Raw genomic sequence first — 142,716 nt, 5'->3', positions numbered from 1 at the left:
ACATAGTACGAGCTCTAGGAAGAGTTCCTAGCACACTTAGGTGCTCTATGAAGAGTTCCCAGCCCTTAGTATGTGCCCAGCACACAGTAGGTACTCTATGAAGAGTGTCTGGCACACAGTAGGCACATTATGCAAATCACTTTGTAACAGGGTAGGCTACTTTATGTACAATACCAGGCACACAAGCAACTCCAGTCCTAGTTGCCAGCCCCTCCCCTTCTCTCCCACTTTTTGGGGCTCCTGATCCTTCCACCTCCTGAAGAACCTTCCTCTCCCCATCTAAGGCCCCACCCCATGCCTCAATTCCGGATGGGAGGACTGAGGACACAAAAAGAGCCAGTGCTACCATAGTTACAGCAAGGAGGGGCCAGAGTGGGGCCCCCACTACGGGGTCTCCTACAAGTACCACATCCTCTCACTGCCCCTCTCAGGCTGACCCCCACTTCCCCTCCGTCCTCCTCTCTGATCCCTGAACCTGAGTCCAGCCCTACAGATGTGCTTTTGCCTACCCGTGCCTTTTATCTCCATAATGTGATCCTGGTAATCCCTGGTGAGCTGGAATCTTTCTTCTAGGGCTGGCTGGAGTCAGGGTTGAATTCCCGCCAGGCTGAGAGGCCCGCATGACCCGCTCTGGGCTCACATTCTGGGAGGTGTTTTGGGAAAAGGACTTGGCTTGGTGATGTTCCCCAGGCCCCTGAAATCCTGCTCTTTCTCACTGCACCCTGGCTTTGGAGAGAACGGGGTGTCTGTAAACTTGGGGCACAGAGAACTTTGTCCTCTGTCCCCAGCTCATTCCCCACCCCTGGTGGGAGGGGCTGAGCCTTGGGGAATCTCTGGCCCACGCTGTGTGACACTGAGCCAGTGATTCAGCAGCTTTGAGTACCCTGCCCCTCCCTCTGATTTTGAGCAGGTGCAAGGCAGGGAAGAGACAGGAAGCCAACGGGGATTGGCCGGTTCAGCCCCGTCCCTCCCAGCTTTCCCCAGGCTAGAGACCAAGAACAAAGACATCCCAGAAGAGGCAGGAAGAGGTTGCAGTGGACAAGCTCTTCTGACAGAAGGTGCTGGCTGGGGGGTGGCAGGGCTGGTGTGTTTGTCTTGGCCCTTGCAGAGAAGGGGTGCAACCCAAGCATGGGTGAGTGGGCTGGCCTAGAGCACTGCTGGTTATTGGGTAAAATGCTCCCCCTCACCTCCTCCTCTGGCTTCAGGACTTTTCTGGACTCCAGCTGCCTCTCTGCCTCTGTCTCGCTCATTTCTCTCTTGCTCACTTTCTCCCTCTCTCTGTCTTTTTCTGTGTCTCTCTGTCTCTGCTTCTCTTCCTCTCACTTTGCCTCTGCCCTCTGAAATTTCCTGAGCCTCCCTCCCTCCCTCAGCCCCATGCTCACCTATCTCTAAGCCCTCCTTGACCCAGCTAAGTGTGCCCTTCTCTCTCCCCACCCTCTCTGCATCCCTAAACATTGCTTTTGCCACCTGGGACCCCATATCTCCCCTCTACCTCTCCCTTTCCTTCTCCCTGTCCACCTCCCTGTCTCCTTCCCTCTCCCTATCCCTGCTCCCCACCCTCTCCCCATCTCTGTCCTCCTCCTTGCCCCCTCTCAGCTTCTCCCTTGTCCTGCAGCTCACCTCCTTGGCCCTTTCCCTCTCCTTTGTGAACCACCCACCTCTCCCTCCAAGCTCGCCATTACCATCCCTTTTCCTCACCTTTAGAAGCTCACCCTCTGTTCTGGCTTTCCCAAGGATGCCGCTGCTGAGCCTGTCCTGGCTGGGACTTGGGCCCATGGCCCCCTCCCCGTGGCTGCTCCTGCTGCTGATTGGGGCTTCCTGGCTCCTGGCCTGTGCCCTGGCCTGGTCCTTCACCTTCTATGAGAAGTACCACCACCTCCGATGCTTCCCTCAGCCCCCAAAACTGAACTGGTTCTTGGGTCATGTGGGCCTGGTGAGTGGAGCACCAGAACCTGGATTGGACTTCCAAGGGGTCAGAAATGGGACTCAGGGAGCTGAGAGATGGGGAGCTGGGCTGAGTGCAGGACAGTAGAAATTCAGGGAGGCTGGATTTCCTCACTCACCCTCCAGGTCCATTTCTCTCCTCTTTGGTCCACCCTATGCCCTGAGCCTTACTCTCACTCTTACTCCCACCTCCTCTAAGCCTTCTTGGGGTCAGCTTCCTGCCTGTTATCCACAAATTAGTGCACCTTCCAAGGGTGGCTGGATGGAGCCAATGTCCTGCCCTGTCCTGTCTCCACCCTGAACACAGATCTTTCCTCAGGGGCATAGTCCAGGGTCTGGTTCCACCCTTCATCCTCTCAGTGGACCTCAGGCCAGTGCCCAAACTTCTCTGGGCCAAGGGGCACAGTCAGGCCCCCCTGGGGCACCTTCCTCCTCTTATCTTGCTATCCACTCCCAAGATGTACCATGACCCCATTGCCCAACCTGGATAAAAGTTCACCACTTACCCTTTTGGGAGCCTTCCTTGACTCCCCAGACTTTGAACTCCTCTGAATTGGTCTTGTTCATACTTTAACTTAAAAAGTTAATTTGCCTAATTAGTTGATTAATTAGTTAGTTAATAATCTATCTCTGCATTAGACTTTGGATCAGGTACTCTATCACCAATGCTCAGCCAAGGGGCTGGCATACAGTAGGCGCTCAACAAAATTTGATGTCTAGTGGTTGAGTTTGCCATTACCACTTTGGGTCATCCAAGGCCATAGGGAGGAACTCCCAGATGCTCCCCTCTCCAGACCAACTGTAGGATGCCTATAGCTGAGCAGCTTCTCCTCTGCCTGGCCTAAGAACTAAAGTTTGGGAAACAGTGACACTATCAAGCTTTTCCTGGAGGTTTTTTGAGATTCTGGGTCTTGGAATTCCAAAAGACCATGAGACTGTCATAAAGTTACTGCAGTTCTGCCTCCCATCTTGCCTTGGAGGCTAGTCTCAATAGCCTTTCCCTCCTCCTGTCCGTCTTGCTGTCACTTTCCCTCTCTAGACCAATTTCACCCAGCACATTAACTCCTTGCTCCAGGGAATAGGTAGCAGGTCACAAATGTGACAACAATATATGTCCACCAGCTCAGAGAAGCCTGGGCATCCTATGGGACAAGGGCAGATGATTCACCATGCCTATTTGGTGGATGTGGCCCCAGTTTCTTCATATTTGAATGGCCCATCAAAGGACATGTCTGTAGGTTCAGGGAGAAGGTGCACAGTGACAATCTGCCCCTGGGTGGTATACAGGTGATGCTCCTAATGAGAGCACCGTTCTTATAGACAATCAGAGTCCACGTCCATCGCCGTGGGGATTCCAAGACTGGAAGTTACCTGTCTGTAGACCTCCATTCAGGATCTCCCTACAGGACCTCCTCCTTGGGCTTTGCCCCATGGGCCCTCTCCTTCAAGCTATCCACTATTCTGGAAACTCTCCCAGATGAGAAAATCTCTCTTCTTCACCCAAGCTCTGCCTCTCAGTGGGCAGAGAACATGTCTTCTGTGTCTGACCTGGGTCAAGCCCTTAGTACTTGAAGACTCCAGGATCTTCTGGCTCTAGGGACACTTGATTCATTATATCATAGCAGAGCCACTACACACTGTTTATGCAGAGGCTGGCAAGGAGGTGGGGGACGGCCAGGGATTCCTCTTGGGGAGATGACTACCCCCCACTTCACTTACAGGTCAACCCCAGTGAGCAGGGCATGTTGAAACTATCTCAGCTGGTAGCCACCTACTCCCAGGCTTTTGTGGCCTGGATGGGGCCCACCATCCCTGTCATCAGTCTGTTCCACCCAGATGTCATCCGGTGTGTCACCAATGCCTCAGGTACCCATGCAGAGCTTGTGGTGATGGGTGCTGTGGGGATCCCAAGGGTGTTGAGGTCCTTCATCCAAAGCTTGTGAGGGCTTCTGCAGGGATACCTGGCCCCACATCCCCTCTCCTCACTCATCCAACTTTCTCATTCTCCTTCTTTTACATACTCAGCAACATTCATCTCACTGTCAGCCCCCCACGCTGTCATTCTAGACACTAGTAGGGCCATATAAGGCCTAACAATCCCAATGAAGTTCTGGAGGATCTCCCAGTGTTGGAGAGATGGAGGGTACAGATACCCTCAACACTGTGTGGTCAGAATGGGGCAGATAGAGAGCAATGGGCTGGGACAGCCCAGAGGAGATGCATGACAGGCTGGAAGGCTTCCTTGAAGAGGGGTTGCAGGATCTGGGTCTGGAACTATGAGCAAGAATTTTTATGCAAGGGGCATGGTGATGCAGTGTGCAGTGGTAGAGAGTGACTGTGGCCAGGTCCTTCATCTCTCTGGTTGTTGGTATCTAAGCAAAGAAAGGGAATCGATTGACTGAAAAGTGCAGGAAGAACCCTCCACCAGTCATGTCTGGTCCTGTCTAGGGCAAGTCTGTGTGATGTCTGCTGTGTAGCCAGAGCACTGTGTACTTACACCTGGAATCATAGGGACATGGTCTCAGGCTCAGCTGTGGCCAAAGATCTTTGGGTGAAGTCCATGTCTATCAGGTCCTTGTCAGAGGTGCTGTTTAAAACAGTCTGGTTCTCCTTCTGATCACATGAGTCATGTTTATGTCTTGTTTGAGGTCAGTGCTAGAATGTGACTGTGACCCATGGATCCTCTTAAAAATATCTGGCAGCTTGTTTGAATTGGGTATAAGGCAGGTATAAGGTATCCCTAGGTCACATTTGGTCAATTTGGGGATGCAAAATTGTCCATATACCTTTTATGGCTGGGGTGCTTCTGTGGGTCAAGCTGAAATGTCAGATGGTCTTTGGTCTAAGACACTGCATACTCTTTCAAGTTTTGCACACATTGGGAAGGTCGTGAATATTGTCACCATGACAGATGTCAAGGTCCATATCAGGATATGTCATACAAAGCTGGGATGATTGGGGTGTTCTAGGTCAACTTAATAAATGTTGTAGAATGTTGGGCTGCACTCAGGTGTTTCAGAACATGTTGAACTGTGGAGGAGACATGCATGGTGTGACAGGGTGTGTGGAGCTATGTCTTGGTGTATCTAAGCATGCTGAAGTGTGCCTGTGTGCTCTGTCTTTGATCTCCTGTGGTGCCGCAGCTTGGTCTGGTCACCCCTTGTCTCCTCCTCCTGCTTGCTCTCTCTGTGCATGGCCCCATTACTGCTATGCTGGGCTTGGTGGGAGAATGGGCAGACCCCACCTGAGGTCCCTCCCCAATCTCCTTATGACACCTGATGGCCCATCTCTCATGTCAGCCACCATCGCACCCAAAGATGTGGTCTTCTACCACTTCCTGAAGCCCTGGTTGGGTGAGTAACTGTAGGAAACAGAGGTTGGGGACACCCTAGGGGGCTAGGGGAAGGGGTGCCCTCTGCCACTGCCCCTGGCTGCCTCTACTAGGGGATGGGCTCCTGCTGAGTGCTGGTGACAAGTGGAGCCGCCACCGCCGCATGCTGACACCTGCCTTCCACTTCAACATCCTGAAGCCCTATATGAAGATTTTCAATGAGAGTGCGAACATCATGCATGTGAGTCCCTTGAACCAGGGGTCCCAGATGGAGCCTTTGGTGGAAGGGACCCCAGACACATCTTGTCTGGAATCTTGGCTCTCTTGTGTGGCTTTGAGTCCATTGCTCTTTCTCTCTGTGCCTCAGTTTCCTCATCTGCGTAATAGGGATAATGATCTCTACTTCGGTGGGTGATCAAGGTGACTTATGGAATCATGTCTCTAGAATATGGTAGGTGATTAGAAGGTGGAGTTTCTAATCTCCCTCCCAGAATCCTAAGGATTCATGAATAATGACAAAGAGTGCACATTGGCTGTTGTTGAATAACCACTTCAAAACTCATTGGTTTGAAACAATAAAAACTTATTATTGCCTAGAAGTCTATGGGTCAGTTGACTGGTTCTTCTGGACTTGGGCTCACTAATGTATATGTGATCAGCTGAGTGTCAGGTAGACAGATCTGCTGTTCCTTCCTCACCTATCTCACATGGTTGGATCTTGGCTGTCTCAAGTTTACCCAGGACAGCCTCTGCTGGGTCAACTGGACTTCCCTCCAAGGTGATATCTTACCCTCCAGCAGACATCCCAGGATTTCACACATGGCAGAGGCAGGGTTCCAAGAGAGTGAGATAAAACTGAAATGCCTTTGGAAGCCTATGTTGAGAACTGCCATGTCATTATCACTGTGCTCTATTAGACCAAGGAAATCACAACACCAGCCTAAAATCAGAGGGTGAGGAAATTGTCTACTTCTTAGTGGAAATTGCTGCAAAGTTGCATTGTAAAGGACATGGCTATAGGAAGAGGCGAAACACTGGGGAAAAAGATTTTATGAACTGTCTGTGTTTTTTCCCTACTTGTAATCTGACAAGCTAGCTTGTAACTATTTCATGGATTCTGCCAGAAGGCACGAGACTCTTGGGTCAGAGACAAAGGACTTTTCTATTCACGGCACATCAAGCAATGTATGCTTCATGTTGGTTCGTATTCTTTCCCCAAGCCACCCAAATCTCATAGTGGGGACACAAACATCCCCAAATGGACACCTGCAGATGCAGACTGTTGCATTATACGAAGGAAACACTAAGTTTAGGGGATCTGCAATTTTATAGGAAGCAGAAGCAAGCCTGATTTTTGTCCAAGGGAAGACATTATATCATCTCTCAAGCTTGCTCACTGCAACCTGAGAAACGGTCCTGGAAAAGACTGTCAGGTCTGTACCATCTTGGCATGACCAGCAAGAATGTGAAGGGATGTTTGGAGTCCATGATGGACTGCCTTTTCCATATAGGAAACATTTTTGCAACCATACTATAACAAGGATGATGATGATGATGAAGTTGATGAAAGCTAACATTTATTAAGCACTCACTGTATGTCAGAAATGGTGCCACTCTAAGATATATGTTGACTAATTTAATTTTCATAACCCTAAGAGGTAGAGATGGCTATTTTTTCCATACTAGAAATGATGAAATTGAATCTCAGAGAGATTAAGGGCTTGCTCAAAATTATTCAGCTATAAGTTAAATTACTTTATCTGACACTGAAGGAGATCATCCAAACTGTTACTAGGGATTTGGCAGCTGGTACCCAGAGGAGGATGTTAACTTGATCAAGAGCATATAGAGCTCATGAGTCAGAGCTAGGATTGAACCCATATCTCCTGACTCTCAGTCATGGATTCTTCATGTCTTAACTGTGACAACTTTCCCACCCAAGCCTGTTCCTTCTTGAAAGTGGGTGGCTAGGGTGAAGGACCAAGAGAACGGGTTCAGATAGGTGGCTGGCCTCGGGGAAGGGAATTAGGGCAGACATATCCCAGCTCCATTTCTTGCGCTCTCTCTGCCAGGCCAAGTGGCGGCACCTGGCATCAGAGGGCAGTGCCCGCCTGGACATGTTTGAGCATATAAGCCTCATGACTCTGGACAGTCTGCAGAAATGTGTCTTCAGCTTTGACAGCCACTGCCAAGAGTGAGTTCTCACCAGGTCCTGGGAACTTCATACCATGACCCAAGGTAGTAGTTTGGGGGTAGATGAATGACCATGGCAATTAGAAGATCCTTCCTGGAGGAGGTAGGTGAGAGTTAAGCATTGAAAGACAAGGTAGGGATGTAGACATACTTAGTATATGCAAGGAAGCTAGGATGATTAGAGCAAAGATGCACCTAGGAAATGGGGTTAGGGCGATGTAGATGGCTAGAACTTAAGGCTCTTGAAAACCAGGCAAAGGTGTATGAATGTTATTGTAAGTTTCTAGGTAGCTATGGAAGGGTGCAAGCAGATGAGGGATATGGTCAGAACAGAGTTTTGGTTATCAGTCTCTCTGTAGGTCTGATTTCTGACTGTTTTGCTGGCTTTGGATATGAGGCTACCAGGGAGAGACTGGGTCCATGGATCTGTTGAGAGGATGATATCTGAGAGAGCAGAGAGGTTGGGGGAGAAGGGACAGGATGGAATATTGGGCATGAGAGGAGAGATAGTCATGATATATAAGCTCTGCTCTAGAGACATGGGGGCTGGGAAGCAGTTCACTGAGATGAGGATGCAGGTAGAGAAATAAATATAGAGAGCCACACCTCCTGGGTCATTCCCACCATGTATCTCTGGAGCCATCTTCTCCTGGATGCTCAGGTTCATGGTAGGAGGTAGCTACTACCTTCTGAGTGAGAAGTGCTCCTTGACTTCAGGTAGGTAAGTTGTTGCCTCTGTTTGTGCTCTCCTCCTGCAGAAAGCCCAGCAAATATATTGCAGCCATCCTGGAACTCAGTGCCCTTGTAGCAAAACGGAATCAGCAGATCTTCCTGTACACGGACTTCCTGTACCACCTCACTCCCAATGGATGGCGCTTCCGCAGGGCCTGCAGGCTGGTGCATGACTTCACAGATGCTGTCATCCAGGAGCGGCGCCGCACCCTTTCTGATCATGGTGCTGATGACTTCCTCATGGACAAGGCCAGGACCAAGACTTTGGACTTCATTGATGTGCTCCTGCTGGCCAAGGTGGGCTTCTCTGGCATCTGAATTCAAGAGGTAGACTGGATCTTGATTTCAAATGTCAGATCAAAGAACTTGGATTCAATCCAGGGGGCACTGGATAGGATTGGTAGGTGTTTGAGTATGGGAGAGATGGGTCTGATATGCATATCAGAGGTCACTGTGTGAGGTAGCCTGCAGGGAACAGTTCAGTCTGAAACTGTGAAGGGTATGTGAATTTACCTTATTACAGGCTCATAAGTTACCCTGTTATAGTTTGTATATATATATTGGCAGATGCTTTAGACATCAGTCCCTGGCATCAAATCAGATCATTTGTTACTCAATGCAATTACAGTAGCAAATAGAATAATCATGATGGTTTCTTAGGCTCAAATTACTCCAAGGGTATCAGGACATGGCCAGTGCTTCAGCTCTCCATGCAACAGTTTGCACTACAGCAGAGGAAAGTTCACATTATCATTCTTGTTGATTATATGGGTGAGCTAGCTCATCTGCCCCTATTCCCTTCTGGGGAAACTGAGATAGATAGATAGATAGATAGACAGACAGATAGATAGATAGATAGATAGATAGATAGATAGATAGATAGACAGACACATATACCAAGAATTTTGTTCTGGAGTATAAACAAATCCTCTATAGCAAGAAGCAAAGTCTGTAGTTCACAACATCTCTGGGGGTAGACAATAAAGGATGCTCTGGATTCACTATCATACATGGGGAGCAATGCACAATCTTTAAATTACAAGGCATATTGCCATTCAATCGTATCATAGCCCAGATTGCCAGTAATTTTTATCTCAGAATGCTCTCATGCAGAAACATGAAAAAATTCCTACAGAGCAATGATTCATTCCTCCATTATAACCCAACAAGAAGCAAGTTTCCCAGGGAGGTGGCTTGAGGGGTGGGATCTGTGGGGATGGTGATGATGTGAGTTCTAGGATTCCAGGGTGGGCCTGGGTTTCTGGAATGATGATGGATCTTCAGACAATGTGTCGGTTATGGTGGGAGGCTCTCAGAGTTGGAGTGATTCTGTTAGTCTTGCCTTCTCTCCAGGATGAAGATGGGAAGGAACTGTCAGATGAGGACATCCGAGCAGAGGCTGACACCTTCATGTTTGAGGGTGAGGATCCCACCTTGAGATTACAGAAGGGGCAGTGGAGTCTCCATCCCTGGGACTTGGTGGGTGGACCCAGGACCACCCATTCTGCCACATTCTTCCCCATCGTCTTTGAGGGCTTACATGTAAGGGAGCTGTCCACCCAATGGTACTGAATCAGCCCAGAGGCTTAAGCCTATCTGGCTCCCTCTCAGGCCATGACACCACGGCCAGTGGCCTCTCCTGGGTCCTGTATAACCTTGCAAAGCACCCAGAATACCAGGATCACTGCCGGCAGGAGGTGCGAGAGCTCCTGAGGGACCACCAGTCAGAGGAGCTTGAATGGTGAGTGTGGGTTGTTCTGGTCTTTTCTCTGACCCCCTCTCATTGCCTCTGCTTCCCATGTGGGAGCAGATCTTTTTGTTGATTCTTCCATTATTGATTAGTGGGAATAGGAGGAGACACCAGAAACAGGGCTGCTACTCAGCCTGCCTGTCAATGGAAATTATGCAGGTTTTTGTGTGACAAAGACCTGGTCTTGAATGCTGGATCCTCTACTAATTTGCCATGTGATCTTAAATGAATTATTTTTTGTCTTCAAAATTGAGTGTTTACCACAAACATGGGACCATTCTCCAACCCCCAGAGCTTCTGGGAGAATTGGCAGCAATATGTATAGGCAGATGCTGGTTAGGACATCGTCACCAATGACTTTCTCTTCTCCTCCCATGGTTTTCTCCCCTGAAATCAGTTTTCAAAGATCATTGCTCTTCTGGATATTTACTCTTCTTCTGACCCTAAATTCCTACCCTGTGGCCCAGTCCAGTGATTTACAGGAGACATCTGGGGTAAAAGTTTTCCATCTCTTGTTGAGGAACACCTGCATCATTTATCCACCCTGCATTCCTTCTCATCCTCACCTCTGCTCCTAGTCTCATTCTGTTCCAGGTAGGATGAAGCCTCAGGTTGTGCCTTCCAGGTGCTCCCTGTCTAGTTGTTGAACAGTCCCAGATCAGGATAATCCCAGCTCACCTGGACAGGTCTTAAGGGCTGAGAGATGGTGATGGAGATGGTGGTCATGGTGGATAAAAGGTCTCATATAAGACCTTGAATGATAATCAGTAGCCATTTAGTATAATTAGCAAACAGTGACATAGGTCAATGAGACAAAGGCCAAGGAGAGAGGAAGAGGGAAAGGGGGAAATGAGTCAAACCAGTTGAGTCTACCAAGGGTGGCCAAATCCTTTGGCTGTGTGTGGTCCCAGGGGTTCATGAGATAATGATGTCAGAGATGGCAGCAAAGACTGGTTATGAGAAACTCTGAAAGCACTGTTAATGGCTTCAATTTTATTTACTCATTTATTTTTTATTGCAGAAGTTGTAGGTTTAAAAAAAAGCATGCAGAAAATAGAGTTCCCATATACCCCGCTATTATTAACAACTTGCACTAGTGTGATACATTTGTATAATTGATGGAAGAATATTATTCTAATTGTACTATTAACCATGGTCCATGGTTTATATTAGGGTTCACTGTTTGGGTTGTACAGTGCTATGGTTTTTTTAAAAATGTATTTTTATTCTAATCACATACATACAATCTAAAATTCTCCCCCTTAACCATTTTCATCTATATCCTTCAGTGCTATCATCAACAATGTCCACTACTGAGACTTTCCATCACTCCAAACAGAAATTCTGTACCAATGAAGCATTAATCCCCCATTTCCTACCCTCACTCCAGCCCCTGGTAACCTGTATTCTAGTTTCTGACTTTATGGATTTGCTTACTCTTAAGTATTTCATGTAAGTGAGATCATACAATGGCTTTGATCTTGAGCCATGGGCAATGGTAGTCATGGGGGATGTTTGAGTAGGAGAGGGGCAGGTCATATCAGGGCATCACAAAGATGCCTGTAGGGCAAGGTTCAGGAGCAAACTCTTGTTGGTGAGCTCAGGGCCCAGAGATGAAATTCTGAGGCCTGAGCAATGCCAGGTCCTTGGAGATTGAGAAGAGATGCTGGACTGGAGAGACATTTTGGGGTTAGTGCTGTATACTCCAAGGCTTTTAAAATGAAGTTTTAAAGCAAAATTCTGCATTTGCTAAAAGAAACAAAAACCAAAGAGTACAAATTTGTTCATAATAAAAAGAAGTTCTTCTTTGATCCCCACCCAAATCGTGAATTCTACCAGTTGTTTTCTGGGTATCCTTCTGGAAGGCATCAATTCTTATAAGAGCATTTATTTGGACACCAACACACACATCCAATCATGCACACATTCTCGCTCTGTGTATGCAATATACATAGGTCTTCACATTAAGAATAATATATATATATATATATATATATATATATATATATATATATATTCAAAGTATTCTCTTTTTCTTCCATAATATGAACTCCAGAAAATTAATTTTGATTTACCAAAACAAATGAGAACAAGTTTTCTTGCATACAATGACACATTACTGAGAAGACAAGAGTCACCTTTGACACCCTCCCACAAAACCTAATCCCCTCCCTGTTTCCTGAGGGGTGTCCAGAGTCATCAATTTCTTGTGTATCCTTCCAGTCCTTTCCCTTTGCATGTTCATTTGTCACATGTTGTGTCTCACTCAACCTGTGTCTTACAGCACATTGCCTAGCATTCTATTGTTTACTCAGCTCATCCCTTTGTTGTGACATTTGTATGAACATTTTCAATTAGAATTGATACTGGCAAATTGCCTTTGAGCATGCCTATACTGATGTAGCCTCCCGCCTGTGGTGTGTGTATGATGGGACATATGTATAGTATCCAGTTGAATGGTGGTACCATGATTTATCTAAATGTTCCCATTTTTATGGTCACTTGGATTGTTCCCAGTGTTTGGTTAAAATAAATACAGCATATTGAATGTCCCTGTGCACTAAACTTTGTTTCCATGTGCATGTCTTTACAGGGAAAATTCCTAGAAAGGCAGTTGTTGAGTCAAAGACCCTCTGATTAGCTAGGACCTCTAGTACAATGTTAAAACATTGGATGTGCTTTTCTTACTTATTCTTAACAGGAAGACTATTTTATTTTTATGCAAATTTGTTAACCTGTGTACCGATGGTTTCTGGGGTGTGGGTTTTGCTCAGAACGACTTCTAAAATTAGTTTACTAAGTTCTCTCTGGTACTTTTGTGATACTGCTTTTCTAATGCTCAAATCTTTGATCTACCTGGTATGTATTTTGTTATAGGGAGTGAGAGTCAGGGAGAGGTGATGAAAGGGTCTCATGGGGCAGCAGGGGCTGGGGGAGTCTGTCTTTGCTCCCAGGACAACTGTTGGGGGTTTTAACAGGGACGACCTGGCCAACTTGCCCTTCCTGACCATGTGCATCAAGGAGAGTCTGCGGTTACACCCCCCAGTCCCCGTCATCTCCCGCTGCTGTACCCAGGATGTTGTGCTCCCGGATGGCCAGATTATTCCCAAAGGTGCTTGCAACGACAGGTGGAGGGGGTTCCTGGGCAGGAAGGGGGTTCCATCAGGAAGTGGGTGTTCCTCCTAACACCCCCCACCCCATATCCCACAGGTGTTATCTGCCTCGTGAGCATTTTCGGGACCCATCACAACCCGTCAGTTTGGCCGGATCCTGAGGTGCTGCCCCTCCCCCACTGATTTAAACACTATTGGGATCTGGGGGATGGTGCAGAGTCCTGACTCGGAAATCAGACCCACCTCCCCCAGCAACACACATCTGCCTCTTGAGGGCTTGCTGTCCTGGGAGACACCCCCACCCCTGCCTCAGCTGTCATATCTCATCCACCTCCAGGTCTATGACCCCTTCCGCTTTGACCCGGAAAAAATCCAGAAGAGATCACCTCTGGCTTTCATTCCCTTTTCAGCCGGGCCCAGGTGAGGCTAGCAGGCGTCTGAACGAGGAGGGGGTGACAGGTGTCAGTGGTCTGGGTCTCCGTCTTGTCCTGATTGTGGGAAGAAGGGAGGATCCAGGTGGCCAGAGTTCCAACTTCCTTCTCTCAACTCCTGGAGAGAATGGAAAAAGATCTGGAGAAAGGGGCTGAGGCCAACGGAGGGAGCTCTGGTGTGCTCAGCGTCTCCTCTTCCACATCTGCTGATCTGAGAAGGGGGTTGGAGTAGGGCAAAGCTTAAGGGACGTGGAAGTCCACATGGGGGTCCCATGCACGGTTAGCCCCCCTTCTATCCCTCAGGTTAATAAGGGAGAGGGTGGGTTCCCGGTTCCGGTCCAGGATCCATCAGGGCCGGGTTGGGAGTCCCAGCGGCAGTCCAAGCCCCAATCCCACCCGCAGGAACTGCATCGGGCAGGTTTTCGCCATGTCCGAGATGAAGGCAGTCCTGGCGCTCACGCTGCTGCGCTTCCGCGTCCTTCTGGACCAGACGAAGCCGCGGAGGAAGCCGGAGCTGATCCTGCGCGCGGAGGAGGGACTTTGGCTGCGGGTGGAGCCGCTGAGCGCTGGTTCGCCTGGATCCACCGCCACACGGCCTTAGAGCCATCCCAGACCCCACCCACCTACCTTTGCAGATTCCAAGGAATAAAACTTTGATGTCACCTCTGTCTGAACCACATTGATTTTCAACCGGTGGCACCTGGAGACTGTGGGGATCTAGGGGGAGATGGTGGCTATTGGGAGGTGGGGCTGCTACCTCTGAGCTTAAGACCTTGACTGACTTTTAGGCTGACAACAGGGACCCCCACAGCGATGGTGGGTTCTCCCAGAGCCCAATCACAGACATTACCTTTTGGGCCATTGGGAGCCATGTAAAGTGTTTGAGCAAGATGGGATCCAGGTTAAGAAGAGACTTAAGGGTCAAGCTTGAAGTTCAGAGGATAGGAAGAGGGGAGCCAAGTGTGCTGCCCCAAGACAAAATCCCTGGCTGCCCAGAATACAGCGGGAGAAGGGCTGTGGCCCAAACCCTAACAGCCTGTCCAGGACATGTAGTTCCCTCTCTGCTGCTTCCAAAGGCTCCAGCCATGTGTCTACCCCCTTCTAGTTGTCCCATCAGTGGTCCCCTTCCCCAGCCCTCAGGGGGTCTCCTCCCTCTTCTCTTCTGGGCCCCCTGATGCTGCCCAAGCAGCCTGGAAGATTCTAGTTGAGTCCCCACGGTGTGCCAGACTATCCTTGTAACACCTCTGGGTTTTAATTCTTTGTCCCTCTACTATGAGGCCATCAAAATAGAGGTTCACAATTTCCTGAATCCAGAAATGCCTCAAGGGCAAAAGTATATTTCACATTCATTTTACCTCTAGGTTTCTACTTTCATTTGTGTAATGTTTTGTAATTCCATTTTGTCTTTTCAGGTCATTTACTCACTTAATAAGATTGGAAAATTATTCAGCTTCTAACATTGTTTTTTTAAAAATTTGAAGGTTAATCCAAATAACACAGTTTGCCATTAACGGAAACTGGAAATCTCACATGGGATATCAAATTGTCCTGACCTTGTTATTACTCTACTCTTGGATGTATTATGACTAACAATTGCTATTGAGTTTATAGATTTCCAGACCCACAAAAACCCATATCAGGATCTGGAGGGATGGATGCACCTCACACAGAGATCCTGGACTTTGAACTGAATGCAGGTATCATTTGGAATTAGGGCTTGATGCCCTTAGGGATGTCTGAGTATGTTCTACATAGGGTAAAGAAGGTATACATTATATGCTTGAATAGCTAAAGGGGTGAACTGTGTGAGAGACTACTAGCTGTGTAATCTGAGAAGCCTTCTAGACCTTTTAGAATCCACAGTTTTAGCTGGGTGCATGGAAGTCTGAATGATTCATAATGAGATTCATCAAAGATTACACTCGAAGTCTTCCTTGAAACTAGAAAGGTTATATAATGGTGTCCTCTCTCTTATGGAGAACTAGATGTTTTTGTGCTAATTCTCAAGACTTTCCTTATGAGGAAGCTGTGACAATCTCTCTGTACAGTCTTCCCACTTCCTTCTTCTTGCTAGTTGGCAGCAGCTGGAACTTGATCTTGGATCACAAAGACAAATAGTGCACTTTTGGGGATTGTGGAGCAGAAAACTGGAAGAAGGCAAGGTCCTATGGCCATGGATCCACTAGAACCTGGAATTCTAAATATCAGGATTAGAGTGCCTGTGTTCTATTTACCAGCTGTTTGGTTGGGGAAAGTTTAAGCCTCAGTTTCTTTACTACCTTTATTGCATCTGCCTTATTGGGCTTTTTGAATATTGAATAAACCAGCGTGTTTAACATGACTTAGTGCACAAAAAAGAATTAAAATCCATTGGGGATGATTTCATTTTGCATCGCATTGAAAATTTTGCGATGCCATAGAAATCACAAAAGTTAAATGAACATAAATTTTGGGAACTGTAGCAAACTGCTGGTAACATAACCATCTTAATTTATTCAGTAAGTTCAAAATACTCCCAGTTATATCTGAGAAACTACAAGAGGCTTTGATATGATGCTGGCTCAAAGCTTATAACCGGAGAAGGAGGAAAAACAAAGCAAAAGCATGTCCTAGAGAATCACGACCAACCCTTTAATCTCGTCTAGATGTTCCGTGAAGTGGAGACCACGCGGGTCTGTAATGGTGACGGAGGGCGGATGGGGCGGGAGAGGCCCCGCTTCTTTCAGCACCGGGGACAGCGGCTGCTCCCCGCGAGACCACCTCCCGACCTGCAGGGGGCGCCCGAGTAGGTTCATCCCTTAGACGCCTGGAACACAGAGCTCAGGGCCAGAGCGCCTTTCTGGGGCGGACGGAGTGGGGGCGGGGATGATTCCGGCCTCAAAATAGGAAAGGAAAACTGCAAAACGTAATACAAAAATACTTAATGTATTCTAAGCTGAATGTCAGATATGGTTTTCTTTGCCATTAGACTTTTTGTTTAAAATATTTTAATTTTTCTTAAAGTGTTGTATATTTATAGAAAAGATGAAATAAGGGAAAGTAAGAAAAACCCCCACAAGTCTTACATGTAAAAATAATCACTGTTAATATTCTGTTGCATATCCCTCCAATTTTCAATTTTCATTTCATCTTTTTACAGGTAAAAATATCCTAATTTACTCATAAATTTATTCACATGTAATTTTTTTGATAAAAAATGCTATTTTACCACACAATGTTGTGGTAACTTGAGTTTTTCATATAATAACATATTTATATATATTAAATATATATATAATTTACAATACATAAGATGTTTCTCACACATTAAGTAATCTTATGAAATGTCATTTTGCATCTTTAAAATCTTTAAATGTTAGTTGTTTAAGCCACTCAATTTTTTTGTTGTTTTAAAATGTATATAACATAAAATTTGCCATTTTAACAATTATGAGAATACAATTCAGGAACATTAATTGTATTCACAATATTGTTCCCATATCACTGCTACCTATTTCTAAAATTTATCATCACCCCCAAAAGACTCTTTGTACCCTTTTAGTAATAGCTCTCCATTCTCCACTCCCCCAACTCTTGGTAACTACCCAAATGCCCATCAACAGGTGAATAGGTAAATAAAATGTCATATATACATATTCAGCCATAAAAAGGAATGAAGTTCTGATACATATGACAAGAATGAACCTTGTGAACGTTCCTAGTGAAATGAGCCTGACACTCTATTTTTAAATGACATTTTGCTAGAAAATAATTTGAACATTTATTTTGTCTCATTTTGTGAGAATTGTCTTTATGTATGTTGATGACTTATACCACTGCCAATTATAAATTGAGTTACTCTTGAATATAACTTTTGGTGTAGAAATTTCATTTTTTTGGCAATAGACACACAAAAAGAAGGTGTAGTAAACACCTTTTGTATAACATGTGTGGCCTGGAAACCCTCACAGACCCTGACTTCTTTGTTCTCATAACAGAAGTAGATCAATGAACAGTGGGAAGGCAACATTCTGCTGCCCCAGGTAAGAACTCATTTCGTCCTCACACTGATCCTATTGATTGGAGAGGTGAACTCACCTGTCCAAGGTCACTCAGGTAGACATGGATCATGGAAGAATTTGGTCACCTTAATTTTAGGGGTTTGTCTCAACCTACAAAGGAGGTGATTTTCACTGTTAGTCTCAACCTGAGGTGTATGACCTGAAGAATCCCTCAGGACTTACTAGAGTACTCTTTGTCAGGTGGTGCCTAAATTTTAAATTCAATGTTTTTAACAGATAATGTATTCACTCATAAATAATAAAATGCAATAAATAAATTATTTATGTCCTTCATTTACCAGATTCTTCCCTTTTAGGTAAGCACTTTAATATTTTGAGTATCCTTTCATTGTATAATTATGCAGTCACCTTTGATGCCATTTAAAAATTATATTTAAATTTACATATGGTAAAATTGTGCTCTGTTCGGTGAACACTTCTGAGTTTTGAAAACTGCCTAGAGTTGTATAACTACCACCACCATAATCAAAGTACAGGACAGCTTCATCATCCCTAAACCTTTCCTTGTGCTGCCCAATTTTGTAGTCAAAATCTCCTTCCACCATTAACCTCTGAAACCACTGATCTGTCCTCCATCCCTACGGTTTTGTTATGTAAATGCATAAAGGAGATGCTATGGTGTGTAGCCTTGGCATCTGACTTCTTTCAGTTAGCATAATGCATCTGAGACTCACTCATATTGCATGTGTCAATACTTTGTTTCTTTTTATTGCAAAGTAGTATTACATTGTATGTTCACCATCTGAAGGGTACATGGGATGAACTCAGTATTTGTCTCTATGAAGAAAACTTCTATGAGTTTTCAGGCACAGGTTTTGTGTGAACATAAATTTTCAAGCTCTTGGAATGTGATGGTTGGGTCATAGGATAACAGCATGTATAGCATTATAAATAATTGCCAGAATGTATCCTAAATTGCCTGCCATTTTGCATTCCTCACAGTAATGCATGAGACACTTGTTCCACATATTTGTCAGCTCTTGGTATTTTCAGTTTTACTTAAAAGCCATTCATATAGGCATGCAGTGGTATATCACTGAAATTTTAATTTGCATTTCCTAATAACTAGTGATGTCGACCATCTTTTCAAGTCCTATTTGCCATCCATATATCTTCTTGGGTGAAATGTCTGTTCACATCTTCTGCTCATTTCCTTTCCTTGGATATGTTTGCTTTCTTACTGTTGGATTTCAAGAGTTCTTTGTGACTTCTAGATATAAGCCCTGTGTCACATAAGTGATTTGTAAGTATTTTCTGCTAATCTGTGGCTTGTGTATTCACTCTTGTGTCTTTCGGAGAGCAGAAGTGTTAAATTTGTATGAAGTACAGTTTTTCAACTTTTCCTCTCTTAGTCTGGACTATGCTTATGTCATATATAAGTATTCTTTGTCTAACTCAAGGTCACAAAGATCTTCTCCCATATTTTTGTTTCTAAGTTTTATAGTTCTAGATTTTGCATTCAGATCTTTATTCTGTTGGATCATTCCCACTGGAAAATAAGTTAAGTTGCCATTCTTTCAACTTAAAAATCCTCCCTTGATCTCACTCTCCCACCACCAGATACTACATTTCTTTCCTTCACCATGCAGTGAAACCCCTCTAAAGAATGATGTCTACTTGGGGTGTCAAATTCCCCTCCCCCACTCCCTGTAGGCTCTGAGACTCCTCTAAGACACATGGAGGTGAATGAATGGAGTCATGGAGGGGGCAAGGCATGATTTTCTTGGGATTCCCCTTCCTTGGCTTTTGAATGAGAAACTCCCTTTTCCTCCCTCACAGCATTGGCCCTTGTTAACCCTCCCTGAATCCAAGTTCTCAGAACTGGTTTCACCCTACAAATCCAATCCATGGGTCTTCTGGACTTTTCTGGGGTTTCCCAAATTGAATGATCTGATCTCTTCCTATGTCTGCAAGGATGCTAGCAACTTTGGCCAACGGATTCAGTTGTTGACATGGCTTCAGGGGATGGTTAGGTTATTTATCATGTTAAGTGAAACAAAGAAATTCATTTTGGGCCAGTTTTCATCACCAACTTTGGCTTCAGGGGATGGTTAGTTATTCCATTAGTTTTATCATGTTAAGTGAAACAAGCAAAATCTTCCAGCTTGAATGTTGGGCCAGATTTCATCACCAGCTTGGATTTCTAGCACAGCTGGCTCTCGTTTCCTTCACATACCCTGAATGCGACTGCCCCAGGTTTGGTCTCCATTTATCTCAGCATGTTTGAAGAAGGAAGCAAGAACGGATACATTTTTCAGGCCACTCAATTGCCCCACATGCTGCTGGGCATTTACACTCTTGATGCAACTACAGGGGCTGATCCCCTCCTCCACGTCATCCAGGTCTGCTCCATGTCGCCTTCTTGGGGAGACCTGCCCTGAATACCCCATTCAGACCAGCCCCTCAGGCATTTCTAGCCTGGCTCACCTGCTCATTCCTTTTGTAGTGCTTTGCCGCCACCATCTGACTTGGTCTCAATACCTGTTGGCTTCTCCCATCAGTCAAGGGCACTGTGATAGCAGCAACTTTGTCCATCCTGTGCCCTGGATCAGCCTCCACACTGGCCCCAGAAAGGACCCCAGATTCCTTGGAGAGGTGTCCTCAGGGTGATGGAATCTAACAACCTCTCATCTGTTTGTACACCAACCCTCTGCCCTTACTTCTTTTCCTTTCTATCATTATTAATGATAAAACGTATACTGGCTCAATGAAAAACAAAGCAACAGAGACGTGTAGAAATGTAAAAGGGTGTTTACCCGAATTCTGCTTCCAATTTGCATGTGGATTCTTCTGGATGTTTTTTCAATGAACATACAAACATATGTGCACACATACTCTCCTTCAGTTTTATATAGATGAGGTCTTTGCACACAATCACATTGGAAATTCTTTTTCCTATGAAGTCTGTGTCAAATCAAACCCTTGCAGCACTCTGTGAAGTTTTGTCAGCCCATTTTACAGATGAGGAGACTGAGGTTCAGAGGGAAGATGGGCCGTGCCTCAGGCTGGTTACTCACAGGTCACGGCCCCCACTACTCTGATGCACTTGACCCCTGCTGATACACTCTGGTTGGGGTGGAAGGACCCTGGAGAAGAACAAGCGAGTCTCAGTCTCCACATATGTGGCTCCCTCCCTCCCACACCCCGCTGGGGATATTCCACGAGTCACATGTATGTGGTTTGGCAGCTGAGACGTTCATGGTGTGAGAAATTACTGGGGAGCCTCCAGCTCCTTCAGGCAGGAGATCCCAGAAAAGGGAGTTTCCCAACTCTCACATTGATTCCCTTGTTCTTTCCTTATCCAGCAATTCAGGGTGCTCAGTTGACGGAGCCTGGTCAAGATTGCAGACACCTGCTGGTTTTCAGCTCTTGGCCGTGGCTAGTGAACATTCAACACCAGCTTCTTGTTGAATATTGGGCCAGGTTCTGCTGCCCACTTTGACTTTCCCAAGGACACAGACTGAGATCTTGCTCACTGGTGCACTCAGCATGAGTCCAGGGAGCAAAAACCCACACATGAGATATGCCCACCCCATGCCCAATCTTGCATGCTCTTCGTTCACTTCTTCATTCACATCTCTCCTCCAAGATGCCTCCTCCTGGAAGCCTTCCCTGACCCCTGGCTTAAAGTGGGATGCTTTAAGCACCCACCTATTCTGGCAGTTTTTAAAATTGAGGTAAAATTCACATAACATAAAATTAACCACTAACCATTTTAGTGCGCAGTTCGGTGGCATTTAGTTACATTCACAAGATTGTGCATCCATCACCTCTATCCAGGTGTTTGGCTAGTTGTTGTGGCTGGACCAAGGTGCTCCAATTCGCTGAATCTCCAGTTTCTCTTCTAGGAAAACAGGCTAGTGACCATGATAATGCAAGGTTGTTGGATGGTTAGATGACAACAAGAATGATAATAACTGTGACCAGCATTTGTTGAGAGCTTACTACGTTCTAAGCATTTTGATGCACTGACTCTTCATTTCTACCACTGTCTTGACAGGTGGGTGCTGCCAAATGCCCCTTTACAGGCAGGATGGGGAACGGCTTATGGCTTGAGGGCCTGCTATGAGAAGTTGAGCTTCCCAAGTGCACATCTTGATCCACTACTTATCAGCTGTGTGACTTTGGGCAAGTCGTTTAAATATCTTTCAGCTTCAATTTCTTCATCTGTAAATTTGGAAAAATAATAAAATTGTTAATGTACCTAAAGGAGTTAAATCAGTTCAATGGCTTGTGTTGGCTATTGCTGGTGATGTCTCCTTTCCTGTTCTCAGCTGCCTGACCACCCCAGGCACATAGTAGGTCTGCAGTGAGCTTAGCCCCTCTAGTTTGGGGCTCTTTCTTTTGTGCCTTCCAGGATCCTGCCTCTTTTATCAAAGTCTAGGGAAATCTTTCCCAGCAGAGGGGGAGGGGATACGGGAAGGGATTGCAGTGCATCCTGCTGAAGGCTCCAGCCAGGACTTGTCGCCTGAAGTCTGGAGCCAGATTGGGCTTCAAGGGGCAGTGTGGGTGGGGAGAGAGCTTTCCGGGGTCTCCCGCAAATGCGAACCTTCTCAGAAGGACTGCTTTTCCCCAGGCTTCTTGCTCAGCATGTCTTCTGTGATCTTCATCCTTGAAGCTCTATCTCATCTGAGACCACCCCTAGGGGAATTCTGAACAGAATCCAGGGAGAGTCAGGAGGGTAGCACTGGTTGCATTTGTGGTCCATCGTGGTTGTGGCAGCAGGAACCAGGCAGGGACATGAGGTCTTGAAGTATTTCCCCCATGGGGCCACCTCGATGCTGAGATTCCACCATCAGAAATGTCCCTGGAGAACAGGGGTGGAGAGCATGGCAGGAGGAAAGCATTTGGAATTGAGAGGCTCACAGACCAGGGTACATACAGCTTTGCAGCCTTGGGGCAGAGGCTTCTCCTCTCTGAGCCTCAGTTTCTTCTTCTGTTAAATGGGCATCTCCCCTTTTCTGGATGCCACTGCTGGGTCTCTCTGCTTGCCTCTGGGTCCTGGCTTAGTAAGCTGAGAGGAGGTTGTCAGGGACGATTTGGAAATTGTCTTATGGGCAGAGTTTTGGGGATAGAGTCGGTATCCTCCATCTGACTACACATCACTGAGTAAGCAAAATGCCAGACAAAGGGTAGGTACACTGTGTAGATTTCCTGGCACACAGTAGGCACACCCTACCTAGATTGCCTGGCACACAGTGGGCACACTGTGTATAGTGCCAAGCACAGAGTAGGCACACCCTATCTAGAGTGCCTGGCACACAGTAGGCACGGCCTACCTAGATTGCCTGGCACACAGTAGGCACACTGTGTAGAGTGCCAAGCACACAGTAGGCACACCCTATCTAGAGTGCCCAGCACACAGTAGGCACACTATGTAGAATGCCTGGCCCACAGTAGGAAGCTCTATGTAAAGTACAAGAAACACAATATGTACACACTATGTAGAGAGCACAACACAATTAGGTGCTCTATGTATAGAGCCCAGCATGCAGCAGCATACTGAAGAATGCCTGGCACACAGTAGGCATGCTCTATGTAAAATATGTGAATCACAAAAGGCACACTCTATGTAGAGTGCACAACACAAGTAGGTGCTCTATGTAGAGTGCCTAGCACACAGTAAGCACATCCTACGCTGAGTGTCAGATACACAGTAGGTACACTGTGTAGAGTTTCCTGCACACAGTAGTCACACTCTATCTAAAAGGCCTGGAACACAGTAGGCACACTGTGTAGAGTGCCTGGCACACAGTAGGCACACTATGCAAATAACTGCACAGAGTAGGTTACTTTATGTACAATACCTGGCACACAAGCAGCTCCGGTCTTAATTGCCAGCCCCTTTTCTTCTCTCCCTCTTTTTGGGGCTCTTGATCCTTCCATTTCTTGAGGGTCCTCTCCTCATCTAAGACCCCATCCCAGGCTTCAGTTCCGGATGGGAAGACAGAGGCCACAAAAAATGCCAGTGCTACCCACAGTCAGAGCAAGGAGGGGGCAGAGTGGGGCCCCCACTCCGGGGTCCCCTACCTGGACCACATCCACTCACGGCCCATCTCAGGCTGACTCCCACTTCCCCTCCATCCTCCTCTCCAGTCCCTGAACCTGAGCCCAGCCCTCCAGGTGTGCTGTTGTTGACTTGTGCCTTTTATCCCCAGAATATGATCCCGGCAATCCCTGGTGAGGCTGGAATCATTCTTCCTGAGCTGGCCAGAGTCAGGGTTGAATTCCTGCCAGACTGAGAGGCCCGCACGACCCCCTCCCGGCATCATTCTGGGAGGTGTTTTGGGACAAGGACTTGGCTTGGTGATGCTCATCTGGACCCTGAACTCATGCTTTTTCCCACTGCACCCTGGACTTGGAGAGTGCAGTGTGGCTGTAAACTTGGGGCCACAGGGACTTTGTCCTCTGTCCCAGCTCATTCCCCACCCCTGGTGGGAGGGGCTGAGACTTGGGGATCTCTGGCTCACGTTATGTGACACTGAGCCAGTGATACAGGTGCCAGGCAGGGAGGAGGCAGGAGGCCAGTGGGGATTGGCTGTTTCAGCCCCGCCCCTCCCAGCTTTCCCCAGGTCAGGGACCAGGAGAAAAGACGTCCCAGGAAGAGGCAGGAGGAGGTTGCAGTGGACAAGCTCTTCTGACAGAAGGTGCTGTTTGGGGGGTGGCAGGGCTTGGGGTGTTTGTCTTGGCCCTCATAGAGAAGGGGTGCAACCCAATCCTGGGTGAGTGGGCTGGCCCAGACACTACTGGCTATTGGGTAAAATGCTCCCCCTCACCTCCTCGCTCTGGCTTTTTTACTTTTCTGGACTCCAGCCTCCCTTCTGTTGCTGTATCTCTCACTTTCTCCATCTCTCTGTCTCTGTGTCTGTCTCTGTTTCTCTGTCTGTCTTTCTCTTCCTCTCACTTTGCTTCTGTCCCCTGAATTTCTGTGGGCCTCCCTCCCTCCCTCAGCCCCATGCTCACCCATCTCTAAGCTCTCCCTGCCTGGCTCAGTGCCCTGCTTCACTCTCCTTCCCTCTCTCCCTCCTTGACCCCCTACCTCGCCCCATCTCTGTCCTCCTCCTTGTCCCCATCCCTCCCCTCCTTCTTCCCCTCCCTGCATCCTCCCTTGTCCTGCAGCTCAACTCCTTGGCCTTATCCTTTATGAACCACCCACCTCTCCCTCCAAGCCCACCATCACCATCCCCTTTTCCTCACCCTCAGAAGCTCACCCTCTGTCCCAGCTTTCCTGAGGATGCCACTGCTGAGCCTGTCATGGCTGGGACTTGGGCCCGTGGACCTCTCCCCATGGCTGCTCCTGCTGCTGGTTGGGGCCACCTGGCTCCTGGCCAGAGCCCTGTCCTGGTCCTATGCCTTCTATGAGAAGTGCCACCGCCTCCGAAGCTTCCCACAGCCCCCAAAACGGAACTGGTTTTTGGGTCACATGGACTTGGTGAGTGAGGAGTCAGTACTGGGATGGGACTTCCTGATGGGCCAGTAATAGGGTTCAAGGGACTGCGATATGGGGGACTGAGAAATGTGGGGCTGGGCTGTGTCCAGGACAGAAGAAATCCAGGGAAGTCAAGGGGAGCCCCTCTTTCTTCACTCACCTTCCAGGTCCATTTCTCTCCTCTTTGGTCCATCCCTATGCCCCGAGACCTTTCTCTCATTATTACTCCCACCTCCTCCGAGCATGCTTGGGGTCACTTTCCTGCTGTTGTCCCCATTAGTGCAGCTTCCCAGGGTGGCTGGATGGAGCCTATGACCTGCCCTGTCCTGGCTCCACCCTGAACACAGATCCTTCCTCAGGGGCATAGTTCAGGGTCTGATTCCACCCCTGGTCCTCTCAGTGGACCTCAGGCCAGTGCCCAACCTTCTCTGGGCCAAGGGACACAGTCAGGCCCACCTGGGGCACCTTCCTCTTCTTGTCTTGCTGTCCACTCCCAAGATGTACCATGACCCCATTGCCCACCCTGGGTAAAAGTTCACCACTTACCTTTTTGGAAGTCTTCCTTGACTCTCCAGACTTTGAACTCCTCTGACTTGGTCTTGCTCATATTTTACTTAAAAAGTTAATTGCCTAATTAGTTAGTTAATTAATTAGTTAGTTAAGAATCCATCTCTCCATTAGATTAGACCATGGAGCAGCTATTATATCCATAATGCTCAGCCAAGGGGCTAGAATAGAGTAAGCTCTCAACAAAATTTGAGTTCCTAGTGGTTGAGTTTGCCATCACCACCTTGGGTCATCCGAGGCCAGAAGGAGGCATTTTCAGCTGCCACCCTCCCCCAGACTAGCTGTAGGATGCCTATAGCTGACCAGCTTCTCCTCTGCCTGGCCTAAGAACTAGAGCTTGGGAAAGTGTGAAAACCCACATTCTTCCTGGAGATTTCCAGAGATTCTGGGTCTTGCAATTCCTGGAGGCTACGGAACTGCAACAAAATTACTGCAGTTCTGTCCCCATTGTGTCCTTGGAGGCTAATCGTGATCGCCTTTCTCCTCCTCCCATCCCTCTGGCTGTCACTCTCCCTCTCTGGATTGATTCCACCCAGCCCACTGAATCTTTGCCTCAGGGTCTTTGGGGTGCAGGTAGCAGGTCAAAAAGGTGACAATGATGTATGTCCACCTGCCCAGAGAAGCCCGGGCATCCAGTGGGACCAGGGAGGACAGCTGACGAGCTCCTTTGGGGGATTTGTCCTCAGTTTCTTTATTATTGAATGGCCCCATCGATGGGCATGCCTGTAGGTTTGGGGAGAAGGTGCACAGACACACTCTGCACCCAGCCAGTTATACAGGTGGTGTTCTCAGTGGTAGCACCATACTTATAGACAATGAGAGTTCACGTCTGTTCCCAGGGGGGCTTCCAAGGCTGGAAGTTGCCTCATTGGTACACCTCCCTATAGGATCTCCCTGCAGGATCTCCTCCATTGGCTCTGCCACACAGGTCCCCCACTTCACACTATCTCTGTTTGGAAACTCTCACAGATGAGAAAATCTGTCTTCTTCACCTAAGATCTGACTCTTAGTGGGTAGACAAGGTGTCTTCTGTGTCTGCCCTGGGTTCTTGGTATTTGAAGTCTCCATGTTCTTCTTACCCCAGCGACACTTGGTTCCCTCCATCATAGCAGAGCCCTTACACACTGTTTATGCAGAGGCAGAACCCGGGTGGGGGGGACCGTCAGTGGCTCCTTTTGGGGAGGTGACAGCACCCCACATCGCTTGCAGTTCTACGCCAATGAGCAGACTTTGATGAATACTGCTCAGCTGGTGGCCACGTACCCCCAGCATCTTGTGGTCTGGATGGGGCCCATCATCCCTGTCATCAGTCTGTTCCACCCAGATGTCATCCGATGTGTCACCAACGCCTCAGGTACCCGTGCAGAGCTTGTGGTGATGGGTGCTGTGGGCATCCAAGGATGTTGAGACCCTTCACCTGAAGCTTGCAAGGGCTTCTGCAGGGATTCCCGGTCCCACATCCCCTCTGCTCTCTCAGCCAACTTTCTCATTCTCATTCTTTTATGTATTCACCAACATTCGTCCCACTGTCAGCCCCCCATCCTGTTGTTCTGGGAACTGCTAGGGCCATGTGAGGCTTCAATCCAAAACGAAGTTCTGGAAGATCTCCCAGTGTTGGGAAGACGGAGGGTACAGATACCGTGAACCCTGTGTGGTCATGAACGGGCCAGATAGAGAGTGATGGGCTGGGGTAGCCCAGATGAGATGCATGGCAGGCTGCAATGCTTCCTGGACAAGGGGTTGCTGGTTCTGGGTCTGGATCAATGAGCAAGAATTTTGTGCAGAGGGCAGGATGGTGCAGTGGGCAGTGGTAGAGAGTGACTGTGGCTGGTCCTTCATCTCTGTAGATGCTGAAGTCTAAGCAAAGAAAGGGAATCTATTGACTGAAAAGTGCAGGAAGAACCATCCTCAGGCATAGCTGGATCCAGGATTCAGACTATGTCATCACAAACATGTCTCCAAATCTTAGTTCTACTTTTCTCTGCATTGGTTTAACGTTCAAGGCAGCACTTTCCTTATGGTGTAATCTATGTCCCATGAACTCAATTCCTAAGGGAAAACTGCCCCATATTTCTCATTCCCTTAAGTTGCATAGATTTACTTTCCATGTTGTGTCCTGGGTCACAGGACCAATTTCTGCGACAATTGTTATGTCCCTGATTGCCCATTCTTGGAGGACTTGGCCTCCCAGAGCTGTTGATCTGGTGGCACAAAAGAGTCTGGATGCTGAGAACACAGGTCCTGGATTCTGACATACCTGGGCTCAGGTCTCAGGCACCCTGCTTATGATCTGGACTTTCACAAATGACTTCATCATCACAAACTCCATTTCCTTATTGGGAAGATGGGAATGAGGAGAACCAAGGTGAATGTGATGTTTGTGGACTGAAAAAGAGAAGACCTTTTCTGCGCCTGTATCTGAGGGACCCTGAATTGTTGTGTGTTCATTGTGGGGCCGAGGAGAAGGTTAGGTGCAGAGAGGATGAGCATCTGGCCCGGGTCATAGAGCTCAGCTCTGGGTCTCTGCCCTCCCGGTGCTTCTCTTGAGCAGCCTGGAAGGGTGTGAATTTGGTCTTCTTTGTTGCTCCTCAGATTCAGAGCTCAGAGGAGGGTCTTGTCTACAGGCAGGGCTTGGTGAGCATCTATGGGGAGGTGTGCTGGTAGGTGGGGCCTTATCACGTGGTCATTCACATCTTCAACCCAACCTTCATCAAGCCTGTCCTCTTTGCTCCAGGTAGATCCCCCATCAGCTGTAGCCTGCCCACTGATGAGGTCTCTGTGTTGCTTGCAGCTGGGTGGGTGATCCAAGGATAAAGGACAAGAGTGGCCGCTGCCTCTGGACCAGCTGAACCCCCACCTACCTGTCCACTGGTCGTGTCTGGTCCTGTGTTGGGCGATTCTGTGTGATGTCTGCTGTGTAGCCAGAGCAGTGTGTGCTTACACCTGGGATCATAGTGACATGGTTTTGGTCACATCTGAGGCTCTGCTGTGGCCAAGGACCTTTGGGTCAAGTCCATGTCTATCGGGGTCTTGTCAGAGGTATGTTTAAATTAGTCTGGTTCTCCTTCTGATCGCCTCTAAGTCATGTTTTTGTCTTGTTTGTGGTCAGTGCTGGAATGTTTCTGTGGCCCATGGATCCTCTTTGAAATGTCTGGGAACTTGTTTGAATCGTGTATGAAGCTGATATAAGCTCTCCCTGTGTTCCAGTTTGCTAATGCTGCCAGAATGCAAAACACCAGAAATGGACTAGCTTTTATAAAGGGGGTTTCTTTGGTTGCACAGTTACAGTCTTAAGGCCATAAGTGTCCAAGGTAACACATCAACAATCATATACCTTCATTGGAGAATGGTCAATGGTGTCCAGAAAACCTCTGTTAGCTAGGAAGGCACGTGGCTGGTGTCTGCTCCTCTCCAAAATGTCACTCTCAGTTTCTCTTGGGGCATTTGTCCTCTTGTAGCATCTCCAGAGCAAGAGTCTGCTTTCAACAGCTGTCTTCAAACTGTAGCTCCTCTCTCAGGTCCTGGGCGTTCTTCAGAATGTCCCTCTTGGCTGTAGCAAGCTCACTCCTTCTGTCTGAGCTTCTATTGTGATCCAGTAAACTAATCAAGGCCCACACTGAATGGGTGGGCCACACCTCCATGGAAATTATCCAATTAGGGTCATCACTCATAGTTGGGTGGGGCGCATCTCCATGGAAACACTCAAAGAATTACAGTCTAATCAACACTAATACGTCTTCCCACACCAGATTACATCAAAGATAATGGCATTTTGGGGGACATAATACATTCACCCTGGCATACTCTGGATCATATTTGGTCCATTTGGGGACACAATAAGGTCCGTGTTCCTATAATGTCTGGGGAACATCTGTGGGTCAAGCTGAAGTCATGTCAGATGGACTTTGGTTCATGACATAGCATGCTCTTTCAAGTCTTGTGCACATTGGAGCATGTCATGAGTGTTGTCACCATAACAGATGTCAAGGTTCATGTCAGGAGATGTCATACAAAGCTGGGTGGTTGTGGTGTTGTAGTCCACTTGATGGATTTTGTAGAATGTTAGGCTGCACTCAGGTGTTTCAGGACAAGTTGAACTTTAGAGTAGACATGTCATGGTGTGATGAGGTGTGTGGAGCCTTGTCTTGGTGTGTCTAAGCCTGCTGAGGTGTATCTGTGAGCTCTGCCTTTCATCTCCTCTGCTGCTGCAGCTTGGCCTGGTCACCCTTTGTCTCCTCCTCCTGTTCGCTTCCTCTGTGCATGACCCCATTCCTGCTATGCTGGGCTTGGTGGGAGAAAGGGCAGACCCTACCTAAGGTCCCTCCCCAATACCCCTGTGACTCCTGATGGCCCATCTCTCATGTCAGCCACCATCGCACCGAAAAATATGCTCTTCTACCAGTTCCTGAAACCCTGGTTGGGTGAGTAACTGCAGGAAACAGAGGTTGAGGACATCCTTGGGGGCCAGGGAAAGGGGTGCCCTTTCCCACTGCTCATGGCTGCCTCTACTAGGGGATGGGCTTCTGCTGAGTGCTGGTGACAAGTGGAGCCATCACCGCCGCATGCTGACACCTGCCTTCCACTTCAACATCCTGAAGCCCTATATGAAGATTTTCAACGAGAGTGTGAACATCATGCACGTGAGTCCCTTGAACCAGGGGTCTCAGATGGAGCCTTTGGTGGAAAGAACCCCAGACACATCTTGTCTGGAGTCTTGGCTCTGTTGGGTGGCTTTGAGTCCATTGCTCTTTCTCTCTGTGCCTCAGTTTTCTCATCTGTGTAATAGGGATAATGATCTCTACTTCGAGGAATGATCCAGGTGACTTAACTGAGTCATGTCTCTAGTATATAGTAGGTAATTAGAAGGTATTGGTTTCTAATCTGCCTCCCAGAATCCTTAGGATTGATGAATATTGATGAAGAGTGTGCAGTAGCTGTTGTTGAGTAAACACTTCAAAAGTCATTTGTTTAAAACAATAAAAGCTTATTATTGCTTAGAAGTCTCTGAGTCAGTGGACTGGTTCTCCTGAACTTGACTGGGCTCACTCATGTCTTTGTGGTCAGCTGGGTGTCAGGTAGACAGATCTGCTGGTCCAGGCTCACCTGTCTCACATGGTTGAATCTTGGCTGTCTCAGGTTAACCTAGGATGGTCTCTACTGGGACAATTGGACATTCCTGCAATGTGATCCCTTGCCCTCCAGCAGGGATCCCAGGATTTCACACATGGCAGAGGCAGGGTTCCAAGAGAGTGAGATAAAATTATGTTTAGAATTACCATGTCATGATTATCACTGCATTCTCTTAGACCAAGCAAATCACAACACCAGCCTAAAATCAGAGGGTTAGGAAATCATCTACTTCCTAGTGGAAATTGTTGCAAAGTTGCGTTGCAAAGGGCATGGCTATATCATGAGGTGAAACATTGGGGAAAAAGATTTTATGACTTGCCTGTGTTTTTTCCCTACTTTTAATCCCATAAGTTAGCTTGTAACTATTTCATGGATTCTGCCAGAAGTCACGAAACTCGGGTTAGAGACAATGGACTTTCCTATTCATGCACGGCAAGCAGTGTATCCTTCATGCTGGTTTGTATTCTTTCCGCAAGCCACCCAAATCTCACAGGGGTGACACAGATGTACCTAAATGGATGCCTGCATATGCAGAGTGTTGCATTATAAGGGGGGGAACACTAAGTTTAGGGAACCTGCAACTTTTATAGGAAGCAGAAGTGAGCCTAATTTTTGTCGAAGAGAAGACATTATATCATCCCTCAAGGTTGCTCGCTGAACACACAACTCTGAGAAATACTCCCGGTAAAGAGAGTCAGGTCTGTGCCATCTTGGCATGACCAGCATGAATGTGAAGTGATGCTTGGGGCCCACAATGGACTGATTTCCCCATCCGAGGAAACATTTTTGCAATCAGACCATAACAAGGATGATGGTGATGAAGAAGATAATGAAAGTTAACATTTATTAAGCACTCAGTATATATCAGAAATGGTGCCATTCTAAGATATATGATGTTTAATTTAATTTTCATAACCTTAAGAGGTAGAGATGGCCATTTTTTTGTGATATTACAAATGATGAAACTGAGGCTCAGATAGATTAGGGACCTGCCTAAAATTATTCAGCTATTAAATAAACTACTTTATCTGACACCGAAGGAGGTCATACAAACTGTTACTAAGGATTTCGCAACTGGTACCTAGAGGAGGATGTTAACTGGGTCAAGGACAAAGCACTTGTGGCAGACCTGCGAATTGAGCCCATGTCTCCTGGCTCCCAGTCATGCAATCTTCATGTCCTAACAGTGGAAGCTTTCCCACCCAAGCCTGTTCCTTCCTGAAAGTGGGTGTCCAGGGTGAAGGACCAAGAGAATGGGTTCATATGGGTGGATGGGCTTGGGGAAGGGGATCAGGGCAGCCATGGCCTAGTCCCGTTTTTTCCCCTCTCTCTGGCAAGGCCAAGTGGCAGCGCCTGGCCTCGGAGGGCAGTATCCGCCTAGACATGTTTGAACACATCAGCCTCATGACTCTGGACAGCCTGCTGAAATGTGTCTTCAGCTTCAACAGCCACTGCCAGGAGTGAGTTCTGACTAGTTCCCGGGAACTTCATACACTGACCGAAGGTAGTAGGTTGGGGAGAGATGAATGAACATGGCAATTAGAAGATCCTTCCTGTAGGAGGCAGGTGAGAGCTGGGCATTGAAGGACAAGGGATGGGAGAGAGGAATAGAGGAATTTACAGGTAGGGATGTAGACATATTTGAGTAAATGCAAGAGGCTAGGGTTATCAGAGCAAGGATGCATCTAGGAAATGTGGTGAGGGAGATGTAGAGGACTAGAAATAAGGCTCTCAAAAACCAGGCAAGTGTGTCTGAATGTTATCTTGAAGTTTCTACGTAGCTATGGAAGGGTGCAAGCAGGTGAGGGATATGGTCAGAACAGAGCTTTGGATATCAGTCTCTGTGAAGGTCTTATTTCTGACTGTTGTGCTGACTTTGGATATGAGGACACCAGGGAGAGACCGGGTCCATGGATCTGTTGAGAAGATGATGTCTGAGATGGGCAGAGAGGTTGGGGGTGGGGAGGGGAGAAGAGACAGGATGGAATATTGGGCAGGAAGAGAAAGATAGTCATGATGTCCAAGCCCTGCCCTGGGGACACTGTGGCTGGGAAGCAGTTCACTGAGATTGGGATGTAGGTAGAAAAATACATATAGAGAGTCATGATTCCTGGGTTATGCCTGCCATGTATCTCTGGGGACGTCTTCTCTTGGATGCTCAGGTTCCTTGTGGGAAGTAGCTCTGAGCTTCTGGGTGAGAATTACTCCTCAGGCTTCAGGTGTGTTAAGTTGTTGCCTCTGTTTATGCCCTCCTGCTGCAGGAAGCCCAGCAAATACATTGCAGCCATCCTGGAGCTCAGTGCCCTTGTAGTAAAACGGAACCGGCAGATCTTTCTGCACCCAGACTTCCTGTATCATCTCACTCCTGATGGGCAGCGCTTCCGCAAAGCCTGCCAGCTGGTGCATGACTTCACAGACGCCGTCATCCAGGAGCGGCGCCACACCCTCCCTGATGAGGGTGCTGATGACGTCCTCATGGACAAGGCCAGGACCAGGACTTTGGATTTCATTGACGTGCTCCTGCTGGCCAAGGTGGGCATCTCTGGTATCTGAATTCAAGAAGTAGACTGGATCTTGATATCAAATGCCAGATCAAAGAACTTGGATTCAGTCCAGTGGGCCCTAGATAGCAATGGGAAGTGTTTGAGTATAGGCAGGATGGGTCAGATAGGCATATCAGAAGTCACTGTGTGGATGCAGCCTGCAGGGAATAGTTCAGTCTAAAACTGTGAAGGGCATGAGAATTTACCTTACTACAAACTGATAAGTTACCCCACTGAGGTTTCTGTGTATGCACACACACACACACACACACACATGCACACACACTAGCAGATGCTTTAGAAATCAGTTCCTGGCATCAAAGCAGATCATTTATTACTCAATGCAATTACAGAAGCAAGTAGAATAGTCATAACGTTTCCTTACTCTCAAATTACTCCAAAGTTAACATGACATGGGCCAGTGTTTTCACCTGTGCATGCAGCAGTGTTTGCACCACAGCAGAGGAAATTTCTTTTTATCATTTTTATTGATTATATAGTTGAGATAGCTCATCTACCCCTCTTCCCTTCTGGGGGAGATGGAGATAGATGATAGATAGATAGATAGATAGATAGCTAGATAGATAGATAGATAGATAGATAAAGTGGATAGTTAGGTAGATGTATAGACAGACATAGATTCTAAGACTTTTGTTCTAGAGTCTGAACAAGAACTCTATAGCAAGAAGCCAAAGTCTATAGTTTATAACCTCTCTGGAGGAGACGATAATGGATGCTCCTGATTCACTACCTTAGGTGGTAAGCAAATGTCTTTTGAGCAAGGCACTATCTCTAACTTCCAAGTCACATTGCCATTCAATCTTCTCATAACCTAGATTGCCAGTAATTTTTATCTCAGAAGCTGTCAAGCAGAAATGTAAAAATATTCCTACATAACATTGATTCTTCCATTAAGGTCAAACATGGAGCAAGGACACCAGGGAGGTGGCTTGTGGGGTGGGATCTGTGGGGATGGTGAGGAAGTGAGTTCTGGGAGTGTAGGGTGGGCCTGGGTTTCTGGAATAATGATGGATCTTCAGACAATGTGTCGGTTAGGGTGGGAGGCTCTCAGCACTGGAGTGAATCTGGGAGTCTTGCCTTCTCTCCAGGATGCAGATGGGAAGCTACTGTCAGATGAGGACATCCGAGCGGAGGCTGACACCTTCATGTTTGGGGGTGAGGGTACCAGCTTGGGATTATGGTGGGGGAATGGGTGTCTGCATCCAAGGGACTTGGTGGGTGGACCCTGGACCACCCATTCAGCAGCATCCTTCCCCATCCTCCTGGAGGGTTCCATGTCAGGGAGCTGTCCACCCAGTGGTGCTGATTTAGCCCAGAGACACAAGCCTATCTGGCTGCCCCTCAGGCCATGACACCACAGCCAGCAGCCTCTCCTGGATCCTGTATAACCTTGCAAAGCACCCGGAGTACCAGGATCGCTGCCGTCAGGAGGTGCAAGAGCTCCTGAGGGACCGTCAGTCAGAGGAGATTGAATGGTGAGTGCAGATTCTCATGGCCTGTTCCCTGACCCCTTCTTGTTGGCTCTGCTTCCCAGGTGGGAGCAGAAGAAGATCTTTTTGTTGATTCTTCCATTACTGATTAGTGGGAATAGGAGGAAAATCCAGAGACAGGGCTACTACTCTGCCTGGCTGTCAAGGAAAATGATGTGGGTTTTTGTGTGAGAAAGGTCTGGTCTCGAATCCTTGATCCTCTAATAATCTGCCATGTGATGTTAGATGGGTCACTTTTTTTCTCTCCAAGATTGAGTTTTTCCCTCTAATATGGGACCATTCTCCAGACCCCAGGGCTTCTGGGTGAATTAGCAGCAATATATAAAGGCAGATGCTGGATATCAATGACCTCTTCTCCTCCCATGGTTTTCTCCCCTGAAATCAATTTTCAAAGATCATCACTTCCCTGAATGTTTACTCTTCTTCTGCTCCATAATTCCTACCTTGTGGCCCAGTCCAGTGATTTGAAGGAGACATCTGGGGTGAAAGCTTTCCATCTCTTGTTGAGGAACACCTGCATCATTTATCCATCTTGCATTCCTTGTCATCCTCCCCTCTGCTCCCAGTCTCGTTCTGTTCCAGTTAGGATCAAGCCTCAGGTTGTGCCTTCCAGGTGCTCCCAGTCTAGTGGTTGAAGATCCCCAGATCAGGACAATCCCAGCTCTCCTGGACAGGTCTTAAGGGCTGAGAGATGGTAACGGAGGTGGTGTTGGTAGTGGAGAAAAGGTCTCATATAAGTCCTTGAATGATCATCAGTAGCCATTTAGTGTAATTAGCAAACAATGAAGTTGTCAATGAGACAAAGGCCAAGGTGAGGAGAGGGAAAGGGGAAAATTAGTCAAGCCAGTTGAGTCAACCAAGTGTGGCCAAATCCTTTGGACATATGCGGTGTGAGGGACCTAGGGGTTCACGAGATAATGATGTCAGACATGGCAGCAGAGACTGGCTGTGGGAAACTCTGAAAGCACCGTTAATGGCTTCAATTGTATTTATTCATTCATTCCTTATTACAGAAGTTGTAGGCTTATAAAAAAACCTTGCAGAAAATAGAGAGTTCCCATATATCCCCCTATTATTAACAACTTTCATTAGTGTGGTACATTAGTTAAAATTAATGAAACAATATTATTCTAACTGTACTATTAACCATGGTCCATGGTTTACATTAGGCTTCATTGTTTGGGTTTTGCAGTGGTATGATTTTTAAAGTAATATATTTTTATTCTAATCATGTATGTACAATCTAAAATTTCTCCGTTTATCCATTTTCAAATATATCATTCAGTGGTGTTAATTATGTTTACAAAGTTGTTGCTATCGTCATCACCATCCATTACCGAGACTTTCCATCAACCCAAACAGAAACTGAGTAACCATTAAGCATTAACTACCCATTCCCTAACCCTACTCCAGCCCCTGGTAACCTGTATTCTAGTTTTGACTATATGAATTTGCTTATTCTCAGTGTTTCATATAAGTGAGATCATACAATGGCTTTTATTTTGAGTCACAGGCAATGGTAGTCATGGGGGATATTTGAGCAGGGGCAGGGCAGGTCATATCAGGGAATTAAAAGGATGCCTATAGGGCTAGATTTGGGATCAAACTCTTGTTAAGGAGCTAGGGGCCCAGGGATGAAATTCGGAGGTCTGAGCGAGGCCAGGTGCTGGGAGATTGGAGGAGCTGCTGGACTGGAGAGACATTTTGGGGGTAGTGCCACATCCTCCAAGGATTTAAAAATCAAGATTTTAACCAAAATTATGCATTTGCTAAAAGAAACAAAAACCCAACACTACAAATTGGTTTGTAATAAAAAGGAGCTTCTTCTTTGATCTCCACCCATGTAGTGACTTCTACAGTTTTTTTCTGGGCATTCTTCTGGAAAGCATCAATTCTTATAAGCACATTTGTATAGACACCGACACACACATCCAATCACATACATATGCTCTCTTGTGTATACAATATACACAGGTCTTCAGATTAAATATATATGTGTATATATATATTTAAAACATTCTTTTTCTTAAATAATATATAAACATTGGAAAATTAATTTTTATTTCCCAAAGCAGCAGTAAGTTTTCTTGCATACAATGAGACATTATTGAGAAGACAAGAGTCACCATTGATATCCTTCCCCCAAAACATAATCCCCTCCCTATTTCCTGAGGAGTGACCAGAGTTATCAATTTGTTATATATCCTTCTAGGCCTTTCCCTTTTCCTCTGCATATACATTTGTCACATATTCTTTCTCACTCAACCTTGTGTCTTACTGCACGTTGCCCATCATTCCATAGTTTACTCAGCCCATCCCTTTGCTGTGACATTTGTATGAACATTTCTAATTAGAATAGATATTGCCAAATTGCCTTTAAGCATCCCTGTACTGATTTGCTCTCCAGCCTGCAGTGTGTTATGGGACACATGACCTTCCTTTTGATAACTGTACACTATCCCATTGATTGGTGGCACCATGATTTATCAAAATGTTCCCATTTTCATGGCACCTGGATTCTTTCCAGGGTTTGGTGAATATAAACACAGCATACTGAATGTCCGTGTACACTAAACTTTGTTTCCATGTGTGTGTCTCTGCAGGGAAAATTCCTAGAAAGGCAGCTGTTGAATCAAAGACCCTTTGATTATCTAGGACCTCTAGTACAAGGTTATAACATTGGATGTGTTTTTCTTACTCATTCTTCATTGGGTTTTGTATTCTTACCAGGAAGAATGCTCTATTTTTATGCAAATTTGTTAACCTTTTCATGGATGGTATCTGGTGGGTGGGTTTTGCTCAGACGGACTTCTAAAATTAGCTAGCTAAATTTTCTCTGGTACTTTTGTGATACTGCTTTTCCAATGCTCAAATCTTTGATCTATCTGGGATTTATTTTGTTATAGGGAGTGAGTCAGAGAGAGATGATGAAAGGGTCTCATGGGGTAACAAGGGGTTGGGGGAGTCTGTCTTTGCTCCCAGGACAACTGTTGGGGGTTTCAATAGGGACGACCTGGCCAACTTGCCCTTCCTGACCATGTGCATCAAGGAGAGTCTGCGATTACATCCACCAGTTCCCTTCATCTCCCGCTGCTGTACCCAGGACGTTGTGCTCCCGGATGGCCGTGCTATCCCCAAAGGTGCTTGGAATGACAGGTGGAGGAGGCTCCTGCGCACAAAGGGGGTTCCACCAGGCAGTGGGTCCCCGTCCTGACTGTATCCTCCTCTCCCACAGGTGTTATCTGCACGATTAGCATTTTCGGGACCCATCACAACCCGTCAATCTGGCCGAACCCTGAGGTGCTGCCCCTTCCCCAGTAATTTGTACACTGTGGGGACCTGGGGGATGGTGCAGGGTCCTGACCCAGGAAATCAGGCCCACCTCCCCCCACCAATGCACATCTGCCTCTCGAGGGCTTGCTGTCCTGGGAGAACACCCCCCCCCCCAGCTGTCATGTCTTATCCACCCCCAGGTCTATGACCCCTTCCGCTTCCACCCAGAAAACATCAAGGAGAGGTCACCTCTGGCTTTCATTCCTTTCTCAGCTGGTCCCAGGTGAGGCCAGCAGGTGTCAGAGGTGGGGATGGGGTGACGGGTAGCGGGGGTCTGGGTTTTGTTCTTGGCCTGCTTGTGGGAGGAGGGGAGGATCCAGGTGGTCAGAGTTCCAACCTCCTTCTCTCCGCTCCCCGAGAGGATGGACAAGGATCTGGAGAAAGGGGGAGGGGTTCACGGAGGGATTCCAGGTGTGCTCAGCGTCCCTTCCTCCACATCTGCCGATCTGCGAAGCGGGCTGGAGTCGGGCAAAGCTCAGGGGACGCAGGCGTACACATGAGGGTCCCATGCATGGTCAGGCCCCCTTCTACCTCTCAGGCTAAAGAGCCGGTTCAGGTCCGGGATCCATCAGGACCCGGTTGGGATCTCAGGGGGCAGTCTGAGCCCCTGTCCCTCCCGCAGGAACTGCATCGGGCAGACGTTCGCCATGACCGAGATGAAGGTGGTCCTGGCGCTCACGTTACTGCGCTTCCGCGTCCTGCCGGACGAGGTTGAGCCCCGGAGGAAGCCGGAGGTGATCCTGCGCACGGAGGAAGGACTTTGGCTGAAGATGGAGCCGCTGAGCGCTGGTTCGCCTGGATCCACCCAATCAAGGCCTTAGATCCATCCCTGACCCCACCCATCTAGCTTTGCAGATTCCCAGGAATAAAACTTTGCTCTCACTTCTGTCCAAATCTCATTGAGTTTCAACCGGTGGTACCCAGAAACTGTGGGGGTCCAGGGGGTGATAGTGGCTGTTGGGAGGTGGGGCTGCTATCTCCGAGCTTAAGACCCTGACTGCCTTGCAGGCTGCCCACAGGGACCCCCACACTGTTGGTGGTTTCTCCCAGAGCCCAATCACAGACATCTGTGGGCTTTTGCAAACTATGGAATGTGTTTGAGCAAGATGAGACTTGTGTTAAGAATGGATTTAAGGGGCAAGCTTGAAGTTCAGAGGATAGAAAGAGGCGATGTAAGGGTGTTGCCCCAAGACCAAACCCCTGGCTGCCCTGAACACAGCAGGAGAAGGGTGCATCCCACACCCTGACTGCCTCTCCGGGAATCCCAGTTCCCTCCCTGTTGTTGTCAGCGTTCCCAGCCACGTGTCTGCCCCCTCCTAATCGTCCCACCTGTGGACCCCTTCCCCACCTTGAGGAAGTGTCCTCCCTCTTCTCCTCTGAGCTCTCTGATGCTGCCCAAGCAGCCTGGCCTACAGATACCAGCTGAGTCCCCACCATGTGCCAGGCCCTCATTGTACTACCTCTGGGTTTTGATTCTTTATCCCTTTATAATGAGGTTATCAAAATAAAGGTTCACAATTTCCTGAAACGAGAAATGCTTCTAGTGTAAAAGTAAAATTCATAGTCTTTTTATCTCTGGGTTTCTGCTTTCATTTGAGTAATGTTTTATCATTTCATTTTGTCTTTTCAGGTCATTTACTCACTTAATAAGATTGGAAAGTTATTCAGCTTCTAAAATTATTTTTTAAATGTTGGAAGGTTAATCCAAATAACACGGCTTGCCATTAATGGAAACTGGAAGTCTCACATGGGATATCAAGTTGTCCTGACCTCATTATTACTCCTACTCTTGAATGTATTATGACTGACAATTGCTATTGAGTTTATAGATTTCCAGACCACAAAAACCCATATCAGGATCTGGAGGGAGTGGAGGTACCATTTGGAATTAGGGCTTGATTCCCTTAGGAATGTTTCAGTATGTTCTATATAGGGTACATTGCTTGAATAGCTAAAGGGGTGAACTGTGTCAGAGGTTACTAGTTGTGTAATCTGAAAAGCATTCTAGGCCTTTTAAAATCCATGATTTTAGCTGGGTGCATGGAAGCCTGATACATTTTAATGAGATTCATCACAGATTATGTTTGAAATCTTCCTTGAAGCTAGAATGGTTATATACCTGTGTCCTTGGACCCTTATGGAGAAGTAGATGAATGTGTGGTAATTCTGGAGACTTTCCTTATGAGGAATCTGAGACAATCTCTTTGTCCAGTCTCCCCACTTCCTTCTCCCTGCTGGTTGGCACATTGATGTGGCAGCTGGAAATCCATCTTTGGCCACAAGGACCAATAGTGCACTTTAGGGATTCAGGAGCAGAAAGCTGGAAGCAGGCAGGGTCCTGTGGCCTTGGATCCAGCACACCCTGGGGTTGTAAATATCTGGGTTAGAGTGCCTGTGTGCTATTTACTAGCTGTTTCACTTGGGGACAGTTTAAGCCTTAGTTTCTTTACTACCTTTTAGCAACTGCCTCATTGGGTTATTCTGAAGATTGAATAAACCAGTAAGTTTAATATGCATTAATCAGTGCACAATAAGCATTAACATTCATTGGGGGTTGATTTTCCCTCTCCTTTTTGCATCCTTTAGAAAATCGTATAATGCCATTGAAATCACAACAGTTAAATAAACGTAAATTTGGGGAACTGTGGCAAACTGCTGGTAAAGATATCCATCTTTAGATTATTCAGTGATTTCAAAATATTTCCCTTTTATATGTGAGAAAAGTACAAAATCCTTTGATATGACGCTCGCTGGAAGCCTAGAACCGGTTAAGGAGAAAAACAAAGCAAAGGCATGTCCTAGAGAATCATGACCAAGACTTTAATCTCGCCTAGATATTCCGTGAAGTGGAGGCCACGTGGGTCGGCAATGGTGAGGGGGGCCGATGGGGCCGAAGAGGCACCGCCTCCTTCAGCACCGGGGACAGCGGCTGCTCCCCGCGAGACCACCTCCCGACCTGCAGGGGGAGCCCGAGTAGGTACATCTCTTAGACTCCTGGAGCACAGAGTCCAGGGCCTCAGCGCCTTACTGGGACCGACGGAGTGGGGGCGGGGGCAGATTACTGACCTCAAAATAGGAAAGGAAACCTGCAAAATGAAATGCAAAATACTTAATATAATCTAAGCTGAAAGTCAGACATACTTTTCTTTGCTGTTACACTTTTTGTTTAAAATATTTTAATTTTTCTTAAAGTGATGCATATTTATAGGAAAGATGAAATTAAGGGAAAGTAAGAAAAAAACCCCACAAGTCCAACATGTAATAATAATCACTGTTAATATTCTGTTGCATATCCCTCCAGTTTTCAATTTTCATTTCATCTTTTTATATGTAAAAATATCCTAATTTGCTCATATATTTATTCACATGTAATTTTTTTTGTTAAAAAATGCTATTTTACCACACAATGTCGTGGTAACTTGAGTTTTTCATATAATAACATATTTGTATATATTAAATATATATAAAATTTATAGTATACAATATATTTCACACACATTAGGTACTCTTATGAAATGTCATTTTCTATCTTTAAAATCTATAAATGTTAGTTATTTAAGCCACTCAATTTTTTTATTGCTGTAAAATGTATTTAACATAAAATTTGCCATTTTAAGAATTATAAGAGTACAATTCAGGAACATTAATTACATTCCCAATCTTGTTCCAATATCACCACTATCTATTTCCAAAATTGACATCATCCCGAGAGACTCTCCGTGCACTTTTAGTAATAGTTCTCCATTCTAAGCTCCCCCAGCCCTTGGTAAGTACCCAAGTGCCCATCAACAGGTGAATGGATAGATAAAATGTCATATATACATAGAATGAAATATTATTCAGCCATAAAAAGGAATGAAGTTCTGATACATATGACAACAAGAATGAACCTTGTAAACATTATATCTAATGAAATGAGCCTGACCTATATTTTTTAATGTCATGATGCTAGAAAATAATTTGAACATTTATTTTGTCTCATTTTGCAAGAATTGTCTTTATGCATGTTGATGACATGATACCACTGCCAATTATAAATTGAGTTACTCTTAACATACCTTTTGTTGCAGAAATTTCATTTTTATGGCAATAGACACACACATATTCATGTAAGATGAAAGTGTGGTTAAAGACCTTTTGTATAACATGTGTGGCCTGGAGACCTTCACAGACCCTGACTTCTTTGTCCTCATAACAGAAGTAGACCAATGAGAAGTGGGAAGGCAACATTCTGCTGCCCCAGGTAAGAGCTCATTTCATCCTCACACCAAACCTATTGATTGGAGACGTGAACTCACCTGTCCAAGGTCACTCAAGTAGAGATGGATCATGGATGAATTTGGTCAGCTTAGCTTTAGGGGTTTTGCCTCAAACCTACAAAGAAAGCTATTTTCAAAATGTGTCTCCACCCGAGGTGCATCACCTGGAGAAGCACCCAGGACTTACTAGGGGAGACTTTTTGACAGGTGGTGCCTAAATTTTAAATTGAATATTTTTGACAAGTAATATATTCATTCACATAAATAATAAAATACAATAAGTAAAATATTTATGTCCCTTATTTGCCAGATTCTTCACATTTAGGTAAACACTTTTTTAATTTTTTAGTATCCTTCATTGTATATTTATGCAATCACCTTCAATGTCATTTTAAAATTATATTTAAATTTACATGCAGTAAAGTATGCTCCTTTTGGTGAACAGGTCTGTGTTCTGTAAAATGCCTAGAGTTGTGTAACTATCACTGACCATAATCGAGGTACAGGACAACTTTATCATCCCAAAACATTTCCTCCTGCTTCCCCTTTTTGTAGTAAAAATCTCCTTGCACTGTTAACCTCTGGAAACCACTGATTTGTCTTCCATCCCTATAGTTTTGTTATGTAAATGCATAAAGGAACTGCTATGGTATGTAACCTTCAGGTCTGACTCCTTTCATTTAGCATAATGCATCTGGGACTCACTCATATTTCATGTATCAATACTTTGTTTCTTTTTATTGCAAAGTAGTATTCCATTGTATGTTCATCAGCTGAAGGGTACATGGGTGAATTCAGTTTTTGTCTTTATGAATAAAACTTATATGAATTTTCATGTACCATTTTTTGTGTGAACATACATTTTCATGCTCTCGGAATATGATTGCTGGGTCATGTGATAATGCATATTTAGCATTAGAATAAACTGCCATAATGTATCCTAAATCCCTGCCATTTTGCATTCCTATCTGTAATGTATGAGAATTCTCATTGTTCCACACACTTGTCAGCCCTTGACGTTTTCAGTCTTTCTTAAAAGGCATTCATATAGGCATGCAGTGTTATTTCACTGCAATTTTAATTTCAATAACTAGGGATGTGACCATTTCTTCAAGTGCTATTTGCCATCCTTCTATCTTCTTGTGTGAAATATCTTTTCACATTTTCTGCTCATTTCTTTTCCTTGGGTATGTTTGCTTTCTTATTGTTGGATTTTGAGAGTCCTTTATGTATTCTGGATAGAAGCACTGTGTCAGATAAGTGATTTGCAAGTATTTTCCGTTAATCTGTGCCTTGTGTTTTCATTCTCTTACGTCTTTCAGGGAGCAAAAGTGTTAAATTTGTAGGAAGTACAGTTTTTCGACTTTTCCTTTTTTGGGGTTATGCTTATATGTTATATATAAGGACTCTGTCCAACTCACGGTCACAAAGATTTTCTCCCACATTTTTGTTTCAAAGTTTTATAGTTTCAGATCTTACATTCAGGTCTATACTCTGTTGGATCCTTCCCAATGGAATACAAGTAAAGGTGTTATTCTTCAAACTTAAAATTCCTCCCTTGATCTTCTCCCACCACCAGATGCCCCATTTCTTTCCTACACCATGCAGTGAAACCCCTCTAAAGAATGATGTGTACTTGGGGTGTCAAATTCCCCCTCCCCCACTCCCAGCAGGCTCTGAGACTCCTCTAAGAGCCATGACGGTGAATGAATGGAGAGATGGAAGGGATGAGGCGTGATTTTCTTGGGGTCCCCCTTCCTTGGCTTTTGGATGAGAAACTCCCTTTTCCTCTCTCACAGCATTGGCCCCTGTTGACCCTCCCTGAATCCAAGTTCTCAGAACTGGCTTCACCCTACAAATCCCATCCATGGGTCTTCTGGACTTTTCTGGAATTTCCAAATTGAATTACTTGATCTCCTGCTACGTCTTCCAGGATCCTAGCAACCTCGGCCAACAGATTCGGCCCTCAATGTGGCTTCAGGGGATGGATTTCATTATTTTTATTATAATCTAAGTGAAATGTAGCAATGCTTCCAACTTGAGTGTTGGGCCAGATTTCATCACCAACTTGTATTTCCAGCACAGCTGGCTCTTGTTTCCCTTTCACACTATGAAGGCAACTGCCCCATGTTCTGTTTATCTCAGTGTGTTTGATGAAGGAAGCAAGAATGGACACATTTTTTAGGTCATTCGATTGCCCCACACGCTGCTGGGTCTTTACACTCTTGATGCAGCTACAGGGGCTGGTGCCCTCCTCCATGTCATCCAGGTCTGCTCCATGTCACCTTCTCGGGGAGACCCACCCTGAATACCCCGTGCAGAGCAGCCCCTCGGTCATTTCCAGCCTGGCTCACCTGCTCATTTCTTTTGCAGTGCTTTGCTGCCACCATTTGACTTGGTATCAATACCTGTCGGCCTCCCCCATCAGACATGAGCACCGTGATGGCAGTGTTTTGGATCAGCCTCCACACTGGCCTGAGAGAGGGCCCTCTGATTCCTGGGAGGTGTCTTCAGGTTAATGGAATCTAACAGCCTCTCACTGGGTTTATTCACCAACCCTCTTTACCTGCTGCTTTTCACTGTTTAAGTCATTTTTCAGGATAAAAGGTATATATGTTCAGCATGCAAAACAAAGCAATAGAGACATATAGAAAGTCAAAAGCATCTTTATTCCAATTCTGCATCCAATTGTGCATGTAGATTCTTCTGGATGGTTTTTCCATGCACACATACACTCCATTTTTATACAGATGGGATTTTTACACACAAAGCATATGGGAAATTGCTTTTTCCTACCAGTTCTGTTTGTGTCAAATCAAACCCTTGCAGCACTTTGAAGTTTTGTTAGCCCATTTTGTAGATGAGGAGACAGAGTTTCAGAGGGGAGACAGATTCTGCCTGAGGCTGGTCATTCACAAGTCCCAGCCCCCACTACTCCGATGCACTTGACCCCTGCCCCTCTCTGGGTGGGGTGGAAAGACTCTGGAGAAGAACAAGCAAGCCTCAGTCTCCCCACATGTGGCTCCCTCCCTCCCACACACGCTGGGGATATTCCACGAGTCACACGTGTGTAACTTGGCAGCTGAAGCATTCATGGTGTGAAAATTCACTGGGGAGCCTCCAGCCCCCTCAGGCAGGAGCTCCCAGAAAAGAGAGTTTCCCCTTAGAGTTTCCAACCTCTCACACTGATTCCCTTTTTCCTTCCTTATCCAGCAATCCTGGATGTCTGGTCAATGGATCCTGGTCAAGATTGCAGACACCTGCCGGTTTTGAGCTCTTTGTCATGGCTATGGAACATTCAACACCAGCTTCTGGTTGAATACTGGGCTGGGTTCTGCTGCCCACATTGACTTTCCCAAGGACACTGAGGTCCCACTCACTGGTGCACTCAGCCAGAGTCCAGGGAGCAAAAACCCACACTTGCACTGTGCCCATCCTGTAACTGAACTTGGAGACTCACCCTCTTCATTCATGTCTCAGCTCCAAGATACCTCCTCCTGGAAGCCTTCCCTGACCTCTGGCCTGAGGTGGAATGCTCTAGGCTCTCACCCACTCTGGCATCACTTATCAGTGTCTGACAGTTTTTTTAATTGAGGTAAAATTCACATAACATAAAATTAACCACTAACCATTTTAGTGTGCAATTCAGTGGCATTTAGTTACATTCACAAGGTTGTGCAGCCATCACCTCTATTTAACTGTGTGGATAGATGTGTGGCTGGCACAAGTTGCTTCAAATCTCTGAGTCTCAGATTCCTTTTGTAGAAAACAGGTTTGTGAACCTGATAATGCAAGGTTGTTGGATGGTTAGACGACAACAAGAATGACAATAACAATGACCAGCATTTGTTGAGCGCTTACTATGTTCTAAGCATTTTGATGCACTGACTGTTTTCATCCATACCACTACCATCAGAGTTGGGTGCTACTAAATGCCTCTTTCCAGGCAGGGAGGTGTACACCTTAAGGCTTAAGGGCACACTGTCAGAAGTTGGAATTCCCAGGTGCACATCTTGATCCAGAATTACCAGCTGTGTGACTTTGGGCAAGTCGTTTAAATATCTTTCAGCCTCAGTTTCTTCATCTGTAAAATGGAAAAAATAATAAAATGGTTAATGTACCTAAAGAACTTAAAACATGTTCAATGGCTTATGTTGGCTATTGATGGTGGTGTCCCCTCTCCCGCTCTAGGCTGCCTGCCCACTCCAGGCACATAGTAGGTCTCCAGTGAGCTGAGCCCCTCTAGCCTCTGGGGTTCTCTCTCTTGTGCCTCCCAGGACCCTGCCTCATTTAGCAAATCTGGGGAAGTGTGCCGCAGCTGGGGGGGGGGGGATTCTGGGAAGGGATTGCAGAGTGTACAGGACACAGTAAGTGGATTCTGTAGAAACACAGTATGCAGTAGATGCACCGTGCAGACTGCTCAGCACACAGTAGATTAAATATGTAGAGTGCCTGACCCTCAGTAGCCACTCTATGAAGAGTTCCAAGAAAAGATTAGGTGCTCTATATAGAGTGCCCAGAACACAGTAGGTGCTCTTTGTAGGGCACTAGGTACCTACTAGGTGCTCCATTTAGTTGCTCTATGAAGAGTTCCTGGCACACAGTAAGTGTTCTATGAAAAATGCCCAGCACACAGTAGGTGCCCTATGGAGAGAACCCAACACTCAGTAGGTTCTTTGTGAAGAGATCCTGCACATAGTAGGAGCAATATGAAGAGTTCCCAGCCCTTAGTAGATGTTCCATGAAGAGTGTCACACAGTAGGCACATTACGCAAAGCACTTTGCACAGGGTAGGTTACTTTATGTAACTGGCACACAAGCATGTCCAGACCATGTTGCTAGTCCCTCCCCTTCTCTCCCTCTTTTTGGGGCTCCTGATCCTTCTACCTCCTGAGGAACCTTCTTCTCCCCCTCTAAGGTCCTCCCCATGCCTCATTTACAGATGGGAAGACCAAGGCCACAAAAAGAGCCAGTGCCGCAATAGTCAGAGCAAGGAGGGGGCAGGATGGGGACCCCACTCCAGGGCCCCCTACAAGTACCACATCCTCTCACGGCCCCTCTCAGGCTCACCCCCACTTCCCCTCCATCCTCCTCTCTGGTCCCTGAACCTGAGCCCAGCCCCCCAGGTGTGCATTTGCCTACCTGTGGCTTTTATCCACAGACCCTGATCCCGGGAATCCATGGTGATGCTGGAATCCTTCTTTCCAAACTGATGGGGTCAGCATTGAATTCCTGACAGGCTCAGAGGGCTGCATGACCTCCTCCAAGCCAATGTTCTCGGAGGGGTTTTGGGACATGGACTTGGCTTGGCGATGCTCACCTGGCCCCTGAGCTCTGCTTTTTCCCATATGCACTCTGGCCTTGGAGAGAATGGGGTGACTGTAAACTTGGGGCACAGGGAACTTTGTCCTATGTCCCCAGCTCATTTCCCACCTCTGGCAGCAGGTGTTATGCCTTAGGTATCTCTAGCCCACGCTGTGTGACACTGAGCCAGTGATTCAGCAGCTGTGTGTACCCTGCCCGCCTCCCCCCATTTTGGGCAGGTGCCAGGCAGGGAGGAGGCAGGAGGCCAGTGGGGGTTGGACAGTTTAGCCCCGTCCCTCCCAGCTTTCCCCAGGTCAGGGACCAGGAACAAAGACGTCCCAGGAAGAGGCAGGAAGAGGCTGCACTGGACAAGCCTCTTCTGAAAGAAGGTGCTGGCCGGGGGGTGGCAGGGTTGGGGGTGTTTGTCGTGGCCCTCGTAGAGAAGGGGTGCCACCAAGCCTGGGTGAGTGGGCTGGCCCAGAGCACTGCTGTTATAGGGTAAAATGCTCCCCCTCACCTCGCTCTAGCTTCTCGGCTTTTCTGGACTCCAGCCACCTCTCTGTCTCTGTATCCCTCATTTCTCTGTTGCTCACTTTCTCCCTCTCTCTTTCTCTTTCTGTGTCTCTCTGTCTCTGCTTCTCTGTCTGTCTTTCTCTTCCTCTTACTTTGCTTCTGCCCCCTGAATTTCCCTGGGCCTTCCTCCCTCACTCAGCCCCAGGCTCACCCATCTCTAAGCCCTCCCTGCCTGGCTCAGTGTTCCCCCTCTCTCATCTCCTCTCCTCATCCCTCTCTTTTGCTTTCCCTATCCCTGTCCCTGTATCTCCCCTCTTCCCATCCCTCTCCTCCTCCCTGTCCCACTCCCTGTCCACCTCCCTGTCTCCCTCCCTCTCCCTTTACCTGCTCCCCACCCTCTCCCCATCTCTGTCCTCCTCCTTCTCCCCCTCTCAGCCTCTCCCTTGTCCTGAAGCTCACCTCCTTGGCTCTCTCCCTCTCCTTTGTGAACCACCCGCCTCTCCCTCCAAGCCCACCATCACCATCGTCTTTTCCTCACCCTCAGAACCTCACCCTCTGACCCGACTTTCCTGAGGATGCTGCTGCTGAGCCAGTCATGGCTGGGACTCGGGTCCATGGCCCCCTCCCCATGGCTGCTCCTGCTGCTGGTCGGGGCCTCCTGGCTCCTGGCCCATGCCCTGTCCTGGGCCTTCACCTTCTACAAGAAGTGCCGCCGCCTCCAATGTTTCCCACAGCCCCCAAAACTGCACTGGTTCTTGGGTCATGTGGGTCTGGTGAGTGGGGTGCCAGGACCGTGAGAGGACTTCCTGATGGGCCAGTAATGGGGCTCAGGGGGCTGCAATATGGGGGGCTGAGAAATGGGGGGCTGGGCTGTGTCCAGGACAAAAAAAATCCAGAGAAGTCAAGGGGAGCCCCTCTTTCCTCACTCATCCTCCAGGTCCATTTCTCTCCTCTTTGGTCCACCCCATGCTTCAACACCTTACTCTCATTCTTACCTCCACCTCCTCCAAGCCTGCTTGGGGTCACCTTCCTGCCCATTGTCCCCATTAGTTCATCTTTCCAGGGTGGCTGGATGGAGCCAATGATCTGCCCTGCCCTCAGTCTCCACCCTGAACAAGGAGACTTCTTCAGGGGCATAGTCCAGGCTCTGCTTCCACCCCTGGTCCTTTCAGTGGACCTGAGGCCAGTGCCCAACCCTCTCTGGGCCAAGGGGCACAGCTGGGCCAGAGGAGGGGCCTCCCTTCCCCCACCCTTCCTGGGGCACCTTCCTCTTCTTATCTTGCTGTCCACTCCCAAGAGAGGGAGAGTGACAGCCAGAGGGACAGGAGGAGGAGAACGGTTACCCCGTTAAGCAACCTGGGTTAAAGTTCACCACTTACCCTTTTGGAAGCCTTCCATGACTCCCCAGACTTTGAACTCCTCTGACTCTTGTTCATACTTTTACTTAAAAAGTTAATTGCCTAATTAGTTAGTTAATTAATTAATTAGTTAATGATCTATCTCTCCATTAGACCGTGGAGCAGATCCTCTATCCAAAATGCTCAGCCAAGGGGCTGGCATACAGTAGGCACTCAACAAATGTTTGATGTTCTAGTGGTTGAGTTTGCCATCACCACCTTGGGTCATCCAAGGCCAGAGGGAGGAACTCCCAGCTGCCCCCCTCCCCAGACCAACTGTCAGATGCCTAGAGCTGACCAGCTTCTCCTCTGCCTGGGGTGAGAATTATATCTTGGGAAAGGGTGACACTCCCAAGCTCTTCCTGGAGGTTTCCTGAGATTCTGGGTCTTGGAATTCCTGGAGGTCATGGGACCATCATAAAAGTACTGCAGTTCTGCTTCCCATCTGGCCTTAGAGGCTGATTTTGATCACCTTTCTCCTCCTGTCCCTCTGGCTGTCACTCTCCCTCTCTGGGCCTATTTCACCCAGCACATTGAATCCTTGCCTCAGGGTCTTTGGGGAACAGGTAACAGGTCACAAAGTTGACAGTGATGTGTGTCCACCTTCCCAGAGTATCCTGGGAATCCCGTGGTACAAGGATGGACAGTTCACCTGGCCCCTTCGTCAAGGCCTCAATTTCTTTATTTGTGAATGCCCCATTGATGGGCATGGCTGTAGGTTCAGGGAGAAGGTGCATGGAGACACTCTGAACACAGCCAAGTATACAGGTGGTGCTCCCACCATTCTTATAGACAATCAGAATTCATGTCCCATCCCCGTGGGGCTTCCAAGACTGCAAGTTACCTGTTTGTAGACCTCCCTTCAGTATCTCCCTACAGGACCTCCTCCTTGGGCTCTGCCCCATGGGGCCTCCCCTTCAGGCTACCTCTGTTCTGGAAACTCTCCCAGATAAGAATATCTGTCTTCTTCACCCAAGCTCTGCCTCTCAGTGGGCTGGGGTGGGGGGGTGCCTTCTGTGTCTGCCCTGGGTCCTGACTTAGTACAGGAAGACTCCAGGATCTTCTCACCCCAGGGACACTTGAGTCCCTCCATCATTGCAGAGCCCCTACACTACACTTTATTTTGAGGCTAAATGTGGGTGTGGTGGTACCTGCCAGTGGCTCCTTCTTGTGAGGTGACCTCACCCCATCTCGCTTGCAGGTCAACCCCAACGAGCAGGGCTTGACCACTCTGGCTCAGCTGGTGGCCACCTACCCCCAGGCTCTTTTGTTCTGGCTGGGGCCCATCATCCCTGTCATCACTCTGTACCACCCAGACGTCATCCGATGTGTCACCAATGCCTCAGGTACCCGTGCAGAGCTTGTGGTGATGGGTGCTGCGGGGTTCTCAAAAGCCATTGAAACTCTTCATCCCAAAGCTTGTGAGGGCCTCTGCAGGAATTCTTGGCCCCTCATCGTCTCTCCTGTCTCAGCCATCTTTCTCGTTCTCATTCTTTTATGTATCCACCAGCCCTCTTCTCACTGTCAGACACCACCCTGTTCTTTTGGGCAGTACTAGGGCCATATGGGGCCTCAATCCAAACCAAGTTCTGCAGGAAATTCCAGTGTTGAACAATGGAGGGTACAGATACCCTCATCCATTTTTGGTCAGGAATGGGGCCAGATAGAGAGAGATGGGCTAGGCAGCCCAGAAGAGATGCAAGGCAGGCTGGAAGGTTTCCTGTAAGAGGTATTGCTGGAGCTGGGTCTGGAACAATGAGTAGGAATTTTTGTGCAGGAGCAGGGTGGTGCAGTGAGCAGTGGTAGAGAGTGACTGTGGCCAAGTCCTTCGACTCTCTGGTTGCTGAGATCTAAGCAAAGAAAGGGAATCTATTGACTGAAAACTCCATGAAAAACTGTCTTTGGGCACAGCTGGATTCAGGATTCAAACAATGTCATCAGGAATCTGTCTTAAACTCTCAGTTCTACTTTTCTCTGCATCGGTCTTTGTTTCATGGCAGCTCTTTTCCTCATGGTGTAATCTGTGTCCCAGGAGCCCAATTCCTAAAGGAAAGCTCCTCCATAGTTCCTATTCCCATAAATTGCCTGGATTTACTTTCCATTTCCTGGCCTGGATTACAAGACTGATTCCTGAGGCAATCATCATGTCCCTGATTATCCAGTCTTGGTGGATTTGGAACTCTCAGAGCTATTGTTCTGGTGGCACAAGATTCTGGATGTTGAGAACACAGGCCCTGGATTCAGATAAAGCTGGGCTTGAGTCTCAGGCACCCACTTATGATCTGAAGGACTCTCACAAGTGACTTCAAAATTACAAACTCCATTTCCTCATTGGGAAGATGGGAATGGGAAGAGAACCAAGGTGAAAGTGATATTTGTGACTGAAAAGGGGAAGACCTATTCTGTGCCTGTACCTGAGGGACCCTGATTTGTTGTGTGTCAGTCTGTGGAGACCAGGAGAAGCGTAGGTGCAGAGAAAGTGAGCAGCTGGCTGGGTTCACAGGGCTTGGCTCTGGGTCTCCTCCCTCCAGGTGATTCTCTTGGGCAGCCTGTGAATTTGATCCTCTTTGTTCCTCCCCAGATTCAGAGCTTGGTGGAGGGTCTTGTCTACACTCAGGGTCTGGAGAGCACCTATGGGGAGGTCTGCTACTGGTGGGTAGGGCCCTATCACCCAATTGTCTGCATCTTCCACCCCACTGTCATCAAGCCTGTCATCTTTGCTCCAGGTAGATCCCCATCAGCCACAGCCTCACCACTGCTGAGGTGTCTGCTGATTGCAGTTGGGAGGGCGATCCAGGGGTGAGGGACAGGAGGGGCTGCTGCCTCTGGGCCACCTAGACCCCCACCTTCCTGACCACTGGTCATGTCTGGTACAGTCTAGGGCAAGTCTGTATTATGTCTGCTGTGTAGCCAGAGCAGTGTGTGCTTACACCTGGGATCATAGGGAGATGGTCTTGGTCACATCTTGGGCTCAGCTATAGCCAAGGACCTTTGAGTCAATTCCAGGTCTATATGGGTCTTGTCATAGATGCTGTTTGAGATACCCTTGTTATCCTTCTGGTCATATCTGAGTAATGTTTATGTCTTATTTGAGGTCAATGCTGGAAGGTGTCTGACCCTCTGAGAAATGTCTGGGATCTTGTTTGAATCATGCATGAGGCAGGTATAAGGTATCCCTGGATCTCATCTGGTACATTTCAGAACACAAAAGTGTCCATATTCTTATTATGTCTTGGGCAAATCTGTGGGTCAATCTGAAGTCATGTCAGATGGTCTTTGGTCCAATCAGCATGCTGTTGCATGTTTTGCACAGATCAGGGCATGTCATGAGTATTGTCACCATGTCAGATGTCAAGGTCCATGTCAGGAGGTGTCATACAAATCTGGGGTATTTGGGGTGCCCTAGGTCAATGTGATGCATTTTGTAGAATATTGGGCTGCACTCAGGTGTTTCAGAACATGTTGAACTTTAGAGTAAACATGTCATGGCATGATGAGGCATGTTGAGCCATGTCTCGGTGTGTCTAAGTATGTTGAGGTATGTCTGTGGGCTCTGCCTTTCATCTTCTCTGCTGCTGCAGCTTGGTCTGGTCAACACTTGTCTCCCCTTCCTCCCTGCTTCCACTGTGCATGGCCTCATTCCTGCTATGCTGGGCTTGGTGGGAGAAAGGGCAGACCCCACCTGAGGACCCTCCCCAATCCTCTTGTGATTCCTAATGGCCCATCTCTCATGTCAGTCTCCATAGCACCCAAAGATGTGGTCTTCTACAACTTCCTGAAGCCCTGGTTGGGTGAGTAACTGCAGAAACAGAAGTTGGGGACAGCCTTGGGAGCCAGGGGAAGGGTTTCCCTCTCCTACTTCCCATGGCTGTCTCTTCTAGGGGATGGGCTCCTGCTGAGTGCTGGTGAAAAGTGGAGCCGTCATCGCCGCATGCTGACACCTGCCTTCCACTTCAACATCCTGAAACCCTATATGAAGATTTTCAATGACAGTGTCAACACCATGCACGTGAGTCCCTTGAACCAGGGTCATATGTGGAGCCTTAGGTGAAAGGGACCCCAGACACACTTGGTCTGGAGTCTTGGCTCTGTTGGGGGGCTTTGAGGCCATTGCTTTCTCTCTCTGTGTCTCAGTTTCCTCATCTGCATAATAGGGATAATGGTCTCTACTTAGAAGGGTGATTGAGGTGACTTAAAGGAATCATGCCTCTAGTACATAGTAGGTGATCAGAAGGTGTTGGTTTCTAAACTCCCCCCCAGAATCCTTGGGATTGATGAATAATGATGAAGCATGCACAGTTAGCGGTTGTTTATTAACCACTTCAAAACTCATTGGTTTAAAACAATAAGAGTTTATTAATACTTAGAAGTCTATGAGTCAGTTAACTGGTTCTACTGGACTTGGATGGGATTACTCATGTTATCTATGATCAGCTGGGGTAGAGGCAGATCTCCAGGTCCAGGCTCACCTGTCTCACACAGTTGGATCTTGGTTGGCTCAGGCTAACCTAGGACAGTCTCTGCTGGGACAACTGGAATTTCCTCCATGTGATCTCTCACCCTCCATCAGGCCACCCAAGCTTGCAGACATGGCCGAAGCAGGGTTCCAAGGGAGTGAGAGAAAACAGCAACAAATCTGGAAGCTGTGGTTTAGAATTACTGTGTCATCATTATCACTGCATTCTGTTACCCAAGGAAGTCACAACACCTGCCAAGAATCAAAGGGTGGGGAAATAGGTTCCACTTCCTAGTGGAAATTTCTGCAAAGCTACATTGCAAAGGGCATGAATATGGGATGAGGGGAAACATTGGGGAAAAAGATTTTATGAACTGTGTATGTTTTTTCCCTACTTGTAATCTGATAAGTTAGCTTGTAACTATTTCATAGAGTCTGCCAGAAGACATGAGACTCTTGGGTCAGATACAAAGGACTTTCCTATTCATGGCTTATCAAACAGCTTGTGCTTCATGTTGGTTTGTGTTCTTTCCCAAAGCTACCTACCCAAATCTCATAGGGGTGACACATATACACCAAAAATGGATGCCTGCACATGCATAGGGTTATATTATAGGGGGGGAATGGTAAGTTTAGGGAATCTGCAACTTTTATAGGACACAGAAGCAAACCTGATATTTGTCCAGGGAAGATATTATATCATCCCTCATGGTTGCTCACTGCAAATACAGCTCTGAGAAATAGCCCAGGTAAAGTGTGTCAAGTCTACACCTTCTTGGCATTACCAGCAAGAATTTGAAGTGATGCTTAGGGTCCACGATGGACTGCCTTTCCCAATATCAGGGATGTTTTTGCAATCAGCCTATAAAAATGATTATGATGATAATGATGATGAAGATGAAAGATGTTGAAAGCTAACATTAATTAAGCACTCAGTATATGTCAGAAATAGTGCCATTTTAAGATATATGTTGTCTAATTTAATTGCCACAAACCTAAGAGAGAGAGAAGGCCATTTTTTTGTTTATTACAAATGATGAAAGTGAGGCTTAGAGAGATTAGGGGATTGCCCAAGATCATTCAGCTATTAAGTAAACTACTTTATCTGACACCGAAGGAGGTCATCCTAAATGTTACTAAGAACTTGGCAGTTGGTACCCAGAGGAGGATGTTAACTTAATCAAGGGCATACAAAGCACATGAGCAGAGCTGGCCTTGAGCTCATAGCTGCTAACTCCCAGTCACGGAATCTTCATGACCTAATACTGAGAGCTTTCCCACACAAACCTGGTCCTTTCTGAAAGTTGGTGTGTGGGGTAAACACTAGGAGACTGGGTTAAGACCGGTGGCTGTGGTTGGGAAGGGGATCAGGGAAGACAGGGCCCAGCCCCAGTTCTTCCCTTCTCTCTGGCCAGGCAAAGTGGCAATGTCTGGCCTCGGAGAGCAGTGCCCGCCTGGACATGTTTGAACACATCAGCCTCATGACTCTGGACAGCCTGCAGAAATGTGTCTTCAGCTTTGACAGCCACTGCCAGGAGTGAGTTCTGAACGGGTCCTAGAAATTGGTACATTGACCCAGAGGAGTAGGTAGGGCAGTGATGACTGACCAGGACAATTAGGAAGGCTTCTTGGAGGAGGTAGGGAAGAGCTGGGCAATGTAGGACAAGAGAAGGGAGAGAGAAATAGGGGAATTTCCAGGTAGGTAGGTAGATATATTTGAGTAAAGGCAAGGAGGCTAGGATGATCAGAGCAAGAATGCACCTAGGAAATGGGATTAGGGAGATGTAGAGGGATAGATTGTCAGGCTCTCAAAAACCAGGCAAGGGTGTATGAACTTTATCATGAAGTTTCCAGGTAGCTATGGAAGGGGCAAGCAGATGAGGGACATGGTCAGACAGAGCTTTGGAGATCCATCTCTGTGTAGGTCTGATTTTTAACTGTTGTGCTGGCTTTGGATATGAGGATACCAGGGAGAGGGTTGAGTCCATGGATCTGTTGAGGGGATGATGTCCGAAATGGGCAGAGTTGGGGGAGGAGAAGGGACAGGATGGAATTTTGGGCAGGAGGGGAGAGATAGTCATGATGTCCAGGCTCTGTCCTGGGGCATGGAGCCTGGAGGCAGTTCACTGAGATGGGGATGTAGGGCAGAAGATGTTTGGAGAGTCACGCCTCCTTGGTCATGCCCACCATGTATCTCTGTGGCCATCTTCCCCTGGATACTCATGTTCCTGGTGGAAGGTAGCTCCCAGCTTCTGGTGGGAAGTGCTTCTCAGGCTTCATTTATGGTAAGGTGCTCCTCCTTTAATGCCCTTCTCCTTCAGGAAGCCTAGTGAATATATTGCAGCCATCCTGGAGCTCAGTGCCCTTGTTGCAAAACGGCACCAGCAGATCTTCCTGCACATGGACTTCCTGTACCACCTCACTCCTGATGGGCGGTGCTTCCACAGAGCCTGCAGGCTGGTGCATGACTTCACAGATGCCGTCATCCAGGAGCGTCGCCGCACCCTCCCTGATGAGGGTGCTGATGACTTCCTCATGGACAAGGCCAGGACCAAGACTTTGGACTTCATTGATGTGCTCCTGCTGGCCAAGGTGTGCTTCTCTAAGTTCTGAATTCAAGAGGTAGACTGGAACTTGAATTCAAATGTCAGGTCAAACAGCTTGGATTCCATTTAGAGGGCACTGGAGAGCCATGGAGGTGTTTGAGGATGGGAGGCATGGTGCAGAGATGTGTATCAGAGGTCACTGTGTGGATGAAGCCTGAAGGGAACCGTTCTATCTGAAACTGTGAGGGGTATGAGAATTTACCCTATTTTCAAGCTAATAAGTTAATCTGCTAAAGTTTGTGTATAGATATGTAGTGTGTGTGTGTATGTGTGTGTGTGTATATGTATACACATATATATATAGACAGATGTATACACACACACACACACATATACATACATAGACAGATGCTTTAGACAACAGTCCTGGATCAAAGCAGACCAATTATTACTCAATGCAATAATAGAAGTTAGTAGAATAATTGTGATGGTTCTTTTCTCTCATTTTACACCAAAAGTAACATGATGTGGGCCAGTGTTTTCACCTGTCCATGCAGCAGAGTCTGCACCACTGCAGAAGAAAGCCCACATTATCATTTTTGGAGATTATGTAGGCAACCTGGCTCATCTGCCCCTCTTCCCTTCTGTGAAAAATTGAGATAGATGACAGACAGACAGACAGAAAGACAGATAGACAGCCAGATACCAAGAACTTTGCTCTGGAGTGCAAAGTTCACTATATCAAGAAGGCAAAGTCTCTAGTTTACAAGTCTTCTGGGGGGAGATAATAAAGGATTCTGAGGATTCACTATCCTAGATGGTGGGCCAATGTCTATTGAGCAAGGTACAATCTCTAACTTCCAAGGCACATTGCCATCCAACTGTCTCATAACCCAGATTGCCAGTAATATGCTTTTCAGAAAGCTCTTGTGCAGACACATGAAAATATTCCTACAGAGCAATGATTCCTCCCATTAGGGTCAAACAAGAAGCAAGGACACCAAGGAGGTGGCTTGCGGGGTGGGGTCACTGGGGATGGTGAGGAAGTGAGTTCTAGGAGTGCAGGGTGAGCCTGGGTTTCTGGAATGCTGATGGATCTTCAGACAATGTGTCAGTTAAGGTGGGAGTCTCTCAGAGCTGAGTGATTCTGGGAGTGTTGCTTTGTCTCCAGGATGAAGATGGGAAGGTATTGTCTGATGAGGACATCAGAGCAGAGGCTGATACCTTCATGTTCGAGGGTGAGTGTACCAGCTTGGGATGACAGTAGAGGCAGGGGACTCTCCATCCCAGGGACTTGGTGGGTGGGCACTGGACCTCCTATTCTGCAGCATCCTCCCCCATCCTCCTTGAGGGCATCCATGTAAGGGAGCTGTCCGCCCCATGGTGGTGAATCATACCGGAGACTCAAGTCTACCTGGCTGCCCCTCAGGTCATGACACCACCGCCAGTGGTCTCTCCTGGGTCCTGTATAACCTTGCAAAGCACCCGGAGTACCAGGATCGCTGCCAGCAGGAGGTGCGAGAGCTCCTGAGGGACCGTCAGTCAGAGGAGATTGAATGGTGAGTGCGGGTTCTCATGGTCTGTTCCCCGACCCCTTCTCTGCTTCACAGGTAGGAACAGAAGAAGGTCTTTTTGTTGATTCTTCAATTATTGATTAGTGGGAATAGGAGGAAATCCCAGAGGGAGGGCTGTTTCCACCCCGGCTTATAAGGGAAATGATGTAGGTTTGGGGGTGAGAAATATCTGGTCTTGAATCCTTGACCCTCTGCTTATCTTAAATGGGTCATTTCTTCTCTCCAAGACTGAGTTTCTCCCACTGATATGGGACCAGTCTCCAGCCCCCAGGGCTTCTGAGAGAATTAGCAGCAATATGTAAAGGAAGATGCTGGTTGGGAAGTCATCATCAATGACCTTCTCTTCTCCTTCCATGGTTTTCTCCTCTGAAATCAGTTTTTCAAAGATCATCACTCTCCTGAATATTTACTCTTCTTCTGCTCCATAATTCCTACCTTCTGGTCCAGTCCAGTGATTCACAGGAGATATCTGGGGATAAAAGTTTTCCATCTCTTACTGAGGAGCACCTGCATCATTTATCCATCCTGCATTCCTTGTCATCCTCACCTCTGCTCCCAGTATCCTTCCAGTCCAGGAAGGATCAAGCCTCATGATGTGCCTTCTAGGTTATCAGTAGCCACTTAATATAATTAGCTAAGAGTGCCATAGGTCAATGAGACAAAGGCCAAGGAGAGAGGGAGAGGGAAAGCAGGAAGTGAATCAACCAAGGGTGTCCAAACCGTTTTGAAGTGTGTGCTGTGAGGGACAGAGAGCCTCAAGAGATAACAATGCCAGAGACGGCAGCAGATACTGGTTGTGGGAAACTCTGAAAGTGCTGTTAATGGCCTCAATTTTATTTGTTCATTCATTTTTTATTACAGATGTTGTAGGTTTACAGAAAAACCATGCAGAAAGTAGAGTCGCATACACCCCCCTGTTATTAACAACTTGCATTAGTGTGGTACATTTGTTACAATTGATGAAAGAATATAATTATAATTTTATTATTAACCATGGTCCATGGTTTACATTAGGGTTCACTGTTTGGGTTTTACAGTCCTATGGTACATTTTTAAATGTTTTTTTTTTCTGATAGTATAAATACGTTCTAAACTTCTCCCCTTTAACCTCTTTGAAGTATACAATTCAGTGGTGTTAATTTCACAAAATTGCTGCTATCATCACCATCATCCATTACCAAGATGTTTCCATCACCCCAACAGAAATTCTGTATCAATGTAACCTTAACTCCCCATTCCCTACCCCTATTCCAGCCCCTGGTATCCTGTATTCTGGTTCTGACTTTATGAATTTACTTACTCTAAGTATTTCATGTAAGTGAGATCATACAATGGCTTTCATTTTGAGCCATTGGCAATGGTATTCATGGGGGATGTTTGAGCAGGGGCGGGCAGTCGTATCAGGGTATTGCAAAGATGTCTGTAGGGTGATGTTCAGGAGAAAACTGTAGTGGATGAGTTGAGGGTCCAGGGAGGAGATACTGAAGCTTGTGCCAGACAAGGTGCTGGAAGATGGAGAGGAGCTGCTGGACTGGCTAGCCATTTTGGAGGTGGTGCTCTTCACTCCAAGGCTTTTAAAACCAAGGTTTAAAACAAAATTATGTATTTGCCAAATGAAACAAAAACCAACCAGTATAAACTGGTTTATAATAAAAAGAAGCTTCTTCCATGATTCCCACCCAAGTGGTGACTTCAACCACTTGTCTCCTGGGTATCCCTCTGGAAGGCATCAATCCTTCTGAGCACGTTTCTATAAACACAAACACACATATCCAAACACAGGACACTCTCTCTTTTGGTATAAAATATACACAGGTCTTCACATTAAGACCTATATATTTGAATATGTATTCAAAATATTCTCTTTTTCTTCCATACTATGAGCTTTGAAAAACTAATTTTGAATTACCCAAACAACGAGAACAGGTTCTTCTTGCATAAAATGCGACATTATTGAGATGTCAAGGCTCACTTTTGACACCACCACTGAAACCTAATCCCCTCCCTGTTTTCTGAGGGGTGTTCAGATCCATCGATTTGTTATATATCCTTACAGACTTTTCCTTTTGCATTTGCATATATATTTGTCACATGTTCCTTCTCACTCAACCTTGTGTCTTTCTGCATGTTGCCTATCATTCCATAGATTACTCAACCCATCCCTTTGTTGCAACATTTGCATGAACATTTCCAATTAGAATAGATATTGCCAAATTGCCTTCCGGTGTGTCTGTACTGCACACACACCCTCCGAGCCTGCAGTGTGTGATGAGACATATGACCACTATATCTCATTTTTGATAACTATATAGTATTCCATTCCATGACAGTACAATGATTTATCTAAATGTTCCCATTATGGTGGACACTTGGATTGTTTCCAGTGTTTGGTTAAAATAAACACAGCATATTGAAGGTCCATGTACACTAAACTTGGTTTTCATGTCTGTGTCTTTGCAGGGAAAATTCCTAGAAGTACAATTGGTGAATCAAAGACCCTTTGATTAGCTAGGACCTCTAGTACAATGTTAAAACATTGGATGTGTTTTTCTTACTCACTCTTCATTTGGTTTTGTTTACCTACCAGGAAGAATATTTTATTTTTATGCAAATTTGTTAACCTTTGCATGGATGGTTTCTGGGGGTGGGATTTTTTCAGAATGACTTCTAAAATTAGGTGGCTACATTTTCTCTGGTACTTTTGTGATACTGCTTTTCTAATGCTCAAATCTTTGACCTATCTGGGATTTATTTTGTTATAGGGAGTGAGAGAGAGACATGATGAAAGGGTCTCGTGGGGCAGTAGGGGGCTGGGGGGAGTCTGTCTTTGCTCCCAGGTCAACTGTTGGGGGTTTCAACAGGGACGACCTGGCCAACTTGCCCTTCCTGACCATGTGCATCAAGGAGAGTCTGCGGTTACACCCCCCAGTCCCCGTCATCTCCCGCTGCTGTACCCAGGACGTTGTGCTCCCAGATGGACGAGTTATCCCCAAAGGTGCTTGCAACGACAGGTGGAAGAGGCTCCTGGGCAGGAAGGGGGTTCCATCAGGCAGTGGGTCCCCTTCCTGACTGCACCCTTCTCTCCCAAAGGTGTCATCTGCCTGGTCGACATTTTCGGGACCCATCACAACCCATCAATCTGGCCGAACCCTGAGGTGCTGACCCTCCCCCACTGGTTTAAACACTGTGGGGACCTGGGGGATGGTGAAGGGTCCTGACCAGGAAATCAGACCCATCTCCCCCACCAAACACACATCTGCCTCTCGAGGGCTTGCTGTCCTGGGAGACCTCTCTTGCCCCAGCTGTCGTATCTCATCCACCTCCAGGTCTATGACCCCTTCCGCTTCGACCCAGAAAACACCCAGAATGGGTCACCTCTGGCTTTCATTCCCTTCTCAGCTGGGTCCAGGTGAGGCCAGCAGGCATCTGACTGGTGATGGACTGAGAGATGGTGGGGATCTTTTTGTCATTTCCTGATTCTGGGGAAAGCTGAGATGATCAGAGTTCCAACCTCCTTTTCTCCACTCCTGGAGAGGATGGACAAGGATCTGGAGAAACGGAGAGGGGCCCAAGGAGGGATTCCAGGTGTATTCATTGCCCCCTCCTCTACATCTACTGGTTGAGCTGGGGTTGGAGTCTGGGCCAAGCTCAGGGGACTGGGAAGTCCTCATGGGGGTCCCATGCACGGTTAACCCCCCGTCTACCTCTCAGGCTGGTGAGAGAGAGGGCGGGGGTCCCGGGCAAGGTCTAGGCACCATGGTGGCCCGGATGGGAGTCCCGGGCACAGTCCGAGCCCCAATCCCACCCGCAGGAACTGCATCGGGCAGACGTTCGCCATGACCGAGATGAAGGTGGCCCTGGCGCTCACGCTGCTGCGCTTCCGCGTCCTGCCCGATGAGACCGAGCCCCAGAGGAAGCCGGAGCTGATCCTGCGCGCGGAGGAGGGACTTTGGCTGCATGTGGAGCCGCTGGGTGCTGGTCTGCAGGGTTCCACCGCCACAAGGCCTTAGATCCATCCCTGACCACGTCCGCCTTCCTTGGCATATTCCCAATAAAACTTTACTCTCATCTCTGTCTGAACCTCACTGAATTTCAGCCGCTGCACTTGGAGACTGCGTGGATCCAAGGGGTGATGGTGGCTGTTGGGAAGTGGGGCTGCTATCTCTGAGCTGAAGTCCCTGACTACCTTGCAGACCAACTGCAGGGATCCCCACACTCATGATGGATTCTCCCAGAGCCCAATCACAGACATTATTCTGTGGGCCATAGGGATCCATGGAAGGTGTTTGAGCAGGACAGCGACCCGGTTTAAGGACGGATTTATGGGACAAGCTTGAGGCTGTGAGTCCAGGAAAAGGAGACCCCAGGGTGGTAGATCCCATCCCCTGGGTCATGGGTTCCCTAGAACAAAGGTCCCTGACCTGCCCAGAACACAGGGGGAGAAGGGCTGCAGCCCTCACCCTGATAGCTGGTCTGGGAATCATGGTTCTCTCCCTGCTGTTGCCAATTGCCCCAGCCATGTGTCAGCCCCCTCCTAGTCGTCTCATCGGTGGTCCCCTTCCCCCACATTCAGAGAGTGTCCTCCATTTTCCCCTCTGGGCTGGCTGTTCAGGCAGCCTGGCAGATACCAGCTGAGTCCCACTCTGTGCCAGGCCCTCCTTGTAACACCTCTGGGTTCTGATTGTTTTGTCCCTTTATTATGAGGCCATCAAAATAAAGGTTCACATTTTCCTGAATTGGGAAATGCCTCCAGGGTAAAAGTACAACTCACGTTCATTTTATCTCTAGGTTTCTACTTTAATTGGAGCAGTGTTTTTATAATTCCTTTTTGTCTTTTCAGAACATTTACTCAATAAGATGGGAAAATAATTCAGCTTCTGACTTTGTTTTTAAAATGTTGGAAGGTTACTCCACATAACCTAGCTTGCCATTTATGGATACAGGCAGTCTCAGATGGGATTTCAAACTGTCCTGATGAGGTTATTACTCTGCTCTTGGAGGTATTATGACTGACAATTGCTATTAAGTTTATAGAATTCCAGACCACACAAACCCATATCAGGATCTAGAGGGAAGATTGCACATCACACAAAGATCTTGGATATTGAACTGGATGGACATACCAGTTGGAATTAAGGCTTGACTCCCTAAGGGATGAATGTGTATGCTCTATATACAGGAAAGCGGATACACTTTGTATGAGTGAGTAGCTAAAGGGGTGGACTGTACCAGCGACCACTAATTGTGTCCTCTGAGAGGCTTTCTAGGCCTTTTAGAATCCATGATTTTAGCTGGGTGCATGGAAGCCTGATACATGTGTAAAGAGATTCATCACAGATTACACTTGAAGTCTTCCTTGAAGCTAGAATGGTTATATACCTGTATCCTCTCCCTTATGGAGAAGTAGATGATTTTGTGATAATTCTGGAGACTTTCCTTGAGAGGAAGCTGTGACAATCTCTCTGTCCAGTCTTCCCACTTCCTTCTCCCTGCTGTTTGGCATATTGGTGCTGCAGCTAGGAAATCCTTCTTGGACTGCAAGGATAAATTGTGCACTTTAGGGATTGTGGAGCAGAAAGCTGGAAGCAGGTAGGATCCTGCGGCCTTGGATCCTCCACGCTCTGGAGTTGTTGATATATTGGGGTTAGAGTGCCTGTGTCCTATTTACTAGCTGTTTGGCTTGGGGACAGTTTAAGCCTCAATTTCTTTACTACCTTATAGCATCTGCCTTAGAGGTTATTATGAATATTGAATAAATCAGCAAGTTAAACATGAATTAATCAGTGCACAATAAGAATTAACATTCATTTGGAGTTGACATACCCCCTCTTTTCCGCATCACATTTAAAATTTTACAATGCTGTAGAAATCACAAAAGTTAAGTGAACATAAATTTTGGGAATTGTGGCAATCTGCTGGTAAAGAAAATCATTTTTATATTATTCAGTAAGTTTAAAATATTCTAAGCTGCATATAAAAAAGTACAAGAGCTTTTGATGAGATGCTGGCTCAAAGCTGAGAGCGGGGAAAGAGAAAAACAAAGCAAAAGCATGCCCTAGAGAATCACAACCAAGACTTTAATCTTGCCCAGTGTTCCGTGAAGCAGAGGTCACGCGGATCCGCAATGGTGAGGGGAGGGCGGAGGCATCGCCTCTTTCAGAACCTTGGACAGCGCCCGCCCTCTTCCTCCTCCTCCCACCCCCATCCCCACCCACGACACCTCCGGACCTGCAGGGGGCGCCCGAGTAGGTACATCCCTCAGACGCCTGGAGCAGAGTCCAGGGCCAGAGCGCCTTACTGGGACTGATGGAGTGGGGGTAGGGGATGATTACTGGCCTCAAAATAGGAAAGGAAAACTGCAAAATGAAATGCAAAAATACTTAACGTAGTCCAAGCGGAAAGTCAGATATATTTTTCTTTGTCTTTACTTTTTGTTTAAAATGTTTTTATTTTTCTAAAAGTAGATCCATATTTGCAGAAAAAATAAAATGAAAGTGAAAGTAAGACAAACCCCCTCAATTACAACACGTAAAAATAATCACTGTTAATATTCTCTTGCATATCCTTTCAGTTTTTAATTTTCATTTCATCTTTTTACTAGTAAATATATCCTTATTTACTCATAAATTTATGCACATGTAATATTTTTGCTTAAAAATTCTATTTTACCACACAGTGCTGTGTTAATTTGGGTTTTTCATGTAATAATATATTCCTATGTATTAAATATATATTTATAATTTATAATATAAAATATCTTTCTAATATGTTAAGTAAGCTTATGAAAGTTCATTCTGTGTGTTTAAAATCTTTAAATGTTAAGTATTCAAGCCACTCATTTTTTGTTATTGTGTTAAAATGTATGTAACATAAAGTTTGCCATTGTTAGATCCTAGAAAAAAAGGAACTAAGATGTAGAAGGTGTTTCTAACCCAGAGGCCCCGCAGGTTATCTCACAGAAAGCAGGCGCCCCATAAACTAAAGAATGAAGGCTGTTTAAGGCTGTCCCCACCACAGTGGTGCCCCAACCCCAAAAGGCGGGTGAAAGCAAGATCAGATATTTCTGTAGGACAAACAACTGGAAAGGCCTGCTCTCCCTAGACAGATAATGTAGCTGCTTTTCTGAGAAGAATAATGGGCTAGAATCCTAACAACCTATCAGCCTAGAAGTTGACAGACACCCACCCAATCAAGGCCCAGAACACACTCAGCAAGACCCTTCTCCCCCAACACCCTTCCTTCCCCACATGGGTTTTTCCTTTAAAAATGCTGCTCTCAGATAGAGGGCCAGAGCCAGTTTTTCCTTTCTTTCTTTTCTGATAGCTCCCACCTGCTTTCTTCTGCTTTCTTCCTCTAATAAACCTTAAATTCTCTACTTAAACCATGACTCGCTGCGTTTGTGGATTCTTGAACGGCTCTGAACTAACAGCCATTATAACCATTCTAAGGGTACAATTCAGGAACATTAATTACGTTCATAATGTCATTCAAACATCACCACTATCTATTTCCAAAATTTGTCATCACCCCAAGAGACTCTCTGTACACTTTTAGCGATAGCTCTCCATTCTCTGCTTCCCCAACCCTTGGTAACTAACGAAATGTCCATCAACAGGTGAATGGATAAAGAATGTGTCACATATACATACAATGAAATATTATTCAGCCATAAAAAGGAATGAAGTTCTGATACATACAACAAGAAGGAACCTTGAAAACATTGCACCTATTGAAATGAGCCTGACACTGTGTTTTTTAAATTGAAATTAATGCTAGAAAATAATATGAACATTAATTTTGTCTCATTTTGCATGAATTTTCTTTATGCTCTGCCAATTATAAATTGAGTTACTCTTGAATACATACATTTTGGAGTAGAAATTTCATCTTTATGACAATGGATACACATATTCATGTAAGATGGAGGTGTGGTTAAACACCATTTGTATAACATGTATGGCCTGGAGACCCTGAAAGGTACTGATTTCTTTGACCGCATAACAAAAGTAGACCAATGAGAATTGGAAAGAAAACACTCTGCTGCCTCAGGTAAAAACTCATTTCATTCTCACACCAGTCCTATTGATTGGAGAGGTGAACTCACCTGTCCAAAATCACTCAGGTAGAGGTTGATCATGGACAAATTTGATCAGCTTAGCTTTAGGGGTTTTGCCTCAAAATTACAAAGGAAAGTGTGTCTCAACCCAAGGTGCATCACTTGGAGAATCACCCAAGACTTACTCAGGGAGACTCTTTGACAGGTGGTGCCTAAATTTTAAATTCAGTATTTTTGACAAGTAATATAATCACTCACATAAATAATCAAATGCAATAAATAAAATATTTATGTCCCTCATTTGCCAGATTCTTCACTTTTGGATAACACTTTTAATTTTGAGTATCTTTTCATAGTATATTTATGCAATCACCTTCAACGCCATTTGAAAATTATATTTAAATTTACATACATTAAAACATACTCTATTTGGTGAACAGTTCTGAGTTTTGAAAAATGCCTAGAGTTGTATAACTACCACCACAATAATCAAGATACAGAACAGCTTCATCATCCCAAAAGATTTCCTGTGCTGCCCCTTTTTAATAGTCATAATCTAGTTACACCCTTAATCCCTGGAAACCACTGACCTTTCCCATTCCTATAATTTTGCTACGTAAATGCATAAATGTGATGCTACATATGTAGCCTTGACATCTGACTTCTTTCAGTTAGCATAATGCATTTGAACCTCACTCATATTGCATGCATCAATACTTTGTTTCTTGTTACGGCTAAGTGGTATTCCATTGTATGTTCACCAGCTAAAGGATATGTAGGCTGAACTCAGTTTTTGTCTTTTTGAAGAAAACTTCTATGAATATTCACGTACAGGTTTTTGTAAGAAAATATTATCATTCTCTTGGAATGTGATTGTTGGGTCATATGATAAGTGTTGGTTTAGCATTACAAGAAACTGCCAGAACGTATCCTAAAGTGCCTGCCATTTTCCATTTGCATCAGTTACATATGAGAGTTCTCATTGTTCCACAATCTTGTCAGCACTTGGTGTTTTCAGTTTTTCTTAAAAGCCATTCATATAGGCATGCAATGGTATATCATGCAATTTTAATTTACATTTCCTAATTAGTAGTGACGTAGGCCATCTTTTCAAGTCCTATTTGCCATCCGTGTATCTTCTTAGGTGAAATGTCTGTTCACGTCTTCTGCTAATTTCCTTTCCTTGGGTATGTTTGCTTTCTTACTGTTGGATTTCAAAAGTTCTTTATGTATTCTGGATAGCAGCTCTGTGCTAGATAAGCAATTTGCAAGTATTTTCTCCTAACCTGTGACTTGGGTTTTCATTCTCTTGTGTCTTTTTGAGAGCAAAAGTGTCAAATTTGTATGAAATAGTTTTTTAAGTTTTCCTGTTGTTTTTTTTTCTTTCTATTGTGATTATATATTATCTGTGAGTACTTTCTAATTCAAGGTTGCAAAGATATTCTCCCATATTTTTGTTTCAGAGTTTTATCGTTTTAGATTTTATATTCAGGTCTATACTCTGTTGGATCCTTCCCACTGGAATACAAGTGATGCTATTATTCTTTCAAGCTTAAATATCCTCCCTTGATCTCCTTCTCCCACCACCAGATGCCACATTTCTTTCCTTCACTATGCAGTGAAACCCCTCTAAAGAATGATGTCTACTTGGGGTGTCAAATTTCCCCTCCCCCACTCCCAGCAGGCTCTGAGATGCCTCTAAAAGCCATGACAGTGAATGAATGGAGACATGGAGGGGGCGTGGCATGATTTTCGTGGGGTCGCCTTTTCTTGGCTTTTGGATAAGAAACTACCTTTTCCTCTCTCACACTGTTGACCCCTGTTGACTCTCCTTGAGTTCGAGTTTTCAGAACTGGCTTCCCCCTACAAACATCATCCATGTGTCTTCCGAACTTTTCTTGAGTTTCCCAAATTGGAAACTTCTGCTACCTCTGAGAGGATGCTAGCAACCTTGCCAACAGATTCGGCCCTCGGCATGGCTTCAGGGATTGGTTAGGAATCTCATTGTTTTTATCCTGTTAAGTGAAACGTGCAAATTCTTCCAGCTTGAATGTTGGACCAGATTTCATCACCAACTAGGGTTTCCAGCAAAACTGGCTCTTGTTTCCCTCATGTACCCTGAATGCAACTGCTCTGTTTATCTCAGCATGTTTGATGAAGGAAGCAAGAACGGACACATTTTTTAGGTCGTTCAATTTCCCCACATGCTGCTGGGCCTTTACACTCTTGATGCAGCTACAGGGCCTGGTGCCCTCCTCCGTGTCATCCAGGGCTGCTCCATGTCACCTTCTTGGGGAGACCCACACTGAATACCCCATGCAGACCAGCCCCTCGGGCATTTCTAGCCTGGCTCACCTGCTCATTTTTTTTGCGGGGCTTTGCCGCCACCATCTGACTTGGTCTCAATACCCGTTGGCTTCCCCCATCAGACACGAGCACCTTGATAGCAGCAACTTTGTCCATCCTGTGTCCTGGATCAGCCTCCACGCTGGCCTGAGAGAGGCCCCCGGATTCCTGGGAGGCGTGTCCTCAGTGTGATGGAATCCAACAAACTCTCACCAGTTTTGTTCACCAACCCTCTGCCCCTGCTCCTGTTTCCAGTTTAAATATTTATTAATGATAAAAGGTGTATCAGCTCAGTGTGAAAAACAAAGCAATAGAGACATGTAGAAAGTTAAAATGATCTTTACTCCAATTCTCTTTCAATTGTAACTGTGGATTCCTCTGGATCTTTTTTCAGTGCACATACAAACATGTGAGCACACACAGACTCATAGGTTTCATATACAGATGGGATCTTTGCACATAAATCATTCTGGAACTTATCTTTTCTACGCTGTCTTCCTGTGTCTGATGAAATCCTCCCTGCACCCCACGAAGTTTTGTCAGCCCATTTTACAGATTCGTAGACCAAAGCTGGTCACTCACAGGTCACAGCCCCCACTGCTCTGACACATTTGCCCCCAGCCCCAAGTGTGGGGTGCAAGGACCCTGGAGAAGAATGTGCGTCAGTCTTCCCATATGTGTTTCCTTCTGTCCCTTACCAACTGGAGATATACCATGAGTCACACATGCGTGATATGGCAGCTGAGCCATTCCTGGTGTGAGAAACCACTGGGGATCCTGTAGCCCCTCTGGCAGGAGCTCCCAGAAAAGGGAGCTTCCCCTGAGAGTTTCCAACTTCTCACACTGTCTCACTTTTCCTCTCCTTATCCAGCAACCTAGGATGTCTGGTCAATGGATCCTGCTCAAGATTGCAGACACCTGCTGGGTTTTGATCTCTTGGTTACAGGTAGCAAATGCTCCATTCCCACTTCTGGTTGAATATTGGCCCAGGTTCTGCTGCCCACGTTGACTTTCCCCAGGACACAGACTGAGGTCCTGGTCGCTGGTGCACTCAGCATGAGTCCAGGGATCAAAAACCCACACACGTGCTGCACCCACCATGCCCAATCTTGGAGGCTCTCCCTCTTCATTCATGTCTCTGCTCCAAGACACCCCCTCCGGGAAGCCCTCCCTGACCCCTGGCCTAAGGTGAGATGCTCTAAGCACCCACCCACTGTGACATCACTTATCACCATCTGATTTTTTTTAATTGAGGTAAAGTTCACATAACATAAAGTTAACCATTAACCATTTTATAGTTGCAATTCAGTGGCATTTAGTTCCATCCACAAGGTTGTGCAGCAATCACTTCTGTTGCTGACAGGGCGGTGCAGGAATGAGACACAGACACAAAGTAAAGAATTAAGGAAGCAGGGGGCCCACTGCATCTCGTGCTAAGTGGACGATAATGCACCTTTGCTCCAGTTATTTATTTCAGAAGATTGGGGAGTATATGCTAAATGTCCTCAGGCTCGGGAGAGCCCACCAGATACCTATGTTTACATCCTGCTGCATATCAGAAGGAACAATCTAGGTTTAGGACAATGGTAAACGTTGTCGTCATAGTCACAAGACACATATCTTTACAGGGCGGGCCCACACGGCGTTCCATGCAGGCCTGTGGCTTAGTGTTCCAAGCCACCACTCTAGATATGCCTCAGGCAACATGGAAGACTCAGTTTCCCACACTCTTCTTTTTAGTTCCAATGTATTTTCATCACCTCAAAGGAAACCCCATAGGCATTGAGCAGTCACTCCTTTTTCCCCTCTTCCTTCAGCCCCTGGCAACCACTAATCTACTTTCTGTCTCTATGAATTTGCCTATTCCTTACATTTCATAAAAATGGAATCATACATTATGTGGCCTTTTGTGTCTGGCTTATTTCACTCAGCATGATGTTTTCAAGGTTCATCCATGTTGTAACATGAATAAGAACTTTATTTCTTTTTATGGCTGCATAATATTGCATTGCATGGCCAGACCCCGTTTCTTTATCCATTCATCTGTTGATGGACACTTGACTGTTTGCACCTTTGGACTTTGACCATCCTTGAACAAGTGTTTGTATGAATTCTTTTAGATAGACACCTAGGGGCAGAATTGCTGTGTCATACTGTAATTCTATGTTTTAGTTGTCTCCACAAGCACCGCCAAATTGTCTTCCAAAGTGGCTGCACCATGTTACATTCCCTCCAGCAATGGACGAAGGTTGTTTGATAGACTCTGGCTCGTTTATTGGATAATTGCCTGTCCACCATTGCATGTAAGCTTCTTGATGATTTAGACTGTCTCCTTTATTCCCTGCTACATTATAGCATCTAGACCACACAGTAGGTGCTTAACATAGGACTGAATGAACAGCTTTGGGAAGTATAGATTTTTCTCCTCATTTTATATCTGGGAAAAACACTGAGAATCATGGAGGGTAAAACATTCCTGCCAGCATCCTTTGCAGAGCCTGCATTCACAGGCCTTAAAGCAACACTTCTCAAACATGAGTAAATGTGCATAAATCCTCTGCAGATCTTCCTAAGATGCAAGTCTGGTTCAGCATTTCTGGGTGGGAGCTCAAGGTTCTGCATTTCCGACATGCTCTCTGGTGAAACCGATGGTGCAAGTTGGTGGACCACCCTTTGAGTAGCTGGGCCTTTGAGCTCAAGGCTGCAAGCCTCCTTTTCTTTCCCTAGATATCTCATCAGTGCCTACTATGTGCAAGGCTTTGCTGTCACCTGTGCTGCCTCATTTACATAATTTGCTGTGTGGCTGGAGCAAGTTGCTTCAACTCTTTCAATTTCCAGTTCCTCTTCTAGGAAAACAGGCTTGTGACCATGATAATGCAAGGTTGTGGGATGGTTAGACCACAAGAATAACAACAACAATGACCAGCATTTATTGAGTGCTTACTATGTTCTAAGCATTTTGATGCACTGACTCTTTTCATCCATACCATTATCTTGAGAGGTTGGTGCTACCAAATGCCCCTTTACAAGCAGGAAGGGCTACAGCTTAAGGCTTAAGGGTACGATGTGGGAAGTTGTGCTTCCCATGTGCACATCTTAATCTACTAATTACCAGCTGTGTGACTTTGGGCAAGTCGTTTAAATATCTTTCAGCCTCATTTTGTTCATCTGTGAAATGGAAAAATAACAAAATGGCTATGTACCTAAAGGACTTAAAACAGTTTCCATGGCTTATGTTGGCTATTACTGGTGGTGACCCCCATTCCTGGTCTAGGTTACCAGCCCACCCCAGGCACATAGTAGGTCTGCAGTGAGCTGAGCCCCTCTATCATCTGTGGCTCTTTCTTTTGTGCCTCCCAGGACCCTGCCTCAGTTATCAAAGTCTGGGGAAGTCTTCCACAGCAGAGTGGGTGGGGATTCTGAAAAGGGATTGCAGTGCATCCTGCTGAAGGCTCCAGCCAGGATTTGTTGCCTGATGTCTGGAGCCATGTTGGGCTGGAAGAGGCAGTGTGGGTGGGAAAAGGGAGGTTTGGGGTCTCCCCAACATCCTAACTCTCTCTGGACTGTTTCTCTCCAACACGTGTTTTGGTTTGCTAAAGCTGCCTTAATGGAATATACCAGAAATGGACTGGCTTTTAACAATGGGGATATTTTAGGTTAAAAGTTACAATTGTAGTGCAGTGAAAAATGTCCAAGTTAAGGCATCAACAAGAAGATACCTTCTCTGAAGAAATGCTGCTGGTATATGTGGTTCCTCTGCCACATGGGAAGAACATGGCTGGAGTCTGCTGGTCCTTCCATCCTGAGTTCTGATTCCAATGGCTTTCTCTCTCTCAGCTCCTGTGGGTCCCTCTTGCTTCTGTGGATGTTTCTCCCTCTGAGCTCCCTCCAAGTGTCTCTGCATCTTATCCTCTCATAAAGGACTCCAGTAAAGGATTAAGACCCACCTTGAATGGGCAGGGTCACATCTCACCTGAAATAACCTAATCAAAAGGCCCCACCCATCGTAGGTCTGGACCCACAAGAGTGGGTTGAAAGAACATGGCCTTTTCGGAGGTACATAACAGCTAAGAACTACCATAGTAGGTCTCCCAGGAGACTCATTCTTGAAGCTCTCCCTCACCTGAGACCACCCCTTGGGGGAATTCTGACCAGAAGCAGAGGAGGAACAGGAGGGTTGCACAAGTCCCATTGGGGTTCCATCCTGGTTGTGGGAGAAGGAGCCAGGCAGGGGCGTGAGACTTCGAGGTATTTCCCCCATGAGACCATTTCAGTGCTTAGATTCTATCATCAGAAATGTCCCTGGAGAACGGGGGTGGACAGCATGGCAGAGGGAAAGGGTTTGGAATTGGGAGTTTGGCAGACCAGAGTTCGTTCCAGCTATGCAGCCTTGGGCCAGCGGCTTCCCCTCTCTGAGCCTCAGTTTCCTCTTCTGTTAAATGGGCATCTCCCCTCCTCTGGATGCCACCAGCTGGGTCTCTCTGACTTGCCTCTGTGTGCTGGCCTAGAAAGCTGAGAGGAGGGTGGCAGGGAGGATTTGGACGTTGTCTTGAGGGCAGAGTTTTTGACACTCATTGGGTTCACATTGTGCAGAATGCCTGGGATAGGGTAGGCATGCTTCTAGCTGACTACAGATCACAGAGTAGGCTTGCTTTTTGTAAAATGCCAGACACACAGTAGGCACACTGTGTGGAATGCCAGGAACACAGTAGGCATGCTCTATTTAAAGTACATGGAACACAATAGACACACTCTATATGGTGTCTGGCACACAGTAGGTGCTCTAAGTATTTACACTATGTAGAGGGTTTTGCACACAGTAGGTGCTCTATGAAGGGCACCTGGAACACAGAAAATGCACTCTGTAGATTCCCAGCATACAGTAAGTGCTCATTGTAGAGTATTCAGCACGCAGTATGTACACCATGCAATGCCCAGCACACAAGTAGATGTTCTATGTAGAGTGGCTGGTACACAGCAGGCATACCCTGTGTCGAAACCAGGTGCAAAGTGGGCGCTCTATGCAGAGTGCCTGGCACATAGGAGGTTCACTCTGAATAGAATCCTGGCACACAGTATGTGCTCCATGTAAAGTGTTTGGCACACAGTAGATGCACTGTGTAGTGCCCAGCACACAGTAGGTGCTCTATGTAGAGTTCCTGGCAAATTGTAGGTGTGCTCTATGACAAATGCCCAGTAGACAGTTTTGCGCTATAGAGAGTGTGCAGCCCACAGTAGTTGCACACTGTGTGTAGAAACTCCTCATACAGCAGGCACAATATGCAGACTGCCCAGCACACAGTAAGTGATCTATGAAGAGTGCCTGGCACACAGTAGGTGTTCTATGTGCAGAAATATGGCACACAGTAAGCCTAGTGTACAGACTGCCCAGCACATTGTAAGCACTCTTTATAGGAGTGCTGGAATACTGTAGTGCCGGGAGCACAGTAGGTGCTCTATGTAGAGGCCTGGCACACAGTAATACCTGGAACACAGTAGGTCCTCCATGAAGAGTGCCAGAGCACAGTAGATGCTCTGTGAACATTTCCTGGCACATGTAGGTGCTCTGTGAAGACTGTCTGGTACACAGTAGGCACTCTATGTAGAGTTCCCAGAATACAGTAGGTGCTCTTTATGGAGTTCCTCAAACCAGTAGGCACTCTTGTGAAGAGTTCTCAGCCCTTAGTAAGTGCTCTATAAAGATGCTCAGCACACAGTAGGTTTTCCATGGCAAGTACCAAGCACATAGTAGGTGCTCTATGTGACTGCCAGCACACAGTAGGTCCTCTCTGAAGAGTGCCTGGCACACAGTAAGCACACTATGCAAATCTGTTTGCACAGAGTAGGTTACTTTATGTGCAACACCTGGAACACAAGCATCTCCAGTCCTAGTTGCCAGCCCCTCCACTTCTCTCCCACTTTTTCAGTCTCTTGATCCTTCCATCTCCTGAGGAAACTTCCTCTCCCCTTCTAAGGCCCCTCCCTATGCCTCACTTCCAGATGGGAAGACCGAGGCCACAAAAAGTGCCAGTGCCGCCATAGTTAGAGCAAGAAGGGGGCAGAGTGGGGCACCCATTCTGGGGTCCCCTGCCTTGACCACATCCACTCATGGCCCCCCTCAGGCTGACCCCCATGTTCCCTCCATCCTCCTCTCTGGTCCCTGAACCTGAGCCCAGCCCTCCAGGTGTGCTGTTGCCGACTTGTGCCTTTTATCTGCAGAATCTGATCCCAGGAATCCCCAGCGAGGCTGGATTCTTTGTTCCTGGGAAGGCTGGAGTCAGGGTTGAGTTTGTGACAGATTGAGAGGCCTGCACAACCCCCTCCTGGCCCATTTGCTGTTAGGCATTTTGGGACAAGGACTTGGCTTGGCAATGCTCGCCAGGCCCCTGAACTCCTGTGCTTTCCCACCACACCCTGGCCTTGGAGAGAGCAGGGTAGCTGTGAACTTGTGGACCCAGGGACTTTGTCCTCTGTCCCCAGCTCATTCCCCACCTCTGGTGGCAGGTGTTATGCCTTGGGGATCTCTGGCCCATGCTGTGTGACACTGAGCCAGTGATTCAGCAGCTGTGAGTACCCTGCCCCCCCTCTGATTTTGAGCAGGTGCCAGGCAGGGAGGAGACAGGAAGCCAATGGGGATTGGCCGGTTCAGCCCCATCCCTCCCAGCTTTCCCCAGGCCAGAGACCAGGAACAAAGACGTCCCAGGAAGAGGCAGGAAGAGGCTGCACTGGACAAGTCTCTTCTGACAGAAGGTGCCAGCCGGGGGGTGGCAGGGCTGGGGGTGTTTGTCTTGGCCCTCATAGAGAAGGGGTGCCACCAAGCCTGGGTGAGTGGGCTGGCCCAGAGCGCTGCTTGTTATCAGGTAAATGCTCCCCCTGACCTCCTTGCTCTGGCTTCTGGGCTTTCCTGGACTCCAGCCGCCTCTCTGTTGCTGTATCTCTCATTTCTCTTGCTCACTTTCTCCCTCTCTCTGTCTCTTTCTGTGTCTGTCTCTGTTTCTCTGTCTATCTGTCTTTCTCTTCCTCTCACTTTGACTCTGCTCCCTGAGTTTCCCTGGGCCTTCCTCCCTCCCTCAGCCCCAGGCTCACCCATCCCTAAGCTCTCCCTGCTCTGGCTCAGGGCAGCCTCTCTCTCTCTCCACCCTCTCCTCATCCCTCCCCTTTGCTTTCCCCATTCCTGTCCCCATACATCCCCTCTACCCCTCCCTCTCCTTCTGTCTGTCCCCCTCGCTGTCTCCCTTCTATTCCCTCCCTTTCTCCCTCCCTCTCCCCATCTCTGTCCTCTCTGCTTTCCCCCGTATGCCACTCCCTCTCCCCCTCTCAGCTTCTCCCTTGTCCTGCAGCTCACCTCCTTGGCTCTCTCCTTTGTGAACCACCCTTCTCTCCCTCCAAGCCCACCATCACCATCCTTTTTCCTCGCCCTCAGAAGCTCACCCTCTGTCCCAGCTTTCCTGAGGATGCTGCTGCTGAACCTGTCCTGGCTGGGACTCGGGCCCAAGGGCCCCTCCCCATGGCTGCTGCTTTTGCTGATCGGGACCTCCTGGCTCCTGGCCCGTGCCCTGTCCTGGGCCTATGCCTTCTACAACAAGAGCCGCCTCCTCCGATGCTTCCACCAGCACCCAAAGCGGAACTGGTTCTTGGGTCACTTGGGCCTGGTGAGTAGGGTGCCAGGATTGGGATGGGACATCCAAGGAGTAAGGAATGGGGCTCAGGGGCTGAGAGATGGGGCCTGGGCTGAATCCAGGACAGCAGAAATTCAGGGAGACCAAGGTGAGCCCCTCTCTTCTCACTTACGCTCCAGGTCCATTTCTCTCCTCTTTGGTCCACCCCATGCCCTGAGGCCTTTCTCTCATTGTTACCCCCACCTCCTCCAAGCCTGCTTGGGGTCACCTTCCTGCCTGTTGTCCCCATTAGTGCAGCTTCCCAGGGTGGCTGGATGGAGCCTATGACCTGCCCTGTCCTGTCTCTATCCTGAACACAGATCCTTCCTCAGGGGCATAGTCCAGGATCTGGTTGCACCCTTGGTCCTCTCAGTGAACCTCAGGCCAGTACCTAACATTCTCTGGGCCAAGGGGCACAGCTGGGCCAGAGGAGCAGCCTCCCCATTCCCCACCTCCTGGGACACCTCCCCCTCTTGTAGGATCCTTCAGCTTCCAAGTTGTGCTAATGACCCTGTTGCCAAACCTGAATAAAAGCTGGACACCTCCCCTTTCAGAAGCCTTCCTTGACTCCTGACATTCCTCTCCCATGACTTGGCCTTGTTCACACTTGTTCTTAAACAGATAATTGTCTAATTGTTTGGTTAATTAATTGTATATCTCTCCCATTAGACTGGGGTCAAGTACTCTATCTGCAATGCTCAGCCAAGGGGCTGGCATACAGTAGGCACTCAACAAATGTTTGATGTTCTAGTGGTTGAGTTTGCCATGACCACCTCGGGTCATCCAAGGCCAGAGGGAGGAACTCCCAGTTGCTCCTCTCCCCCACACCAGCTGTAGGATGCTCAAGGCTAACTAGCTCCCTCTCTCCCAGGCATGAGGACTATAGCTTGGGAAAGGGTGACTCTCCCCTCCCATGTTCTTCCTGGATATTTCCTGAGATTCTGGGTCTTGGAATTCCTGGAGGCCATGGGACTGTCATAAATTACTGCAGCTCTGCCTCCATCTTGTCCTTGGAGGCTGGTCCTGATCGCCATTCTCCTCTTCCCATCCCTCTTGCTGTCACCCTCCCTCTCTGGATCGATTTCATCCAGCACATTGAATCCTTGGCACAGGGTCTTTGGGAAGAAGGTAACAGGTCACAAAGGTGACAGCGACATATGTCTACCTGCCAGGAGCAGCCTAGGTGTCCTGTGGGACCAGGGAGGAGAGTTCACCTGGCCACTTCAGGGTATGTGGCCTCAGTTTCTTTACTTGTGAATGCCCCATCAATGGGCATGTCTGTAGGTTCAGGGAGAAGGTGCACAGAGACACTCTGTACCCAGCCTGGTATACAGGTGTTCCTCCCAGTGGGACCCCCATTCTGATAGACAGTCATAGTTCGTGCCTTCACCCGGGGGGCTTCCAAGGCTGGAAGTTGCCCATTTGTAGACCTCCCTACAGGATCTCCCTACAGGACCTCCTCCTCCTTGGGCTCTGCCACACAGGTTCTCCTCTTCAGGTACCCTCTGTTCTGGGAACTCTACCAGATGAGAACATCTGTCTTCTCCACCCAAAATCTGCCTCTCAGTGGGCAGAGAACATGTCTTCTGTGTCTGCCCTGGATCACACATTTTGGGCCTGAAGACTCCAGGATCTTCTGGCCCCAGGACACTTGGTTCCCTCCATCATTGAAGAGCTCCTACACACTGTTTAGGCAGAGGCTGAACTGGGGCATGGAGGGGACCAGCCAGTGGCTCCTCTTCAGAAGGCGACTGTACCCCCTTCACTTGCAGGTCAACAACGATGAGCAGGGCTTGACCCAGGTGGCTCAACTGGTGGCCACCTATCCCAAGGCTCTTGTGTCCTGGCTGGGGCCCATCATCCCTATCATCACTCTGTACCACCCAGACCTCATCCGGTGTGTCACCAATGCCTCAGGTAACCATGCAGAGCTTGTGGTGATGGACACTGTGGGGATCTCAAGGGTGTTGAGACCCTTCACCCCCAAGCTTGCGAGGGCTTCTGCGGGGATACCAGCACCTCATCTGCTCCCTTATCTCAGCTGTCTTTCTCATTCTCTTTCTTTTATATGTTCACCAACCCCCATCTCATCATGGCCTCCCTGCCCTCTTGTTCTGGGCACTACTGCGGTCATATGAGGCATCAATCAAAAATAAGTTCTGGAGGCACCCCCAGTGTTGGGGAGATGGATGTGGATACAAATACCCTCAACCCTGTGTGGTCAGGAATGGGGCGAGAAAGAGAGAGAAAGAGAGAGGGAGAGAGAGAGAGATGGGCTGGGGTAGCCCAGAGGAGATGCAAGGCTTCTGCTGGGCAGGCTGAAAGACCTCCTGGAGGAGGAGTTGCTGCATCTGAATCTGGAACAATGACGAGGAAATTTCATGCAGCAGGCAGGGTGGTGCAGGGAGCAGTGGTAATTTCTGTGCCCTTGGTCTCTAGTTGCTGTGGTCTATGCAAAGAAAGGGAATCTATTGACTGAAAAGTCCAGGAAGAACCATCCTCAGGCACAGATGGATCCAAGATTCAAAAGATGTCATCACAAGTCTGTCTCAAAATCTCAGTTCTACTTTTCTCTGCATCAGTCTTACTTTCAAGGCAGCTCTTTCCTCATGGTGTAAACAGTGAGTCCCAAGAGCTCAATTTGTTTACACTCCCTCATAGTTCCCATTCTCATAAATCACCCATGTCCTTGCCTGGGTCATAAGATCACTTCCCGAGACAATCGTCATGTCCCTGATTGTCCAGCCTTCATGGACTTCGGACTCTCAGAGCTGTTGATCTGGTGGCACAAAAGAGTCTGCATGTTAAGAACACAGGTCCTGGATTCAGACATACCTGGGGTTGGGACTCAGGCACCCCACTTATGATCTGAAGGACTCTCACAAGTGACTTCATCATCACAAACTCCTTTTCCTTATTGGGAAGATGGGAATGGAAAGGAAACCAAGGTGATTGTGATGTTTGTGGACTGAATGGGGAAAGACCTTTTCTGTGCCTGTAACTGAGGGACCCTGAAATGTGTGTGAGCTGTGGGACCCAGGAGAAGGTGCAGAGAGGATGAGCAGCTGGCCGGGTTAGAGGACTCAGCTCTGGGTCACTGCCATCCAAGTGGTTCACTTGGGCAGCCTGGAAGGATGTGAATTTCGTCCTCTTGGTTCCTCCCCATATTCAGAGCTTGGAAGAAGGTCTTCTCTACACATAGGGGTAGTGAGCCCCTATGAGGGGGTGTGTTGCTGGTGGGTGGGGCCCTATCATGTTATCATCCACATCTTCCACCCCATCTTCATCAAGCCTGTCCTCACTGCTCCAGGTAGATCCCCCATCAGCCACAGCTGCTGCCTCCTACCACTTATATCCTCAACATCCCGACCACTGTTCACGTCTGGTCCTGTCTACAGTGAGTCTGTGTGACATCTTCTGTGTAGCCACATTGGTCATGTCTGCTTATACCTGGGATCATAGGGACATTGTCTCAGTCATATCTGGGGCTCAGCTGTGGCCAAGAACCTTTGGGTCATGTCTGGGACCATCTGGGTCTTGCCAAAGAAGCTGAGTGTGATAGTATTGTTCTCCTCCTGTTCACGTCTGAGTCATGTTTATGTCTTGTTTGATGTCAATGCAAGAATGTGTCTGGACCCATGTTCCCTCTGAGTAATGTCTGGAACCTTATTTGAAAAATGTATGAGGCGGGTATAAGGTATCTCTGGATCACATCTGGTGAATTTGGGGACATGAACAAGACCATATTCTAATTATGTCTAGAGAACATCTGTAGGGAGACCTGAAGTCATGTCAAATGGTGTTTAGTTCAACATAGAGGATGCTGTTTCATGTCAATGTTTGCTCTTTTCTGCTGCTGCAGCTGGGTCTGTTCACCCCTTGTCTCCCCTTATTCCCTGCTTCCTCTGTGCATGACCCATTCCTGCTATGCTGGGCTTGGTGGGAGAAAGGGCAGACACCCCCCCCCCCCGAAGTCCCTCCCTGATCCCATCCATGACTTCTGATGGTGAATCTCTGTCAGCCACCATCGCACCCAAAACTGCGGTCTTCTACCAGTTCCTGAAACCCTGGTTGGGTGAGTAACTGCAGGAAACAGAGGTTGGGGACATCCTTGGGGGCCAGGGAAGGGATGCCCTTTCCCACTGCTCATGGCTGCCTCTACTAGGGGATGGGCTTCTGCTGAGTGCCGGTGACAAGTGGAGCCATCACCGCCGCATGCTGACACCTGCCTTCCACTTCAACGTCCTGAAGCCCTATATGAAGATTTTCAATGAAAGCGTGAACATCATGCATGTGAGTCCATTCAACCCATGGTTCTAGATGAAGCCTTAGATGGAAGGGACCCCAGACACATCTGGTCTGGAGTGTGGTGTCTGTTGGGTGACTGTGAGGCCATTGCTCTTTCTTTCTGTGCCTCAGTTTCCTCATCCACATAATCAGGATAATGATCTCTATTCTAAGGGTGATCAAGGTGATTTAATGGAATCATGTCTCTAGTATACAGTACATGATAAGAAGGTGTTGTTTTAATCTCCCTCCCAGAATCCTTGGGACTAATGAATGATAATGATGAAAAGTGCAGAATAGCACTCCTTATAAAATAAGAGTTTATTATTGCTTAGAAGTCTATGGGTCAATTGACTGGCTCTGCAGGACATGGATGGGCTCACTCATGAATCTGGGGTCAGGTAGGTGGATCTGCCAGTCCAGGCTCCCCTATCTCAAATGGTTGGATCTAGGCCAGGCTGACCTAGGATGGCCGCCACTGGGACAATTGGACTTTCCTTCATGTGATCTCTTGTCTGACAGCAGGCAGCCCAAGCTTGCACATATGGCAGAAACAGGGTTCCCAGAGAGTGAGAGAAAACTGCAATGTGTCTAAAAGCCTAGGTTTAGAATTACCATGTCATTATTATCACTGCATTTTATTAGACCAAGCAAGTCACACCACCAGCCTAGAATCAAAGGGTGGGGAAATAGGTTTCACTTCCTCATAGAAATAATTGCAAATTTGCAAAGGTGAGTATATAGGGTAAAGTGAAACACTGTGGACAAAGATTTTATGAACTGCTTGTTTTTTTCCCTACTTGTAATCTGATAAGTTCGCTTGTAACTATTTCATGGATTCTGCCAAAAGACATGAGACTCTTGGGTCAGAGACAAAGGACTTTCCAATTAATGGCACAGCAAGCAGCTTGTGCTTCATGTTGGTTTGTATTCTTTTTTGAAGCCACCCAAATCTAATAAGGGTGACATAAATATGCCCAAATGGATGCCTGCACATGCAGAGTATTGCATTATAGGCTTATGGAATCTGCCACATTAATAGGAAAAAAGAAGCAAACCTGTTTTTGTCCAAGGGAAGACATTATATCATCCCTCAAGGTTGCCTGCTGCAAACACAACTCTGAGAATTAGTCCAGGTAGAGTTTCAGGTCCTTGCATTCTTGGTGTGACCAGCAAGAATGTGAAGTGTTACTTGGGCCCTATGATGGATTGCCTCTCCCAACAGAGGAAATGTTTTTACAATCAGCCTATAACAAGGATGATGATGGTGGTGGTGGTGGTGGTGAAGATAAGGAAAGCTACCATTTATTAAGCTTTCACTGTATGTCAGAAAAGGTGCCATTCTAAGAAATATGTTGTCTAATTTAATTTTCATAACCTGAAGTGGTTGAGATAGTCTATTTTTGCCCTATTACAAATAAAGGAACTGAGGCTCAGAGAGGAAAAGGAATAAAGAAATAAAGAAAATGAGGCTCAGGATCATTCAGCTATTAAGTTTATTACTTTCTCTGACACTAAATGAGGTCATCTAATTTGTTACTAAAGCTTTGGCAACTGGTAACCAGGGGAGGATGATGATTTGATCCAAGGACATACCAAGCACATGGGGCAGAGCTGGGACATGAGCCTATGTCCCCTGATCACAGTCATGGAATCTCCATTTCCTAATAGTGACATCTTTCCCACCCAAGCCTGGTCCTCCCTGAATCTGGGTATCTGGGGTGAAAGACCAGGACTTTGGATTCAGACAGGTGGCTGGGGTTGGGGAAGGGGATCTGGACAGACATGGCCCAGCCCCAGTTCTTCCCCTGTCTCTGGCCAGGCCAAGTGGCAGCGCCTGGCCTCAGAGGGCAGTGCCCACCTGGACATGTTTGAGCACATCAGCCTCATGACCCTGGACAGTCTGCAGAAATGTGTCTTCAGCTTCGACAGCCACTGCCAGGAGTGAGTTCTGACCAGGTCCAGGGAACTTGGTCCATTGACCCAAGGGAGTAGGTGGGGGAGGGATGACTGCCAGAGCAATCCAAAGGGCCTTCCTGGATGAGGTGGGTGAGAGCTGGACATTGATGGACAAGGGAAGGGAGAAAGAAAGAAAGGAATTTACAGGTAGTACAAATATTTGAGTAAAGGCAAGCAAAGTAGGATGATCAGCACATGGATGCACCTAGGAATTGGGGTTGGAGAGATGTAGAGGGCTGGATCTTAAGGCTCTCAGAAACCAGACAAAGATTTATAAACTTTATCCTGAAGTTTCTAGGAAGCTATGGAAGATGGTGAGCAGATGAGTGGCATGGTCAGAACAGAGCTTTGGAGATCTGTCTCTGTGTAGGTCTGACTTCTGATAGTTGTTCTGACTTTGGATATGAGGATACCAGGGAGAGGACTGGGCCCATGTTGAGAGGATGATGTCTGAGATGGGCAGAGAGGTTGGGGGCAGGTCAGATATGACGGAATATTGGGCATGAGGGTAGAGATAGTCATGGAGTCTAAGCTCTGCCCTAGGTACATGGAGTCCAGGAGGCAATTCAATGAGATGGGGATACAGGGCAGAAGAAAGATTGGAGAGTCATGCCCCTTAGGTAATTCCCACCATGTATCTCTGGGACCTTCTTCTCCTGGATGCTCAGGTTCCTGTTGGGAAGTAGCTCCCAGCTTCTGGCTGGGGAGTACTCCTGAAGACTCGGGTATGATACTTTGTTCCCTCCCTTTATGTCCTCCTCCTGTAGGAAGCCCAGCCAATATATTGCAGTCATCCTGGAGCTAAGTGCCCTAGCTGCAAAACGGCACCAGCAGATCTTACTGCACATGGATTTCTTGTACCATCTTACTTCTGATGGGCAGCGCTTCCTCAGGGCCTGCCAGCTGGTGCATGACTTCACAGATGCCATCATCCAGGAGCATCGCCGCAACCTCCCTGATGAGGGTGCTGATGACTTCCTCATGGACAAGGCCAGGACCAAGACTTTGGACTTCATCGATGTGCTTCTGATGGCCAAGGTGGGCTTCTCTGGGATCTGAATTCAAGAGTTAGACTGGAACTTGATTTCAAATGCCAGATCAAAGAACTTGGATTCAATTCAGAGGGTACTGGAGAGCCATAGAAGGTGTTTGAGGATGGGAGAGGTGGAGCAGAAATGCATATTGGAAGTCACTCTCTGGAATGTAGCCTGCAGGGAAAACTTCAGTCTGAAACTGTGAAGGGTATGAGAATTTACCTTATTACAAGCTAATAAGTTACCCTGCTGAAGTTTGTTTGTGTATGTATATATATATATACACACATATACATATATGCAAGTGTCTGTGTGTGACACACATATATATGCAAGTGTGTGTGTTTGTGTGTGTGTGTGTGTGTGTGTGTGTATATATATAGGCAGATGTATTAGACATCAATACCCAGTAGAATTATTGTGATGCTTCCTTACTCTCAAATTACTCCAAGGGAAACATATGTGCCAGTATTTTCAACTGTAAATGCAGTAGAGTTTGCACTACAGCAGAGGACTTGGAGATCATACAGTAGAGATGGCACATCACATCTGCCCCTCTACCCTCCTGGGGGAGATTGAGATAGATGATAGATGATAGATAGATAGATAGATGATAGATAGATACCAAGACCTTTGTTCTGGCGTGTAAACAAGTTCCCTGAAGCAAGAAGGTTAAGTCTCTAGTTTATGACCCCACTGGGGGTAGTTAATAAAGGATTCTATGGATTCACTATCCTAGATGGTGAGATAATGTGTCTTGAGCAGGCATATTTCTAACTTCCAAGGCACATTGTCATTCGCTCCTCTCATTTCAAGATTGACAGTAATTTTTATCTCAGAAGCTCTCATGCAGAAACATGAAAATATTCCTACAGAACATTGATTCCTCATGAAGGTCAAACATGAAGCAAGAACAATAGGGAGGTGGCCTGTGAGGTGGGGTCTGTGGGGATGGTGAGGAAGTGAGTTCTAAAAGTACAGGGTGATCCTCGTTTCTGGAATTGTGATGGATCTTCAGACAATGTGTCAGTTAGGGTGGAAGACTCTCAGAGCTGGAGTGATTCTGGGAGTCTTGCCTCCTTTCCAGGATGAAGATGGGAAGGTACTGTCAGATGAGGACATCCGAGCAGAGGCTGAAACCTTCATGTTTGGGGGTGAGTGTACCAGCTTGGGATTATGGTGGGGGAAGGGGTGTCTGCATCCAAGGGACTTGCTGGGTGGAACCTGGACTACCGTTCTGCAGTATCCTTTTCCCATCCTCCTTGAGGGCATTCAGGTAAAGGAGCTGTCCGCCCAATGGTGCTGAATCGGCCCAGAGACTGAAGTCTCGCTGGCTGTTCCTCAGGCCATGACACTACAGCCAGCGGCCTCTCCTGGATCCTGTATAACCTTGCAAAGCACCCGGAATACCAGGATCGCTGCCGGCAGGAGGTGCGAGAGCTCCTGAGGGACCGTCAGTCAGAGGAGATTGAATGGTGAGGGCAGATTCTCGTGGCCTGTTACCTGACCTTTTCTCATTGGCGCTGCTTCCCAGATGGGAACAGAAGTAGGTCTTTTCGCTGATTCTTCCATTATCGATTAGTGGAATTAGGAGCAGAGCCCAGAGGCAGGGCAGTACCCAGCTTGGCTGTCGGGGGAAATGATGTAGGTTTTTGGGTGAGAAACATCTGGTTTTGAAAACTTGATCCTGTACCAGTTTGTCAAGTGATCTTAAATGGTTCATTTCTTCTTTCCAAGAGTGAGTTTCTCCCACTAATATGGGATCAGTCTCCAGCTCCCAGGACTTCTGGGAGAATTAGGGGCAATATTTAAAGGCAGATGCTGGTTGGGACATGGTACAAATGACCTCTTCTCCCATGGTTTTACCCCTGAAATCAGTTTTCCAAAGATCTTCACTCTCCTGAATATTTATTCTTTTCTGCCCCATAATTCTTACCCTCTGGTCCATTCCAGTGATTCACAGGAGATATCTGGGGGTGAAGGTTTTCCATCTCTAGTTGAGAAAGACCTGCTTCATTTATCCATCCTGCCCTGCTCCTCATCCTCACCTCTGCTCCCGGTCTCATTCTGGTACAGGAAGGATCCAGCCTCAGATTGTGCCTTCCAGGTACTCCCAGTCTGGTGGGAGAACAGGTCCAGACCTGTGTCTTGCAGGAAAAATTCCTAGAAGTGCACCTGGTGAATCAAAGACCCTTTGATTAGCTAGGATCTCTAGTACAATGTTAGAATATTGGACACGCTTTTCTTACTCATTTGTAGTTTGGTAATGTTTTCTTACCAGGAAGAATATTTTATTTTAATGTAAATTTGTTAAGCTTTCCATGGATGGTATCTGGGGGGTGGGTTTTTCTCAGAATGACTTCTAAAATTAGCCAGCTAAGTTTTCTCTGTTTCTTTTGTGATACTGCTTTTCTAATGCTCAAATCTTTGCTCTACCTGGGATTTATTGTGTTATAGGGAATGAGAGTCAAAAAGAAATGATGAACAGTTCTCACAGGGCAGCAGGGGTTGGGGGAGTCTGTCTTTGCTCCCAGGACAACTGTTGGGGGTTTCAATAGGGACGACCTGGCCAACTTGCCCTTCCTGACCATGTGCATCAAGGAGAGTCTGCGGTTGCACCCCCCAGTCCCCGTCATCTCCCGCTGCTGTACCCAGGATGTTGTGCTCCCGGATGGCCGTGTTATCCCCAAAGGTGCTTGCAATGACAGGTGGAGGAGGCTCCTGGGCAGGAAAGGGGTTCCATCAGGCAGTGGGTCCTCCTCCTGACTGCCCCCTCCTCTCCCACAGGTGTTATCTGCCTCATCAGCATTTTCGGGACCCATCACAACCCATCAATCTGGCCCAACCCTGAGGTGCTGATCTTCCCCCACTGGTTTAAACACTATAGGGAACTGGGGGATGGTGCGGGGTCCTGACCCAGGAAATCAGACCCACCTCCCCCATCATACACACATCTGCCTCTTGAAGGCTTGCTGTCCTGGGAGACCCCTATTCCCCCAGCTGTGTATCTCATCCACCTCCAGGTCTATGACCCCTTCCGCTTTGACCCAGAAAACACCAAGGAGAGGTCACCTCTGGCTTTCATTCCTTTCTCAGCAGGTCCCAGGTGAGGCTAGCAGGTGTCAGAGGTGGGGATGGGGAGATGGGTGGTGGGGGTCCGGGTTTCAGTCTTGGCCTGATTGTGGGAGAAGGGGAGGTTCCAGGTGGTCAGAGTTCAACCTCCTCTTTTCCACTCCCTGAGGGGATGGGCAAGGATCTGGAGAAAGGGGGAGGGGCCCAAGGAGGGGTCCCAGGTGTGCTCAGCGTCCCCTCCTCCACATCTGATGATTGAGCTGGGGTTGGAGTCCAGGCCAAGCTCGGGACACGGACGACCACATGGGGGTCCCATGCACAGTTAGCCCCCCTTCTGCCTCCCAGGCTGAGGGAGAGAGCAGGGGTCCCAAGGCATATCCAGGCGCCATGGGGGTCCAGTTGGGAGTCCCAGGCGCAGTATGAGCCCCAATCCTGCCTGCAGGAACTGCATCGGGCAGACATTCGCCATGATTGAGATGAAGGTGGTCCTGGCGCGCACGCTGCTGAGCTTCCGCTTCCTGCCGGATGAGATGGAGCCTCGGAGGAAGCCGGAGCTGATCCTGCGCACGGAGAAGGGACTTTGGCTGCGGGTGGAGCCGCTGAGCACTGGTCTGCAGGGATCCCCCGCCACACGGCCTTAGAGGGATCCCTGACTCCATCCATCTGCCTTTATCCTGGAAGAAAACTTTGCTCTCCTCTCTGTCGGAACTTCATTGAGCTTCATCGTGGGGCACTTGGTCTCTGCAGGGATCCAAGGGGTGATGGTGACTGTTGAGAGGTGGGCCTGCTATCTCCAAGTCTAAGTCCTGGCTGCCCTGCAGGCTGTCCACAATGGACCCCCACACCGATGGTGGGCTCTCCAGGAGCCCAATCACAGACCTTATTCTGTGGGCCATTGGGAGCTGTGGAAGGTGTTTGAGCAGGAGAGGGACCAGGGTTAAAGACAGACTTAAGGGGCAAGCTTGAGGCTCCAACTCTTGGAAGAAGAGATCCCACGGTGGTGATTCCCCTTCCCCTGGGCCATGGGTGCCCCAAAACAAAGGTGCCTGGATTTCCAGAACACAGCGAGAGAAGAGCTGCAGCCCCCAGCCTGAAAGCCTCTCTGGGAATCACAGTTCCCTTCCTGCTGTTCCCAATGGCCCCAGCCATGTGTCTTCCCCCTCCTAGTCATCCCATCAGTGATCCCCTTCCACTGCCTTGAGAGAGTCTCCTCCCTCTTCTCCTCTGGACCCCCTGATGCTGCCCAGGCAGCCTGGAAGATTCTAGCTGAGTCCCCACTGTGTGCCAGGTGATCCTTCTAATACCTCTGGGTTTTGATTCTTTGTCCCTTTAGTATGAGGCCATCAAAATAGAGGTTCACATATTTCTGAATTGAGAAATGCCTCCAGGGTAGAAGTAAAACTCACATTCATTTTACTCTAGGTTTCAACTTTTATTTGAGCAATGCAACTCCTTTTGGTCTTTTCACTTCATTTATTCACTTACTAAGATTGGAAAAGTATTCAGCTTCTAATGTTGTTTTTAAAATATTGGAAGGTTAATTCAAATAACCACATTTGTGATTAATGGAAACGGGGAGTCGCATGTGGGTTTTCAAATTGTCTGGACCTGATCATTACTCTACTCTTCAATGTATTATGACTGCCAATTGCTATTGTCCTCAGAGATTTCCAGACCCACAAAAACCCACATCAGGATCTAGGGGGATGATTGCACTTCACCCAGTGACTGTAGTCTTTGAACTGGATGGAGGTATCTGTTGGAATTATTGCTTGATTCCCTTAGGAGTATGTGAGTATGTTCTCTATAGGGGAAAGGGGGTATATATTGTATAAGTGAGTTGCTATGGGGTGGACTGTGCCAGTGACTTCCAATTGTGTACTCTGAGAGGCATTCTAGCCCTTTTAGAATCTATGGTTTTAGCTGGGTGCACTGCATCCTGATCCATTTGTAATGAGATTCATCACAGATTACACTTGAAGCCTTCTTTGAAGCTAGAATGGTTATATAACTGCGTCCTCTCACTTATGGAGAAGTAGATGAATTTGTGGTAATTCTGGAGACTTTCTTTAAGAGGAACCTGTGACAATCTCTCTGTCAGGTCTCCCCACTTCCTTCTTCCTGCTGGTTGGCACATTGATGTGGCAGCTAGAACACCATCATGAGCCACAAGGACAAATAATGCACTTTTTGGATTGTGGAGCAGAAAGCTGGAAGCAGGCAGGGTCCTGTGGTGGTGGATCCATCACACCCTGGAGTTGTAAATATTAGGGTTAGAATGCCTGTCTGCTATTTACTAGCTGCTTGGCTTGGAGACAGTTTATGCCTCAGTTTCTTTTCTATCTTACAGCATCTGTCTTCTTGGGCTTGTGAAGATTGAATGAAGCAGCATGTTTAACGTGACTTAGTGCAAAATAAGCATTAATTTTCATTGGGGATTGATTTCCCCCCTCCTTTTTAGAATTTCACGATGCCATAGAAATCACAAGAGTTAAATAAATGTAAATTTTGCCAACTGTGGCAATCTGCTGCTAAAGAAAGCCATCTTAATTTATTTAGTAAGTTCAAAATATTCCCGGTTGTATGTGAGAAGTACAAGAGCCTTTGATGTGACGCTGGCTCGAAGCTGAGAACTGGGGAAAGAAAAAAAAAAAAGCAAAAGCATATCCTAGATAATCACGACCAGGACTTTAATCTCGCTCAGATATTCCGTGAAGTGGAGGCCACACAGGTCCGCAAAGGTGAGGGGAGGGCGGAGGCCGCGGGAGAGGCGCTGCCTCCTTCAGCACCTGGGACAGCGGCCGCTCCCCGCGATTCAATACCCGACCTGCAGGGGACGCCCGAGTAGGTACATCCCTTAGACGCCTGGAGCACAGAGTTCAGGGCCAGAGCGCCTTACTGAGGCGGACGGAGTGGGGGCGGGGGGAGATTACTGGCCTCAAGATAGGAAAGGAAAACTGCAAAATGAAATGCAAAAATACTTCATGCTTTCTAAGCTGAAAGTCAGATACGTTTTTCTTTGTCATTAGACTTTTGGTTTAAAATATTTATTTTTCTAAAAGTAATGCATATTTACAGAAAATATGAAATTAAGTGAAAGCAAGAAAATCCCCCACAATTCCAACATTAAAAATAAATAATGTTAATATTCTCTTGCATATCCTTCCTATTTTTAATTTTCATTTCATCTTTTTACATGTAAAATATTCTAATTTACTCATAAGTTTATTCATATATAATTTTTTGTTAAAAATGCTCTTTTACCACACAGCATTGTAACTTGAGCTTTTCATATAATAATATATTCCTTTGTATTAAAATATATATTCATGATTTATAATAAACAACATATTTCTAGTATGTTAAGTAATCTTATTAAATGTCATTTTGCATCTTTAATATCTTTAAATGTTAAGTATTCTTTTTTTATTTTGGTAAACAAATTTTTTGTGGAAAAATGTGTATAACATAAAAATTGCCATTTTAACCATTATATGTATACAATTCAGGAACCTTAATTACATTCACAAGGTTGTTCAAACATCACCACTATCTATTACCACAATTTGTCATCACCCCAGGAGACACTCTGCTCCTTTTTAGCAAGGGGTCTCCATTCTTGGCTCCCCTAACTCTTGGTAAATACACAAATGTCCATCAATAGGTGAATGAATCAACAAAATGTTGAATATACATACAACAGAATATTTACTCAGCCATAAAAAGAATGAAGTTCTGATACATGCAACAACATGAATGAACCTTGAAAACGTTTTCCCTAGTGAAAGCCTGACACCCTATTTTTTAAAATGGCATTATGATAGAAAAGAATTTGAACATTAATTCAAATAATAAAGCAAGAACTGTCTTTATGCACTTTGATGGCTGGTAATACCACTGCCAATTATAAATTGAGTTACTCTTGAATATAGCTTTCTGTGTAGAAACTTCCTTTTTCTGACAATAGATACACATACATTCATGTAAGACGGAGATGTGGTTAAACATCTTTCATATAACATGTGTGGCTTGGAGACCCTCACAGACCCGGACTTCTTTGTCCTCATAACAGAAGTAGACCAATGAGAAGTGGGAAGGCAAAACTCGGCTGCCCCAGGTAAGAACTCATTTCATCCTCACACCAATCCTATTGATCAGAGATGTGAACGCACCTGTCCAAGGTCACTCAGGTAGAGGTGGATCATAGACGAATTTGGTCAGCTTAGCTTTAGGGGTTTGCCTCAGCCTTCAAAGGAAGCAATTTTCAAACTGTGTCTCAACACGAGGTGCATCACCTGGAAAATCACCCAGGACTTACTAGGGGAGACTCTTTGACAGGTGGTGCCTAAATTTTAAATTGAATATTTTTGACACCTTGTATATTCACTTACAAAAATAATAAAATGCAATAAGTGAAATATTTATTTCTCTCATTTGCCAGATTCTTCATTTCATGTAAACACTTCTTTTGAGTATTCTTTCATTGTATACTTACACAATCACCTTCAATGCCATTTAAAAATTATATTTAAATTTACATGTGTTAAAATGTGCTCTATTTGGTGAATGGTTATGAGTTTTGCAAAATGCTTCGAATTGTGTATCCATCACCACCATAAACAAGGTACAGAACTGCTTCATTCTCCCAAAACCTTTTCTTGTGCTGCCCCTTTTTGTAGTCAAAATCTCCTTTCACACTTAACCTCTGAAAACCACCGATCTGTCTTCCATCCCCATGGTTTTGTTATGTAAATGCCTAAAGGAGATGCAATGGTATGTAGCCTTGGCATCAGACTTCTTTCACTTAGCATAATGTATTTGAGCCTCACTCATATTGCATGTATCAATATTTTGTTTCTTTTTATTTCAAAGTAGTATTCCATTGTATGTTCGCCAGCTGAAGGATATGTGGGTTGAATTCAGTTTTTGTCTTTATGAATAAAACTTCTATGAATATTTGCATACAGGTTTTTGTGTGAACATCAGTTTTCATACTCTTGGAATGAGATTGCTGGGTCATATGATAACCGCACGTTTAGCATTATAAGTACCTGCCACAATGTATCATAAAGTGCCTGCCATTTTGCATTCCTATCAGTAACATATGAGGTTTCTCATTGTTCCACATACTTGTGAGCACTTTGTGTTTTCAGTTTTTCTTAAAAGTCCTTGAAAAGGCATGCAGTGGTATATCACTGCAATTTCAATGTGTATTTCCTAATAACTAGTTATGATGACCATCTTTTTAAGTCTTATTTGCCATCATATATCTTCCTGGGTGTAATATCTGTTCACATCTTCTGCTCATTTCTTTTCCTTGTGTATGTTTGCTTTCTTATTGTTGGATTTGGAGAGATCTTGATGCTTTATGGATATAAGACCTGCTCCAGATAAGCAATTGGCAAGTATTTTCTCCTTGTCTGAGGCTTGTGTTTTCATTCTTTTGTGTCTTTCAGAGAGTGAAATGTTGAATTTGTATGAAGTACAGTTTTTAAACTTTCCTATTTTTGGGTTATGCTTGTATGTTATATATAAGGACTTTGTCCAACTCAAGGTCACAAAGATTTTTTCCCATAGTTTTGTTTCAGTTTTATAGTCTTAGGTTTTATATTCAGGTCTATACTCTGTTGGATCATTCCCACCGGAATATGGAGAATGCTGTTTTTTCTTTCAAACTGAAAAATCCTCCCTTGGTCTCCTTCTCCCAAAAGCAGCTGCCCCATTTCTTTCCTTCACCATGCAGGGAAAACCCCCTGTATTAGTCAGGGTTCTCTAGGGAAACAGAACCAAGAGGAGATGCCTGTAAATATGAGATTTCATTAAAGTGTCTCATGCAACCATGGGGTTGCCTGAGTCCAAGTTCACTAGGACAAGATGCACGAGTCCAAATTCTGTAGGACAAGATGCAGGAGTCCAAATTCTGTAGGACAAGATGCACAAGTCCAAATTCTGTAGGACAAGATGCAGGAGTCCAAATTCTGTAGGTCAGGCAGCGAGCTGGCAATTCTGATGAAGTCTTATCCAATTGAATATTAAAATCTTCCTCTGCTGAAGTCACCCTCTGGGGAGCGAGATGGTAAGGATTTCCTCCAAAATCCTAAGGGCCTGCATTGTGATTCTCCTACAGGAACTTGCTCCAAACAGTGTCTCTATCTGCTACTGACACTTCCAGCACCATTGGATCAGCTGGATCCTATGGCCCAAGTGGCAGAGCAGCTTGCACAGCCAACTGGACCTGTCTCAGCACCTCTTCTTGTTCTGGTCCCCACTCAAAACTAGAAGGTTTTCTGGTCACTCGGTAAATGGGCCAGAGTAGCACACCCAAATGAGGAATATGTTGTCTCCAAAATCCAAAGAGGCCAACCAGGCACTGTGCCTCTTTTTTGGTCAAAGGAAGGGCCAGATGCAACAGCTTATCCTTAACCTTAGAAGGGATATCGCAACATGCCCCACACCACTGGATGCCTAGAAATTTTACTGAGGTGGAAAGCCCCTGTATTTTTGTTGGATTTATCTCCCATCTGCTTACATGCAAATACCTTGCCAATAAGTGTAGAGTAGTTGCTACTTCTTGCTCACCAGTTCCAATCAACATGATATCATCAATATAATGAACCAGTTTAATGTCTTCTGGAAGGGAGAAGCAATCAAGATCCCTGCAGACAATATTATGACACAGGGCTGGAGAGTTGAAATAACCCTGAGAGAGGACAGTGAAGGTATACTGCTGGCCTTGCCAGCTGAATGCAAACTGTTTCTGGTGGTCCTTAGTAACAGCTATTGAGAAAAACAGCATTTGCCAGATCAATAGCTGCATACCAGGTACCAGGGGATGTGTTGATTTGCTCAAGCAATGATACCACATCTGGAACACCTGGTTAAGCTTATGATAATCCACTGTCATCCTCCAAGACCCATCTGTTTTCTGCACAGGCCAAATAGGAGAGTTGAAGGGAGATGTGGTGGGAATCACCACTCTTGCCTCCTTCAAGTCCTTAGGAGTGGCATTAATCTCTGTTATCCCTTCAGGAATCCAGCATTGCTTCTGATTTACTATTTTGTTAGGCTGTTCTAGTGGCTTCCACTTGGCCCTTCCTACCATAATAACCCTCACTCCATGAGTCAGGGAGCTGAGGATTCTGCCAGTTTTTGAGTATGTCTACTCCAATTATGCATTCTGGAACTGGGGAAATAACCACAGAATGGGTCCAGGGTCCCACTGGACCAACTGTGAGAAGAACCTGAGCTAAAACTACATCAATCACCCGACTTCCATAAGCCTCAACTCTGACTGGTGGACCAGAGTGATGTTTTGTGTCTCCTGGAATTAATGCCACTTCTGAGCCAGTGTCTAATAATACCTGAAATATCTGAACATTTCCTTTTTCCCAATGCAGTTACCTGGTAAAAGTCCATAGTTTCCCTTGGGGAAAGCTGGGAGGAAGATTAATTATATAAATTTTTGGCAGTGTGACAGGGTCCTTCCCCCAGGGTACCCAGTCTACCTCTCATTCAAGGGGCTCTGGGTCTGTAAACTCTCCCAAGTCTGGGACAAACTTGATTAAGGGGCCATGACTCTCTGTTTTTTTGGAATTCCTTAGACTTTTGTTCACTTGACCTAAATTCTTCTGCTTGTACAGATCAAACAAGAACTTGGTAGACCGTCTATCAATTTTACTGGTAGGTACTCCATGATCTACTAGCCAACGCCATCAGTCTCTGTGAGTCAGATTTTTTTTTTTCATTTTTATTGAGATTGTTCAGATACCATACAATTATCCAAAGATCCAAAGTGTACAATCACTTGCCCCTGGGTACCCTCATACAGCTGTGCATCCATCACACTTAATTTTTGTTCAATTTTTAGAAACTTTTCATTACTCCAGACAAGAAATAAAGTGAAAGATGAAAAAATAAAAGGAAACTCTAATCCTCCCCTATCCCTAACCAAACCCCTTCAATTGTTGACTCCTAGTATTGATATAGTACATTTGTTACTGTTTATGAAAAAATGTTGAAATACTACTAACTGTAGTATATAGTTTGTAATAGGTATATAGTTCTTCCCTATATGCCCCTCTATTGTTAACTTCTAATTGTATTGCCATACATTTGTTCTGGTTCATGAAGTGATTTCTAGTATTTGTACAATTGATCATGGACATTGCCTACCATAGGATTCAGTTTTATACATTTCCATCTTTTGACCTCCAACTTTCCTTCTGGTGACATATATGACTCTGAGCTTCCTCTTTCCACCTCATTCACACACCATTCGGCGCTGTTAGTTATTCTCATGTCTTGCTACCAACACCCCTGTTCATTTCCAAACATTTAAGTTCATCCTAATTGAACATTCTGCTCATAACAATTGTCCGAATGTGTCTGGCTCACTTCACTCAGTATATTGCCCCCGAGGTTTTGTCATCAACCCATTTTTTTTTAACATGGTTTTGTTCACTCACCATACATTCCATCCCAAGTAAATAATCGATGGTTTTCTGCATGGTCATACATTTATGTGTTCACCACCTTCACCACTATCTATATAAGAGCATCTACATTTCTTCCACAAGGCAGGAGGGAGAGTCAAAGAAGGTAGAGAGGCAAAAGAAAGAGGAAACAAAAAAATGACAGCTAGGAAGCAGCAAAAGGAAAAATAACCTTAAATCAAAGTAGAATAAAGAATCAGACAATACCACCAATGTCAAGTGTCTAACATGCCTCCCCTATCCCCCCCTCTTATCTGCATTCACCTTGGTATATCACCTTTGTTACATTAAAGGAAGCATAATACAATGATTCTATTAGTTACAGTCTCTAGTTTATGCTGATTGCATCCTTCCCCCAATGCCTCCCCATTTTTAACACCTTGCAAGGTTGACATATGCTTGTTCTCCCTCGTAAAAGAACGTATTTGTACATTTTATCACAATTGTTGAATACTCTAGATTTCACCAAGTTACACAGTCCCAGTCGTTATCTTTCCTCCTTTCTTGTGGTGTCTCACATGCTCCCCATCTTCCTCTCTCAACGGTGTTCATAGTTACCTTTGTTCAGTGTACTTACATTGTTATGCTACCATCTCCCAAAATTGTGTTCCAAACCACACACTCCTGTCTTCTATCACCCTGTAGTGCTCCCTTTAGTATTTCCTGTAGGGCAGGTGTCTTGTTCACAAAGTCTCTCATTGTCTGTTTGTCAGAAAATATTTTGAGCTCTCCCTCATATTTGAAGGACAGCTTTGCTGGATACAGGATTCTTGGTTGGTGGTTTTTCTCTTTCAGTATCTTAAATATATCACATCACTTCCTTCTTGCCTCCATGGTTTCTGCTGAGAGATCCGCACGTAGTCTTATGAAGCTTCCTTTGTATGTAATGGATTGCTTTTCTCTTGCTGCTTTCAGGATTCTCTCTTTGTCTTTGACATTTGATAATCTGATTATTAAGTGTCTTGGCGTAGGCCTATTCATATCTCTTCTGTTTGGAGTACGCTGCGCTTCTTGGATCTGTAATTTTATCTTTCATAAGAGATGGGAAATTTTCATTAATTATTTCCTCTATTATTGCTTCTGCCCCCTTTCCCTTCTCTTCTCCTTCTGGGACACCAATGATACGTACAATATTGTACTTTGTTTCATCCTTGAGTTCCCGGAGACGTTGCTCATATTTTTTCATTCTTTTCTCCATCTGCTCCTTTGCGTGTAGGCTTTCAGGTGTTTTGTTCTCCAGTTCCTGGGTGTTTTCTTCTGCCTCTTGAGAACTGCTGCTGTATGTTTCCATTGTGTCTTTCATCTCTTGTGTTGTGCCTTTCATTTCCATAGATTCTACTAGTAGGTTTTTTGAACTTTTGATTTCTGCCGTATACATGTCCAGTGCTTCCTTTACAGCCTCTATCTCTTTTGCAATATCTTCTCTAAACTTTTTGGATTGATTTAGTATTAGTTGTTTAAATTCCTGTATCTCAGTTGAAGTGTACATTTGTTCCTTTGACTGGGCCATAACTTTGTTTTTCTTAGTGTAGGTTGTAATTTTCTGTTGTCTAGGCATGGTTTCCTTGGTTATCCAAATCAGGTTTTCCCAGACCAGAACAGGCTCAGGTCCCAGAGGGAAGAAATATTCAGTTTCTGGTTTCCCTGCGGGTGTGTCTTAGAAAATTGCTCCACCCTTTGATGCCTCGGGTCACTGTGCTTTTCTGCCCAGCAGGTGGCGCCTGTTAGCCTGTAATTCTTGACTGGTGTGAGGAGGTATGGCTGTGTTCCCCCAGGCTCTGGGGTCTGGTTCTGAATGGAAAGGGCCCCACCCCTTTCCTCCTAGAGAAGACAGACCCCTCAGGTGGAGGTCATTAGCATTTCAATGGTCTCGCTCTCTGCTTGTGGTGTCTCCACCCTTCCCAGAGTCACAGCCCTGGAAACTAAAAATGACTGGGGCTTTCTCCACTGAGCCAAAAAAGAAACAGTCCCCTTCAGACCCACTCCAAGGCGACCCTCCGGCTCTCCCAGGTCAGTCGTCACCCAAAGCCTCTCTCTGTTTTTTGGGGCTGCGTACCTGTAGTGAGCAGTTCACACTCGCTACTTAAAACCCCAGTTGGAGCTCAGCTGAGCTATATTCGCTTGCTGGGAGAAAGCTTCTCTGTGGCACCACGCAGCTCCGCAGCTCGGGCTATGGGGGAGGGGGTCTCCCGACCTGGTTCCGCAGGTTTTACTTACAGATTTTCTGCTGTGTTCTCGGGCATTCCTCCCAATTCAGGTTGGTGTATGATGAGTGGATGGTCTCGTTTGTCCCCCCGCAGTTATTCTGGATTATTTACTAGTTGTTTCTGGTTTTTTGTAGTTGTTCCAGGGGGACTACTTAGCTTCCACTCCTCTCTATGCCGCCATCTTGCCCAGGGTCAGATTATTTTGACTGCTGCCTTGGGCCTGTTTTCCATTATGGTACTCACACTCACCTTGCCTTTGATGATTGACTGCTGCCACGTTGCTTCTGCTGACTCAGGATCCAATTTTCCCCATTGTGTTCAAGGATTCCAACTCAGTTACAGCAGTTCCCACAGTAATTTCTGACCTACAGTGAAGGGAGACTACAGAGCTCTTCAGGGATGATGGAACTAGTCTCACAAATTTATTCCTCACAGTCCTAGTAAAAGGTGTGTCCTCTGGACATTCCAGGGCTGTGTGAGCAGGTCTTCCATGATAAATCCACTCTAAAATTCCAATCTCTCTAAGCCTTTGAATCCCCTCCTCTACATTATACCAGGGCAGTTCTGGCATTTTGACTTCAGGTAATGTCGGCCACCTTTTGATCCATGTTTCAGCCAACCACCCCTGGAACTACAACAACAAATGCAGAACTCTGCCTAATGAGCCAATATCAATAAATTCAGCCTAATCCAACTTTATATTCCTTCCACTATTATCCCACACCATTAATATCCATTCCCACACATATTCCCCTGATTCCTGTCTGTATAAATTGGAAAACTAATGCAGTTCTTTTGGAGTATAGCGTACTTCCTCATGGGTCACACCTTTTGGGGTCTGTCGGAACTTTAGTCTAGACATAGATCTTGAATAAAATAGTGGTTCATAAAAAGAATTAGACATATTCTTCAAGTCAATTACCTCAGGACATTCTGCTGTGGTTCCATCTGCTGAAACAGGATTAATCTCTCCAGATGGAGGAGAGAGGGCTGCTTCCTCAGGGAAGGTGATTACAGGTTTAGCAGGCACTGAAGGGTTAATCTCTTTAGGTGGAGGTTGGGTGACAGGCTCCTCACAACAGACTGGAGGACGGGAGGCTGTTTCCTTAAGGCAGGCTGGAGGTTGGGTATCTGTCTCCTCATGACAGACTGGACTGGGGGGCTGTTTCCTCAGGGCAGGATGGAGGTGGGGGCACATTTCCTCAGGGCAAACCGTTACAGGTATATCTAGCAAAGACTCAGCAGAATCTATGGTTCCAAAGTTCCCTCTGCCATCATTATAAATCCATATGTCTCCAACTGAATTTTCAGGATCCCATTCTTTTCCAATCAATGCCTTTAGTTTAACAGTAGTCACACTGGTAGATTGATACTTTAGTTTACATTGTAAATCTGCTACTTGGACAAAGAGACTCTGAGTCTGGTTTTCAGAGATCTTAAGTCTACAGTCACAGAAAAAGAATATTTTCTTTCAGGGCACATATAGAAAACTTTACATCTGTCATATATCATTTAAGTTTCAAACTTTCAGCCTTCAGCTCATCCCTTTCACTGTATCCAGCATATCTAAGAATGCTAACATCATTATACCTCTTAACACCACAAAACTCTGTTAAGGTGTCAAAAACACTACCACCCAGAGCCTTGCCTTGTACAAGAGTATGATTAGGAGAATCAAACGGTATTATTTTGTATATCTCCATTGCCAACTCCTGCCACAGACTGTCAGTGCCATCTTGATTATTGGAAATAGAGTCATTAGTGCCTTTGAATCTAATCAGAGTAGAAAACCAGTTAAGATTCTGTTTCTCAAGAACCACTACTGATTCCAAGCTGTATTAGTTAGGGTTCTCTAGGGAAACAGAACCAACGGAGATACCTGTAAATATGAGATTTTATAAAAGTGTTTCAGGCAACTGTGGGGATGCATGAGTCCAAATTCCGTAGGCCAGGTTGCAGAGTCCAAATCCATAGGGCTAGATGGACGAGTACAAATTCCATAGTGCAAGCAGCAAGCTGGCAACTCCAATGAAGGTCTTCAATGAACTCCCCAGAAGAGGCTGACTGGGTAAAGAAAAAGAAGGCTCTCTCTCTTCTCCCTTGAAAATCTTCAACTGATTGAATTAAATCCAACTGATTGAAGTCTCTCATTGTGGAAGACATGCCCTTCATTGATGTAATTGGTCACAGATGTAATCAATTGATGGATGATTTAATAAACCAGCCTTCTGGTTTATTAAAAATATTTATTAAAAAAAGGACATTAAAAATGTCCTTGCAGTAATGGTTAGGCAATTGCTTTCTTGCTCAGACAACTGGGCACCATCACCTGGGCTAGTTTAAACATGAATCTAACAGTCAGACCCTCCAAAAATGATGTGTACTTGGGGTGTCAAGTCTCCCACCCCCACTGCAAGCAGGATCTGAGATTCCACTAGGGGTCATGATGGTGAATGTATGGATAGATGAAGGAGGTAAAGCATGATTTTCTTGAGGTCCCCCTTCCTTGACTTTTGGATAAGAAACTCCCTTTCCCTCCCTTGCAGCTTTGGCCCATGTTGTCCCTCCCTGAGTTCAAGTTTTCAGAACAAGCTTCACCCTACATATCCCATCCATGGGTCTTCTGGACTTTTCTGGAGTTTAAAAATTGACTCATTTGATCTCCTGCTACCTTGGCCAGGATGCTAGCTACCTCGGCTAATGGATTCAGTGCTCGACATGGCTTCAGGGAATGCTTAGGGTTCTCATTATTTTTATGATGTTAAATGAAATGCTCAAATTCTTCCAGCTTGAGTGTTTGGCCAGATTTCCTCATCAACTTGTGTTTCCAGCACAACTCGTTCTTGTTCCCCTCACATACCCTGAAGGCAACTGTCCCACAGTGTCTGCTTAATTTCAGCATGTTTGAGGAAGGAAGCAATAACGGACACATTTTTTAGGTCATTCGATTTCCCCACATGCTACTAGGTCTTTGCACTCTTGATGCAGCTACAGGAGCTGGTTCTCTCCTCTGTGTCATCCAGGTCTGCTCCATGTCAACTTCTCAAGGAGAACTGCTCTTAATATGCTGTGCAGCCCAGCCCCTCAGTCATTTCTAGCCTGGCTCACCTGCTTATTTCTTTTTCTAAAATTCAATTTTATTGAGATATATTCACAGACCATACAGTCATCCACAATTATTCACTGTACCATTATATAGTTCTGCACTCATCACCACAGTTTTTGAACATTTTTATTACAACACACACACACACACAATAAGAATAAAAATTAAAGTCAAAAGAACACCCAAAACATCTCATCCCACCATCCCTCCCTATTGTTAATTTACTTTTTCCCCATTTTTCTTCTTCTCTGTCCATAAACTTGATAAAGGGAATGTGAGCGAAAAGGTTCTCACAATCACGCGGTCACAAGTTTAAGCTGTATGGTTATGCAATCGTCTTCAAGAATCAAGGCTACTGGGTTGCAATTCAATAGTTTTAGGTATTTCCTTCTAACTATTCCAACTCACTAAAACCTAAAAAGGGATATCTATATAATACATAATAATAACCTCCAGAATATCCTCTCAAGTCCATCTGGGATCTCTCAGCCACTGAAACTTTGTTTTGTTTCATTTCTCTTCCACATTTTGGTCAAGAAAGCTTCCTCAAGCCCATGATGCCAGAACCAGACTCATCTCTGGTTCAGAGATTTACACTCTTGGGAGTCATGTCCCACGGAGCGGGGAGAGAAGTGTGTTTACCTGCAGAGTTGGCTTAGGAAGAGTGGCCACATTTGAGTAACAAAAGAGGTCCTCTGGGGGTGACTCTTAGGCACAATTATAAGTAGGCTTAGCCTCTCTTTGCAGTAACAAACTTCATAAGGGCAAGCTCCATGATCAGGGGCTTGGCCTTCTAAATTGGCAGTTCCCAATGCTTGTGAGAATATCTGTAATGCCCCAGGTGGGGAAGTTCAATATTTCCACATTTTCCCCCAGTCTCTCAAGGGGGCTTTGCAAATACATTTTTATTCTCTGCACAAATTACTCTTGGATGTATGAGGGCTTCACACTAACCTGAACAAACCAACAAGATTTCACTCTCTATTCAATGTTTCATGTAATTATGGTATTTGAATAAACTGACCATACAAGTTAAATTATATAGTGTGCTACAAAAATATAGATTTTCCACCAAATAAACATCTTTTACTTTGGTTTCACACAGAAGTTGAAAATTTGAAACACCATCAATATCATCCTTTACCCTTCAGTGTCATTTACCTTACTGCTAACCAAGTCCATTTGTTTCATATCTCTAATTGAAGTCTGATCTCTTTTCCAAACTCTTGCTGTATGGGGTAATGCTGACATTCATAGCTGCTGGACTCTGGCTCTGAGTCTCAGGTGTCACACAGATGCCAAAGTTCTAGGGACTGAGCAGGTTATACAAAAGAGCTCCGCATCTCAGAATTTAGAAATAGCCATTACCACTCAGGAATAGATGTAACTGCTGTAAGAGCTTACAATCTAGGAACCTTTACAATAAGCCTTCCCCTGATAACCTATGCTCTCAGATTCAACTCTCAGAGTTTTCACATGATAATTAGTTCGTATTATTCAGGCATTATAATGTTTGTCTTTTCATTTCCAGTTTATTTCAGTCAACATACTGTCCTCAATGTCCATTCACCTAGTTGCATACCTCACAACTTCATTCCTTCTTGTAGCAGCTCGGTATTCCATTGTATGTATACACTACAGTTCACCATTCCATTCACCAGTCGATGTATTTAGGCCACCTCCATCCACTATGAATAGTGAATACTGCCTCCAAAACCCCCACTGTGCAAATGTCCATTCATGACCCTGTTTTCAGTTCTTCCAAGTATATACCCAATAACAGGGTTGCAGAACCTTACAGCAACCCCATGCTTAGCTTCCTGTGGAACCACTGCCCTCCAGATGGTCTGCACCATTTTACTTCCCCCACCTCCAACAGTGGATAGGTACATCCCTCTCTAACATTTTCTCCAGCACTTGTATTCCTCTGTTTTTTTAGACAGTTTTACTCACACACAATATATTCCATCCCAAGTAAACAATCAATGGTTCCCTGTATAATCACATAGTTATGCATTTACTACTGCTATCTATATGAAGACATTTCCATTTCCTCCACAAAGAAAGAGGAAGAGATGAAAAAAGAAAAACAGAAAAAAAGAAAGAAAAAATGACAAAAAAAGAAGAAGAAAATAAAAATAAAATAAAATGCAATAAAAAGGTCAGATGACAAGAACAGCAATGCCAAGATTCCCATACCCCTCCTTTATATCCCCTTCTTACAGACCTTTAGCTTTGGCATATTGCCTTTCTTACAATTAATGGAAGCATATTATGATGTTACTGTTAATTATAGACTCTAGTTGGCATTGATTGCATTTTTCCCCAATACCATCCCATTTTCAGCACCTTGCAAAGTGGACAACCATTTGTTCTCCCTCATATGAAAACATTCTTCTATTTGTACATTTTATCACAATCATTGACCACTCTAGGTTCCACTAAGTTATACTGTCCCAGTCTTTATCTTCTGTCTTTCCTGTTGATGTCCTACATACCTCTAACCTTCCTCTTTTAACTGAACTTACAGTCATCTTTGTTCAGTGTACTCACAATATCGTGATACTGTCACCCAATATTGTGCTATCCATTCTGGATCTATACAATGAATCCTATTGGGCATTTTGTACTCCTTCAGCATCAAATGCTCAATGTCTATCTTCTTTCTATCTCCTGGTATCTTCATTTCTACACTCTTCTACAAACCACTCTCTCCTGTCTTTTCCTATCTGTCTGTAGCACTCCCTTTAGTATTTCTTGTAGAGGAGGTCTCCTGTTCACAAACTCCTTCAGTTTCTGTTTACCTGTAAGTATTTTAAACTCTCCCTTATTTTTGAAGGACAGTTTTACTGTATATACTATTCTTGGTTGGCAGCTTTTCTCTTTCAGTATCTTGAATATAATATACCACTGCCTTCTTGCTCCCATGGTTTATACTATGAAATCCACATTTAGTCTCATGGAGCATCCCTTGTAAGTGATGGATTGCTTTTCTTTTGCTGCTTTCAGAATTCTCTCTTTGTCTTTGACATTTGGCATTCGATTAGTAAGTGTCTTGGTGTAGATCTAATTTCCCAACTCTTATGAAAGACATAAAATTACAAGTCCAAGAAGCACAGCATACCCCAAACAGAATTGATCCAAATAGACCTACCACCTAGTTCAGCAGCTGTGAGTGTTGGCACTGCCCCATGAATCAACTGTTAAAGAGGCTGAAAAGGAGATCAGAGTTTGATTGGAGATATGAATGAAATGGACTTGGTTGAGATTGGGGTAGATCAGACTAAGGGGTAGAGGATATTAACCATGTTTTAAAAATTTGGCTTATGTGTGGGACCAAAGGAAGAGATGGTTATATGGTGCAAAATCTATATTTTCTGTAGTACACTATATAATTTAACTTGTATGGTCAGTTTATTCAAATACCATAATTACATGGAACCTTGACTAGGGAGTGAGAACTTGTTGGTTTGTACAGGTTAGCATGAAGCCCCAATACAACCCAGAGTAGTTTGGGCAGAGACTAAAAGGTATTTGTAAAGCCCCTTTGAGGGACTATGGAAAAATGTGGAAGTATTAAACTTCCCCCGCTGGGGAGTTCCTGATATTCTCACAAGCATTGGGGACTACCATTGTAGTAGGCCAAGTCCTTGGTCTTGGAGCTTGCCCTTGTGAAGCTTGTTACTGCAAATGAGAGGCTAAGCCTGCTCATAATTGTGCACAAGAGTCACCCCCAGAGGGCCTCTTTTGTTGCTCAGATGTGGCCTCTCTCTCTCTCTCTCTAAGCCAACTGGGCAGGTGAACTCACTGCCCTCTCCCTACGTGGGTCATGACCCCCAGGGGTGTAAATCTCCCTGGGAATGTGGAATGTGACTCTCAGGGATGAGCCTGGATCCTACATTGTGTGACTGAGAAAGATTTCTGGACCAAAGTGGGGAAGAGAAATGAAATAAAATAAAGTTTCAGTGGCTGAGAGATTTCAAATGGAGTTGAGAGGTCATTCTGGAGGTAACTCTTATGTGTCATGTAGATATCCCTTTTTAGTTTTCAGTTTATTAGAATAGTTAGAAGGAAATATCTGCAACTATTGAACTGCAATCCAGTATCCTTGATTCTTGAAGGTGATTATATAATTTTATAGATTATATGGTGTGACCGTGCGATTGTGAAAACCTATGGCTCCCACTCCCTTTACCCAGTGTATGGACAAATGAGTAGAAAAATTGGACAAAATAGTAAATGAATAATGTGGAGGAGGATGGTATGAGACATTTTGGGTGTTCTTTTTACTTTTATTTTTATTCTTATTTTTATTTTTTGGAATAAGGAAAATGTTCAAAAATAGATTGTGGTGATGAACGCTCAACTATATGATGAAACTGAACAATTGTACACTTTGGATGATTATATGGTATGTGAATATATTTCAATAAAATTACATTAAAGAAGAATATAAGCAACATATTACCTGAGTGAGTTAAACTTGCTAAAGCTAAGAATATTCATCCTTATGCATGTCAATTTTGAAGACAATTACCTGACCCAAACAATATACAAGAACAACTTAAATGCCATTATGAATCACAGTCTTCTCCAAGTGAATTCTGCCTTTATTATCCAAAATGAACTGACTCTGAAATTAAAAGGGATTGGGGGCAATTATCATATTTTAAAATGTTCCCTGTACCAATATGTAAACAGAAAAGGAAAATTGTAGAGCTTTAATATAAAATATACTCACTACAACAGAAATCTATGGCAGAAGCTAGAAAACATCATTTAGAGAGTGTGGTTATCTCATTAAATGAGCTTTTTCTAAGTCAAATAGAGGATCACACTATTGATGTTAAAGAACTTCCAACTGAAGATAAGATATAGGGATTAGTTAATGAAGTCAGTATGTCTAATATATGAATTAAGAGTAAACAAAGGGAAGTAAATCCTTGTCCCTCAAAATGGGGATGAAGAAGCCTCACTAACACCCCAAAACTTCAGAAGGTAGCCTTATGATGACTAATTCAATAGCAATAGCATTTAAACTTTCTGACTCAAATGATTATCAGTTAGCTGATGGATTACATATGTTAAAAGCTCATGTGGTGAACCTCATGGAAGCCACAATAGAGGACATGTGAATACAGATGAATTAACTATAGCTATGTTGATATTATCTTATACACAAAATTTTAGAATACTCTCCACAGAAGGGAGAATTGACTGGAGAGTATTAAATGGAACATGGATAAATAAAAGTCTTAGTGATCCTCAACATGGTATGCAAATAGTTAAGTGAACAGCATATAGCATTATATATGATATAAAGAAAACTGACACATCTCCAATTAAAAGTATCTGAGAAATGGTGATTTATTACCAAATAATTCTACCTGGCTAAATATACTATACTAACTGGCAAGTATTAAACATTGGACACTTAGTAAAACAGTAATTCAACTCACTTTAATAAAGATACATCAACCTCATACCAATATTAGTCAAGAATGTTCTGAATTATATTATTTGAACCTAGAGGATGTGAGGAAAGAGATTATATCATTTGTGAAGAAATTATTCTACCTCAACCTTGTGGCAATAAAACTGGGAGTAAATATCCAGTAACTGGAAAAATCTTAGCTAAGCTGAAGAAGATTGAAATTAAGGTCACCGATACATGGGCTAGCAGTGTAGAGCAGATGGAAGATATAAAGTCTGACCTTCTCAGACTGGACACCTCAGAGTGGATCAAGCAATTAGGAGGTTATGTAAACAGAAAAGGAAAATTGTAGAGCTTGAATATAAAATATACTCACTATATCAGAAATCCATGGCAGAAGCTAGAAAACATCATTTAGAGAGTGTGGTTATCTCATTAAATGAGCTTTTTCTAAGTCAAATAGAGGATCATACTATTGATGTTGAAGAACTTCCAACTGAAGATAAGATATAGGGATTAGTTAATGAAGTCAATATGTCTAATATATGAATTAAGAGTAAACAAAGGGAGATTACTAAATTATAAGAATAACCTCCAGAATGACCTCTCGACTCTATTTGAGATCTGTCAATCACTGAAACTTTATTTTGTTTTTCTCTTTCCCTTTTTGGTCAAGATATTTTCTCAATCCCACCATATTGGGTCCAGGCTCTTCCCTGAGAGTGGGGTCCCATGTTCCCAGGGAGATTTACACCCCTGGGAGTCATGCCCCACTTAGGGGGGAGGGCAGTGAGTTTACCATCTGAATGGGCTTACAGTGAGATGGGCCACATCTGAGCAACAAAAGAGGTTCTCTTGGGGTGACTCTAAGGCACCATTATAAGTAGGTTTAGCCTCCCCTTTGCAGTAACAATCTTTATAAGGGCAAGCCCCAAGATTGAGGACTTGGCCTACTATAATAGTGGTCCCCAATGCTTGTGAGAATATCAGGAATTCTCCAGGTGGGGAAGTTTAATGTTTCTACATTTTTCCCCAAGCCCTCAAGAGAGCTTTACAAATACTTTTTATTCTCTGCCAAAATTACTCTGGGATGTATTGGGGTTTCATGCTAACCTGTACAAACCAACCAGATCTCAGCCCTTATTCAAAGTTCCATGTAATTATGGTGTTTGAATAAACTGACCATACAAGTTAAATTATATAGTGTGCTACAGAAAATATAGATTTTGCACCGAATAAATGTCTCTTCCTTTGGTCTCACACAGAATTTGAGGTTTTAAAACACAGCCAATATCATCCTTTTCCCTTTAGTCTGGTTTACCTTAGTTCTAATCATGTCCATTTAGTTCATAACTCTAATTGAAATCTGATATCTTTTTCAACTTTTTTTAACATTTGCTGTATAGGGTAATGCTGATATTCATAGTTGTCAAACTCTGGCTCTGAGTCTCAGGTGTCACACAGATACCTGAAGTTACAGGGACCAACCAGCTCGGCATGTCAGACTTTAGAGTTAACCATTACAACTCATGAATAGATGTGACTGCTGTAAGAGCTTACAATGTAGGAAGCTTTACCCTAAGCCTTCTCCCGATAACCTGTGCCCTCAGATTCAATTCTCAGAGTTAGCACATTACAGTTAGTCTATTAGTGAGGCATTATAATGTTTGTCTTTTCATTTCTGGCTTATTTCACTGAACATAGTGTCCTCAAGGTCCATTCACCTAGGTGCATACCTCACAACTTCATTTCTTTTTGCAGTCACTCAGTATTCCATTGTATGTATATACCACAGTTCACCATTCTGTTTATCAGTTGATATGCCCTTAGGCCTCCTCCATTCATTGTAAATCATGAATATGGCTGCCATAAACACCAGTGTGCAATGTCCACTCATGTCCCAGCTCTCAGTTCTTCCAAGTATATACCCAATAACAGGATTGCAGGACTATATGGCAAACCCATAGTTAGCTTCCTGTGGAACCACCACACTGTCCTCCAGCTGGGCTGTGCCATTCTATTTCCTGACCAACAGGGAATAGTTACATCCTTCTCTCCACATTTTCTCCAGCACTTGTGTCCCTCTGTTTATTTTTTAATAGCTTTATTCACACACCATACAATCCACCGTAAGTAAACAATGACTCCCAGTATAATCACATGATTATGCACCACAATATATATAAGGACATGTCCATCTCTTCCCCAAAGAAAGAGTAAAAGAAGGGAAAAAATGAAGAATAAAAATACAAAAGATAGAAGAAAAATAAAAATAAAAATAAAATACAATGAAAAGGTCAGACAACAACAACACTACCAAGAATCCCATATCACTCCCTTATATCCTCCTCTTATAGACATTTAGCCTTGGTATATTGCCTTTGTTACATTTAATAGAAGCATCTTACAATGTTACCATTAACTCTAGACTCTAGTTTGCATTGATTGTATTTTTCCCCATACCATCCAATTTTCAACACCTTGCAATGTTGACATTCATTTGTTCTCCCTCATTTAAAAACATTCTTATATTTGTATATTTAATCCCATCACTGACCACTCTAGGTTTCAATAAGTTATACAATCCCAGTCTTTATCATATATCTTTCCTTCTGGTGTCATACATGCCCCTAGCCTTCCACTTTCAACAATACTCACACTCATCTTTGTTCAGAGTACTTACAATATTGTGTTGCCATCACACACTGTCATGTTATTCATTCCATTTCTGGAGCTATACAATCAATCCTGTTGAACCTTCTGTACTCCTTCAGCATCAAATGCCCAATCTCTAACCTCTTTCTATCTCCTGATAACCTGTGTTCTCAATTCTCAAATTTTGCTCATCAATAGTAGTCCATATTAGTGAGACCAAGCAGTATCTGTCCTTTTATTTCTGGCTAATTTCACTCAATGTAAGGTCTACTGTCTACCATTTTGTCTTTTGGATTTTATATGTCATATCTTATTAAATTTTTATTTTTTCCTCTCTCTCTTTTTACCCTAACTGATTGTCTTCATTTCTACATTCTTCTCCAAACATCTCTCTCCTGTCTTTACCTGTCTGTAGTGCTTTCTTTAATATTTCTTGTAGAGCAATTATCTTGTTCACAAACTCTCTCAGTGTTTGTTTTTTGGAAAATATATTAATCTCTCCCTCATTTTTGAATGACAGTTTTTTCCAGATATAGAATTCTTGGTTGGCAGTTTTTTTTCTTTCAGTATCTTCAGTGTATCATACCACTGCCTTCTCACATCTGTGGTTTCTACTGAGAAACCTGCACATAGTCTTATAGAGCTTCCTTTGTATGTGATGGATTGCTTTTCTCTTGCTGCTTTCAGAATTCTCTCTTTCTCTTTTACATTTGATAATCTGATTATTAAGTGTCTTGGAGTTAGTCTACTTGGATCTATTCTGTTTGGGGTATCCTGAGCTTCTTGGATCTGTAATTTTATGTCTTTCATAATAGATGGGAAATTTTTAGTGATTATTTCCTCCATTATTGCTTCTGTACCCTTTCCCTTCTCTTCTTCTGGGACACCTATGACATGTACTTTCATGCTCTTCAGGTTGTCATTCAGTTCCCTAAGACCCTGCTCATATTTTTCCATTCTCTTCCCTATCTGTTCTTTTGTGTGTAGGATATCAGATGTCCTGTCCTCCAGTTCATGAATCCTTTTTTCTGCCTCTTCAAATCTGCTGTTGCATGTCTCCACTGTGTTTTTCATCTCTTCTATTGTGCCTTTCATTCCCATAAGTTCTTTCAGTTGTTTTTTCAAACTTTCAAGTTCTTCCTTATGTTTGCCCAATGACTTCTTTATATCCTTCATCTCTTTTACCATATCTTCCCTCAACTCATTGATTTAATTTTTGAATTGATTTAGGAGATTTGTTTAATTAATAATTAGTTGTTTCAATTCCTGTATCTCAGTTGAAGTGTAAGTTTTTTCCTTTGATTGGGCCATATCTTCACTTTTCCTAGTGTGATTTGTAATTTTTTTGTTGTCTAGGCATCTGGTTTCCTTGATTACCCCAATCAGATTTTTCCAGATCAGAGGGGCCCAGGTCTCAGGAAGAGGCTGTATTCAGTATCAGCTTTCCCTCAGGGTGAGACCCAGAAGATTGTCAGACTTTCCTATGAGGTCTCTAGCCTCTGTGCTTTTCCTATGCTGCCCAGCAGGTGGTGCTTGTCAGCCCGCAATTCCCCACTGACATAAAGAGTTGCAGTGCCTTCAATTCTCATTGGACCCCCTCTCAGCCAGGGAGCAAGGGTGTCAGAAGCCAAGCTTAGGCTTTTTCTGTTTTTTTTTCCCCCAGGCCCTGGGGTCTGAGTTCTCTTAGGAAGGGCCGCCACTGGAGCTGAGCCCTGCCCCCTTTTTCTTAGGGAAGATAAGCTCTTTAGGGACTTGTCTTTTACACTTGAGTTTTTCCTTTGACTCTCTGACTATCTTAACTCCACACTTGCCTGGATCAATGCTGACAATTGAAACTGCCAGAGGCTTTCTCTAATAAGCTACTTAGAATGAGAGAAAAAAAAAGGGAAAAAGCAAGAAATCCCCTTTTCAGAGCCAGTCCCAAGCCCTCCAGAACACCAGGCAAGAACTGGAGTTGGTGCCCAGTTCTGGTGCCCCTTTTCTTGGGACACAGCCCTTTGCCAGTATTCTGAGCTCAGCGTATTCAAAAAGCCTCTGTTTTTATTTATTTATGTATTTTCCCACCATCCCTGCCTCCTCTCTGCCAGGATAAAGCTCTGGGTTTCTTTCCTGCTTGCTCTGGGTTTATCTGTGCTCATAGCATCTATCCAGTAGTCCAAATTTGTTAATTAAAACTGCAGTTGGAGCTTGGTTGAGCTACATTCCCTTGCTCCTGGCAAGGACTGCTTCTTTTTCTCACAGTGAAGTTTTGAAACTCAGCCTGCCATGATGGTGGGGGAGGGGTGCCAGCTCCACAGTTTGGGGAGCTTTAGTTACAGTTCTATGCTGCAAATCTCAGCCATTCCACCTATTCCTGACTGGTGTATGATGTTGTCCAGTCATGGATGTCCCCCCACCAGTTGTTCCAGACTATTTTCTAGTTGTTCCTGGCTATTTACTAGTTGCTCTAGGGGACTAACTAAATTCCACACCTCCGTATGCTGCCATCTTCCATGACAGCAGTTCATTGCTTTTAACCTTTGGATAATATTCTCTCCTCTCCTCAGTCATGTACTCCCATGCTGCCTCCCACTTTCCACTGCAGTGAACATCCTTTAAATGTCTCTATCTACCTGCCTGAGAATTTCTCTAGGATGTATACCTTGGAGAAAGCTCACTTGGTCATAAAACACACATCTTGATCATGTGCCAATAGGTGCCTCCAGAATGGTAGTTGTCCACCACCAGTGCACCGGGGGCCCTCTATGCCCACATCTCAACCAACCCTTAGTATCAATATCTTGTTAATTCTTGCCTCAAATAGGTGTGAAATAATGACTCATTGTTGTATAACTTTCATTTCTCTGATAACCAGTGACTTTGAGCATCTTTTCATATGCTTGAAAGTCTCTTATATTTGTGCTCCAGTGAATTCCTAGTTCATATCTTTTGCTTATTTTTCTCTTGGGCTTGCTGTTATTTCTCTTGATGATTTGCAGGAAATCCTTTATTGTTAAAGATATTCTACAAATATCTTATCTTAATGTCTCATCTGACTGTTAAGTTGGTCTATAGTGTCTCTTATTTCTGTTATTAGAAATAACAGAAATATTATTAACATTTGGTACTAACATATATTATTAACATAATCATTGAAGTGTTTGTTAAATTTCCTTGATTTTGATGCAAATTTATCCATTTTTTTTTATCTTGCAGTTTGTTCTTTTTGGGATTCTAAGAATTCTTTCCTACCTAGGTCACAGAGATGTCTCTCATTACCCTCTTTTAACTTGATAGTTTTATCTTCCCCCTACAGGTATCTAGTCTACCTGGAATCCACCTGTATATGGAGTAGATGAGGAATTAGTTCTATTTGTTTCCACATCATCAGTTGTTTGAACACCTTTACCAAACAATCCATCCATACATATGGATATTTTGAGTCTTCCTTTATCAGATGTTAAGTTTTCACATATTTGTGTCTGCGTCTGAGCTCTATATTCTTATTCATGGGTTCATTTTCCTATTGTTACAGCAGAAAAACACTGATGTTTTTGGTTTTTTTTTACTGCAGCTTTGCAATAGGCCTTAATATCTGGTGGAGTGAGTTTCTCTTCTTTGATTTTTTAGTTTTAAATTGACCTAGCTCTTCATGATATTTCATTCTTCCAGAAAATGTTTAGAGTAAGTTTATCAAGTTCCTTAAAGAATTCAGCTAGATTTTCACTTGAATTGAATTGGGTATGTGATTGACTTGTGGAAAACTGATTATGTCATGATATTAGCACATAGTATCTTTGAGTGTGGAATGGATCTCCATTTATTCAAATCATCTTTCAGTCTTTTAGTGGAGTTTAAAAATTCTGGGTAGAGATCTTATGCATACATTTTTAAATTAACCCTTAGATGCTTTTTGTTATGGCAAATATTATCTTCTGTGGGCATTTCATTGAATGAAATGTATTAATGCATTTGGAATGGAGAGCTTTCACATTTCTTGCTATATTTAATCCAGGTATTTATATTATTATTATTATTAGCCTCTTTTATTTTATTATCTTTTTTAAATTGGTTATTTCTGTATAGAAAAACTAATTATATGTATATAAATAAAATATGCCATCAACTTTGTAAATGCTAAGGTGGGGGTAACTATGGATCATTTAATAAAAGCTCTTGGGACAACTGAAGAGGGATCAGGAAAAATTAATTCCATCTACTTCTCATATCTTATAACAAGATAACATTCAGATAAAACAAAGATTATATTTGTAAAAAAAAATTATCAAAACTAGGAAATTGTAAAAGAAAAGCACAGAAGCCTTAACAGCTCTAGAGGAAAACATCGGAAAATAGTGAAGGCCTATTTTGATGCAAGTCTTAGGAGATATGCAAGAAGAGACAGGTACAGTTTTAAATGAAATAGATACAGAGTAGTGTGTATATAATAAGCTAGTATAGAAATTTTTCAATGCAGAAAAGTGACTCTGGAAGGCTACATAAAGAAATAATAACTTGGACAACTTGTGGGGAGGGGAAGTGGGTGGTGCTGGCCATAGGGGTGCTCCTTCATAGTTCTAAATATTTGAACCATTTGACTTTATCAGCTACTGAAATTTTAAATAACCACATAAAGAAGAAGGGAATAAAAAATTCAGGCCCTTTACTAAATCCTCACTGTTTATAAAAGTTTTCCAGTGGGTTCTTTTGCATTTTTCAAAAATAAAATCACTATCAGTCAGTCAATAATGTTTCATTTCCTCCCACATTTCAAATTACTAAACTCTTCTCTTTTTTTCTTGTCTAATTGCATTAGCTAGTATCTCTAGTACAATGTTAAATAAGAGTAAAACATAGGATATGCTTATTTTCTTACACCATCATCATTTGGTTTTGTTTTCTTACCAGGAAGACTATTTTATGAAAATTTTTTAAACTTTTCAGGGATTGTTTCTGGGGTTGGGCTTTGCTCAGAATGGCATCTAAAAAATTGGCTGGCTAAGTTTTCTCTGGTACCTTTGTGATGTTGCTTTTCTAATGCTCAAATCTTTGATCTATCTGTGATTTATTTTGTTATAGGGAGTGAGAGTCAGAGAGAGATGATGAAAGGGTCTCACTGGGCAGCAGGGGGCTGGGGGAGTCTGTCTTTGCTCCCAGGTCAACTGTTGGAGGTTTCAATAGGGACAACCTGGTCAATTTGCCCTTCCTGACGATGTGCATCAAGGAGAGTATGCAGCTGCATCCCCCAGTCACTGTCATCTCCAGCTGCTGTACCCAGGATGTTGTGCTCCCAGATGGCCATGTTATCCCCAAAGGTGGTTGCAATGACAGGTGGAGGAGGCTCCTGGGCAGGAAGGGGGCTCCATCAGGCAGTGGGTCCTCCTCCTGACTGCATCCTCTTCCCCCACAGGTGTTATCTGCCTCATCGGCATTTTCCGGACCCATCACAACCCATCAATCTGGCTGAACCCTGAGGTGCTGCCCCCCCTCCATTGATTTAAACACTGCGGGGACCTGGGGGATAGTGCAAGGTCCTGACCTGGGAAATCAGACCCACCTCCCCCACCATACACACATCTGCCTCTTGAGGGCTTCCTGTCCTGGGAGACTGTCCCCCCTCCAACTGTCATGTCTCATCCACCTCCAGGTCTATGACCCCTTCCGCTTTGACCCAGAAAACACCCAGAAAAAGTCACCTCTGGTTTTCATTTCCTTCTCAGCAGGGCCCAGGTGAGGCTAGCAGGTGTCAGAGGTGAGGATGGGGAGATGGGTGGTGGGGGTCAGGGTTTCAGTCTTGTCCTGATTGTTGGAGGAGGGGAGGTTCTAGGTCTTTAGAGTTCCAGCCTCTTTCTTTCCACTCCCTAAGAGGATGGACAAAGATCTGGAGAAAGGGGGAGGGGCCCAAGGAGGGGTCCTGGGTGTGCTCAACACCCCCTCCTCCACATCTACCGGTTGAGCTGGGGGTTGCAGTCCGGGCCAAGCTCAGGGGTCATGGAAGACCACATTGGGGTCCAATGCGCAGTCAGACCCCCTTCTACCTTTCAGGCTGGTGAGGGAGAGGGTGGGGGTCCCAGGCAAGGTCCAGGCGCCATGGGGGCCCGGATGGGAGTCCCGGGCGCAGCCGAGCCCCAGTCCTGCCCGCCGGAACTGCATCGGGTAGACGTTTGCCATGACCGAGATGAAGGTGGTCCTGGCGCTTACGCTGCTGCGCTTCGGAGCCGCGGAGGAAGCTGGAGCTGACCCTGTGCGCGGAGGGAAGACTTTAGTTGTGTGTGGAGCCGGTGAGCGCTGGTCCGCAAGGATCCACCATCCCAAGGTCTTAGAGCCATCCCTGACCCCATGCATCTACCTATGCAGATTCCCAGAAATAAAGTTTTGTTCTCACCTCTGCTAGAATTTCATGGGTGCGCTTGGGAACCAGGGCGGGTAGGAGTGGCTGCGTGGATTCGGGGCTGTAGTCTCAGAACCCAAGACGATAACTCTCTGCAGGCTAAGCACAGGGTCCCCACACTGATGGTGGGTTCTCCCAGAGCCCAATCACAGACATTATCCTGTAGGCCTTCAGGAGCCACAGAAGGTATTTGAGCAGGAGAGGGGCGAGGGGCTTAAGTGGCAAGATTGAGGCTCCTAGCCATAGAGAAGAACCCATAATGGTGGGTCCCTACCTCTGGGCTGCGTGTACCCCCCAGACGAGAGCCTCTGGCTGCCCAGAACACCGGGGGGGGGGGGGGGCGCTGCAGACCACACCCTGGTAGCTTGCCCAGGATTCGCTGTTCCCTCCCAGTTGTTGCCAACGGTTCATACATTACAAAACCAAAATATATAAAAATGCCAAATACAAAACACGAAAAACAGAAAGGAAATAAAAGCAAAAACTTAAAAAAAAAAAAAACAGAATCTAGTTAATTAAATTATTTCCTAATGAAGCAAAATTTTGAATGAAACCTACGGTGTGTAGTAGTAGGGTGACAAACATTTAAACCTTATTGGTCTGTGGGGCAGAGAATAGAGGGATCCTATTAACCCAAAAGAAATCTGGCCCTCTCCCTCAGTGATAAACTTCTTTAAACAATTACCACAGAACATTTCCATCTGGAAGTCTAATAGGCATCTCAGACTCAATGAATCTGAACTAAACACTTGAATTTAACTACTAGACCTGTTCCTCTGCTAGACTGAAAAGCAGTTTCATTGACCTGATTTCCAGTCGTGTGCATTTTTTAAAGCTTTTTCTTGTTTTTAATTTTATTGCAATGATGTCAAGGAACAATGTTTTGGGGGCAAATATATGATTTTCCATGTGATTTTATTTACAATTCATGAAACAATACTATTATAATTATGCTGTTCACTTTAGCACAATGTTTACATTGTGCTGAACAGTTCTATGGTTTTCTGTGTGTGCACATGGTAGGTAACTTATATGCAACCTAAAATTTCCCTTTTTCCTCCTTTTCAAATATACAATCCAGTGGTTTTAATCACATACACAAAGTCCTGCCACCATCCCCATTGTCCATTGCCAAAATTTTTCCATCACTCTAAACAGAAACTCTGTATCCATTGTACATTATCACCCCATGCCCTTCCTTCTGTCAGCCCCTGGTAACCTGAACTCTAGTTTCCAACTTCATGAATATGCTTATTTTTCTCATTTCATATACAGGAGATCATACAATATTTGTCCCTTTGTGTCTGGCTTATTTCATTCAACATGATGCCATCAAGGTTCATCCAGTTGTAGCATGTGTCAGAACTTCATTCCCTTTCATGGCAAAATAAAATTCCATTGTACGTATAGGCCATATTTGATTTATCCATTCATCAGTTGATGGATACTTGTTTTTTTTTCCACCTTTTGGTAATTATGAATAATGCCACTAAGAATATTGTCTGTTCAAGTCCCTGCTTTCAATTATTTTGGGTATGTACCTAGAAATGGAATTGCCAAGTCATATGATAATTCTAAGCTTAACTTTTCTGAGAAATCAACATACTGTTTTCCACAGAGGCTGCACCATTATACATTGCCACCAGCAATGAATGAGTGTTCCTATTTCTCCACATCCACTCTAACATTTGTTATTTTCTGTTGTTTTTTTTTAATAGCAGCCAATGGATATGAAATGGTATTTCATTGTGCTTTTGATTTGCATTCCCAGGAGCATTTTTTCACATGCTCATTGGTCATTTGTATATCTTCTTTGGAGAATGTCTATCAATTCTTGCCCCTGTTTTTAAATTGGGTCCTGTGTCTTTTTGTTGAGTTGTAGAAGTTCTTTATAAATTCTGGATATTAAATTCTTATTATATATATGATTTCCAAACATTTTCTCCCATTCTGTAGGTTATATTTTTACTTTCTTGATAAAGCATTTAGATGCACAAATGTTTTTAATATTAATGTGGTTCCAATTATCTATTTTTCTTTTGTTGCTGGTGTTTTTGATGTAAAGTCCAAGAAATCACTGCCTAACACAAGGTCCTGAAGATGTTTCCATGTTTTCTTTTAGGCATTTTATGGTACTGGTTCTTACATTTAGATCTTTTATCCATTTTGAGTTAATTTTTTAACATGGTGTGAGAGAGGAGTCCACCTTCAATTTTTGGATATGGTCATCCAGTTCTCCTAGCACCATTTGTTGAAGAGACTATTCTTTCCCCACTGGCACCTTTGTCAAAGAGCAGTTGGACAAACATGTGAAGGGTTATTTCTGAATTCTCCATTCAATTCCTTTGGCCTATATAACTGTCCTTGAGCTAGCACCACACTGTTTTGAGTACATAGATATGTAATAAATTTTTAAACCAGAAATTGTGAGTCCTCCAATTTTATTCTTCTTTTTCAATATGGTTTTGCCAATTCAAGGCTGCTTACTCTTCCATATGAATTTGATGATTTTGTTTTGCACTTCTGCAAAGAAGTCCATTGGAATTTTTATTGGAATTGCATTGACTCTGTATGTTGCTTTTGGGTAGTATTGTCATCTTAGCAGTATTTAGTCTTCCCATCCATGAACATGGACTGTCCTTCCATTCATTTAGATATTTGATTCTTTAATGAGATGGAGCATGGATGGTGTTTATCTCAAGGATTGGCACACACTGAGTTGTTCATGAACAAGTGGGTATTAGTATTATAACCATGGTTACCTGTAGAAGGAAACTGGGGTGGGGGCATGGGTTTGGGGAAGTCAATGAGAGGGTTGATGAAAAAGGGTGAAAGAAGGGGATGTGAATTTCTAGAAATATAGGAAGTGACTCTAGTTACAAGAGCAATCCACAAACTTGCTGAGTTGGACCCCATCCTAGGCTCTGGCTGCCTTGCCCTCACCCTCCCTCTGAAGCTGGCCTGACGCCCCTACAGTTCCCTCCAGTCAGCCACTACAGTTCAGCTGAGCTCGCTAGGGGAACTTCTGGAGTCCTGAATGCGGGGTGGGGTGCTGTGGGCCTGTGGCCTGATGGTAGGGGTGAAGAGAGTGAGCCCTGGGGGCTGTGTGCAGTGGGAGCTGGGAACTCCGCCCCTCTACTCTTGGGGGCTGAGCCCTGAGACTGGAGGAAGGAAAAGATAGCGGATCCAGGAGGATTCTAGGGTTCGGAGAACCCTGGAGAGAAGTCGGGGGTTGAACGCCCCGAATTTGTGGATTTGGAGATGCTGAATCAGCTGCAGGAGGCACAGGAGCAGAGCAGCGACGGTGAGTGGGGCAGGCGCCTGCGGGCACCTCCCCAGGACCCCGAGACCACCCCTGCCAGACCCTTACAGCACCTGCCGTGGTTTTCCCGTGACGCGTGTTCTGACCATTCTCGCCCAGACAGGCAGCGAGGTGGAGGCCACGAGGGTCCTCGATTGTAAAGGGAGGAACTGACTCCTTCAGCACCTGGGACAGCGGCAGCCTTCCGCGATACAACCTCCGGGCTTGCAGGGGGCGCCCGAGTAGATACATCCCTTAGATGCCTGGAGCATAGAGTTCAGGGACAGAGCGCCTTGCTGGACCAGACAGAGTGGGGGCGGTGGAGGGGCTTGTTGGCTGTACAAAGAGGAAAAAATCCCTGCGCAAGCGAAATGAGTGAACGTTTAATATATTCAAGGTGAAAAAGGATTCGTGGCGGTTTGTTTATGCAAATATGACAAATATGGGCCTATGTTCATTCACTGTCCATCCTGTTTTAGAGAAAATGTTGCAGACTCTACCCCCTGTTGCATAACTGGCTCATTTACTTAATTTCGTTGTCTTGTCTTTCCTGACAAGTGTGCCCATAGAGAGGGCAAGCTGCATTTTAAATGACTGTCTTTATTGATTCCAACGGCTGCGTTGGAAGTTCTCTGCATTAAAATATTTACCATCTGCCAAAATTCAGTGAAGGAACAGGCTCCGTGCTCAGGGGAGTGAGGTGTTCTTGTCTGGGACATTCGAGCAGACAATGTCAGGGATGCAGAAGCTGACTGGTGCATGGCTCAACATTTGACTGGGTGGAAGGCTGGACTCCGAGGCCTGATCAGCTCCCTGGCCCAACAGAGCTGACTTATTGCCCTGAATCCACTTGTGAGCCCTTCCCCAAGGGCTGGCAGGTGTTTGAGAGCCCCTGCTACTATTTCGCCACAGACAAATACTTCTGGCTAAGGCTTGCTGTGCCCAAGTAGGCACTCACCAAGTCACTATCGATGCCAAACAGAGAAGGTGGTGAGGACAGCTTTAGGACACTTCTACAAGGTAGTGCAAGATCATCTCCTTGAATCCTGCAGGATCCAGTCCAAACTCCATATCTGATCTTCAGGTGCTTATCTCTCTCCCTCTACCAGCATGTGGACATGATCCAACCAAATGCGTACTTAATTGATGCTTTTATTGATTTCAGCCCGTTTGCTTGGAATACCCTTTCCTCTACCATCAACCAACAGAACTCCTCTTCATCCTTCAAAACCCTAAGAAAATACCCCCACATTTTCCCATAATGCCTAGAAGATGTCTCCATCACAGCCCTTCATGTTGTGCTGTAGCTGCTGAACCATGGGTTTGAGATTGCATATGATTTATCTGTGTCCCCAGGGCCTAGAACATTGTTGCACACCCTAGCAACTCAATGCATCTTTCTTGTATGGAAATTAACAGCAAAGCCTTTCCTATTTTTCAGAGTCTAAACTCTCTAGCCTGGTATTCGATGCCCTGTGCTAACACTCATAGATGTAAATATTTGGGGCACTTAGTAAATGCCATACACCATGTTCACATTAACTCACCTGATTTCCAGAACCACCCTGGCAGGAAGATGCTGTGATTATCCCCAGTTTTCAGATGAGGAAAATGAGATTCATAGGTTTGAGTCATTTTTATGAGGTCAAATAGCATGTTAATGATGGATTTTGGGACCAAACCCAGGGTTCTAGAAAGTACAAAGATTGGAAGGGCACATTGGTGTTGCAGATCAAAAAGCACCTGGAGGATAGTAGTGTGGCCATCCCCAAAGACTGCTGGACAAGTGGTTCAAAGCCAGCAACTGACCTGCAGGTGACCACACTGGGAGCCAGCAGAAGTGAACTCCTGCCTCCATCCCTGCCCCCTTCAAATACTGTTGACCAGAGGTGACACCAGAAAATGAATGCAAAAGAGTGGACACCCAGGTCCACATAGAACTCAGGTCAAAGGGTTGTTGGTCCATTTGTAGCCCAGAGCTCAGAACTCATTAAGGGTCTAGGGTAAGTGTCCTCAGAATCCAGCAAGTTAGTACCATCATTCATATTCAGTCTGGGCTTGGGGTACCCACCTGGAAGACAGTGACAGCCCCAGCTGCTCCCAGCTACCAGAGAAGGACTTCCTTGGAGGAAGGTACTAGAAAGCATAGGACCCCAGAGGTGAAGGCACCAGACAGGTGCTCTGCTTGGCTGAGCCTGTGGGCAGTATCTTGCCCTTTAAGGATTACTTTAACCAATTCTTTATCCAATGTGCATTGACAACAGGAACCACATTTTCAATCCCAAGAACATTCTTGGATGTAGTTATTATTATTTTTATTTCTTACTTACAGAAGTGGAAACTGAGTTTCAGAATTAGGTCATTTGTCTGAGGTCACAGGATATGATCATGCTGGGGCTCAGAATTCTGAATTTCCAAAAATTATGAGAGATAATCAAACCATAGATCCAAGAATCTCAGAGAATCCAAGCAGGATAAATTCCAAAAAGCATGCATGTGCATGCACACACATACACACACACCTAGACACATTCTAGTCAAACTGCCAAAAACCAAAGAAAAGGAGAAAAATCATGAGGAAAAAAGCAGGAGGAAAAAAGACACACTAAATGACATAATATTCATAGGTTCCTTAACAAAGGGTCTGATAACTAGAGGTACTTCATAAACTACTGCTTCCTCCTCCAACATGCTGCAGCAAATTCTCCATTTAAAAGTTTAAATATTAAGTAAAAGCGTTGGGGAATGTCTTTGGCCACATGTTTCAAGACAGAAGAGACATAAGTATGATTCATAAGTTGTAAATACCACAGCTTTATCTCTGAGAAACTGCAAGATCTTTACAGGTTAATGTAACCAGAAGCCCGTAAGGGAAAAAACACAAGGGACCTCAAAGCACATTCCTGGGGCAGAGACTGTCTCCACCAACTTGGAGACGAACAAATTTGCAGAGCACACATGGGGCAAAATAACTGCTGCCAGATGCCAATGTCCTATCCCATGACATGGGTTGAGGAGAAGCCATCTAGAGATCTTGGGTGATGTCTGAGCCTGGAAGGAAATGAGGGAGGGTTTACTTGGGGGTGGGGGCATTTCCTATTATGGGATGGGTTATGAGCAGCTCAGAGCAGAATGACCTGCAGCCATGGCTGAAGGCGGGCACAGTGGATGGCAGCTTGCTCAGGACCTCATGCTGATGGGGGAAAAATCTCTACCCACACTCCGAGAATCTGGTGAGTGAAAATGATAAGTGCCACACATCCTGAAGTGCTTGGTCCTGGGTACACTTCACTGTTCTGACCATGTTGGGGAGGAGGAAGTTTGGGGTCCTCCATCACCCCTAGATCCCCTCCTTGATTTCCACCACCTCTTACAGCCTCAACACTCCAGTTGTGAGTGATTTAGCCTCAACACTCCTCAGTACCAAATTCTTGACTTTCCCAGTACTTTCCTGAGCTTGTATGGATTGACCCTTTCTCCATTCTCCACAAGACAGTGGGATCAAACTCCTCCCCAGGATGATCCCTGGAAGTTTTTATGCTTGGCAGTGACCCTGGTGATGTTTCTGTTAGTCACGACGCTTGGTGTGGTCCTGAGAAATGGTGAGGTGATGAGGCCAGTGGGAATGGTGATCAGAGGGAACCGGGTTCTCCAGCTTGCAGTATTCGGGGGAGGGACCTGTGAGTATGGAGCAGGTGTGGGCAGTAAGCTGTGGGTGTGCTGAGTTCCCAGGCATAATGGTTTTAGAAGGAAACTTTCCACATCCTAGCTTGGAGGATTTTGAGAGTTGGCATAGAATCCATCAGGGGTCTAAAGATATAGGGCATTTCATTTCCTCCTCCCTCCCTCACCATAGTCTTGCAGTTGAACTATCAGATACAGGAAGAGTTGAATCAACTGAACAACAAATGTGAGTGCTGATTGGAATTGTGGCCTCCTTGTCCCCACATACTGGCCCTTCTTCCTTCCAGGTCTGTGGCCAACTTTTCTCTATGAATCTCTTAGTTACACAGGGACTGGCAGACGCTAAGCACAATCGAGACATCTTTCAGGGAGAACTGTTCCGGCAAATGGAGGCCGTGCAGGCAGGAAATGGTAAGGAGATAGGGGTTTGGAGTTTGGTTTGTGGAGAGTGAGTGTTGGGAGAAGGATGTTATTCTTTGCCACACTAACAGTAGCAGTTCTCACAACATATGAGTCTGCAAAGGACGTTTTAACTAACTCCCTACTCGTAATAGCTATTAACATGAGCTTTAGGCACCCTGCATTGAATTCCACTGCCTTCTGATAATGCTTGCCACTGACATGGGGCAGTTGGGAAGCTATTGAACTCCCTGTTGCAAAATGTCAAGGATGCATCAGGTTGGTTGGGTTCAAATCATTTCACTGGGTTGGAGTTCGATTCAGTGGCTATTGCAGCTCCCAATGCCAGCAGAATCAACCTCTTTCACTCTCCTCCAGGATCCTCCTGCAATCCCTGCCCCAAGGCCTGGATGGCATTTGAGGGCTCCTGCTATAACTTTACCACAAACGAACTCAGCTGCTTTAAAGCCAAGGATCAGTGTATCCAGGAAGGAGCTCGCCTGGTCATCATCAACAGCCAAGCAGAGCAGGTAGGGGAGGGAAAGGATGCTGTGAGGACCCTTTTCCAAGGAAATACAAGGTCTTGTTCCTGTCTGTGTTAGTTTCCTGGCTACTAAAATAAATACCATGCAATGGGTTGGCCTAAACAATAGGAATTTATTGGCTCATAGTTTTGAGACTAGGAGAAGTCCAAAATCAAGGTGTCAGCAAGGTGATGCTTTCTTCTTAAAGACTGGTGTTCTGGGGCTGGCTGCCCATGAGTGATCCTTGGTCCGTGGCTTCTCTGTCACATGGCAACACTTATGGTGATGTCTTCTCCTTTCTCTTCCAGGTTTTGTTGACTTCCACCTTCTGGCAGCTCCCCATGGCTTCTCTTTCCATGTCCAATTCCTTTGCTCATAAGGACCTCAGCCATATTAGATTAAGACCACCCTCATTCAATTTGGGCACTTCTTAACTAATAACATCTTCAAAGGTCCTATTCTCAAATGGGTTCATAGCCACAGGCCAGGGTTGGGACCTGAACATGCCTTTTGTAGGGGAAATGATTCAGTTCCCAACACTGTCCCTTGTAGGATTCAGCATAAATCCTTCAATCTGCCCTTCATGATAGTCATCCGATGTAATGACATGTAGACTTGACTACCATTTTTTAATGTCCTTCTTCTGAGAAATTAAACATGGTGGCTGTTCTGTCTGGAAGGCCTTTCCTCCTTTAAGCTACATGGCCAACTCCTGCCCCATCACAACCCAGATCAAACACTCTTCCTCAACAACCTTCCCCTCTTCTTCCATCGCAACACTGGACTGGCTTCCAGTTCATGGGTAATCACACAGGCCAAGGGCTGTTTCTGATCCATCACTGAGTCCTTTATGCCTGAAACCAGGCTGGACGCATAGAAGGACTCAATATTTGTCAATGGAGTCAAGTTGATAGGCAGTACCCTTCCTAGTAGGTAGAGTCCAAACTCCTTATCCTTTCATCCAGTGACCTCCTATAATACACTCTGCTACCATTTGTACAGGTCTTAACATGGCACTACACTGTGCTCTTATTTACTCACTGGACCCTCAAGTCATCCTAGGAGGTAGTTGCTATTGAAGTCCCCATTATACAGAAGAGGAACCTGAAGATCATAGGTGTCCCTAATTCGCCTGACCATAATCATGATGGAAATGGACGTGTATCCAGAGGTTTCCATCAGTGTTCTCATCTGCTTCATTGGACAGCATCTCTTGCCTTAGAAACTCTCTGGTCTTATTCTCTTTCATGTTCCAAAGCCCCCACCCAAATACCATATCTGTATCCAAATATTTCTTGACTAAATATGTCTTCTCCCCAAGTAGAAATTCCTGAGTACATCTCAAGAAGTTACTTACTGGATTGGCCTCACAAAAAGGTATGAGAATGGCCCCTATGAGTGGCAAGATGGCTCAGCTCTCACCTACACGTGAGTGTCCCTATTGGAACTCAGACCCCCTTCACTTCACCCAATCTGTCCCATTGGAGTTTGAGAGAGATTTTCTTACAGATGATTTCTCAACTGCCCCAAGGGCATTTTGGCATAAACCAAACTTCTGCCTGTCACATCCCCTCTTATTATATTTGCTATTATTGTGTGAGTTACAGATGTGTGTATTTGTAAACAGTGGATTAAACAACATTAAACAGGAAGTTATTCATTGCAGGAAGTCTTAGTAGCTTTACTATGTTTGAGAGAGTTGTTCATCCTTAGGAGGGGAAGAGATAATATGTCATTTGATAAGCTAATTGAGATCCCAAGCTCTACTGGTCATATCCTCTGGAGACATTAGGATCCTACAAAGCACACTTGAGGAAACATGGCCTGGAGAATCCAATCTTACCTCCTCTGTGGTATTCAGTGACCCTTACATTCTGCTTCTCACCTCTCTATGTATATCCTAGATCTAGTCTTGCCCTCTGTTCTGGTTTGCTAACACTGCTGAAATGCAAAGTACCAGAAATTGATAGTTTTTTTATAAAGGGGACTTATTAGGTTATGAATTTACAGTTCTAAGTCCATGAAAATGTCCAAATTAAGGCATCAAGAGGTAGATACCTTCTCTGAGACAAAGGCCAATGGTGTCCAGAACACCTCTGTTAGCTGGGAAGGCACGTGGCTGGCGTCAGCTGGTCCTTTGCTCCCAGGTTGCGTTGCTTTCAACTTCTGGTTCCAGTGGCTTTCTCTTTAAGCATCTGTGGGTTCTCATTTAGCTTCTCTGGGGCAAACTCTGGGCTTCATCTCTTACCTTAGCATCTCCAAACTCTTTCTGTGTGCATCTCCAAGTGTCTTGGTCTGTGTCAGCTCTTGGCTCTCTTAAGGACTCTAGTAAACTAATCAAGACCCACCCTGAATGGGCATGGTCACATCTCCATGGAAATAATCTAATCAAAAGGTTCCACCCACAATATATTTGCCCCCATAAGACTGTATTAAAGAACATGGCTTTTTATGGGGTACATAACAGATTCAAACCAGCACACCCTCATTGACCAATGCTCTACTTAAGCCCATGGTACAACACTTCTAAATGTGTATTTGATATGGATTTAGGAAACACCTCTACTTCCCAGTGATACAAGGATAAAATCTAGATTCTTTAAGATGGCATTTTCAAGACATGCATACTGAGAACCATCCATTGTCACGTCTCCCTCCCCCGCACTCCTAAGTCCTGTCCACATCCTTGTCTTAAGCTAAGTCCTGGAGGACTCATTTTTCCTAGCATTGGCTTACACTATCCTTTCTCCTCTGCCTTTGCTCTTGCTACATCTACTGCCTAGGATGCATTTCTTTGTCTGGTGAAGTGAAAAATGTGTGCAGAGCCCAAGACACATGTCCCCTCCAGGAACATCCTTCCTGTACCAATGATCTATTAGCCAAGCTCTTTTCATTCCATAACCACAATCTATTCAGATGTTTTTTATTACTTTCTATATGGTCTCCCTTTACTTTTACTTGTCTCCTCCATCGGACTAGCTTCCACTCGAGGGCAGAAATGAAGTCTGGACCATCTCTGTGGTCTAGCACCCTGTACAAGGCTTTGTAACCAGCAGGTGCTCAACAAACAGTTTTGGAATGAATGGGTGTTGCAAACATTTCAGGATACATTTTTTGCATTGAACACCCACTGTATGCCAGACACTCAAATGTGTCATATCCTCAAACAATCCCATTAGTAAACAGAGATACAGGGAAGTTAAGTGATGTGTGCACTTGGGCTTCATCTATCCTATCTGCATTGCAAGAGATCGGACCAGTTGATTATTATAAAATCGTGGTCCTTAACTGGAGATGATTTTGCCCCCTAAGGACTCTCTGGGCATATTTTGGGTGTCACAACTGGGGTGGATGCTAATAGAAATTGGTGGGTGGAGTCCAGGGATGATGCTCAATATCCTACAGTGCACAGATCTGCCCTCCCACAACAAAGAACCCAAATGTCAACAGTGTCGAGGTAGATAAATCTAACAATAGGATATAGCATGGATTTTTCCATTTCTTGGAATTTCACAAGTATCCTAAAGTCTATTCAGGGTGGAGTGCTGACCTTTTTCTGGGTCCTTGGGGGGTGATATTTACAACTGTGCATGATTTAATGAGCCTTACCCATGCCTCACGGTTAAGCGATTTGGCTGGTGTTATATGTTTATTTACAGCAACTGGGTACCTGAAATATTGCATCAGTTTGACTGTGTCTACATGGACCTGTCAGGCCACTGGGACAGTACTTTTGATCATGAAGATTCGTCTTCCTCTTGGATCTGTGAGAAGCCTCAGATCTGCTGAGCTTTCCCTTTTCCCTGTGCCCTGGAAAATTCAAGGTTCCCCTGATGTGTGACCGCAGCACAATTTCCCAACTTCTCTGCAAAATCCAAGTCTGTCTGAGCCCTAGTAGGCTCACTGCCCTCTCTTGCCTCCTCTCTTAAATTGGTAAGATAATTGTCCCCTTAAACCCAGTTGAGGAACAAATAAATGACACTGTGATGACACTTTCAGCAAAATAAAGCATGTAAAACCTTATACAGGATGAATGATCCAGTTTTCTGATATAAGTGGTATAACTAAAAAAGAATGTGAGATTGTCATACAATAAAAGGTTTAAGTGATATAAATGAATGTATGAACCTTGTTCATATTTTGATTTGAACAAATCACCTAGAGAAAACCATTTTCAGGCAATCACAATAATTGACTATGGATTTGGTATTAAGACATATTAAATGATTTTTATTAATTTGTTCAGTGTGATAATGGCTTGGTAATTAAATATAAAAAAGAAGATACATATTAGATGTGCATATTTAAGGCATTGGGGTTAAAATATTTAGTGCCTGGGATTTTCTGTAAAATACTAAAATAAGTTAATAGTAAAGGGATATAAATGAAATGAAATTGGCCAAATGCAGGAAACTGTTGAATCTGGGATATAAGAATTCATATTTTTCTTTTACTTTCATGTATGTTGGAAATTTACAAATTAAATTTAAAGTAGTCAATATAGTTCACCATATTTGCCCATTAAAAAGGAAAACATGATTTAAAGAAGAAATTTTGCTAACTGGAAGTAAGAGAAGTGGCTTACCCTATGTGGTAGATTGAAGCTGTTAGGTACCCCAGAAAAGGCCATGTTCTTTGAATCCGTTCCTGTGGGTGTAGGCCTATTGTGGGTAGATCTTTTGATTAGGTTACTTCAATTGAGGTGTGATCTGCTTCATTCAGGGTGGGTTGATCCCCTTGCTGGAGTCATTTATAAGAGGATAAACACATACAGAAGCTAAGAGATGAAATTAAGAGAAACTCATAGAGAAAAGCCCTGGAGAAGCTAAGAGAGGACCCACAGAAGCCCAAAGAGGAGACCACTGGAACCAGAAGCTGAAAGCAACGAAACTCAGGAGTGAAGGACCAACAGATGCTGGCCATGCGTCTTCCCATGTGACAAGGTGTCCCGGGTTCCAGCTGCCTGTCTTCAGAGTCCAGGTATCATCCTGTTGATGCCTTGAGTTGGACATTTTCATGGCATAAGAACTGTAAATTGTAAGTTAATAAATCCTCATTGTAAAAGCCAATTCATTTCTGGTATATTGCATTCTGGCAGCTTTAGCAAACCAAAAAACCCGTTCGTGTCCACCAACATGGTAGTGTAAGATGCTCCAATGTGCTGTTCTGTACAGAATCATTAATCAGAGGCTGGGTAGAGCCAGCCAGGGTGGCGATGGTTGTGTCCCAGGCACTAGCAGGATTTCTGAGCTCTAGGAGCTGGTCCGGAGCCTCCTGGACCAGGAGAACTGTCACCTGAGCCCTGAGACCTGGGCAGGGGCAGGTGGGGGAGGAGAAAGTTTCCTGGCACTGGCCAGCAGCTTGGAAGAGAAGCTGAGCTTGTGTTTCTGCCCCTCACGTCGGGGCACCAAGTGTCCTCAAGGGCAGACTCTTGCAAGGGAATGAGATTTGGAATGCCCTGTCAGATAATTGTGGACATCTAATGCCTGTGGACTGGAAGTCATTTCATACCATAACCTGACTTTTGCTTAACTCTGAACCTCTCAGAAAAAGGGAAAAATGACAATTTGTTCTTTGATACATGAGATGATGGGGAGCAGAGAGAATAGCTGGATGTGCATCAACCATTGTCAGCATTAAGTCCCTCTTCACTGCAGTTCAGGTTATTGGCGAAATCAAAGAGATGATGCCAAAATCGCTAAACCCGGAAGACGATAAAAACCCCAAGACAGTCAGATCAGCTTTCAGTGCTTTCACAGGAAACCCGAACCCTAAAGACATCTAGTCCAAGCAGTTATGAAGGGAGTAAAAAGGCTCCTAGTGTCTAAATTAAATGAAATTCCTGGAAGAAATTGAGACTATCTTTAAGGATTATTCCAAAACTGGATGTAGCTGTTGGCCCAATGGGGTGAACTTGAGTTGGAGAAGGAAGTGAAAAATAGCTTTATTTCTGTTCTTCTTGAAGTGCAAAACAAACAGAAAGAGCACAAAAAAAAAAATAGAAGAAAAAGATACTAAAAAATAGCAGATTTCAGAACAACAAGACCAAGAGAAATCATATGCCTGGGCACATATTTGGCGACAGTCATTCCTTTTGAGAAAAAAAACATCTGTCGAAGAACTTCAAATGTTAACAAAATTTCTTGGTGTCATGGAAGAAGTGAAAAAAAAGTTCTGAGCTTGTTAACTGATTACATACTGAAAGTTCTGTGGCTTCCATAGAGTGGCATTACTTCCGGAAAAGCTTTATCTCCATAAGACTACGAGCTAGAATTCCTATAGCATTTTAGAAAATAGTTTTCCTGTTATTGAAAACACAGCAACCTTAAACTTGGGTTTGTGATTCAGTTTTAATAGAGCACAACTACACATATTTATAATATAGAACCAAGAGAAATAAGGCACTAGTTTGAATTCTAGAGATGGCTTTTGTTAACCCTATTGACAATTACGAACTTTTCTCATCTCTCTTAGTAGAGTAAGGGGGAGTAATATTAATTGTCCGTGTGTGTTTATATTTTTCATCAACTGGCACTGCACTCATTTGAGTTTTTAAGGCTTTCTAGATCTCAAATGCACTGAAAAGCTAAATTAAAGCCTACAAATTTATACTACAGCTATTCTTAAGTGGTGGAAAGAGCCAATCCTGTTTTTTTTAAGAGAATTGTTGGTAAAGATTTACCTACCAGTATTGTCCAGGGAGATTTGAAACTTAAACTTGGGCTGTTCTTGAAGAAGTGAAACCAGAATATGCATAACTTTAGATAATACTTAGTGAACAGAGAAACTATTGGAGATGATTGATTTTATAGTCTGCTGCTTGTCACCATTGTTCAAATTTTGTTCAAATTTTAACCACTGAGTTACCATTTGCTTTCAGAATCTCCTATGGTGTAACTCTAATTGTTTAAATGTTTTGTGTCATGTGTCTGTGAAGACATATACTTTAAAAAGAATTTGTATCTTTAAGTGCTTAAGAAACTGTATGCTACAACATTGCACCTTTCCAGTTATTACTGTTATTTTTTATTCATGCCTGAGTATTCTCCTATAGCACTAATTCCAGAAACAGCTACATATGGATACATTACTAGTCATTAAACACTTGTAGATTCCAATTAAGTCAATGTCATTCAGTAAATGTAGAAATGAAAGTAAAAACTGGCAGAGCCGTCTACCTCAGAACTCCTGAAAACAGTTAAAAGCTTGCAGTTACTGAAGTCGGAATCAAGAAAATGCAGTTTTAAAAAGTGGTGGGAGAAACTCCAGGAGCATTTGCTGGCCCCACCCCAGCCTGTGCTCCCATCATGGGTCCCTGGCTCTGCTCTGGAGGGAGCAGAGAACCTCTTTGCCCTTACTGGGGTGCCTGTATCATTGGTGCCAATCTGTGGGGTGGCAGCCTGAAAGACTGAACCAGGAAACTTGTCTCACCCTCCCAGGACTTGCCCCACAAGCAGAAGCAGCTTGCAGACAGCTAAAGCAGTGTAAGAAACAATTAAGTCAAAGTGGCGTGGGGAAAAGGATTCCTGTTTTAAGTCATACAATGGAGCACCAGGATGGGGGGAGAGTCTATTTCAAGGAGTAGAGGGAGCTTTTGGATTCCTGTAAACAGGACATTCATAAGGCCACAAGCAAACACAAGCCCAGGAAAAGTTGCAGGCCCAGAAAAGACAGATGGGACCCTGAATTTCACATTTGCTTTGGGCTGCTCTTCTTGATCTTGAGTATAGAAGGATATTTAAAAGAAATGAATATAAGTCTAAAGATAAAAGAAGATTGTCAGATGCAGCCACAAAAAATGTGTTCAACGTGAGACACCATAGAGGTAAAAGACAAGTCACAGTCTTGAAAACTGTATTAAATCATACAAATGACAAGAATTCATGTCCAGATATAGAGAAATCCTATGTATCAATAGGAAAAAAAAAGGGCAACAAAATTTAAATGCATGTATCACAAAAGAATAATATCAAAGACCAACAGACACAGGAAAACATGCTCTGTTCCAAATTAAAACCACGATAAGATACCCTTTTACAAAAGATCAAGGAGACAACGATGGGCAACATGAAAAGGTTTGTCTGTAGAAAGTGTGGGTGAGGCTGTGGAGCAGTAGGGACTCTTATACTGTCAGTGGAAGTGTATATTCACATGACTTTCATCAGTCATCTCACCCACATCCGATGCAAGGTTCTTTCCCCAGTCATGGTGGATCTGAAGATTCCTTCTCTCTCTGGACGGGTTGTTTCCTCTTTGGATGTCCCTACTCATTAGAAAACCCTTTCTCCCATGGAGTCCTAAGTCTCGAGTGCTCACCCCCTATTGTGCAGTTCAACAATCTCAGAGAATGCCCCATTTTGTTATTATTATTGACACATACGCTTTCCTGCCCCAGGTTCTTTCAGCTATTTTCTCCGCCTGGAATATCTCCTTCAGTTCTCCACTAAACAGCTCCATCTTCCTTCAGCCCAAATTGTCACCTACCCAAGAGACACCATCTGTGATCACCATTTCCAATATCAGTCTTCTAATTTTTAAAATCACACTATGACTTCTTAAAAAAAAAAACTATTTGTTCACAATCATGTCGCTACCCACATAGGGGCACAAACAGCATTCACTTGGTGTTTATCTTGTCAGCATGGTGCATGGCACAAAATAAAATTTCTAAGACATGAAATGTCCTTAGAATTTTTTTTGCCTTGATCCCTACAGATGTTTTAAAGACTATATATTTGAATTGAGAATGGGATCATACCCATGTCCAAATATTCTATTTCATGTATACCTTTTCAGGTAATGGATGTTTTCCTTACTTTTTTGTGTGGTTGAGCTATAAATATGTACATATTTTTTAAACTTTTTCTTGTAGTAGCATATATACAAATCAAAATTTCCGATTTCAGCCACTTTGAGTGTACAATTCAGTGGTATTAGTTACACTCACAATATTGCGCTATCATCACTGACATCCATTACCGTAAGACCCTGTTATGGGGTGAATATTGTCCCCGCAAAAGACATGTTCAATTTCTAATCCCCAGTCCCCATGAATGCAGCTTTATTTGGAAATAGGGTCTTTGAAGATGTGATTAGTTAAGACGAGGCCACAGTGGATAAGATTGGGCTCTAAATACAGTGACTGCATCCTTATATAAGAAGAAGGAAATTTGAACACAGGGACAGACAGAAGAGGAGGCCACGTGACAAGCTAAGGAAACCCAATGATAGGCAGCCACCTCCAGAAGCTAGAAGAGGCAAGAAAGTGTTGTCCCTTGCAGGTTTCAGAGGGAGCACATGTTGATTTCAGACTTCTGGTCTCCAGAACCGTGAGAGAATTCATTTCTGTCATTTTAAGCTGCCCAGTTTGTGGGACCTTGTTACCCTAGAAAACTAAGACACACACTAATACATATCCATCACTGTTTTACTCATTAATTTACATGGATAGAAATTATGTTCTTCCCATTAGAAGTTAAACATCAGGAAGGCAGGGGATCTTGTCTTGCTTGCTTTGTGTTTGAATTCCCGGAGCCTGGAACACAGCAAATGCTCAATAAAAGTTTGATGAGTGAATTAAAGCATGGATGAGCTCTAAAGAGATGGAGTAAAGTAAGTGAGGCAGGTGGCTGGCTCTGTCAGCTGTAGATAAACACGCACAGGTCTATCCTAAGTGATGGCAGGACACAGTCTAGTATTTTTTTTTTTTTACAGCTTCTTTCTCCTGTTGACTATTTTTTTTTCTCTCGATATCATTTTTTTTAAATCTTCATTTTATTGAGATATATTCACATACCACGCAGTCATACAAAACAAATCGTACTTTCGATTGTTTACAGTACCATTACATAATGGTACATTCATCACCCAAATCAATCCCTGACACCTTCATTAGCACACACACAAAAATAACAAGAATAATAATTACAGTGAAAAAGAGCAATTGAAGTAAAAAAGAACACTGGGTACCTTTGTCTGTTTGTTTCCTTCCCCTATTTTTCTACTCATCCATCCCTAAACTAGACAAAGTGGAGTGTGGTCCTTATGGCTTTCCCAATCCCATTGTCACCCCTCATAAGCTACATTTTTATACAACTGTCTTCGAGATTCATGGGTTCTGGGTTGTAGTTTGATAGTTTCAGGTATCCACCACCAGCTACCCCAATTCTTTAGAACCTAAAAAGGGTTGTCTAAAGTGTGCATAAGAGTGCCCACCAGAGTGACCTCTCGGCTCCTTTTGGAATCTCTCTGCCACTGAAGCTTATTTCATTTCCTTTCACATCCCCCTTTTGGTCAAGAAGATGTTCTCCATCCCACGATGCCAGGTCTACATTCCTCCCCGGGAGTCGTATTCCACGTTGCCAGGGAGATTCACTCCCCTGGGTGTCTGATCCCACGTAGGGGGGAGGGCAGTGATTTCACCTTTCAAGTTGGCTTAGCTAGAGAGACAGGGCCACATCTGAGCAACAAAGAGGCATTCAGGAGGAGGCTCTTAGGCACAACCATAGGGAGGCCTAGCCTCTCCTTTGCAGCAACCGTCTTCCCAAGGGTAAAACCTGTGGTAGAGGGCTCAACCCATCAAACCACCAGTCCCCTATGTCTGCGGTCATGTTAGCAACCATGGAGGTGGGGTAAGCGAATACCCCTGCATTCTCCACAGGCTCCTCAAGGGGGCACTACATCTTTTTTTTCCTTGTTTTTCATTCTTTTTTTTTTTTTTTAACTTTCCCTTCTTTTTTAAATCAACTGTATGAAAAAAAAAGTTAAAAAGAAAACAAACATACAATAAAAGAACATTTCAAAGAGACCATAACAAGGGAGTAAGAAAAAGACAACTAACCTAAGATAACTGCTTAACTTCCAACATGTTCCTACTTTACCCCAAGAAAGTTACCTAATATAGCAACATTTCTGTGAACTTGTTCCTACTATATCCATCAGAAATTAACAGACCATTGTCATTCCTGGGCATCCCCAGAACGTTAAATAGCTTATCTGTTCTTCTTGGATTATTGTTCCCCCTTCCTTAATTGCTCTCTATTGCTAGTTCCCCTACATTCTACATTATAAACCATTTGTTTTACATTTTTCAAAGTTCACATTAGTGGTAGCATATAATATTTCTCTTTTTGTGCCTGGCTTATTTCGCTCAGCATTATGTCTTCAAGGTTCATCCATGTTGTCATATGTTTCACCAGATCGTTCCTTCTTACTGCCGCGTAGTATTCCATCGTGTGTATATACCACATTTTATTTATCCACTCATCTGTTGAAGGACATTTGGGTTGTTTCCATCTCTTGGCAATTGTGAATAATGCTGCTATGAACATTGGCGTGCAGATATCTGTTCGTGTCACTGCTTTCCGATCTTCCGGGTATATACCAAGAAGTGCAATCGCTGGATCGAATGGTAACTCTATATCTAGTTTTCTAAGGAACTGCCAGACTGACTTCCAGAGTGGCTGAACCATTATACAGTCCCACCAACAATGAATAAGAGTTCCAATTTCTCCACATCCCCTTCAGCATTTGTAGTTTCCTGTTTGTTTAATGGCAGCCATTCTAACCGGTGTTAGATGGTATCTCATTGTGGTCTTAATTTGCATCTCTCTTATAGCTAGTGAAGCTGAACATTTTTTCATGTGTTTCTTGGCCATTTGTATTTCCTCTTCAGAGAACTGTCTTTTCATATCTTTTGCCCATTTTATAATTGGGCCGACTGTACTATTGTCATTGAGTTGTAGGATTTCTTTATATATGCAAGATATCAGTCTTTTGTCAGATACATGGTTTCCAAAAATTTTTTTCCCATTGAGTTGGCTGCCTCTTTACCTTTTTGAGAAATTCCTTTGAGGTGCAGAAACTTCTAAGCTTGAGGAGTTCCCATTTATCTATTTTCTTTTTTGTTGCTTGTGCTTTGGGTGTAAAGTCTAGGAAGTGGCCGCCTAATACAAGGTCTTGAAGATGTTTTCCTACATTATCTTCTAGGAATTTTATGGTACTTTCTTTTATATTGAGATCTTTGGTCCATTATGAGTTAATTTTTGTGTAGGGTGTGAGGTAGGGGTCCTCTTTCATTCTTTTGGATATGGATATCCAACTCTCCCAGCCCCATTTGTTGAAAAGACCATTATGGCTCAGTTCAGTGACTTTGGGGGCCTTATCAAAGATCAGTCGGCCATAGATCTGAGGGTCTATCGCTGAATTCTCAATTCGATTCCATTGATCTATATGTCTATCTTTGTGCCAGTACCATGCTGTTTTGGCAACTGTGGCTTTATAATAAGCTTCAAAGTCAGGGAGTGTAAGTCCTCCCACTTCGTTTTTCTTTTTTAGAGTGTCTTTAGCAATTCGAGGCATCTTCCCTTTCCAAATAAATTTGATAACTAGCTTTTCCAAGTCTGCAAAGTAGGTTGTTGGAATTTTGATTGGGATTGCGTTGAATCTGTAGATGAGTTTGGGTAGAATTGACATCTTAATGACATTTAGTCTTCCTATCCATGAACATGGAATATTTTTCCATCTTTTAAGGTCCCCTTCTATTTCTTTTAGTAGAGTTATGTAGTTTTCTTTGTATAGGTCTTTTACATCTTTGGTTAAGTTGATTCCTAGGTACTTGATTTTTTTAGTTGCTATTGAAAATGGTATCTTTTTCTTGAGTGTCTCTTCAGTTTGTTCATTTCTAGCATATAGAAACATTACTGACTTATGTGCATTAACCTTGTATCCCGCTACTTTGCTAAATTTGTTTATTAGCTCTAGTAGCTGTATCATCGATTTCTCAGGGTTTTCTAGATATAAGATCATATCATCTGCAAACAATGACAGTTTTACTTCTTCTTTTCCAATTTGGATGCCTTTTATTTCTTTGTCTTGCCGGATTGCCCTGGCTAGCACTTCCAGCACAATGTTGAATAACAGTGGTGACAGCGGGCATCCTTGTCTTGTTCCTGATCTTAGAGGGAAGGCTTTCAGTCTCTCACCATTGAGTACTATGCTGGCTGTGGGTTTTTCATATATGCTCTTTATCATGTTGAAGAAGTTTCCTTCAATTCCTACCTTTTGAAGTGTTTTTATCAAAAAGGGATGTTGGATTTTGTCAAATGCTTTTTCAGCATCTATTGAGATGATCAATTGATTTTTCCCTTTTGACTTGTTAATGTGTTGTAATACATTGATTGATTTTCTTATGTTGAACCATCCTTGCATGCCTGGAATAAACCCCATTTGGTCATGGTGTATGATTTTTTTAATGTGTCTTTGGATTCGATTTGCAAGTATTTTGTTGAGGATTTTTGCATCTATATTCATTAGGGAGATTGGCCGGTAGTTTTCCTTTTTTGTAGCATCTTTGCCTGGTTTTGGTATTAGATTCATGTTAGCTTCGTAAAATGAGTTAGGTAATGTTCCATTTTCTTCAATGTTTTGAAAGAGTTTGAGTAAGATTGGTGTCAGTTCTTTCTGGAAAGTTTGGTAGAATTCCCCTGTGAAGCCATCTGGCCCTGGGCATTTATTTGTGGGAAGATTTTTGATGACTGATTGGATCTCTTTGCTTGTGATGGGTTGGTTGAGGTCTTCTATTTCTTCTCTGGTCAGTCTAGGTTGTTCATATGTTTCCAGGAAATTGTCCATTTCCTCTACATTATCCAGTTTGTTGCCATGCAGTTGTTCATAGTATCCTCTTATAATTTTTTTAATTTCTTCAGGATCTGCAGTTATGTCACCTTTTTCATTCATTATTTTGTTTATATGGGTCTTTTCTCTTTTTGATTTTGTCAGTCTAGCTAGGGGCTTGTCAATCTTGTTGATCTTCTCAAAGAACCAACTTTTGGTGATATTTATCCTCTCTATTGTTTTTTTGTTCTCTATGTCATTTATTTCTGCTTTAATCGTTGTTATTTCTTTTCTTCTCCTTGGTTTAGGATTGGTTTGCTGTTCATTTTCTAGCTTCTTCAGTTGATCCATTAGTTTTTTGATTTTAGCTCTTTATTCCTTTTTAATATATGCGTTTAGTGCTATAAATTTCCCCCTTAGCACTGCTTTTGCTGCATCCCATAGGTTTTGGTATGTTGTGTTCTCATTTTCATTCGTCTCTATATATTTAGCAATTTCTCTTGCTATTTCTTCTTTAACCCACTGATTGTTTAGGAGTGTGTTGTTTAACCTCCAGGTATTTGTGAATTTTCTAAGTCTCTGATGGTTATTGACTTCTAATTGTATTCCATTGTGGTCAGAGAATGTGCTTTGAATAATTTCAATCTTTTTAAATTTATTGAGGCTTGTTTTATGTCCCAGCATATGATCTATTCTGGAGAAAGTTCCATGAGCACTAGAAAAGTATGTGTATCCTGGTGATTTGGGATGTAATGTCCTGTATATGTCTGTTAAATCTAATTCATTTATCAGATTGTTTAGGTTTTCAATTTCCTTATTGGTCTTCTGTCTGGTTGATCTATCTATAGGAGAGAGTGATGTGTTGAAGTCTCCCACAATTATTGTGGAAACATCAACTGCTTCCTTTAGTTTTGCCAGTGTTTCTCTCATGTATTTTGTGGCACCTTGATTGAGTGCATAGACATTTACGATTGTTATTTCTTCTTGCTGAATTGCCCCTTTTATTAGTATGTAGTGGCCTTCTTTGTCTCTCAAAACATCCCTGCATTTGAAGTCTATTTTATCTGAGATTAATATTGCTACACCTGCTTTCTTTTGGCTGTAGCTTGCATGAAATATTTTTTTCCATTCTTTCACTTTCAGTTTCTTTGTGTCCCTGTGTCTAAGATGAGTCTCTTGTATGCAACATATTGATGGTTCATTTTTTTTGATCCATTCTGCGAATCTATATCTTTTAATTGGGGAGTTTAATCCATTTACATTCAACGTTATAACCGTGAAGGCATTTCTTGAATCAGCCATCTTATCCTTTGGTTTACGTTTGTCATATTTTTCCCTTCTGTCTATTAATATCCTTTATTGTACCCATACCGAATCTCTTTAGTACTGAACCTTTCTCCAAGTCTCTCTGTCCTTTCTTTGTTTCTCTGTCTGTAGGGCTCCCTTTAGTATCTCCAGTAGGGCAGGTCTCTTGTTAGCATATTCTCTCAGCATTTGTTTGTCTGTGAAAAATTTAAGCTCTCCCTCAAATTTGAAGGAGAGCTTTGCTGGATAAAGTATTCTTGGCTGGAAATTTTTCTCACTCAGAATTTTAAATATATTGTGCCACTGCCTTCTCGCCTCCATGGTGGCTGCTGAGTAGTCACTACTTAGTCTTATGCTGTTTCCTTTGTATGTGGTGAATTGCTTTTGTCTTGCTGCTTTCAGAACTTGCTCCTTCTCTTCTGTGTTTGACAGTGTGATCAGTATATGTCTCGGAGTGGGTTTCTTTGGATTTATTCTATTTGGGGTTCACTGAGCATTTATGATTTGTGTATTTATGTTGTTTTGAAGATTTGGGAAGTTTTCCCCAACAATTTCTTTGAATACTCTTCCTAGACCTTTACCCTTTTCTTCCCCTTCTGGGACACCAATGAGTCTTATATTTGGATGTTTCATATTATCTATCATATCCCTGAGGTCCATTTCGATTTTTTCAATTTTTTTCCCCATTCTTTCTTTTATGCTTTCATTTTCCATTCTGTCATCTTCCAGGTCACTGATTCATTGTTCAACTTCCTCTAGTCTTGTACTATGAGTGTCCAGAATCTTTTTAATTTGGTCAACAGTTTCTTTAATTTCCATAAGATCATCCATTTTATTATTTAGTCTTGCAATGTCTTCTTTATGCTCTTCTAGGGTCTTCTTGATTTCCTTTGTCTCCCGTACTATGGTCTCATTGTTCATCTTTAGTTCTTTGAGTAGCTGCTCTAGGTGCTGTGTCTCTTCTGGTCTTTTGATTTGGGTGCTTGGGCTTGGGTTATCCATATCGTCTGGTTTTTTCATATGCTTTATAATTTTCTGTTGTTTTTGGCCTCGTGGCATTTGCTGAACTTGATAGGGTTCTTTTAGGATTTGTAGACCAATTGAAGTCCTTATCTCTAATTTATCAGATCTACAGCTTTGTGGGGTACACTTTCTCTAACTAACCAGCAGGTGGCATCCACGAGCCACCTGTTCTCCACAAGCCAGTTCTCCCCTGCTTAGCCTTTTTGGTGAGTGGGTGAGTGAGTCTTGTGGGGTCCAATTGGTGTACCAAGCTTGCGTGTGTAGTTGGTGTTGCCTGCCCTGTATATGGGGCGTGTTTCTGGGCAGTCAGGGAGGGGGGGGTGGCTCTAACAATCAAATCTCCCTGGTGATCCTAGAGTTTTAAAGCTGCTGCAATAGTCTAATCCTTCAGTTCAGTCCTGCCACAGTTTGTCTCTGCCACTGACCCACAAGTCCTTGGTATTGGCGTATGGCTCCTGAGACTTGCAAGTGGGCCCCTCTTCCAGTCTGTGCACCCCCTGGTCCTCTGTTGAGGGGTGACTGTGCTATGTCACAGGTGAGTGCTGTCCCCCCAGGGAAGTTCTGGGGTGCTGGGCTGTGTAGGGAGGCTCCAAGTCTTCTGAAATGATGGCTGAATGGGGCTTTGTTAATTCACACTGCTCTACCTTCCCAACTCTGGGACAATCAGCTGAGGTTGCAGGGAAGGCTAATGTGCACACCCAGTTTTGTGGTGTGTGCCTGTTATTTGAAGCACTTCCGTCACACTGGGTTGTCTGTGGCAGCTCTGGGCTATGGGGCTGGCGATGGGCAGGAGTGTTTCCTGTCCACCAGGATGATGGCTGTGAGCGGACACCCCCCTTTTCTTGGGAAGTTGTGGTGTTTAGTGAATTTTCTCAGCCACTGGATTATTGCGTTTTGTCTCAGAGCTCTCCTAGTTCTGCTCTTGACTTGACCTGCCCAAATTGCAGGTCTTTGAAGCTTTCTGTATTGGGCTTCTTAGAGTAATTGTTTTAGAAAAAGAAAAAAGGATTAAAAAAAAAAAATGGGCCCTCCTCAGAGATCTAATGGGTTATTGAAATGCTAAGAGACAAAGCAACCAGGGCCATTAAGGAAAGGTCCACAGGGCAGAGAGATCAGCTTTTCTTCGGGATTTTCATATGCACCTCAGGGCCCAAGCTCGGGCCTGAGCTCTGCCCTTCCCCATTCCACGCTCACCAGAACTCCAAAAATCCTCTGGTTTTATTTTGGAGTTTTTTGTGTTGTTTTTTTTTCTATGCCTGTCTCCTCTCTGCTGGGCTGGCTGCTCTCAGATTCTCTGGTGTCTGGTCTCCGTCTATCTATGGTTGGAGTTTGGATCAGCAGAATGAGTTTCCGATAAGGGCTGCCACTGCAGTTCTCCCTTCTCCTTCCCGGAGCTGACAGCCCCTCCTCCCACGGGACTGAGCCTGGCAGGGAGGGGCGCGGGTCCCCTGGCTGCAAAAAACTTACAGATTTCGCTGATCTCAGCAGTTCCACGTTTTCATGAGTGTTGTATGAAGTATGCCCAAAGTCATATTGCTCTGTGGTGTCCAGTCCACGCAGTTCCTGGCTTTCTACCTCCTTTCCTGGAGGAGTAACTAAAACATACAGCTCACCAGTCTGCCATCTTGCCCCGCCTCCTTAGTCTAGTATTTTTTGAGCATTGACTGAGAGCTAAAAAGTTTACATTGGATTTTTGGTAGAGTGATTTCAAGATATGTCTGGCTTCTCAACATGAGAAAATAGTTTGCAGTCACCAGTGTATGGCTAAGGGATGACAATTATTAAAATCCTGAATATGGAAAAAAATCATCCTCTTTATAACTGAACTTATTATAATGGGTCAGTCATTTACTCATTTGATCTGATTTGCAATTTGCATACACTGTATTTAAGTACAATGTTTAAACTTCTCAATACATGAATTTATGAAGGAGAATCAGTCCTATATTGTTAAATTGATAATGGATATTTTCTTCTATTATTTCTTGGTTACAAAATATTCTGGAAGTAAATGCTTGTCATTTTAACTTGTATTTTTGTGTAATGGAGTGAAGTTTCTTGCTCAAAATAGGAAAATTTGATTATTCAGTTAGGGAGCTGTGTATTGTTCTAGAAAATCTGCATTTGCACTAAACACAGAAATTTAATAAAAACACTAAGTAAACAGTTCACTATTCTTAAAAAAAAAAAAAGTTTACATGGGAGGTACTATTACCCAGTTGTTAATAGAGGCTGAGATGGAAATTCACTTCCCCAAGGCCAGACAGCCAGAGAGTGGTTGGGCCAGGATTCGAACCCAAGCCTGTGTGTTTGGGGTCAGCACCCTGAAGCAGGACACTCTCCAGGCTACTATACAAGTCTCCCCTTGCCTATTAATCAGTGTTTAAGAGCCCTAAGGGAAATAAACAATTCACCTGCATGGCCAGCTGGTCTCTGTTTAGACAAGAAAACACAGCCCGCCAAAGAGTTCACTTTAAGTGATGTCATGGGATTTCCACACTAGGCAATTAGCAGAACTGGTCTGAACCTGCTGTTTCCAGCGCCACTTGGATGCTCTTTGTGCCCATCTCCAAGGGCCCTGGGCATCCTTCCTGGAGAACACATCTGAGGTGAGTGAGGCTACAAGTGTGTCTGGCATTAAGGAGCCCAAGTGACATGCACCATGCACAAAGCTGCCAAACTTTGCTGGCATAGCAATCCCCTGGAAACCAATTCCAAGTTTTGCTCTAGAAAAGCCGTGGGATTTTCCTTGACCCCTGAGAGTTCATTAAAAGTTGACACACAGTTCCCCATCTCCACTTCATTAGTGCAGATTAAAGAGTCCCCAACGGTCAGCCACAGTGCCACGGGCAGATGAGTTCTGATGCACCATAGATCAGGGCTTGAGGTGGAGCAGCCGCAGGCTCACCGCGCTCCAGAGGAATGGTCCCCAGACAGTTTTCTCACTTAGCCTCAGGTTCAAACTTGGGCATTTGATTAGCAGCAAAGAGACATGAGTGGGAATTAGGGGTGGCCTTCTCTTTCTCCCAGGCTCCCAGCAGCCAAATGTTGCAGTGGCACCACACTGACCTTGGGCAGCAGAACCCAAAGCATCAAAGCACCGATGGCTGGCTGTGAGTGCTCAACCTTTCTGGGCAGGGAGAGCCTGAGGGTCCCCAGGGCTCTGGGGGAGGCTGCAGCTTCTACATTCCCCATCCAAACCCTCACCACACACTGTTACATCAGTTTCTTGCTGCTAGCTGCTAAAACAAATACCACACTGTACTGGTTTGTATGTATTATGTCCCCCAGAAAAAGCCATGTTCTTTGATGCAATCTTGTGGGGGCAGACATGTTAGTGGGGATTAAGTTGGAATGTTTGGATTAGGCTGTTTGCATGGAAATGCGCCCCACCCAACTGTGGGTGATGACTCCAATTGGATAATTTCCACGGAGGTGTGGCCCCACCCACTCAGCATGGGCCTTGATTAGTTTACTGGAGCACCATATAAGCTCAGACAGAAGGAGCCACAGCCAAGAGGAACACTCTGAAGAATGTGCAGAAGCTGAGAGAGTAGCTACAGTTGAGAAACAGTTTGAAGACAGCCATTGAAAGCAGACTCTTGCTCCGGAGAAGCCAAGAGAGGAGAAACACCCCAAGAGCAACTAAGAGTAACATTTTTGAGGAACTGCAGCCTAGAGAGGAACGTCCTGGGAGAAAGCCATTTTGAGACCAGAACTTTTGAGCAGATGCCAGCCACGTGCCTTCCCAGCTAACAGAGGTTTTCTGGACGCTATTGGCCATCCTTCAGTGAAGGCACTCTTTGTTGATGTGTTACCTTAGACACTTTATGGCCTTAAGACTGTAACTGTGTAACCAAATAAACCCCCTTTATAAAAGCCAATCCATTTCTGGTGTTTTGCATTCTGGCAGCATTAGCAAACTAAAACACAATGGGTTGACTTAAAAGCAGGAATCTATTGGCTCATGGTTCCAAAGTCTAGAAGGCTTGCTTCCTCCTGGGGTAGGTATCTTCTGGCTAGTAGGCAATCTTTGGGGTTCCTTGGCTTTTCCGTCACATGCCACACGGTGG

At 44.8% G+C, this 142,716-nt stretch overlaps 4 protein-coding genes and 2 pseudogenes across 16 annotated transcripts; all 6 read left to right on the top strand.

Moving 5' to 3' along the window:
- The first annotated feature begins 878 nt into the window (after window positions 1–878).
- LOC119520422 (cytochrome P450 4F2-like) lies at window positions 879–14,146 on the top strand. 4 transcript variants are annotated; one of them, XM_037818267.1, is made up of 13 exons: window positions 879–1,058; window positions 1,735–1,933; window positions 3,666–3,810; window positions 5,244–5,297; window positions 5,389–5,516; window positions 7,348–7,469; window positions 8,227–8,497; window positions 9,554–9,620; window positions 9,812–9,941; window positions 12,929–13,062; window positions 13,161–13,225; window positions 13,401–13,483; window positions 13,897–14,146. In XM_037818267.1, exons 2-13 carry the CDS (start codon window positions 1,736–1,738, stop codon window positions 14,093–14,095), a joined length of 1,596 nt encoding a protein of 531 aa, XP_037674195.1. In that variant the 5' UTR covers window positions 879–1,058; window position 1,735; the 3' UTR covers window positions 14,096–14,146. The 4 variants fall into 4 exon arrangements, with proteins under 4 accessions (XP_037674195.1, XP_037674194.1, XP_037674196.1 ...); XM_037818266.1 differs by having other exon boundaries at window positions 1,022–1,132; XM_037818268.1 differs by having other exon boundaries at window positions 1,022–1,132; window positions 13,913–14,059.
- A 9,977-nt stretch (window positions 14,147–24,123) lies between these two features.
- Window positions 24,124–39,603, top strand: LOC119520421 (cytochrome P450 4F2-like). Of its 5 annotated transcripts, none has more exons than XM_037818264.1 (13): window positions 24,124–24,202; window positions 24,759–24,987; window positions 26,761–26,905; window positions 29,919–29,972; window positions 30,064–30,191; window positions 32,020–32,141; window positions 32,943–33,213; window positions 34,334–34,400; window positions 34,591–34,720; window positions 37,742–37,875; window positions 37,971–38,035; window positions 38,209–38,291; window positions 38,660–39,603. In XM_037818264.1, exons 2-13 carry the CDS (start codon window positions 24,790–24,792, stop codon window positions 38,781–38,783), a joined length of 1,521 nt encoding a protein of 506 aa, XP_037674192.1. In that variant the 5' UTR covers window positions 24,124–24,202; window positions 24,759–24,789; the 3' UTR covers window positions 38,784–39,603. The 5 variants fall into 5 exon arrangements, with proteins under 5 accessions (XP_037674192.1, XP_037674188.1, XP_037674193.1 ...); XM_037818260.1 differs by having other exon boundaries at window positions 38,691–38,954; XM_037818263.1 differs by having other exon boundaries at window positions 24,184–24,202; window positions 24,779–24,987; window positions 38,691–38,954.
- Window positions 39,604–47,950: 8,347 nt separating this feature from the next.
- LOC119520423 (cytochrome P450 4F3-like) lies at window positions 47,951–62,175 on the top strand. 2 transcript variants are annotated; one of them, XM_037818270.1, is made up of 13 exons: window positions 47,951–48,020; window positions 48,689–48,917; window positions 50,743–50,887; window positions 53,279–53,332; window positions 53,423–53,550; window positions 55,413–55,534; window positions 56,319–56,589; window positions 57,715–57,781; window positions 57,973–58,102; window positions 60,979–61,112; window positions 61,208–61,272; window positions 61,444–61,526; window positions 61,929–62,175. In XM_037818270.1, the coding sequence occupies exons 2-13, from the start codon at window positions 48,720–48,722 to the stop codon at window positions 62,125–62,127; spliced, it is 1,596 nt and encodes a 531-aa protein (XP_037674198.1). In that variant the 5' UTR covers window positions 47,951–48,020; window positions 48,689–48,719; the 3' UTR covers window positions 62,128–62,175. The 2 variants fall into 2 exon arrangements, with proteins under 2 accessions (XP_037674198.1, XP_037674199.1); XM_037818271.1 differs by lacking the exons at window positions 48,689–48,917; window positions 50,743–50,887 and having other exon boundaries at window positions 47,960–48,020.
- Window positions 62,176–75,224: 13,049 nt separating this feature from the next.
- Window positions 75,225–89,218, top strand: LOC119520472 (cytochrome P450 4F2-like). 5 transcript variants are annotated; one of them, XR_005214187.1, is made up of 14 exons: window positions 75,253–75,379; window positions 75,943–76,171; window positions 77,950–78,094; window positions 80,199–80,252; window positions 80,343–80,470; window positions 82,287–82,408; window positions 83,191–83,461; window positions 84,545–84,611; window positions 84,803–84,932; window positions 85,411–85,564; window positions 86,016–86,149; window positions 86,245–86,309; window positions 86,481–86,563; window positions 86,972–87,031. XR_005214187.1 is itself a non-coding variant. In XM_037818358.1 (13 exons), the coding sequence occupies exons 2-13, from the start codon at window positions 75,974–75,976 to the stop codon at window positions 87,168–87,170; spliced, it is 1,596 nt and encodes a 531-aa protein (XP_037674286.1). In that variant the 5' UTR covers window positions 75,225–75,269; window positions 75,943–75,973; the 3' UTR covers window positions 87,171–89,218. The 5 variants fall into 5 exon arrangements, 4 of the variants coding, with proteins under 4 accessions (XP_037674286.1, XP_037674289.1, XP_037674288.1 ...); XM_037818358.1 differs by lacking the exon at window positions 85,411–85,564 and having other exon boundaries at window positions 75,225–75,269; window positions 86,972–89,218; XM_037818361.1 differs by lacking the exon at window positions 85,411–85,564 and having other exon boundaries at window positions 75,233–75,269; window positions 75,963–76,171; window positions 86,972–89,218.
- A 23,573-nt stretch (window positions 89,219–112,791) lies between these two features.
- LOC119520214 lies at window positions 112,792–118,268 on the top strand (annotated as a pseudogene).
- A 2,971-nt stretch (window positions 118,269–121,239) lies between these two features.
- On the top strand, window positions 121,240–128,719 carry LOC119520213 (annotated as a pseudogene).
- Window positions 128,720–142,716: the final 13,997 nt, after the last annotated feature.

This window comes from Choloepus didactylus, chromosome 25 (genome assembly GCF_015220235.1).
Source record: "Choloepus didactylus isolate mChoDid1 chromosome 25, mChoDid1.pri, whole genome shotgun sequence".
Taxonomy (NCBI): Eukaryota; Metazoa; Chordata; class Mammalia; order Pilosa; family Megalonychidae; genus Choloepus; species Choloepus didactylus.
Note: the sequence above shows the minus strand (reverse complement) of the source record. Positions and strands in the feature narration are given on the sequence as shown.

Bases quoted from the DNA above. Each gene is read 5' to 3' on its own strand.
- LOC119520422 (XM_037818267.1), top strand. From the start codon at position 1,736: ATGCCGCTGCTGAGCCTGTCCTGGCTGGGACTTGGGCCCATGGCCCCC. The intron at 5,298-5,388 runs GTGAGTAACTGT...TGCCTCTACTAG, and splicing joins CTTCCTGAAGCCCTGGTTGG to GGGATGGGCTCCTGCTGAGT. The intron at 9,621-9,811 runs GTGAGGATCCCA...GCTCCCTCTCAG, and splicing joins TGACACCTTCATGTTTGAGG to GCCATGACACCACGGCCAGT.
- LOC119520421 (XM_037818260.1), top strand. From the start codon at position 24,790: ATGCCACTGCTGAGCCTGTCATGGCTGGGACTTGGGCCCGTGGACCTC. The intron at 34,721-37,741 runs GTGAGTGCAGAT...GGGTTTCAATAG, and splicing joins CAGTCAGAGGAGATTGAATG to GGACGACCTGGCCAACTTGC. The intron at 38,036-38,208 runs GTGCTGCCCCTT...ATCCACCCCCAG, and splicing joins CAATCTGGCCGAACCCTGAG to GTCTATGACCCCTTCCGCTT.
- LOC119520423 (XM_037818270.1), top strand. From the start codon at position 48,720: ATGCTGCTGCTGAGCCAGTCATGGCTGGGACTCGGGTCCATGGCCCCC. The intron at 57,782-57,972 runs GTGAGTGTACCA...GCTGCCCCTCAG, and splicing joins TGATACCTTCATGTTCGAGG to GTCATGACACCACCGCCAGT. The intron at 61,113-61,207 runs GTGCTTGCAACG...TCTCTCCCAAAG, and splicing joins TGGACGAGTTATCCCCAAAG to GTGTCATCTGCCTGGTCGAC.
- LOC119520472 (XM_037818358.1), top strand. From the start codon at position 75,974: ATGCTGCTGCTGAACCTGTCCTGGCTGGGACTCGGGCCCAAGGGCCCC. The intron at 82,409-83,190 runs GTGAGTTCTGAC...CTCCTCCTGTAG, and splicing joins TTCGACAGCCACTGCCAGGA to GAAGCCCAGCCAATATATTG. The intron at 84,933-86,015 runs GTGAGGGCAGAT...GGGTTTCAATAG, and splicing joins CAGTCAGAGGAGATTGAATG to GGACGACCTGGCCAACTTGC.